General features: G+C 43.4%; 1 protein-coding gene across 9 annotated transcripts; it reads right to left on the bottom strand.

The window, feature by feature from the left end:
- Positions 1 to 32183: 32183 nt before the first annotated feature.
- cul2 (cullin 2) lies at positions 32184 to 121371 on the bottom strand. 9 transcript variants are annotated; one of them, XM_080212297.1, is made up of 21 exons: positions 121353 to 121371; positions 118655 to 118785; positions 114506 to 114608; positions 108450 to 108544; positions 83349 to 83454; positions 82374 to 82456; positions 76616 to 76712; positions 75431 to 75541; positions 75170 to 75332; positions 71888 to 72015; positions 56897 to 57004; positions 54031 to 54090; positions 53055 to 53183; positions 52682 to 52768; positions 51564 to 51719; positions 49760 to 49837; positions 46637 to 46703; positions 44166 to 44368; positions 39059 to 39160; positions 36730 to 36846; positions 32184 to 34764 (listed from the first exon to the last, which is right to left on the bottom strand). In XM_080212297.1, the coding sequence occupies exons 2-21, from the start codon at positions 118771 to 118773 to the stop codon at positions 34633 to 34635; spliced, it is 2244 nt and encodes a 747-aa protein (XP_080068423.1). In that variant the 5' UTR covers positions 118774 to 118785; positions 121353 to 121371; the 3' UTR covers positions 32184 to 34632. The 9 variants fall into 9 exon arrangements, with proteins under 9 accessions (XP_080068423.1, XP_080068385.1, XP_080068404.1 ...); XM_080212259.1 differs by having other exon boundaries at positions 121297 to 121364; XM_080212278.1 differs by lacking the exon at positions 121353 to 121371 and adding an exon at positions 121117 to 121180.
- Positions 121372 to 121896: the final 525 nt, after the last annotated feature.

The raw sequence follows: 121896 nt of genomic DNA on the forward strand, positions 1-121896 counted from the left end.
CCTTTGGACTCATAGCGAACAATCACTGAAACAACTATATGATGACATCAACAAGTTCCATCCCACCATCAGACTCACCATGGATTACTTTCCGGAATTGGTTGCATTCTTGGACACACGCATCTCCATCAGGGACAGTCACCTCAGCACTTCACTGTACCGCAAGTCCACAGACAATCTCACAATGCTCCACTTCTCTAGCTTCCACCATAAACACTTTAAAGAAGCCATCCCCTATGGACAAGCCCTCCATATACACAGGATCTGCTCAGATGAGGAGGATTGCAACAGACACCTATAAACACTGAAATCCTCATAAGAACAGGATTTGGTGCATGAATCATCGATCGACAGTGCTGGCGTGCCACAGTGAAAAACCACATCAACCTCCTCAGAAGACAAACATGGGACATGATGGACAGAGTGCCCTTCGTCATCCAGTACTTCCCCGGAGCGGAGAAGCTACGACATTTTTTCCAGAGTTTCAACATGTCACTGATGAAGGCGAACACCTCGCCAAGGCCATCCCCACATTCCCACTTCTTGCCTTCAAACAGACCATTGTCCGCAGCAATATACCCAGCCTTCAGGAGAACACTGACCATGACACCACAAAACTCTGTCACAGCAACCTCGCAAGATGTGCCAGATCATCAACACAGATGCCATCATCTCACGTGAGAACACCATCCACCAGGTACACGGTACATACTCTTGCGACTTGACCAATGTTGTCTACCTGATACGCTGCAGAAAAGGATGTCCCGAGGCATGGTACATTAGGGAGAACATACAGATGCTACGACAACGGATGAATGAACACCGCTTGACAATCCCCCAGCAGGAGTGTTCTCTTCCTGTTGGGGAACACTTCAGCAGTCATGGGCATTCAGCCTCTGATCTTCAGGTAAGGGTTCTCCAAGGTGGCCTTCAGAACACACAACAACGCAGAATCGCTGAGCAGAAACCGATAGCCAAGTTCCGCACACATGAGGATGGCCTCAACTGGGATCTTGGGTTTATGTCTCACTATCTGTAACCCCCACAAATTGCCTGGGCTTGCAAAGTCTCGCTAATTGTCCTGGCTGGAGACAATACACACCTCTTTAACCTGTGATTAACCCTCTCTCCATTCACATTGTCTGTATCTTTAAGACTTGATTACCTGTAAAGACTCGCATTCCACCCATTATCTTGTAAACTGAGTTTGTGTCTATATTTGCCCTGTTTGTGAACGCAACTCCTCACTCACCTGAAGATGGAGTGACACTCCAAAAGCTTGTGCTACAAAATAAATCTGTTGGACTTTAACCTGGTGTTGTGAGACTTATTGTTAAACTAGTTTGGCAGGGGGTGGGATGCAAAGCAGTAGGGAGACAGATGAGAAGGTTGAGGACAGCGCAGACGTTAAAGAGAACACGTTAAATAGTAAAGACAATGTCAGTAATCCTAGTGTTAGACAGATCAGGCAAAAGCAAGACAGAGAGCAAGGGAAGTCCAAATTAAATTGCATTTATTTCAATGCAAGAGGCCTGGTGGGCAAGACAGATAAACTCAGGGCATGGATGGGTGTATGGGACTGGGATATTATAGCAATTACCGAAACATGGTTAAGGGAAGGACAGGACTGGATCTCAAAGTTCCAGGGTACAGATGCCATAAGAAAGATAAACAGGAGGTGAGAGAGGAGGGGAGTTGCACTTTTGTTTAAGGAAAGCATCACGGCACTGCTGAGAGGGGATATATCCAAGGGTTCATCCATTGAGTCTATATAGGTTGAACTGAGAAATAAGAAGAGGGAAATCACTTTGATAGAGGCCCCCAGATAGTTGGAAATTGAGGATAAGTATGTCAGGAGATTGCAGATAGCTCCAAAAAAAAGGGTGATAATAGTAGGGAATTTTAACTTTCCCAACATTGACTGGGACAGCCACAGTATTAGAAGCTTGGATGGAGAGAAATCTGTTGAGTGTATTCAGGAGGAATTTCTCACTCAGATATGGATAGCCGAACTAGAGAGGGAGCAAAACCTGACCTCCTCTTGGGAAATAAGGAAGGGCAGGTGACAGAAGTGTCAGTGAGGGATCACTTTGGGATCAGTGACCATAGTTCCATGAGTTTTAAGATAACTATGGAGAATGATAGGTCTGGCCCAAAAGTTAAAATTCTCAACTGTGGCAAGGCCAATTTTGGTGGTATCATGCAGGAATTTTCAACAGTTAATTGGGGGAGTTGGTGGGAAGGCAAAGGGACGTGTAGTAAGTGGCAAGTTTTCAAAAGTGTGTTAACCAGGGTTCAGGATAAGCACATTCCTCCTACAGTGAAGAGCAAGGCTAGTAGATGTAAGGAACCCTGAATAATTCGGGATATTGAGGTCCTGGTCAAGAAGAAGAAGGAGGCACATGACATGCATAGGCAGCTGGGATCAAGTGGATCCGTTGAAAATTATAGGGGGTGTAGGAGTAGAATTAAGTGAGAAATCAGGAGGGCAAAAAGGGGACCCAAGATTGTTTTGGCAGATAAGGTAAAGGAGAATCCAAAGAGCTTCTACAAATACATAAAGAATAAAAGAGTAACTTGGGAGAGAGTTGGATCTCTTAAGGATCAACAAGGTATCTATGTGTGAATCCACAAAAGATGGGTGAGATCCTAAATGAATATTTCTCATCTATATTCACTCCTGAGCAAACATGGGCTGTTAGGGAACTTGGGGAAATACATAGTGATGTCTTGAGGAGCGCACATATAACAGAGAAGGAGATGCTGGATAAAGCACATCAAGGTAGATAAATCATGGGATCTGATAAAGTGTATCCCAGGACACTGTGGGAGGTTAGGGGTGAAACTGTGGGTCCCCTAAAAGAGATATTTGAATTATCGATAGTCACAGGTGAGGTGCATGAAGGCTGGAGGTTGGCAAATGTTGTGCCTTTGTTTAAGAAGGGCTGTAGGGAAAAGCCTGGGAACTACAAGCCAGTGAATCTCATATCTGTGGTGAATAAGTTATTAGGAGTTATTTTGAGAGACAGGCTCTACAGGCATTTAGAGATGAAAGGAATGATTAAGAACAGTCAGCATGGCTTTGTGAGCAGAAAATCATGACTCACAAATTTGATTGAGTTTTTGAAAGGACAACCAAGAAGATAGATGAAGGCAATGCAGCTGATGTTGTCTACATGGACTTTAGCAAGGCCTTTGACAGGGTACCGCATGATAAGTTGTTGCGTAAGGTCCACGGTGAGATAGCCAAGTGGATACAAAATTGCCTTGATGACAGAAGACAGACGGTGGTTGTAGAGGGTAGTTTCTCAAACTGGAGACCTGTGACCAATGGTGTGCCTCAGGGATCAGTGCTGTGTCCATTGTTATTTGTCATTTATATTAATGATTTGGATGAGAATTTAGTAGGCATGGTTAGTAAGTTTGCAGATGATGCCTAGATTGGTGGCACAGTGGACAGTGAAGAAGATTATCTAGGATTGCAATGAGAAATTGATTAATTGGGCCAGTGGGCTGACGAATGGCGAATGGCAAATGGAGTTTAATTTAGATAAATGTGGGGTGATGCATTTTAGTCAATCAAACCTGCGCAAGGATATTTTGGCCCTGGAGGGAGTGCAGAGGAGGTTTACTAGGCTGATACCGGAGTTGAGGGGGTTGAGCTATGAGGAGAGGCTGAATAAACTAGGCTTGTACTCGTTAGAGTTTAGAAGAATGAGGGGAGATCTCATTGAGACGTATAAGATGATGAATGGGATGGATAGGATAGAGGTGGAAAGACTCTTCCCGCTCAAAAAAGACAGTAGGACTAGGGGGCACAGCCTCAAGATAAAGGGGGGGCGGTTCAGAACGGAGTTGAGGAGGAACTTCTTCACTCAAAGGGTGGTGAATCTCTGGAATTCTCTGCCCGTTGAAGTGGTGGAGGCTGCCTCGCTAAATATTTTTAAGAAGCGGGTTGATGGGTTTTTGATAAGAGAGGGGATTAAGGGTTATGGGGAGAGGGCGGGAAAGTGGAACTGAGCCACGACAGATCAGCCATGATCTTATTGAATGGCGGGGCAGGCTCGAAGGGCCAGATGGCCTACTCCTGCTCCTATTTCTTATGTTCTTATGTTCTTAAACCAGGGCAGGACTTCCTCAGTTGATGGTAGGGCATTGGAGAAAGTTATAGAACAAAGAGATCTAAGGGTACAGATTCATAGCTCCTTGAAAATGGACTCACAGGTGGACAGAATGGTGAAGAAGGTATTCAACGAACTTGGTTTCATTGGTCAGAACATTGAATACAGGGGTTGGGACAGCTTATTGAAATTGTACATGACATTGGTAAGTCCACACTTGGAATCCTGTGTACAGTTCTGGTCACCCTATTATAGAAAGGATATCATTAAACCAGAAAGGGTGTAGAAAAGATTTACTAGGATGCTCCCAGGACTTGATGGTTTGAGTTATAAGGAGAGGTTGGATACAAAGGGACTTTTTTCTCTGGAGCTTAGGAGGCTTAGGGGTGATCTTATAGAGGTCTACAAGATAATGAGGGGCATAGATCAGCTAGATGGTCAATAGTATTTAAGATGGCCTATCAAATGGGCTTATTCATCCAGGATGATGTTGAGCTTCTTGAGTGTTGGGACTGCTCTCATCCAAGCATGTGGGGAATATTCCATCACACTCCTAACATGCCTTGTTCCCAAAGGTAGGGGGCATAAGTTTAAGGTAAGAGTGGAGAGATAGATAAAGGCCCAGAGGGTCAATTTTTTCACACTGAGGGTGGTGAGTGTCTGGAACAAACTGCCAGAGGTAGTGATAGAGACAGGTACAGTTTTGTCTTTTAAAAAGTGTTTAGACAGTTATGTGGGTAAGATGAGTATAGAGGGACATGGGCCAAATGTGGGCAATTGGGATTAGCTTAGTGGTTAGAAAAAGGGGCAGTATGGACAAGTTGAGCTGAAGATCCTCTTTCCATGCTGTAAACCTCTATGATTCTATGACTGTCACTGAAATGAAAAATCTTACCGAACCTCATTAAGAGGCATAAGAAAATAGATACAACAGAAAATGCTGCAACTCCTGAACAAATCAGTCAGTGTCTGTGGGGAACAAAACAGAATTTGTGTTTCCAGTCCATGACTTATTTATTATATAAGTAAAATTGATGCTGAATCAAAAATGATGGGATTGGAAGAGGTGAAAAATCTGAAATGGAGAGACAGACTGCAAGAAACTACAAATGGTCATGAACAAAGTCCAATCCATCGTACAAACCAGCCTCTGTCTACACTTCCTGCCACCTTGGAAAAGCAGCCAGCATAATCAAGGACCTCACACACCCCGAACATATTGTCCTCCACCTCTTCCGTTGGGAAGAAGATACAAAAGTCTGAGGTGACATATCAACTGACTCAAGAACAGTTTCTTCCCTGCTGCCATCAGACTTTTAAATGGACCTACCACATAATAAGTTGATCTTTCTCTACACCCTAGCTATGACTATAACATTATATTCTGCAACCTCTCCTCTCCTTCTCTGTGCATGATATGCTTTGTCTGTATAGCATGCAAGAAACAATGCCTTTCACTGTGTGCCAATGCACAGTAATAAATCAAGTCAAATAAGGTTTTACGGAAGGAGTTCTGGCCAGTTAAAAATCAAAACAGATGAAAACTTTATCATCTATAGTGGAATCAAAGCAGAGGAGGAATCAGTAAAAAAGTTACATACGGTCTGTAGGAGGTTGCAGAGGGCAATCAAGCCAGAAAGTTATTTATCAAAAATAGTTTTAATTGTCTTGCACTTTTCATGACCATTGGAGGTCTCAAATCACTTTACAGCCAATGAAACACTTTTTGAAGTGTATTGGCACTCTTTAAATTCCCTCAAACAGTAATGTGATAATGACCAGATAACTTGTTTCTTCGTGCAACATTCTGTGATGACCCTTGTGCTGAAAAATATTTTCTTTTGTGTGATGTCCCTTAAAGACCATTTTGAAAGAGAGTTCATTCATTTCCTGAGTATAACATGATTAGTTGCCAAGAAACACCCATGTGATTGAGGTTCCAATGGGGATGAACAGGTAAGAATCAGAGGATGAATAGAAAGCTAATGGCAGTGGGGTCAGTGTTTTCAGTTTGGCTCTTCAGAACACACTGAAACTTTGCGTGAGAAAAACAAGGTTCCCTCCAAATTGAACAGCTTTCTGTTTCCAAACAGATCGTTGTGATGAAACACTTGTATTGTAGAATTTTGGAAGAGATTGTGAATTGGACAAGACCCCTTGCTGCTGTTCCAGCATTTCCAGAGACCACCAGACCATTTAAAGGGTTCAGGGGAGGGAGTCACTGGGAATTCTGCGCCATCGGATTGTAATGACCAGAATGAGAGGTGGTTCATAGATGTGCACCTCATCAGTGTTGACCTTGATCAGAGACGTCTAATGGAATGCAGCTAGTGGTGAATCTGACTCAAGGGCTGAAATGATTCAGTCAGAAGTGAGAGATTCTTCATAGCAGAGTCTAAGTTGGAAAGATTTTGAGATTGCACTCTGCAGCACATTTGTGTGGGGAGTAATGCAAACAAATCTCTCCAACAAGAAGTAAGCTCTACAACAGCAGAGAATTAAACATATTCCCCTTAACATTCAATGGCATCATCAATGCTGAATTCCCCACCATCAACATTCTGAGGCTAACCATTGAACAGGAACTGAACAGAACCATATAAGTATTACAGCAAAATACTGCGGATGCTGAGATCTAAAGCAAAAATGTGAAAAAAAACTACATAAATTCTGTGGCTACCAGGGCAGGTCAGAAGCTAGGAATTCTGCATTGAGTAACTCACTTCCTGATTCTGCAAAACCTGTCAATCATCTACAAGGTACTTTAGGAGTGTGATGGAATATTCTCCACTTACATGGATGAGACCAGTCCCAACACTCAAGAAGCTCAACATCATCCTGGATAAAGAAGCCCATTTGATAGGCCATCTTAAATATTCACTCCCTCCACCACAGACCCACAGTGAAAGCAAAGTACACCAGCAATTCACCAAGGCTCCTTTGACAGCACCTTCCAAACTCAGAACCTCTATCCCCTAGAAGGAAAAGGGCAGCAAATACAATATAACACCACCATCAAAAGTTCTCCTCCAAGCCACCAATCCTGGCTTGGATCTGTTTCACTATTCCTTCACTGCTGCTGGGTCAAAATCATGGAACACCCTTCCTAAGATCACTGAAGGTGTACCTACCACAAGGACTGCAGCTGCTCAAGGTACCATCTTACCAATGACTTCTCAAGGGCAATTAGGGATTAAAATTAGGCACTGACGTCCTCATCCCCTGAGAAAATAAAAAAGATTTATTGTTACTATATGAGGTGTATATTTGTTGTATCAACTTTTTTTAAATTCATTTGTTGGACATAGGCATTTCTGGCTGGCCAGCATTTATTGTTTATCCCTAGTTCCCCTGAGAAGGTGGTGGTGAGCTGCTTTCTTGAATCACTGCAGTCCATGTAGGTTGACCCATAATGCCTTTAGGGAGGGAATTCCAGGATTTTGACCAGCGACTACAAAGGAATGGCGATATATTTCCAAGTCAGGACAGTGAGTGTCTTGGAAGGGAACTTGCACGTGGTGGTGCTCCCACGTATCTGCTGCCCTTGACCTTCTAGATGGAAGAGGTTGAGAGTTGGAAGGTGCTGTCTAAGGATCTTTGCTGAATTGCTGCATCTTGTAGATGATATATAATGCTGCTACTGAGTGTCGGCACTGGAGAAATTGAATGTTTATAACCAAACTGACTGCTTTGTCCTGGATCATGTCAAACTTCTTGAGTGTTGTTGGAGTTGCACCCATCCAGGCAAGTGGGGAGTATTTCATCACACTCCTGACTTGTGCTTGTAGATGGTGGATGGGCTTTAGGGAGTCAGGAGGTGAGTTACTTGCCGCAGTTTTCCTAGCCTCTGACCTGCTCTTGTATCCACTATGTCTCTGTTTAAAGTAAACTTTATTTATTAGTCCCAAGTAGGCTTACATTCACATTGCAATGAAGTTACTGTGAAACTCTTCTGGTCACCACACTCCGGTGCCTTTTCGGGTACACTGGGGGAGAATTTAGCATGGCCAATTTACCTGACCTGCACAGCTTTGGACTACGGGAGGAAACTGGAGCAACCAGAGGAAACCCATGGAGACACAGGGAGAACGTGCAAACTCCACACAGACAGTGACCCAAGCCGGGAATCAAACCTGGATCCTTGGCATTGTGAGGCAGCAGTTCTAATCATTGCGCCACCATGCCGCCCCATGGTAAGTCCAGTTGGGTTTTTGGTCAATGGTAACCCCCAAGGATATTGGTCAGTGATAGTAACGCCATTGAATGTCAAGGGGCAGTAATTAGAGTGTCTCTTGTTGGTGGTGGTCATTGCTTGGCATTTGTGTGGCATGAATTTATTTGTGACCTGTGAGCCCAAGCCTGGATATTGTCCAGATCTTGTTGCATTTGAACATGGACTGCTTCAGTATCTGAGGAATTGTGAATGGCGTTGAACATCGTACAATCACTGGCAACAATCTCCACTTCTGACCTTATGATAGAGGGAAGATCATAGATGAAACAACTGAAGATGGTTGGGCCTAGGACACTATCCTGAGGAACTCCTGCAGAGATGTCCTGCAGCTGAGATGACTGACCCGCCACAACCACTGCCTTTGCTGTATCCAATGCCTCCAGCCGTTTCTTGATATCATGTGGAGTGAATCAAATTGGCTGGAGACTGGCATCTAAGATACTGGGGACCTTCCTGGGAAGGTCGAGATGTGTCATCCACTCAGCACTTCTGGCTGAAGATTGCTGCAAATGCTTAAAGTTAAATTTATCTTTTTGTTAATTAATATTTGAATTATATTAGTTTCAGATGGTTTGCCACAGTAAAAGTTTTGAAAAGTAAAATCTTGTCCATTAATTTTCTCTCTCTTAGTTTTGTGTGATTTCTTTGTTGACAGGGATTGTAACAGTTGATTGATGGATAAATATTGATCTCAACACCAAGGATAACTCCCTGCTTGTCATTGCAATAGTGCAATAGTCTCACTTATATCCACCTGATCTGGCAGATGTGGCCTCAGTTTAACATCTCATCTGGAGAATAGCACCTCTGACAGTGCAGCACTCCCACAGTACTGCACTTACAGAGTCAGCTTTGAATTTTGTGCTCAAACTTGGATCCAATAAATCGATCCTCCAAAATTTCCATTCACATTTAGGCTCTTTCCATGAGTTGAACCACCTAACCACCAGCAGGAATCACAACGACTATCCTGCTTGGCACAGGACTCAGTCTCTACAACTGAAAACTCCACCCTAACATTTGTCAACACAAATGCTCCTGCCATGGTCTATAAGTTTGAACGCTTTGCACCTTCTTCCCAGTAAAACAATCTGGCCCCTCTTTTAATCTTTAACAAAAAAACACCCCATGTTTACTGTCAACAGAATTCAGATCTGGTCACATAACTCTTTATTCCTCCATTTGACTGCTTAGTAATACACGGCCGCAAAATAAAACAATCGAACGAAACTTCAGATTTGTGACAAGGCAGATTTAGTTATGGCTTTTAAAAGGAAAATGGATTAGAACCTGAGGGGAAGGATGTCCCCGATGGTGGGGATGTCCAAAATCAAAGGTCACAGTCTGAAGATACAGGGTAGGCTGTTTAGGTCAGAGATCAGGAGAAATTTCTTCACCCAGAGAGTAGTGAGGCTATGGAATTCACTACCGCAGAAAGTAGTTGAGGACAAAACATTGAATGTTTTCAAGAAGCAGTTAGATATTGTACTTGGGGGAAAGGGGATCAAAGGATATGGGGAAGGAAGGATCAGAATATTGAGTTGGATGATCAGCCATGGTGACAGTGAATGGTGGAGCAGGATCAAAGAGCTGAATGGTCTCCTCCTGCTCCTATTTTTCTATGAAAGAGGGATTGACTGAGTGGCTCTCACAGAGGGCTGACTCAGTCACAACAGGCCAAATGCCATCTCTCTGTCATGTAACTACTTGATGACTTGGAGATATTGAAATATATCTGAAATAAAAACCTTCCATCAGGTTAAATGAGAATAATCAAGGCCGCTGCTTTCCAGTTTTCACAGAAAATTGTGCAGTTGCAGAATTCACTTTCTAAAATATTGGCCATGTAATAGAAAGTTAACGTACTGATTTAGTCACTGAATACAGTGGCCTTGATATTACGTTGTGCCTGATGGAAGGTTTTTATTTCAGATATATTTCAATACCTCCAAGTCATGAAGTAGTTACAGCACAGAGGTATGGTGCTGGTCCATTGTGTCTGAGTCAGCCCTCTGTGAGACCCACTCAGTTAATCCCTCTACCCAGCCTTTCATAGAAAAATATCCTTTTCCCCATATCCTTTGATCCCCTTTGCCCCAAGTGCAATATCTAACTACTTCTTGAAAACATTCAATGTTTTGGCCTCAACTACTTTTTCTGGTAGTGAATTTCACAGGCTCACTACTTTCTGGGTGAAGACATTTTTCCTGATCTCTTTTCTAAACAGCCTACCCTGTATCTTCAGACAGTGTGCATTACACTGCATGATACCCCGGCTGTTGGGAAAAATATGACTGATTCAGGGGAGCAAAGTCACACGCAAGTTTAATTTATATACATTGTATTTATGTGCTTTGAACAAAAGGAAGCAACTATTGACATTGTAACTAATATGCTTGTCCTTGAGCACACTACACTAATGCAGAGTCTCAGCGGACAAGTTTAAAATTAATTTTTAAAAAATGTATATTTTAATTTGCAGAATGTTCGCGATGGATCCACAATATTAGTGTTTCTAGCAATTGGAATAGCAATTAAAGACTGCAGTTTTTCTAACTGAGTATGTGCAATTACCGAAGTGCAGACTCTGACTGTGATTGATATTTGATATACCATCTTGTCTGTCGAGTTCACTCTTGACAGATGTACAGGCTGAGCAACCTTTTATTATGATCAGTTATTTCTTTGTTCAGGAACAAAAAAGATTGATGTTTCTCTGTTTGCTAATGGCTGCATAAGTGCTTGGAAGGTTTTCTGAGTAAATCTGTCATCTCTTTCACAGCCCCTTCACATTCTTTCTGTAGGATCCTTTGTTCGAACGGATGGCCCTGGAAAAGTTCAGTCAGAATGTTTAATTGTTTTAAGAACATGAGATGGGAGTGAGGCAACTTGTGTGTCATTCCTCCCACCCCCCCCCCCCCCCCCCCCCCCCTCCCCAGCCTCACCAAAATCTTTACATATTGGGTGGGCTTTTACAGCCCCGCTCGTCCCAAATCCGTAAAATCTTACTTGAGATCAACGGACCTTTTCATGGTCCACTCCTTGCCTGCTCTGATTCCCGTAGCTGACAGGATGGTAAAATTCCAGCCAGATCTGTTTCAGTTGTCTTGAAAGAAGTGACTCATTCCTTATTAAAGTGATGTGAGCAGTCCAACACTCCATCCAAGTCATCTTCTCCCCTTATTTCCCAGTTTTCTCCATGTTTGATTCCTCCTCTCTTGAAGTTGCTCACTCACACTGGGGTGACATGGTGGCACAGTGGTTAGCACTGCCGCCTCACAGCGCCAGGGACCCAGGTTCAATTCGGGCCTTGGGTGATTGTATGGAGTTTGTATATTCTCCCCATGTCTGTGTGGCTTTCCTCTGGCTGTTCCAGTTTCTTGCCACAGATGTCCAAAGATGTGCAGGTTAGATGGATTGGCTATGGTCAAAGTGTCCCAAGATATATAGGTTAGGGGGGTTTGCTGGGGTAAATACTTGGGGTTACAGGGTAAGCTTGGGTAGACCTGATGGGCTGAATGGCCTCCTTCTATACTGTAGGGATTCGATGATTGTATGTAAAGTTCCAACACTGCTGGCAAACCTTTGGCACCTCAAGTCAGTGGACATTCTTCATTTGTGAGGGAGGTTTACAGTGAGTGTTCACAGGCTATTTAAAGTAACTCTTTTTGAGTGAAGCACTTGCAGGCATCACTGAGAGATGTGATAAAGCACTGTGTAAATGCGACTACTAACTGCAGGGCTTTGTGCATGATAATTGTTTATATCTGTTGTGTGCCATGTTGGATGCACTTGTTTTCACCCGTAAGTTGTGGGTTTCTGCTATTGAGTTTCCAGCATTTGACAGCATTACCCCGTTGAATCTGATCGCAACTCCCAAAATTTTCACAAATGCAAATCAACATGGAAATTGTGGCCTGTCACTCACTGCTCTGATGTGGAGATGCTGGCGTTGGACTGGGGTAAACACAGTAAGAAGCCTCACAACACCAAGTTAAAGTCCAACAGGTTTATTTGGTAGCACGATCCACAAGCTTTCGGAGCACTGCCCCTTCATTAGGTGAGTCATTTTTTTTGCAGGTCAGTCACTTGACGAAGAGGCAGCGCTCCGAAAGCTTGTGGATCGTGCTACCAAATAAACCTGTTGGACTTTAACCTGGTGTTGTGAGACTTCTTACTGTATTCACTGCTCCGCCACAGTTGCACTGCAGACTTCCCACATCCCCAACCCAGCCAGCAATCAGCAAAACCAATTGATCTAAAGAGAAATGCAGAGGGAAACATCTGGATCCAATACGTGCACTTCCTGGGCCTAACACTTTGGGCAGTGTTAGCTGAGCTTGCTCTCCAAGCAGGCTTGCAAATATCCTGCATGATGGCACAGTTGGACATATTTGTTCCTGTGGTGAGATGTCCCATGCCTTTACAGTAACCAGCAGTATAAAACAACAATGCACTGTAGCCCCCTAGCTCTTCAATCCCTTCCTTGTTGCCAGGCTGAAGGAAGCCACCAGTCATTTGCCTGCAGGCATCACCTTTAGGTTAAATTCAGGGAAGGTCTTCAATCTCTCCAGATGGCATATATTTCCACCAGAGGCTGTATTCAGAGAGCATCAATAAGCACATTACCATACCCTGACTGCCCACAACAAAGAAGACAACTAGACAGTGCAAACAAATTCTCAAGGGCTGCCAAAAACATTGTTCTCCAAATCATAGAATTATAGAATCCCAACAGTGCACAAGGGGGCCAGTTGGCCCATCAAGACTGTCTGACAGAGCATCTTACCCAGCCCCTCTCCCCTACCCTATCCCTGTAATCTCACATTTTTTTCCAAGGTTAATCCAGCTAACCAACACACCTTGAGACAATAAGGAACAATTTAGTGTGGTCGATCCACCTAACCTGCACATCTTCGGAATGTGGGAGGAAACCGGAGCACCTGAAGCAAATCCACACAGGCTTGGGGAGAATGTGCAAACTCCACATAGACAGTCACCCAAGGCCAGAATCAAACCGAGGTCCCTGGAGGTGAAGCAGCAGTGCTAACCATTATGCCACCATTGCCACCAAACCAGTGTCTCTAAGACTGAGGTTATGTTTCAGTCAGTACCAAGCATTCTTGGTACTGACTGAAAGCATTCTTTCTGGTTGTATCACAGCTTGGTATGACTCCTGCTCTGTCCAAGACCACAAGGAACTACACAAGATTGCGAATGTAGCCCAATCCATCAAGCAAACCAGCCTCCCATCCATGGACTCTGTCTACACTTCCTGCTGCCTCAGAAAAGCAGCCAGCAAAATTAAAGACCCCATGCACCCTGGACATACTCTTTTCCACCTTCTTCCTTCAGGAATTACATAAAAGTCTGAGGTCATGAACCAACCGACTCAAGAATAGCTTCTTCCCTGCTGTTGTCAGGCTTTTGAATGGACTTGCTTTACGTTAAGTTGATCTTTCTCTACACCTTATGACTGTAACATTACATTTCTTTCTCTATGAATGGTATGTTTTATCTGTATAGCACGCAAGAAATAATACTTTTCATTGTATGTTAATACATGTGACAATAATAAACCAAAATCAAAACCAAATCAAATCAACGCATGTTTTGAAGCAGCAGACATAATCATTGATGACACCTTTTGCAAGGCTGTTGAAAATAATTCTCATGCTTTGGCAATGTTATGCCATCATTGATGTATGCAACAGATAGCAAGTTCTGCCTATGGCTGACTCCCTGATTGTATCTGGAAGCAGCATGGCATTAAGCTGAAGATGAAAATCAAACTCTACCACACCAATATACTTACCATTCTGCTGCATTGCCCTGAATTCTAGCTCTGCTACAGGTGCCATGCCAAAGCATTGGCACGCTTCCACCAAAGACAGCGCAGGCCCATCATGAGTATTTGATGACAGGACAAAATCACGAACAATGAGGTCCTTCAGTGTACTGGGTACAGCAGCATGGAAACCATCCACCATAAATGGATGGGCAGGCAAAGTTTCCCACACGGATGATGACAGAGTTCCCAGATCTTCCATGGGGATCTGTCTCAGGGCAAACAACATCAAGGTCATCAGAACAAATGGTATAAGGACACAGTAAAAAGGAAGCTTGCAAATGTCTGTAGGGAAAACATTGCAGCCGATCTGCTGCATGGTGGCCAGCTCTGAAACTTGTTTCAGCTTGTTTCCCGCATCATCTACTCCAAACTGGCAACATCCAAAGTGCTCACAGGAAAGCTAGAGTAATGCAGCTGCGAAAGTCCCCCCAAGCACAAACAATGAAAATATGTACTGCCAGTTTATGCCCCTGTCCCTTATTGAAGTCTTCATTCATCAAAAGGACCCTCAGAGATGATGAAATCATTTACAACTTGGAGATAGGAGTCTCCAATAAGGTCCTTTTTCCTATTCCAATATGTTTTTAAGTTTATTTATTAGTGTCACAGGTAGGTATACATTAACACTGCAATGCAGTTACTGTGAAAGTCCCCAAGTCACCACTCTCCAGCTCCTGTTCAGGTACACTAAGGGAGAAATACCATGGCCATTGCATCTAACCAGCACGTTAGGCACATGAATAGAGAGGGAATAGAAGGATATGGATTGAGTAAAGGCAGAAGTTTTTTTTTAATTTACTTAGGGCATCATGATTGGCAAAGGCTTGGCAGGCCAAAGGGCCTGTTCCTGTACTATAGTTTCCTTTGTATGTTTTGTTCTTTGTCTTTCAGACTGGGCAGAAACCAGAGCACCCCGAGGAAACCCATGCAGACACGGGGAGAATGTGCAAACTCCACACAGAGCGTGACCCATGCTGGGAATCAAACCCGAGTCTCTGGCACTGTGAGGCAGCAGAGCTAACCACTGTGCCACCTGCCTCCCATGCCTAAAATGCTTTTAAAAATCGCTTGATAAATGAGATGTAACTGAGATGGGGTGGGTGGGGGAGGGTGGGTGGTTAGAAAATTCAAATGGCGTTATCGGATAATAATCAGGTCTGATAATCTGCACCTGGAAAATAATTGTCCTTTCTTCCTTCAATACCTGCATTGTGTTGATGATTGTCCCAACTGAACAGTGCTAACCCACTAAGACAGAAAATCAAATATTGCTGATGAGCTGTCACAAGACATTATTGACCAATTCCATCAGCACAGACAGCTTGCCCTTTCTCTGCTCAGTCTATCAGTCTCAGTGGCCTCTTCAGGTCCATGCTACACTTTGAGATAGAAAGAAGTGTCATCAAATCTCAAGCTTAAAGAAAACAGGAGATGTCTGTAACTAAAACGAACAATATTCACAAGCTCACACTGACAGGCGTACAAAAACCTGAACAGCAATGTCAGGAAGGATGCATGTAGCACAACTGACCACAGATATGAACAGTCACCGTGTGTTAACCTGTAAGCACGTTAGGATGAATATAGAGGAAGCACCATAATGTTTGACACTCAGCGGGAAAACTAAAAGGCTCGCAATTAAAAGAAAAGCACAGAGCAAATGAGAATAAATACTTATTGTCAGATTTGCTCGCTTGTTAAGCCAGCAGCACGAGGAACTACCATGCGTGGAAACATTACAATACTCCACCAACATTAATTATGGATGGTTATCAGCGCACAACCAAATTCATCGCACCAAACACAATGAACCCTATTTATTAATAACCTGCAGAAACAGATAACAACAACACGCCACAAGATTTCATCTTTAAACAAATTACAATTGATATTTCATTAATTCTGAATCCATACTGACAGCTGTCTGTCTGACAGCAGTCTGAGCATTTCCAAAATTTGATTTGATTTATTATAGTCACTTTTTAAAAATTAATTTGTGGGACATGGGCATCGCTGGCTGGCCAGCATTTATTGCCCATCCCTAGTTGCCATTGAGAAGATGCTGGGGAGCTGCCTTCATGAATCCCTGCAGTCCACACGCTGTGGGTTGGCCCACAATGCTATTAGGGAGGGGATTCCAGGAATTTGACTCAGCAAGGGAATGGCAATATATTTGCAAGTCAGGACAGTGAGTGGTAGTGTTCCCATAACCTTCTAGATAACAGTGGTTGTGGGTTTGGAAGATGATGTCTAAGGATTTTTGGTGAACTGCTGCGGTGCTTCTTGTTGATGCTACACACTGCTGCTACTGAGTGGATGTTTGTAGGTGTGGTGCCAATCAAGTGGGCTGCTTTGCCCTGGATGTTGTTGAGCTTCTTGAGAGTTGTTGGAACTGCACCCACCTAGGCAAGTAGGGAGTATTCCATCACACTCCTTTGAATACAGTGAAAAGTATTGTTTCTTGCGCACTGTACAGACAAAGCATGCTGAACGCAGAGGAGGAAAGGAGTGGGTGCAGAATGTAATGCTACAGTCATAGCTAGGGTGCAGAGAAACATCAACTTAATATAAGGTAGGCCAACAAGGTTCAAAATTGTCACTTTTTTCTCTTGGATATTGGAATAATGTTTACTCTCCTCTAGCCTAAAAGGATGTGTATTTATGCTCTTATTGAAGCTTTGGAAAGCTCAACCCGAGGAATATGGATTATTTCCTCCCTCATTTACTTAAACTTCTAAGTGTCTGTGATCTGGTCCAAGAGTGCAGTTTGTGTTGAATGTTGCTGGGTTAACATCCTGGAGCTCCCTACCCAACAGCACTGTCCAAGTACCCTCCACTGCATTGTTCAGGAAGATGGCTCACCCACTGTATTTCCAAGGGCAGTTAGGGAGGATACACATTCGTGGTGGAGTAATCACTGTAAGGAAGTGGGCTAAATGAACGGATTTGACAATGAGGTGTCTGCCGCTTGATTTTATTTTATTTGTTATTGGGATACAGTGAAAAGTATTGTTTAGAACATAGAACATCGAAAAACTACAGCACAAACAGGCCCTTCGGCCCACAAGTTGCACTGATGATATCCATATCTACTTGGCTTACCTATAACCCTCAATTCTATTAAGTCCCATGTACTCATCCAGAAATCTCTTGAAAGACCCGATCGAATTTGCCTCCACCACCCCCAGCGGCAGCCGATTCCACTCACCTGTCACCCTCTGAGTGAAAAACTTACCCCTGATATCTCCTCTGTGGGTAGAGGTAGAGAGATTCTTCCTGCTTAGAAAGGATAGCAGGACTAGAGGGCACAACATCAAGATCAGGAGGAGGGGGCAGTTTAGGTCAGAGTTGAGGAGGAACTTCTTCACTCAAAGGGTGGTGAATCTCTGGAATTCTCTGCCCGTTGAAGTGGTGGAGGCTGCCTCGCTAAATATATTTAAGTCACGGGTAGATAGGTTTTTGATGGACAGGGGAATTAAGGGTTATGGGGAGGAAGCAGGAAAGTGGAACTGATCCACTTCAGATCAGCCATGATCTTATTGAATGGCGGGGCAGGCTCGAAGGGCTAGATGGCCTACTCCTGCTCCTATTTCTTATGTTCTTATGCTCTGTACCTACTCCCCAGAACCTTAAATCTGTGTCCTCTTGTGGCAACCATTCTAGCCCTTGGAAAAAGCCTTGTTTCTTGCATGCTATATAGATGAAATATACCATTCATAGAGTACGTGGGGGAGAAGGAAAGGAGAGGGTGCAAAATACAGTGTCATAGCCACAGCTCGGTTGTAGAGAAAGATCAGCTTTATATATGGTGTACGTTGAGGCAAATCTTCCACTGCAGCCTTTGGGGGCAAAAGCAAGTTATCAGCAACAAATTGCATCTATAAAGCACCTTCAATGTCCAAAACCTTCCCAAGTTTCAAGGTCTTCCATCTTCCCTGCTGACATGTCAGAGTGTGAAGGATGTGCCCCAGATGTGAGATGGTTACATTTACAGAAGAGTTCCCACCCTGTGTTTTCCAGGTATTGCAGGGTATTATAAACTTTACGAGAAGCAAAGTCTATTTTTCTGCTCTTATTGTAATCTTTTGTTGGATACATCTTCTTGCTGAAAGTGCTGCTGAAGCATCCTCAGTGTTCAGGATTGAAGCCAGGGGCCATGTTCAGCTGTTCTGCGGATCCATTCCACTTTGTGTGTTGCAATGCAGATTTTCAGCTCGAGGTATTTGAACTTCGGGGAGAGAACTGACAGGTTATGGTTTCAGCCTAACCTTTCATCAGGAATCACTGATGAAGTGTTATGACTGAAACGTCAACTTGGCACTTTTCTTCACACAGACTGTGGCTGACTTGCTGAATGTTTCCGGTGTTCTCAGATCTCCAACATTCACAGTTTAATTTGTTTAAATTCCTTGCAATTGGAAAGTTAGAGGAAGCGCTGTAAGAGTTCCGTGGAAGGCTCACACCCTGTTTTCTCACTCTGCAGATGCTGCCAGACCTGCTGGGTTTATCTAGAATGTAGTGGGGGATTCTGTTTTGATGGTTAGATTATTTTAAAAAGTTCAAAAAAGCAACTTTGACAAGTTAACTCTTGCACAGGTAAACAAAACTCAGTCTTCAAAGCATAATAAAATTTTATTTTTTAAAATCTAATTTTATTGAAACATTGAAATGTTAGAATCAAAAACATTACAAATTAACACTATTCAGACAAACACACAATTAAGACACGACAAATTTATTTTGGCTGAAAGGAAAAGATCTCAGATTTCATGTCAAAAAGCAGAATCGTTCTAGTTTCGGTTATCAGATTATACAGCCCAGCACTCAATTAAAAGCAACTTCATTCATTCACTCTTCTGTCAATCTAACAGTGCCCTTCAATCAATTATAGTTTGACACCTTCAAATATTGATCTGTCATTCGTCTGTCCATTTTACAGAAGTTCCCTCCCAAAAATGGCTTCTTATGGATTCAGCATTTCTCTACCCAGTTTAAACTGGCTCTAATACCAAATAAAGGCACCTTTATCTTTTGGTATTATCACCCAGCCTGTGTAATTTACTTTGTTGCATAATTTATGCCTGGCTTGTGCTGATACCTGTCATGAATACAGCTTTCATTTTACTGGCATGTTATAAAATCATTTCTGAGAGACATTATGACTATGCTACTTAAATATTTTGTATTATTCTCAAATGGTTTTATAAACATTAGCTGCTAATTATCCTCATGTTGGGCATTTAGAATTAATCAGCATTCTCAACTCCACAGCGTTTCCTATTTTTGTTTATTTTTAGGGAAAGTTCTTCCCTGCTTGAATTATAGAATCCCCACGGTGCAGAAGGAGGCCATTCATCCCATTGAGTCTGCATCAACTCTCTGATGGAGCATCTTACCCAGCCTTAACCCCATAACCCCACACATGTTAATCCCCCTAACCTACATATCCCAGGATACTAAGGGGCAATTTAGCATGGCCAATCCACCTAACCTGCAAATTTTTATACTGTGGGAGGAAACTGGAGCACCTGGAGCAAACCCATACAGACATGGATAGAACGTGTGAACTCCACAGGGACAGTCACCCAAGGCTGGAAGTCCCTGGTGCTTTGAGGCAGCAGTGCCAATCACTGTTCCACCATGCCACCCAAATTTGGATCCATTAGGATTGCATCTTGGCTGCAAGTCAGTTTCCCGGAAATAGAAGAAAACTGGGAGCAGCAAATGGGGTGGGAGAAGCTAACTAGGTAGGTTTAAATAACTGAGGTTGGTGCTTTCTACTGTTCAAACTGCATGGCACAAGTTCCAACGTGGGAGGACGCAGAGAGAGCCACAATGGAGGTGGTGACAGCAGCAGTGGGGAGCGAGACACTGCCTAGTCAATGGGAAACAGTACGCCAGTCATGGAAAAAAAGAGCAAAAGCTTCAGTGAGGTATAGATTCTTTGAGGATGTGGGGCTTGGGTTTTAAGAATAGTGCAATGAAGGCACAGGACTTGACTTTGAGAGCATGAAGGGCTCATGCTTTTATGCTGTGGGACACATTCTTTTACATAATGAGATGCAGCATAGTCAATGATTGTGTTATGCAGATTTTAGGATTCCCTTACAGTATCCCTGAAGAGGTCAAACATCCCTTTGGACTCATGGGACTCCCTGGCCTGTGACTGACCAAAAGTTCATTCAGGAAGGCATCAAACACAGAGAGTGGCTCTGATGAAGGGTCGTCAAAACTTTGGCTCTATTCTCTCTCCACAGAATCTGTCAGACCCGCTGAAGATTTTCCAGAATTTTCGGTTTTTGTTTGACACAGAGAGACTTTGTTGGAGCAAATGTACAAACAACAAATCTATCCAAACCTTCATGCGCCACTTGGCAGAGCCTGGAGATCACGCATTGGATTCATCAGCCACCCATAGGGCAGCATGGACAAGTTGGACCGAAGGGCCTGTTTCCATGCTGTAAACCTCTGTGACTCCATGACCTCAGATCCCACCAAATCAGAGTGGAAGCAAACCACCCTTGGTCCCAAGACTGCTTAACACAAAGTTATGTAGATTCATCTCTGTGGTTGGATATCTTGTTTCAAATGAAACCAGTAAAGTTGTTACAAACATATTACCAAGATATCCCACATCTGTTGTGATATGTTTAAATAGTGAGCACAGTAAGAAGTCTCACAACATCAGCTTAAAGTCCAACAGGTTTATTTGGAATCACAAGCTTTCGGAGCGCTGCTCTTTCATCGGGTGCGTGGAGGTTAGTTCACAAACACTGCAGATATAGATGTAGACACAATTGCAAGATAATTACAGATTGGAATGTGGAGAACGATTGGATTGCAAGTATTTACAGGTAATCAAATCTTTATGGATATGAACAGTGTGCGTGGAGAGAGGGATGATCATAGATTAAAGAGATGTGAATTGTCTGAAGCCAGGACAGTTAGTGAGATTTTGCAAAGCCAGGCAGTATGGTGGGGTTTACAGGTAGTGTGACATGAACCCAAGATCCCAGTTGAGGCTGTCCTCATTTGTGCCAAATTTGGCTATCAGTTTCTATCAGTTTAACTAGTGAAAATAACAGGAACCCCAAAATGATACATGATATTATCACGAAACTAGTAGTAATAACATTTAATCAGCAGCTTTCAGGAGGATATTGTTTTCTTGATATTTCTCTACAAATACCTTGGGCAGAATTTTACTGGTGACAGGGTTTCTCAACTCTGCTGATGCGCACATTGGGCAGAGGCAGGATCTCTGCTCCTCACTCAGGAGCAAGTCCCAGCTCAGCTGCAGGCTGGCAATCCTCAAATCCCAGCAGCACCACCCGGGTCGGTAATCACTGGTGGGATTCCAGCCGGAGGCAGGATGCAGATTAAGTGCGGGGAGTTGTCATGACAAGCTGGGTATGGAAGGAGAAACCCAATGAGGAGGAGAGGGAGTGGGCATCTTGATGGAGTTGATGGAGAAATCGGAGTTGGAGGGATGCGTGGTGGGACGGTGGGGGAATGGAATGGGAGGAGTGATTGCAGAGGATGGGGTGGCCACCATTGTGAAAGGGGAGCAGCGATGGAGGCCCTCCCTCCCTTTCCCACCCAAAGTAGGATTACCTGCTGGCCTTTCCTCACTGTCCCTGGCAAAATTGAGTCCTGATGTGGGTATGCCGGCGTTGGACTGGCGTAAACAGACTTTTTACAAAATTGAGTCCTGGCAGGAGACCGTTAATTGGCCATTTAAGGGCCCCAGTTGGGGCAAGGGCAGTTGGGTTGCCTAGGCCACCTTCTCAAGGGATGGGCAATAAATGCTGGCAAGGCAGCGAAGCCCGTGTCCCACAAATGAATAAAAAAAGACTAAAATTGTGGACAGGTCAGGCAACAAAAAATTGGCCCGATTCATCTTCTGGGCTGAATGATTTTGCAGTTGTTATTTCTTTTGTGTCAGGCCAGGTGAGAGGGCAATGGGAATTTTATGGGCCACCCCCTGTAAACCTGCCAGCAGATCCATGTAAAATTCCTTCCCTTATGACTGTCTTGTCCCGATGTATAACAATACTCAATGCTGCTTATCGTCAAGGTTTTCAAATCTAATTTGTGATGAAGAAACGAACACTCCTGAGACGTTCTTTAGTCATTGCAGCACACACTGGCATATGGTTATGTTTCTGAGCTGGTAGCTTTGGAAGCTCAACTGATGATCCTGAATCTAAATCAGCTCAAATCCCACCCTGGTTGCTGTAGAATTTTAATTCAGTTAATTAAATAAATCTGGAATTAAAAAGCTCATATCAGTAATCATGACCATGAAACTACTGGGTTGTGGGCACCATGGTTCGCACTGCTGCCTCACAGTGCTAGGGACCCAGGTTCAATTCTTGGCTCAGGTCACTGTCTGTGTCAAGATTGCACGCTCTTCCTGTGTTTGTGTAGGTTTCTTCCGGGTGCCCTGGCTCCCTCCCACAGTCCAAAGATGTGCAGGTTAGGTGGATTGGCCATGCTAAATTGCCCCTTAATGTCAGCGGGATGAGCTAGGGTAAATACATGGGGTTACGGGGTTGGGGCATAGGTGGGATTGTGATCGGTGCAGACTCGATGGGCTGAATGGCCTCCTTCTGCACTGTAGGATTCCGTGATTCTCTGAAAACTATTAGGTTCACTAATGCCCTTTAGAGAAGGAAATCTGCCATCCTTACCAGGTATGGCCTACATGTAACTCCAGACCCAAAGCAATGCAGTTGACGTTTAACTGCCCTCTTATAGCCTTGCAAGTCAGTCAGCTGGAAAGGGATGAATAATGCTGGCCTTGCCGTTGAATGGGAATTAATTTAAAAAAACTATTAATTGCAGGAGTTCTTTGTAACAAACACATCATTAGTTGTATTTTCAAATCAGCGAGTAGATGAGATGCTTCCTGGAGTGCTTCCCCCTCTTGTGGCCATTGTTAATTCTACAGCCCAGTACTTTGAGCAGGGCCTCATTGCAAGTTCACTGAAGAGTCAAGAAGATTTAACAGCTTCATACTTATAACATAGAATGATTTCATCCAGAATTGCTCTTGCAAATAGGATTAGTAACTAGGAAAATTATAATTGCTTTCTCTAATGCGAGAGTGCATGACCTCCACCCCAGAGTGTTACAATTCTTCTTTTGTCTCCTACTTTCCAGTTGTAGTTATTTCTTTCAGATGCTGAGGTTCTGACTGAGTCTGTGGCCACAGAAGAAAATTAAATTGGTGGGTAGGGAACAAAGTTTGTGGTGGGGGCAGAAAGCAACTGCTTAATTCTTCCTGAAATTTAATTAGAGAAAATTGCAACCCATCGAGATGCTCGATAAGCAGGCTCGTGAAAGGAGAATTGAGAGAGGTGATGAGTCCAAAAATGTGTGTGTTAGGTTGATTGGCAACGCTAAATTGCTCCTTAGTGTCGGGGGGATTAGTAGGGTAAATACATGGGATAGGGCCTGTTGTTGGTGCAGGTTCAATGGGCCGAGTGGCTTCCTACTGCACTGTAGGGATTCTATGATTCTATTGTGGGTAAAGTGGAAATTGATGTTGCTGGTAAACATATGGATCCTGACTTTACAACTTAAGGTAACGTTGGTGAAGGATGCTGTGTTATCCTTCTTGTTCCTCAGCAGTAACCTGTACGCTTCACATGATCATGACAAGAGGTTGATTGAATTGATTTATTATTGTCACATATATTGGGATACGTAGAAACATGGAATGTTACTGCACTGTACAGGCCCTTCAGCCCTCAATGTTTGCCGAGCTATGTCCAATTCCAAGATCAAGTTATCCCCTCCCTATAATTCTGGAGTGCTCCATGTGCCTATCCAATAACTGCTTGAAAGTTCCTAAAGTGTCCGACTCCACTATCACAGCAGGCAGTGCATTCCACACCCCAACCACTCTCTGAGTAAAGAATCTACCTCGGACATCCATCCTATATCTCCCACCATGAACCTTATAGTTATGCCCCCTAGTAACAGCTACATCCACCTGAGGAAATAGTCTCTGCAAACAGTGTAAAGTATTGTTTCTTGTGTGCTATAAAGACAAAACAAACCATTCACAGAGTACAAAGGGGAGAAAGAAAGCAGAGGGTGCAGAATATAGTATTGCAGTTACCGATAGGGTGAAGAGAAAGATCAGCTTAATACACGATAGGACCATTCAAAAGTCTGATGCCTGTAGGGAAGAAACTGTTCTTGAGTCAGTTGATGTGTTTTCAGACTTCTGTATCTTCTTCAGGATGTAAGAATGTGGAAGAAAATATGTCCGAGATGCGTGGAGTCTTTGATTATGCTGGCTGCTTTGCTGAGGCAGTGGGAAGTGTAGACGGAGTCAATGGATGGGAGACCGGCTTGTGTGATAGACGGGGCTTTGTTCATAGCCCTACGTAGTTTTGTCTTGGTCAGAGCTAGAACTATATCAAGCTGTGATACATCCGGCTACATGCTTTCTATGGTGCATTTGTAGAAACTGGTGAGAATCGTAGTGAACATGCTGAAAAGTTTAGAACAATTTTGAGGAATCATATACAAATCAAGATACCATAAAAGGCAGAATCTGTATTGTAACTGTACAAGACTTCAGGTTTTTACTGATATTCACAGGAATAGTGCTGAAGTTTTAAACTCCTGCAAATGGCAAATTGCGCGGAGGGTGTGGAGAGTCTGCAGAAGGATCTAGATAGGCTGGGCGAATGGGCCAGGAACTGGCAAATGGAATTTAATGTTGGCAAGTGTGAGGTGGTCCACTTTGGTAGGAATAATGGTAGGAAGGACTATTACTTCTGTGGCGAAAAACTGCAGCAGGCGACGGTGCAGAGGGACCTCGGGGTCCTTGTGCATGAGTCGCAAAAACCCAGCTTGCAGGTGCAGCAGGTGGTCAGGAAGGCAAATGGGATGCTGGCCTTCATAGCGAGGGGGATTGAATATAAAAGTAGGGAGGTCTTGCTGCGGCTGTATAGGGCATTGGTGAGGCCGCAGCTGGAGTACTGTGTGCAGTTTTGGGCACCGCACTTATGCAAGGATGTTTTGGCCTTGGAGGGAGTGCAGAGGAGGTTTACTAGGCTGACACCGGAGTTGAGGGGGTTGAGCTATGAGGAGAGGCTGAATAAACTAGGCTTGTACTCGTTAGAGTTTAGAAGAATGAGGGGAGATCTCATTGAGACATATAAGATGATGAATGGGATGGATAGGATAGAGGTGGAGAGACTCTTCCCGCTCAGAAAGGATAATAGGACTAGGGGGCACAGCCTCAAGATAAAGGGGGGACGGTTTAGAACGGAGTTGAGGAGGAACTTCTTCACTCAAAGGGTGGTGAATCTCTGGAATTCTCTGCCCGTTGAAGTGGTGGAGGCTGCCTCGCTAAATATTTTTAAGACGCGGGTTGATGGGTTTTTGATAAGCAAGGGGATTAAGGGTTATGGGGAGAGGGCGGGAATGTGGAACTGAGCCACGACAGATCAGCCATGATCTTATTGAATGGCGGGGTAGGCTCGAAGGGCTAGATGGCCTACTCCTGCTCCTATTTCTTATGTTCTTATGTAAACATGAATACCATGTGAAAGTTTACCAGTACAGAAACAATATGCAACTGAGGATGAATATAACTAATTATTCAATTTGTTAGACTATCCATGATAAAATAAAGTGAACTTTACTATGAATGCTTAAAATGTATATGGTTTAACAAATGATACAATTTTTACCCCATTGCAATTCCCGAGAGCAGTTGCTTCATCAATGATTCTCCTTCCACCATAAGGTCAGATATTTGCTGATGATTGCAGTGTTCAGTTCCATTCACAACAGATAATGAAGCAACCTATGCTTGTACACATCATGACTTGGACAGCATTTGGCCTTGGACAGAAGTAACTTGGTGCAAGTAACATTTGCACCACGCAATGCCAGGCATCTCCAGCAAGTAAGGATCTAACCACCTCCCCATTACTACAACTATAGGAGGGAATGAACAAACTGAGTCAGCTTACATTAGTTTTGATTACATTACATGGTTCCATTGTCTTGGGTGCTTCATCTTTAATCACTGTGAACATCCTCTGTCCACTTGTTTACAATATCAAAGCATTATGTTTGTCAAATTGATTTTGATGGGGTGTTAATTGCCCCATCTCCTGGATATTTGATTAAGTTTTCAGAGGCACAATTGTTCCACTAGACCTTTTGGAGCTATAATAATTGATATCAATTCTCTTATGGTTGCTGAAACCTTGGTGTGTGACTGTTTTAGTGCGGTGTGAGGTATAGCTATTTGTATTTTTTCCTGTCTGCCCGCAGTGAATGTGGAGATTACAGTGCTGTCTGTTTCACCCTTTCCATTCACTCCTCTCCTACTGTAGCCCACACTCTCTGGATTTGTCCTACTATGACAACTGAATCCCCCAACATCCTGGTCGTGGCTATTAATTCTGGTGGCATGGTGGTTAGCACTGCTGCCTCTCAAACCTGGGTCCCTAGCACTGATTCCCAGCTTGGGTCACTGTGCAGAGGATGCATGTTCTCCCTGTGTCTGCATGGGTTCCCTCTGGGCGTTCCGGTTTCCTCCCACAGTCTGAAAGACATGCTGGTTAGGTGCATTGGGTATGCTAAATTCTCCCTCAGTGTACCCGAACAGACTGGAGGTTTTTCGCAGGAACTTCATTGCAGTGTTAACGTAAGCCTCCTTGTGACACTAATAAATAAGAACATAAGAAATAGGAGCAGGAGTAGGCCATCTAGCCCTTCGAGCCTGCCCCGCCATTCAATAAGATCATGGCTGATCTGTCGTGGCTCAGTTCCACTTTCCCGCCCTCTCCCCATAACCCTAAATCCCCTCTCTTATCAAAAACCCATCAACTCGCGTCTTAAAAATATTTAGCGAGGCAGCCTCCACCACTTCAACGGGCAGAGAATTCCAGAGATTCACCACCCTTTGAGTGAAGAAGTTCCTCCTCAACTCCGTTCTAAACCGTCCCCCCTTTATCTTGAGGCTGTGCCCCCTAGTCCTACTGTCTTTTTTGAGCGGGAAGAGTCTCTCCACCTCTATCCTATCCATCCCATTCATCATCTTATATGTCTCAATGAGATCTCCCCTCATTCTTCTAAACTCTAAACTAGGCTTGTACTCGTTATTCAGCCTCTCCTCATAGCTCAACCCCCTCAGCTCCGGTATCAGCCTAGTAAACCTCCTCCGCACTCCCTCCAAGGCCAAAATATCTTTGCGCAGGTGCGGCACCCAAAACTGCACACAGTACTCCAGCTGCGGCCTCACCAATGCCCTATACAGCTGCAGCAAGACCTCCCTACTTTTATATTCAATCCCCCTCGCTATGAAGGCCAGCATCCCATTCGCCTTCCTGACCACCTGCTGCACCTGCAAGCTGGGTTTTTGCAACTCATGCACAAGGACCCCGAGGTCCCTCTGCACCGTAGCTCAATATCTTCTCGAAGGCAGTTTGGGATAGGTGATATTGCCAAGGACTTGCACAACCCATGAATGAATTTTTAAAAAATTTGGTTTAATACATTATAGTATTAACAACTTAAAAACGGCATCATCTAAACAACACACTAGTTTGTAAGCATGAGGTACACGCATCACCATGTTTTTCTCTTGAGTTAAGACTGTGCAGTGAGCTCTGCAAGTTTAGTTAAATACAGTTAATGAATCAGACAGGCCTTTTATCAATTCTGTTTTCAGGTTTGGGACTAGGTCTGAAATGTTACATTGTTCGATGTAGTTGCTATACCGCCATCTAGTGGGAAAGATGTAGGGAAATAAGTTTTAAAAGAAAATATAGAGAGATGCAAGAATTACAGATTAGTTATAATGGGGGATTACTTTTATCCGGATATAGACCAGGATTGTATAAGTAGACAGCAACAAGTATGGAAAATTTTGTACTCCAGTATGTTCCCATTCCAATAAGAAGGCACTGCTAGATCTGCTTGCTGGGAATGAAGTGGGCCAAGTGGATCAAGTGTAAGAAAAGGAAAATTTAATGGACAGTGATCATTGCATCACATGGTTTAGGTTGACTTTGGGAGAGGACAAGAAGCAATCCAGAGAAACAAGAGTCAACTTCAATGGGGCAAGAATTGGAATCAAAGATTTGTCAGCAAAACAGTAACTGAGCAATGGGCTGCTTTAAAAGAAAACAATTTCAGCACAGTCAAGGTGTATTCCTATGAAGGGGAAAGGTAAGGCAAATAAATCTGGAGCTCTCTGGCTGATGAATAAAATGAGATTAAGATAAAGAAGAAAAAGTGTGCTTATGACAAATATCGGATAGATAATACAACCAAAAATCATGTTGAATAGGGAAGGTTAGAAAGGAACTGAAAAAGCCAAAAATAGATGCAAAAAGAGTATGAATACAGACTGGTAGCAAATATACAGTACATGGACAAATATACAGTAAAAAAGTAGTAAGAGGTGTGGGTCTGAAGAGGGACCAAAAAGGGAATTTATGCATGGAAACAGGAGCATAGTTGAGGTTTTTAATGAATATCTTTTTTAATGAATGTTTTGACCAACGAAGAAGGTGCTGTACAGGCCATGGTGTGCATGTCTATGAAGGTGGTAGGAAAGATTGAGAGTGAAGTATTTAACAGGCTTTATTACTGGGGCCATAGCATAAAAAGCAAGGAGGTTATGCTTCTAGATTTTAGCTGGACTATTGTGTTTAGTGCAGGGAATCACACAATACGAAAAATGTAATAGAATGTAAAAATAATCATCAGAATGGTTCCAGGAGTGAGAAACTACCGTTACATAGATGGGTTGGAGCAGTTGCGGCTGTTTTCATTGGAGGAGAGTTTATGTTAGAAGCAGTGTAGAGCTTTAAATTTAATTTATATTTTGTAAGTTAAGGCAAAATCTTTTTTAGTTTCATTTAGAGTATTTTGAGAGCTGGGTGCTGGGAGACTGGAGCCCTATTTGTATACTTACATTTTAGTGAGGTTTTACAACTCCTAAAGTTCTGCAGTTAAGTTAAAAAAAAGACAAAGGCCAGAATTTTCAACAAAGCAAGCACTTGGTGTCCCCAGTTTGAAGGAGCCTTTTGATGGAGTCACCCTCAGCTTACTGCCCAAGATCAAAGGCAAGGACTTTTTCTGTTCCGCACCCAATTATCAAGGGGAGCCCACCACCTAACAACTGAGGCTGGGTGGGAAAAGGCCCTAAAATGGCCACTTAAAGTTAAAATTCTGTCTATAAAGTTGAAAAAACTGTGTTGATTTGATTTATTGTCACATGCATTAGTATACAATGAAAAATATTATTTCTTGAAAGCTACACAGAAAAAGCATACCGTTTTGAAGGAGAGAGTGCAAAACGTAGTGTTACAGTCATAGCTAGGGTGTAGAGAAAGATCAACTTAGTGTGAGGTAGGTCCATTCAAATGCCGAATGGCAGCAGGGAAGGTGTTCTGAAGTCGATTAGTACGTGATCTCAGACTTTTGTATCTTTTTCCAATGGAAGGTGGAAGAGAGTATGTCTGGAGTGCTTGGGGTCCTTAATTACGTTGACTGCTTTTCTGAGGCAGTAGGAAATGTAGACAAAGTCAATGGATGGGAGCTAGGATTGATGTCTAGTAGCAATCATGATGTAGAGATGCCAGCGTTGGACTGGGGTAAACACAGTACGAAGTCTCACAACACCAGGTTAAAGTCCAACAGGTTTATTTGGTAGCAAATGCCACTAGCTTTTGGAGTGCTGCTCCTTAGTCAGGTGAGTGGGGAGTTCTGATCACAGACAGGGCATATAAAAGCGCACAGACAGTTTACAGAATGCTGATTAGAATGTAAGTCTTTACAGCTAATCAAGTCTTAAAGGTGCAGACAATGTACTGACTCCCTGGTGCTGTAACTCCATTTTGTACTTACCATCTTAGCTCCAAATGAAAAAAAACAATGAGGAAGCAGAAATATGCTGCAGCTTTCTCACACGAATTCGGTCACAATGTCATTCTCACTTCAGAAGGAGCATTAGAGGCAGGGAATGCTCATCAATAACCATCTTTAAAAACAAGCATCTTCAAATAATGCAGGATTATAATAATTTAAAATCCAGTACATTTAATTGTGCTGGATGTTCAAACAATCACCCGCAAGCCCGAACTCTTGAAATTCTTTCATTTGGTAAAGAAAATATCAAAACATATCAGCTTTGTGAATTTCACGCAATTGAAATATCAATTGAAAAATGAGATTAATTTATTTCGCATCTTTGATATTCTCAGGGCATCCCAAGATGCTTCACAGGGAAGGAAATATTTTTAAAATGATAACTTAATCATTTTACAAATTTATGGATTGTAATTTCAAACATGTAAACAGGAATAGAACAAATCTGAATTCACTCTCTTCAGAGGCCAGCTGTGAACATTATGCTTATTTTTATAAAATTGTTTGCTCATGTGAAACATAATGCAGATTTTTGAGCTCAGCACATCAGAAAATGAAGGGCTATTAAATTATGTATTTTTTAAAGGCCACAGTAGACCAATTTATTTTAAATTGCATTCACTTTCATTTAGCAAACCCTAAATATACAGTAATCCTTAGATGTTGCAGTCCAGCTAATAAATACCCTAAATGTGGACGTCCTTTCATCTTACTGCTGGAATTGAGCTTGCAAAGATTAGTTCCGAGTGTCACTCAGATTGCTGAAGCCTATTCTGCTTTCCAATTGTCTGTCCCCGCTCACTGGTGGTGTAGGGTTCCATCGATGCCAACAGTCTTTGGTTGCTCACAGGTGCCTAGTCTTGAATAGCGAATGGATCCTGCCAGGCTTTTCAACTGCGGATAGCATGATAGCCAAATCTAATCATATTCTCATACTATACTTGCACAGATTCACTTTCACAAGTTAGCACTTGATGGTAATCAGGAAGGGGAACCTAAGATTTTTTATTTTTTTGGACCCAAATTACTGTTTCAGCTCAACTAAATGAAAACAAACCTGGAACTCAACCAGAGATAGTTCAGCCTGTGCAGTTTAGTGGCACATAGGGCAATGTCTTTACTCACTACAACACCGCATACAAATTCAGTTAGTCACTTCAAATAACTCAAACGGAGAAACTCAGATCTTTTGAATGCAGAATTATTTGGCCTTAGTTTTTCAAGCTGCAACTTCAATTTTGAAAGATTAACTCAACCCCAACAGATAAATTACAATTGGATATCAAAATCTAGAACGTGTCAGAGACAACCTCCCCCAACTCCCAAACTCAGCTACATTGAGCCAACTCACATTCTTAGGAGGGAGAAGGAAAAACCATAAAACTCAAAGCCCTTACTGGTCCTTAAAAACATGAAGTGTCTCACACAGGTGACCTTTGTTCATGAGTGCAGGTATGTGATGCAATATAAATCGAAGAAAGATTGTGGTTTGGGAAGGGATGAAAGAGGATGCTTTTTTAAAAAAAATCTAATCATCAAAACTATTCCAAACATTGAATTCCCTGAAACTGCCCGTAGAAGATGGAGCTTCCATTTAGTTGTAGCTTCCAGTCTGGTCATTGTTTCAATCAATTAAGTTTTGCCTTCTCCAAATAACTACCCCAAAACTGCTTAGTTGAATCCTCCCCATTGCTTCAATATAAATGGCTGCTGGGTTTTGAGAAGTTGCAGATCAGTATCTCGAGGTAACAGATGGTTACAAACCATTTAAAAAAATTGGGGTAAAATTATTTCAGCAATTTAGCAACTCTTTTCTTTGCAGGAATAATGAATTAATCCAGGTATGACAAAATACTTTTTATAGCACAAGAGTGTTTTGATACCTTGAAAGCAACTGAGGAGTTTCTGAATCCTCTGTTTGCAGCAAAGCTTGAATAAAACAGGACAGTCTTGCCCCCCAAAAACTACAATCTGCTCATCAGCAGCCAAGTCGCACTTGCCTATTTAATACTGATCAAAATCTGACTGATTTCATAAAATGGAAGTAATAGATCTTACAGTAAGCAATAAAGTTCACTTTATATTTTGCTCATTCTACACCTCGTGGCAGGATAATCTGAAGCAAGGATTACAATTAAAAGAATTACATTGCATGTGTAAATGACAGCAAGAAAGAAAATAATTTCTTTACAAAAAAGTTAGATGTGCAAATATCATTTGGTTATACAAACAATTTAATTCCTGAGACATTCCTCAGTCTATATTCAGGATGCAAATAAAGCATCATATAATTAAAAGAAAATCCAGGCAACTGTTTTGCACAGAAAAGACGGTTGAATTGTAACAGGGGAAGTGTATGGGGCAGGAGGGAAAACCCCCTTGTGTCAATCAGCGTAAGGCTCAAGTCTCATTTGAGTAACAGTGGGACAGTCTCCAGCCCTTAATTGGCTGCAATGATGCTCTGGGTGGAGCAAAAGAATGGTCCCCAAATGAAATTAGAATGATGTTGAGGGGTGTAGCCATATCAGCCATAGGAGGTAAAGGCATGGTCAGAGGTGAGGCGGCTCAAGGACTCTTGGCCCAGGCCGAGGGGAGCATTCCTGCTCTTCTTGGCCGACCATCATTCTACAGAAAAGTTCATTTTTGGAAGTTACTGCAGTCTGTTCTGACCACTCCAGTTTGCCAATAGCGTTGGGCTCTTCCTCGGTCTCCCGGATCTAGAAACTGAAATGCTGCTTCAGCCACCAGTGACTTAATCAAGCTGTGGCTTTCCAATAGAAATAGGCTCTTGGGCTATCTGGGGTAAAGGTGCTTGCTCTCTGGCTGAGGACCAGGGCGAGGATGGATGCAGCCAGAGCTGTCTTAAGTCAATGGGCTCAAATTAGCATATTTGTTTAAAAAGACAAAGTACTAGATTACATTCAAATTTTAAATTGCATTTACAATTTTTTTTCTTTTACACAGGCAAGAACAGCCAAACTCAAACTGTAGTAAAACAGTTTTATTCCTCACTATTCCAGCTGCACTTGGCTACTGGTAATACAAAGGTCACACCAAACAGTTAAAAAATAAAATACGTCTTTAAAAGAGATTGCGGACACTGTTGGTAATAATGGAGATAGCCAATCCTCTTAAACACCTACAACTGTCAACACCATGCAGAGCTGAAAGTCTGCCAAGACTTCAAGCACACTAGTCATTTAATAGACCAGCCACCTGACCTCATTCGATCAAATAAGTTAACAAGTTAAAAACATTTTCATGCAAAGTTCCTGATTTAACAAGTGGCAGATTCACCTTTTGCTGGATGTTAATAATAGATATCTATAATTTCATTAGATATATTTATCTACACAGAATTTTTTTTAAAAGAAGTTTGGTGTTGCTAAACATAAATCAGATCAGAACTGTTTTGACAGGCTCATTCTTGTGGACCATTTCAACCGTTGAAAAATGATCAAAAAGTGGGGAATGCCAGGATGACGGCTTCCCAGCTCAATGTGCTCTCAGTCTCAACTGTATCCATGGGTGGTGGCTGGTGGGAGCCAGTCACTGTCCCATTGGAACGTTTTGGGGGGGGGGGGGGGGAGCGCCCAAAAGGCTGGATCATTCTAGCTGATTCAGATTGATAGCAGCAGCACCTGCAGAGACCTCCTCCTCTTTACCATGGATGCTGTGTGACCCACTTTCTTTTCCTGCTCAAACTCCTCCATCAATTGGTTATGTTCTATAATTTACATTTTTTTAAAGATGTGGAGTTGGCTCAGGCAGAAATTATTATGAAAACATTACTAAAGCCATAACCATTTTCACTGGTCCAAAAGACAACCTACCCAAAAAAAGACTGCAGCGTTCAGACTGAATAATTAAGGCTTAGGAGGAGTTCTGACAATCATCAATGCACACGAGAAACACTGAAAGAAATCAATCTGAAAAAAATCCCTTTAATGGAAGTGCAAACTGGTATAGACATTCCCCATGATGTTCCTGTAGTGACAGTTCAGGAAAACTTCTGTAGTTTGATGTACATAGATTCGTTCATCTGGGCGATCTGCAGAGAACACTGATGTAATGGTCTAAGTTCACTGAAACCTACATATACCTGGGGTAGTATACAGGCTTTATTTTGTGAAGGAACAAGTGCCATATGTTTTCTGCAGTCTTGGATGAAAAATTTACAGTGTAAACACAATTATTTTATCCGCCACGTTACAGTGTTTAGTCTTAAATTATGTTTTAAAATATATCAACTGCACCTGTGAGATAAACATGGCACCAAAGCACTCCCCCATTACAGCAATGTGGCGATGACGAGTTGGGATATCTATAGGCATTGACACTTGCAATGTGGCACTGGTTCGGCTGTAAACAGCAGAGAAAGGGCTGCCAGGTGATGGACTGAAGAACCTGGTGGAGGCACAACTCTGCTTCATCTCACAGGAACATATCAGTGACACAGCAGATCTTTGCACCCATACTTGGACAAAGCCAAATACCAATAGCTTGCATCATGCTACATAACTGTACTCGTCTGCTGAGGTCTGGCTACGCTCAATATATTGTTTGTCAATGAGAACTTCAATGCACTTCTTGATCATGCTGATACTAGGGTTGAATCTTGCTCTTGATTGGCTTATTACCTGTTGAGAAGTGAACAAGCATTAGGAAGTCTTCAATACAGACAATCAAGAAATATAATCTCTCTGAAGAGATGGTAGAAAAAGTAAATAAAATAGAAAGTGCTGCCTACAAACAGCAAGCTAATAATCTTCTGAACAAAAACTTTTTTTGCACTGAAATGGAAATCTACATTTCTCCTTCAAATACTGACCGACTAGTTGTTTATTTCTAGCGTCATCTCATTCTTAGCTTTACCTCAGATTTGCAATTCCCCCTGCAAAATAAATTTCTCAAAGAAAGTTCCTATATTTCATCTAGTGCCTTTCATGACTTCAGAACATTCCAAAGTAGTTCACGACCAATGAAGTTCCTTTGGAGTGTATTTACCACTGTAATGTTGAGAAACATGGCAGCCAACTTGCATGACACAAGGTCCCATAGACAATAAAGAGATTATGCCCCAAGCTTTTCTTTTTGCATTGCTAACTCAGGGATTTAGCTGGTTAACATGATCATCACAATGCAGCATTTTTGATAGGAAATTAGTATGTGGCTGTAATTCCCGATCTCAGATGGACCAACGAGAAAAAGCCAGAGCAAAGGCCAGAAGCTTGCCTACTTTATGATGATGGAAACTGTCCAGATCTTTGCAAGAGCAGCAATCATCATCATTCACTCAAACTTCCCCAACTTGATGCTACTCCACGTTTCTTCCAGGAATTTCTGAGCCCAGTTTTTTCAGAAATGTAAGGCAGATCCCTTGGAGAGTTCTGATGAAGCGGAATAGAGTTAGCAAGATGGACATGCCCCTTTCTTTAAACAACATTGTCAGCTGTAAAGTTTAAAGGGCCAGTTTGAATCTTAGTGAATGGGAGAGTTATGAATGAGTGAATGGGTAGGTGATAGGGTGGGTAGCTTAGCAAGTTAAAGTGTTGGCGGGGAGGGGGGAGGGCGCGGTAGCTATTCAGGTAAGTACTGTGAACTGTTCAAAGTTGAAACTTCTGATTGGGAAATAAGTATGAGAGTCAGGACTTCCATAGAGTTCTGACATGCATCTCCAGTCATACATCCGGTCTCTGGATCGAAGATTAGAGTGGCATTAAAGAGGAGAAAGGGTGAGGTTGCTTCTTGGGTCTCTGGCACCAAAAGAACAGGTGAAGGGGCAGGGAATCTGGAACAAGAAATGCAACTAGACCACAACCCTCAAAAGGAAGTATTACTGAAAGCATATGCTGAACAAACTTACGATCTCTGTGAAAATTATACTGGGCTCTTCATGTAGTAATTTCAGAGCCATTATGTACAGGGTATCAGGATCCAAGGACAAATCACTAGTGATCAACCTGAGAGGGGTTCTATATTTTATTCATACGGAACACAATGATGGCACAAGGTCCACCATTCATAATCATCTAATCCATCAGATTCTATCTGCAGCTCTCAGAAACCACGCACAGTTGCTCTATGCTTACCTGATAGAATAGGAGCATTAGAGCAGTACAGCGTTCCTGCTGAAGGTTTTTGTGGGTGGGCATGTCAATTTATGTACCCAAGGCGAAGGATGTCAGTGCTGTGGACTAGAACGCTTGTCTTACTTTTGTCACCCAGTCATCAAGCACTCCCTGGTGGATTTAGGGTAGGTTAGATAAATATCTATGTTCTTTTATTCAGCCTCACAACGTGCTTTTAATTCAGTTTCCTATACTACTTCTGAATGGTGTGCCAACTAGGAACTCAGCGGAAACTGTCTAAATTAATTGCATGGGAATTTTTAAGAACCTGTAGAGAGGGGAATCATCCCCCCCCCCCCCCACCCATCAGCCTGGTCAAGATTTAAGTGAAAGATGATGTTCTAATCCTTTTATATGGCCCCTAGTAGTAATGCATTTCAATTTACAGAGATCAAATAACTTCAGTTTGTTTTACACATAAAACAAATCTTATGTTTTTGCTAACACTTTGGTCACCTAAAAAGAATGTTTTACCTCTTGAATAAGTGCATTGTGTCGGAGCACTTTACGTGCTTTCATGATGCGGACTATAGCAGCCTGCAGATACATTTTCCTGTCCTCATCGACTGCACTTCTAGTTTGTTCCATCTCCTGAAAGCAATGAAGCAAAAACTAGAAACCCAACATGACTGTTTCAACAGAGTTCTGATGTGAGATATGTTTTGTGTTTTAGTAATGTACATGGATTATATGAAAAGGATTGCATAAAGCTATACTTAGCAAATAAACAAAACAATGCATTTCCATTTCTTACATTAGCCAAAGAGCTGAGAAATAGTTGTTGTTAGTACAACAAATAAAAAAAAAGCTAATACAAGTTGCCTTCACTTTATATTTTGGAAACAGAAGCTAAACTGACCATTTCTATTCCCTGTATGCTACAACTAGAGAACGGATGTTTATTTTTTTGCAGTCTGATAACTGTTATCCAATGGATAACATTGGAATAGTTTAGGTTAGAGGGTCATTAGATTTGTTCCAATGGTCGGTGCAACATCGAGGGCCGAAGGGCCTGTATTGCACTATAATGTTCTATGTTCTAACCGTTCAGTGCTGCATTTTGACCATTTCCAGTCCTGAAAGTTCCGTAAGATAAAATAAATAGGAGCAGGTGTAGGCTATTCAGCCCTTCAAGCCCATTCCATCATTCAATGAGGTCACAGCTGATGTCCCACTTCAACACTATTTTCCCCTCCTACTCCTGAATCCTTGGTGATTTTAACGTGTAGAAATCTATCAATCTCAATCTTGAACATACTCAATGACTGCTCCTTACAGGTCACAGGGGCAGAGAATTTGAAAAATTCACCACCCTTACTGAAGGGACTCCATCTACATCCTAAGTGACCTGCCCCTTATTCTGAGACTGTGCCCCTTGGTTCTAGACACTCCATCTGGCAATAATTCTATGACTTTTTTCATCACTACTGAGGAGTTCGGTGGTTAATTACTAATGAATTAGGAATAATAGTGTGTTTGCATCCATGAAGAGCAGGTTACAGTTACGAACATTTGATTTCCCTTGAGTCTCTCAAGTCAACCATTTGTGTACTTTCAAAGGCTATTTTTCAGATTCAACATAAACTCAATTTAAAAGATCACAGTTAGTCTAATTATGATATAGTCATCTCAGTAAATGAAAGAACTACAACTTTTTTTTATCTTAATGATCCAACTTTGATGATGCAGACAAATACAGAATTGGAGACGAGAAAGAAAGTAGAGGTTTAATTTTAGTCGTCTGAAAACAAACTACAGACAAGGCAACACAGGCACACATACAAACACACTAGCCATTTACTGCAGCTTTTGTTAGGGATGCAAAAGAGCAAGAATAAAACCCCAAGTCACTTGGACACAAACAATACACAACAGGTTTCACCAGATTTTCCTCCAGAAATTGGCTCAAGGCCAGAAAGCAGAGAGTAGTGACAAACAGTTGTTTTTCTCAGACTGAAGAGAAGTATACAATGGTGCTCCCTACAGGTCAGTATTAGAACAACCACGGCTCTTTTTAATATTTATTAATGACCTGGACTTGAATACACAAAAGCTAGAATTTTCAGAGTCTGCAGCTGATACAAAATTCAGAATGATTGTGAACAATCAGGCTTCAGGACGACAGCAACAAATTGGTGAAACGCGCAGACACAGAGCAGAAGACACGTGATGTGAAGAACCAAGAAGTGGTACATTTTGGAAGGAAAGATGTGAGAAAGTAATATGAACTAAGTGGTGAACATTTTAAAAAAGGGGGTTTAGGAACAGTAAGACCTGGAGTCTCAAATCTTCAAAAGGTGGTAGAAAAACTTGAGAATGGTGCTTAAAAAATAACAAATGAAATCCTTAGCTCTTACTAAAGGGATGATGCTAAAACTTGAGAAACTACTGATTTAGGTCTCAGCCAGCCATCAATTCTGGGTAACTCTCCTCATTTTTCCTACCAAAACACCAAATTTTGATTAAGTTAACAAGGACAAACTGTTTCCAGTTATAGAACTGTCAGTAAACAGAGACATATTTCAGATGATCGACAAAACAACCAAAGCAATTTTATTTTTCACGTCTTGTTGCTGCGATCTGGATTTGATAAATATTTGGAGAAAAGTTACAGGGTTAACTTGAACAATTGCTCACTGCTAAAAGCCTGTAGAGACCTCCTGTGCTGTACCATTCCACAAAATAAAATTCCAGATTTAATAGACTTGAAGTGGAAATGTAATAATTTCTTTTTGATGACTCTTTTCAACAAGAAAATAATTGGTTTCATCAAGATGATCAGTCAAGAAAATAAACCTCATACCTGTGGCGTATCTTTCTGCATGGAAGTTGTAATTTTAAATTTTGTTCTTTTACTGCTGAAACCCATATTTAAAGAGAAAACTGAATCCAGGTCAACATCTTCCTGCAGAGAGGGAAACATATATAGAATCATGACTCTCAAATAACAAGCAGCCAGTATTTTTCTCCTGATTTTCACCCAATCAAGTATTTTTGGCCGAGATGCTTCAAAATCTACCTGCGTTTTTACTCGAACACCTGAGCTATGATGAAATAATCTGCTGTTACGGCGGTTTATTTCATTTAAGTTTTCTAAATTTGAAACTCAGAATTTATTCAGATTCTGTTTTTTCTGTGTGAGCCTAGGCAGCAAATATTAACAAGCTAACTGACATGAAGGAATCACAACCACAATAGTGCATTTTGGTTTTTTTGGGGAGTGGGAAGGAGTTAATGATTAAGAATGGAAGCCTTGGATGCTGTGCCCTACCAGACTCCCTAGCCCAGGGGAACTGAGGATAAATGAAGCACTCCTAATGTAACTCAGTGGCAGTGAACACAAGTACAGCTTCCTAACAAGCTCAGATCCTTCTGACCTTTGCAAATACTCAAGATCACAGGAAGCAGCTGAGACATTACTTTTTTAAACTCATTCACGGGATGTGGGTGCCGGCATTTTTTGCCCATCAACTGAGGCATTTCAGAGTCAAACATACTGCTGTGGGTCTGGAGTCATATGTAGGTCAGACCAGGTAAGGACAGCAGATTTATTTGCCTAAAGGACATTAATGAACCAGATCGGCTTTTACAACAACAGACAATGGTTTTATGGTCTTCATTTTACTTTTAATTCCAGATTTTTATTCAATTAAAATTTCACAATCTGCAGTAATGGGATTCAAACCTGGGTCCTCAGGGCATTGCCCTGCGTCTCTGGATTACTAGTCCAGTGATAACAGCACTGCTTTGCCATATTTTTTCATTTTTTAAAAATGGTACATGGACATTACATAAGAACATAAGAAATAGGAGCAGGAGTAGGCCATCTAGCCCTTCGAGCCTGCCCCGCCATTCAATAAGATCATGGCTGATCTGTCGCTGCTCAGTTCCACATTCCCGCCCTCTCCCCATAACCCTTAATCCCCTCGCTTATCAAAAACCCATCAACCCGCGTCTTAAAAATATTTAGCGAGGCAGCCTCCACCACTTCAACGGGCAGAGAATTCCAGAGATTCACCACCCTTTGAGTGAAGAAGTTCCTCCTCAACTCCGTTCTAAACCGCCCCCCCCTTTATCTTGAGGCTGTGCCCCCTAGTCCTACTGTCCTTTCTGAGCGGGAAGAGTCTCTCCACCTCTATCCTATCCATCCCATTCATCATCTTATACGTCTCAATGAGATCTCCCCTCATTCTTCTAAACTCTAACGAGTACAAACCCAGTTTATTCAGCCTCTCCTCATAGCTCAACCCCCTCAACTCCGGTATCAGCCTAGTAAACCTCCTCTGCACTCCCTCCAAGGCCAAAATATCTTTGTGCAGGTGCGGCGCCAAAACTGCACACAGTACTCCAGCTGCGGCCTCACCAATGCCCTATACAGCTGCAGCAAGACCTCCCTACTTTTATATTCAATCCCCTTCGCTATGAAGGCCAGCATCCCATTCGCCTTCCTGACCACCTGCTGCACCTGCAAGCTGGGTTTTTGCGACTCATGCACAAGGACCCCGAGGTCCCTCTGCACCGTCGCCTGCTGCAGTTTTTCGCCCCGTAAGTAATAGTCCTTCCTACCATTCTTCCTACCAAAGTGGACCACCTCACACTTGCCAACATTAAATTCCATTTGCCATTTCCTGGCCCATTCACCCAGCCTATCTAGATCCTTCTGCAGACTCTCCACACCCTCCGCACAATTTGCCGTTCCACCAATCTTGATTTCATCAGCAAATTTCGACACCCTACACTCGGTTCCGTCCTCCAGATCATCTATATAAATGGTAAAAAGCTGAGGCCCCAGCACCGACCCCTGGGGCACTCCACTAGTCACCATCCGCCAATCCGAATAGCACCCGTTGACCCCCACTCTCTGCCTCCTATTTGACAACCAATCCTCTATCCACGCTAACACCCTACCCCCAACTCCATGTCCCTCGACCTTCTGCAATAACCTCTTGTGAGGTACTTTGTCAAACGCCTTCTGAAAATCTAGAAAGACCACATCCACCGGCTCTCCTCTATCCACCGCCCTAGACACATCCTCATAGAACTCCAGTAAATTTGTCAGACACGACTTCCCTTTAATGAAACTGTGCTGCGTCTGCTCTATCAAGCAATTCCCTTCAAGATGCCTCGCAATTTCCTCCTTAAATGACAGATTCTAACATTTTACCTACCACAGACGTTAAACTAACCGGCCTATAATTCCCCGCCTTTTGCCTGGCACCCTTCTTAAACAACGGCGTAACATTAGCCGTTTTCCAATCATCCGGCACTTTCCCGGAATCCAGTGACGTCTGGAAAACAACCACCAAGGCATCCACTATCACCTCCGCCATTTCTTTCAGAACCCTTGGATGCATTCCATCTGGTCCTGGGGACTTGTCCACAATCAGCCCCTCCAGTCTGTCGAGCACCGCCTCTCTAGTAACAGTAATGTCATTAAGATCCTCCAGTCCTACCACCTTTCCATCGCTAACACCCGGCAAATTATTCACGTCCTCCTCCGTGAAGACAGAAACAAAAAAGTTATTCAATACCTTAGCCATATCCTCATCGCCTACCACTAGGTCCCCTTTCTCATCCTCTAAAGGACCAACGTTCACCCTAGCCAGCCTCTTCCTTTTTATATATTTATAAAAACTCTTGCTATCCTTTTTTATATTAAGCGCTAGCCCAGCTTCATAGTTTCTCCTACCCTTCTTTATCAACTTCTTTGTCAATCTTTGTTGACATTTAAACCTCTCCCAATCCTCTTCTCGCCCACTACTCTTAGCTACTCTAAACGCCTCCGCTTTTAATTTAACACTTTCCTTCACCTCCTTCGTTATCCACGGCTTATTACCTCTCCTCCTACTATCCTTTTTGACCATCGGAATAAATTTCCGCTGAGCACCAAGAAAGATCTCCTTAAAGATCCTCCACTGCTCCTCAACAAACTCTCCCTCCAATGCGCTCCCCCAGTCCACATTCGCCAATTCTTCTCTCATCCTACCGTACTCCCCTCTATTCAAACAGAGGACGCGTGTCCGGGAACCCACTTTCTCCTCCTCCATCTGCACCAGAAAGTCCACCATACAATGATCACTCTCCCCAAGAGGATCCTTCACCACAAGGTCCCTAATTCTACCCGCCTCATTACATAGCACCAGATCCAAGATAGCTCGCTCCCTCGTCGGCTCCAACACACACTGTTCGAGGAAACTATCCCGGCAGCATTCCAAGAACTCTTCCTCGAGCCCCCCGCGTCCAACATGGGTCGACCAATCAATATGCAGATTGAAATCCCCCATAACTACAGCCGTTCCATTCCTGCACACCGCACTTATTTGCGCGTTAACAGCCCGCCCCACCTCCAGGTCATTGTTCGAGGGCCTATAGACGACACCCACCAGCGTCTTCCTCCCTTTGCTGTTCCTAATCTCCACCCACAACGATTCCAACCTCTGCTCCTTGGCTCCAATATCATCCCTTGCTACCACCGTGATGCTATCCTTAATCAGCAGAGCTACGCTCCCCCCTTTTCCCTCCTGCCTATCCTTCCTAAACACTTGATAGCCCTGTACATTCAGCTCCCAGTCCCTGTCACCCTGCAGCCACATCTCGGTAATGGCCACCAGATCGTATCCATTTGTGTCGATCTGCGCCACCAGCTCATCCACTTTATTCCGAATGCTTCGTGCATTCAGATAAAGCGCTTTCATCCCAGCCTTCACCTGGACCCTATTTGCCATAACGCCACCAACCATACTCATGCCCCCTACTCCCTCTATTATTGGGACATCCTCGGCCTCTTCCCTTACCTGTACCCTCTCCTTAACTTTAGACCTCGTAACATCACCTACCCTCGCACCTTCCCCTCCCCCCCCAATTAGTTTAAAGCCCTGTCTACAGTCCTCTTTACTCGATTCGCCAGCACTCTGCTCCCAGCACGGTTCAGACCAACCCCATCCTGCCCGAACAGGTCCCACCTACCCCAATACTGGTGCCAATGCCCCATAAATTCAAACTCATTCCTCCCACACCAATCCCTGAGCCACCCATTCACTTCCTTAATCCTGTCAACCCTACGCCCGTCTGCACTCGGTTCAGGCAGTAGCCCAGAGATAACCACCTTGTCGGTTCTACTTTTTAATTCCATTCCCAGCTTTTCATACTCCCTCCCCAGATCCTCAGTCTGCATTTTGCTTACGTCGCCGGCACCCACATGTGCCACAATGACCGGATTCTCACCCTCCCACTCCAGGTTCCTCTGCAGCCCAGCTGCGACATCCCGTACCCGAGCACCAGGCAGACAACACACCCTTCTGTGCACTTTGTCATTGTGACAAAGGACAGTGTCAATACCCTTCACCCCACTATCCCCAATCACTACTACGTTCCTTTTCCCCCTCTCTTTGCCTATGTCCTGCTGCATCACTGTACCGTGTGCAATTACCAGCTGGGCCAACATTTCTTGCCCATCCCCTATTGCTCGAGGGGGCAGTTAAGACTAAACTACATTTCTCCGGACCTGGAGTCACACATAGGCCGGACCAATTAACGATGCCAGATTTCCTTCCCGAATGAACATCGGGTTTTTATAACAATTGACAATGATTTCATGGTCATTGCACTTTTAATTACAAAATGGTTATAAAACTTTTAGTTTTCTGAGTATAGCATTAGTTCCCATCACCTTAGCCTCTAAGTTGTTCTAGGAAGTGAACAACACTGCCAAAAAATAATATATTTTACTAATTTCCAAGTTACATTTTGTTATTATTCTCGGGCTTCACACATTGAAATACTTAGCAGTGCATACAAACACATCATAAGAATTAATTATACATTAATTCTTCCAAATTAATATTAGAGCAGCAAAGCATAATGAACTATATCAAATTGAAGTGTTATCTTCACTTCATCAACATACTTGCCTTGTCTGAATCATGGTTGATCATTTTTACATCAAGTAAGGATTTAATGGTTTTGGTGAGTTCTTTTTCATTCATCTGTGTGCTGTCTTGGAGCTCCTTGTAAGTGACTATTTCACTATTGTTAAATGCCAGCAGCACTGCCATTTGGTATGTAGTAACCATAGCTACATAAGGCTTGGATAAATAGTTCATTTTTACTTCACCTTTTCCACCACAAAAATAAAACAGGAGAAAAAAAATTGAAATTTTCAAAAATTTTCATATTTTGAGAAACAATTGTATTAAAATGCATTTCAGTGCCATCTGGTTATTCAAATAAAAACATAAAATAGTAAAGCTATCACTGCAACTGAACTGAATGGTACAACTAGAAATCAGATATATATGTACTTTTATTCATTTATGGAATGCAGACGTCGCTGGCAAGGTCACATTTATTGCCCATCTCCAACTGTCCTGAGAAGGTGGTAGTGAGCCTTCTGAGACCACAGCAGTCCAGTGTGGTATAGATATATTAGGCGTTAGTACAATTATCTGAATTTTTGACATACAAGAACATATTGATATTTGCTGTGCATTATTCTCTCTCACATTGCTCTTTCGGCCAAACATCTCACCAATTTCTTCCTCAACAAGTTAAATCTATTTGCCCCACTATACTGATGGTTAGCCAATTCCATACATACACCACATTTAAAGAATGCAAACAGGAGTATGGAGGAGAAAGGCCAACTGACCTATCCAGCCCATCCACTGATGGGAATCACTGGTTTCCCCCATCACTTCATTTAACTGCCTCTTGAATGATTGAGTCTGTGTTTCCACTCCCCTATTCAAAAGGTCATTCCAGACATTAATCATGTTGTGCGTAAAGACAGGCTTCCTGGGACAAGGCCTGATGAACTTGACTATCATACTTGTGCTAAGTAGTTAAATTGAAATCGTCAGTTCGCTGTTCTTTTAAGATTGGATACCTGCCCACTTATCGTCGAGAGATTGTTGAAAGATAATAGGATGGGATTTTTTGGTCGCAGCTGTTCTGTGACCGCAAATTTCCACCTGAGGTCAACGGACCTTTAGATGGACCACCAAGTTTTCCATCTCGCCCATGATGACTCCTGCAGCAGAGGGACTGGAAAATTTACTCCATCATTTCATTTAATTCAGGTATTCTCAATAAGATTGTCTCCAAGGCTCTTGATTCTTCAATGTACACATTGCACCAACCAATCCAAGTTAAATTATTTTTCATGGTACTCACTGCAGCATGACGACCAGAACTGTACACAACAATCCAGCTAGGGCTGGACCACTGCTTTGTACAGTCTCATGGGCACTGCCTGCGATTTGTAGTCAGTTCCAATAATTATTAGGAGTCAAGGATTAATACAAAAACATGTTTTAAAACATTATAAATTTACAACTTACCATCATTTCTGGAACATGTCAAAGGAAAAGGCAAGAACAAAGTGACTTAAACAGTACATTACTTTGCTGAAACCGTACATTTTCATGCACAGTTTAGACAGTGACCAGGAATATCCCTCCTGTCCCGATGTTAAGATGAATTTGTCAACTTTTACAATCAATAAAAACAACACAAAATGCTGGAAATGTCCAAAGGTCTGGCAGCACGTGTGGTCAGAACCAAAGTTAATGTTTCAATGAAACACTCTTTTGCCCAAAATTCTGTTTCTCTTTCCACAGATGGTGCCCAAACTCCAAGTATTTCCAGCACTTTCTGCTTATACAGCAACAACTTGTGTTTTTATTTCCTATTTACAACATCCGCAGTATTTTGTATTGAAAACCTCAATGAGAAAGACAAAATGCACACTAATCAGGTTTTCCATTCAGGAGGAAAAAATATGCAGGGAAAAATAAAAATTACACTGCAAAGCTCTCTCTTTGTAGGAAACAAAGCCTTCCTAAATGCCCTTTGAACTTTATTGGATATCCAATGTGGGCAGCACATTTTAGGAAGGATGTCAAGGTCTTGGAAACGATACAGAGGAGATTTACCAGAACTGTATTTGGGATAAGGGATTTCTGGTATGCGGAAAGACTGGTAAAGCTAGTTTGTTCTTCTTACAGCACAGAAAGGCTCCAGTTTGTAACTGATGAGTAACTTATTGAAAGAGCTATGGGATATCGATGTACTGACCTCAAACTCTGGTTCAATTGTTTCATGCAAATACATTATTACTGAAAAAAACATATCCAGAAATCCATAGACATCCATTTTTTATTTTTCTGATTAAAGTTTAAATTTTATTTATTAGTTTCACAAGTAAGTTCACATTAAGACTGCAATGAAATTACTGTGAAAAATCTCTAGGTGTCACACTCTGATTCCTGATTGGGTACAGTGAGGGAGAATGGAGCATGGCCACTGCACCTAACTAGCATGTTGAGTGGAGAACAGAGGGAAGATAATGGAGAATCTGATGTATCATTATTAATGAGCTTACCTGTACATAGGTAGTGCAGCCACGTTAGTTTTCTACCACTGAAGTGCTGGTTGTAAAACAGTTCAAACTGCAAGAGGAAAATTGATCACATTCGACAAAACATTCCAAACTTTTCTTGGATTGCATTTTTAGAAAATTCTGTACTGACATTGATGGAAACTTGAAGATGACTACATAACCTCAGTAACAATCCAAAGAGAAATAGACATTTAAGAGCTTCTTGTGAAAATTAATGCACAATGTTAAGCAGATCTATAAAATAATGAGGGGCATAGACAAGGTAGATAGTCAATATCTTTTCCCAAAGGTACAGGAGTCTTAAACTAGAGGGCATAGGTTTAAGGTGAGAGGAGAGAGATACAAAAGAATCCAGAGGGGCAATTTTTTCACACAGAGGATGGTGAGTGTCTGGGACAAGCTGCCAGAGGTAGTAGTAGAGGTGGGTACAATGTTGTCTTTTAAAAGGCATTTAGATAGTTACATGGGTACAATGGGTATAGAGGGATATGGGCCAAATGCGGGCAATTGGGATTAGTTCAGGGGTTTAAAAAAAAAAAGGCAGCATGGATAAGTTGGGCCAAAAGGCCTGTTTCCATGCTGTAAACCACTATGACTCGGAGGTCAAAAGCTTAGTCCAGAAGCCTTAGTGATTCTCCTTCTTTTAAAATGGACTTTCGCCTTGAGAAGGGGTTGGAATACAAATAGCATCAGTGTCACAGAATACCCATCACTGAAATCATGATAATGCCAAGTAGATCATAGAATCCTTGTAGTGCAGGAGGCCATTTGGGCCATCGAGTCTGCACCGACTCTCTGACAGTATTTTACCGTGGCCCACCCACACCCTGTCCCTGCAACCTCATGTATTTGTCCTGCTAATCCCCCTAACCTACAAATGTTTTGGACACTAAGAGACAATTTCACGTGGCCATGCCACCTAACCTGCACATCTTTGGACTGCGAGAGGAAATGTGGAAGATATTCATGCAGACACGGGGAGAAGGTGCAGACTCCACACAATCACCCAAGGCCAGAATTGAACCTGGGTTCCTGGCGCTGCGAGGCAGCAATGTTAACCACTGAGCCACCGTGCACCTTAAACATCTTAAACATTTAAACATTTATAGGGTATGAATTGAGGATTAAAAATCACCTTCAAAATCCCAGCTCCCCCCCCGATTATTCAGCCGATATGCACTGAGGGGTAAGGGGATCAGAGCATGCAAGTGGATGCAGTTATCCAATATTATGTATAAAGAGCAGTCATTGTCGGGTTCTTCATTTCCAAAAGCATCAAAATCTACATTCATACAGTTACAGTAACCTGAAAATATTGTAAAACTCCTGCATAATTTTACTCTCATTTCCATGCATCTCTTTGTTTCTCTTGTATTTTTAAAGTCAAATAGCTTTTCTGGTTGCCAGTAATTATGACAAACTCTGACAAAATTATGAATTTTGGAAGGAAGAATGAAGTAAGTCAATATAAACTAAACGATACATTTAAAGAGGTACAGGAACAGAGATCTGGGGCTTCGTAAGTCTTTTGAAATGCATACAAGATCCTTGCCACAAAACCAAGGAAGTTAGGCTAAACTTTTAAAATCACTGGCTAGGTCTCAGAGTACTGCATCCAATGCAGGCAGCACATTTTAGAAAGGAAGTTAAAGACTTGGGAATGATTCTGAGGAGATTTACCAGAAATACATTTGGGATAAGGGATTTCAGTTATGTAGAAAGATTGGTACAGCTAGTTTGTTCTCCTTACAGCAGAGAAGAGTGAGATTTAGCAGAGTACACGGGTTTGCCAAGAAGGCAAATGGGATGCTGGCCTTTATAGCGAGGGGGATAGAATATAAAAGCAGGGAGGTCTTGCTGCAACTGTACAGGGTACTGGTGAGGCCGCAGCTGGAGTACTGTGTGCAGTTCTGGTCGCCGCACTTGCGCAAGTACATTTTGGCCTTGGAGGGAGTGCAGAGGAGGTTCACTAGGCTGATACTGGAGATGAGGGAGTTAGACTACGAAGAGAGATTAAATAGACTGGGTCTGTACTCGTTGGAGTTTAGAAGGATATGGGGGGATCTTATAGAGGCATATAAGATAATGAAAGGGATGGATAGGGTAAAGGTAGAGAGAGTCTTCCTGCTCAGAAAGGACAGCAGGACTACAGGGCACAGCCTCAAGATAAGGGGGGGGGGGGGGGGGGGGGGGGGGGGGGGTGCAGTTTAGAACAGAGTTGAGGAGGAACTTCTTCACTCAAAGGGTGGTGAAGTGGTGGAGGCTACCTTGCTAAATATATTTAAGTCACGGGTAGATAGGTTTTTGACAGACAAGGGAATTAAGGGTTATGGGGAGAAAGCGGGAAAGTGGAACTGATCCACTTCAGATCAGCCATGATCTTATTGAATGGCAGGGCAGGCTCGAAGGGCTGGATGGCCTACTCCTGCTCCTATTTCTTATGTTCTTACGTTATGTTTAGCAACAAAACTACCAAGTATAGGCTCTTCATTAATGAGCCTGCCACTATCTGAATTCCATGGGTCTTGTATCCAGACAGAAATAGTGATCTTCTAAACTTCAGTTACATTCTACCTTGGAATTAAATAGATAGAACATTTTGGTCTCACCAGAAACTTGAATTGAATCATCTATTTTAGTATCATGGCTACAGGTTCAGAGGCTAGACTCTGAAATGAGGGACTCAATCTTTGACCATTTTTCAAAGGCTGCATTATCTGGAAGGCTCAAGTCAGAAATGTGATGAAATACTTACCACTTGCCTGGAATAGTTGCAGGTGGAAAACTGAAGATACCAGACACCAGCCAAATAGAGCTGTTTGCTTATACAGTGTCACTGGCCTCCATGTGTACTCCCCACCCCCCACCCATTCCCTCCCTTCAACTGACACACCAGAGCTGCAAGCATGTGCCATGTCCAGGATAAATTTACTCTCACAGCACCCCCTTTGCATGTGACCTATATAGAGCAGTGGCCTTAATCAGACAAGCCAGCCAATCATACATTAAAGTCACATAAACAATCACAAGGTTCACTAGGACATACAATGTGTCAATTTAACTCCATCCTTAAATTTCAAAAGGAAGCACCACCTACTAACCTACCATCTGTACACTCTTTTCCAGTTCTTGTGGAATGGCAAATGTTGATGAAGGTGCTTGAGTCAGAGGCCACGCACCAGCCTAAAATAATTAAAATGATAAAAGTTTCTGCATTAAAAACAGACGAAAAACAGATTAATTTAAAAGTACTTAAAATGGGCGACTCAATTCCATCGCGTTTTATGGGTCAAAAAATTGACCAAAGGAACAGTATTGACTTCATTATACAGACAGGGGTGAGGAAAGCCATTTGGATCATAAATCAGCCAACCATACAGGACCTATAGCTCCCGTCACAGGAATCAACTTTTCAAATGACTATTATCCAATTCGGAGTCTATTTCAGTTTTGCATTATCAAACCTAAACATACTTTTCAACACTTTAAATCTTTGCCCCATGTTTTACAGTCAAAGAATAATGTGAATTTGTTTTCAGGTTCTCAAACAAAGTACTACTTACTGCCCCTATATATGTTGACATACCTGCTCAAGTGCCACCTTTCAAGGCTGAAAAACCTAAGCTTTTCCAGCCTTTTCTCACAACTTAGTCCTCTTGCCACTATATTATAGCCCTGTAGTTCTTCGGATTGTTTTCAGTACATATCACAGAAGGTGAATCAGTGACCTGATACCTCCACAACTGTGTATATGGCTAGTAACTAATTAGCTGGAATAACCAAATAAAAACCTTTACATTTAGAGAGCATTTTATTAAGGTTGAATATCTCAAAACACTTCATATAGCCTTATGAAATAATTAACCATACAATTAACCACATAGACATTGATGAGGAAAGTTAAAAGAATTGATTTTCAGATCAGTGCACCTGTTTGGAGATTTCTCTTTTAAGAAAAATAAAACTATTAATATTAGTGAGGTCAAAAAAGACAATCAGAATTCAGAATCACTAGGATCATCTGGAATGTTTCTCATATAGCTACAAAATAATGAATAACAATGAATGAATGATAATGCCCCAGTTCAATCAGCTGTCATTTGCCCTCCAGAAAGAGCGTCAATTTTTCTGTTTTTGGCTAATCTTTCACGAAGTATATTGTCTGCTAACCGGTGACTACACGTCTTCTCCAGCCAAGAAGCAAAACTGGTTGCTGGTCAAGTTCAGTGGCAGAGTAGAGGTTTCTACATCATCTGTTGGGCAATCAGGATTTGATGATATATTGAAGTCTGCTTAATCATATATGGGTTTGTATGTATTAATATACATACAATAGGGTTTAAAAAGGAAGGGATATTTTTGCAAGTGCTGGGACAAGTTTGTAAAAAGCTAAAGTTGTCTACTTAAAACTAAATCAACCACTTGTTAGCTCCATAAGTGGATGCATTCAAGCACAAATTAGCTGTGCAGACCAGAAAACTTCAAAAAATAACTTTATTTGCACTCAAACTGATAATCTGAAACATACACACTTAGCATTTACTAAATAAAGTGCTGACAAACTTACCCAATTAATTTTTCCAGTTAATACTGTGTTTACAGAACAAACTTTTCAAAATGTTTTCAGAAGAACGTATGTCATGTCACAAAAATCTTCACCACTGTGTTGCAACTGTACCAAACCTGTTACTAAACGTTTGTCCTCTCCAAGTTTTTAGCTGTGGCATTGTGAAACCCTCTTGAAACATGCTGTGGAAAACTTGCTTCACAAACATGCATGCCAATATATCCAAGCATGTTTCATAGGGTCTCTCTATTCAAGAATCATCAGTATTGGCTGAACAAAGGGTTGCAGTTTAATCACAAAAGGATCAAGTGAGGGCTAGAGTTAACCAGTGATTCAACTTACTTGAAGCACATAGATCTGAAAACTGATTCCAAGATCTATTACAGTGTCCTGTTGCTTTAAAAAAGTGGCTGTAAATTTGTTGTTTAGATCAGCACTGACATTCATATCAGTGTACATCCTGTGAAGCTTGCTGGTGAACTCATATCCACAGGCTTGCTGCAATGAAAGAGTAACTACCTTTATTATAGTGCAGAAAAATATTACCATTTCATCAAAACAGTCTGCTATCATAATCACGAGAATATTTACAGAAAGAATTTTGCTGAGATACTTCGGACAGAATTTGTATTTAACAATTTTCTTCAATTGCAATACTCTAAAATAATCAGCTATGGTCGCTTTTTTGTGAAAACATTAAGCTTTGCGGGTAATTTTTTCCAATTTTTTTGGTAATATTTAAGCTTTGAAAACACTAAGAGGAAATATTGTACACAACTCCCAAGACAGATTTAGCCCAAAAAAAAAGTACTTAGTTTGTCAAATGATATTTGTATATTTTCAAAATGCTAATTTGAGATGTTTAAAGGATATGCTATCCTCAATCATATTCACTTTTCCCCCCCACATTTTAGAGATTTAAGTTGCGAGTTGCCTGTTCTTGCTCTGTTTTTTTCAGCCAGCCAAGTACGTTTGATCTGAAATCATACCGGCTCATAATTTTAACTCTGTTTCTATCTTCACAGTTGCTGTCAGACCTGCAGAACTTATCCAGCATTTTCTGTTGTTATTTATTTCCTTCTGTACTGTGCTGCAAAATTAAATTCAAGGTTAGAATCACAATAACCTTGCCCACATTTGAGGGATAAATCGCTCAGAAGAGCAGCTTACAATTTAAGGAAAAAGAAAGCAATTTTTAGGGCCTGTCGCTAACTTCAGAACTCACTTGGATTCAAAGGCTTACCTCCATTGTAGAAAGATAAATCCCATTAAAGCAGTGCTGAAAGTACCCCCATATATTTTTATGGTTGGTTACTAAACTCCTAATTGCACGCTTTGTGTATTCCCAGAACTAGATTTGAGAAGGAATCAACTACCGAGAATTGTAACAGCCCATCAAGTATCCCAACTAAATTTTAATGAGGCATGCTTTTATTTATTCTTAAAGACAGGTTACAAACCTTGAGCTTATTGATCATAGCTTCTTCAGAATCCATGGACATAGAAAGGCCATGTATCAATCGTTTCGCCAGCATTCTGGCATAGAACTAAGGTTGGAGAAAAAGTACACAGAAAGCTTGGATTCAGAGTGACAGCTGAATGCATATGGGAGAAACTACACAAGAGGAATTACATTCAATTGCTTTGGAGAACTATTGTGATCGCATGGCTTCACCATATATAACTACTGTTTAATCATTCGCCATTTAAAAGGCAAGAATAGTTTCTGCACGTAATTACAATAACTTTGTCGTAATCAAAGAAGCTCAAGCTAAAATAATTTTATCCAAAATGCTGCCTTATTCTGCCAAAAATCAGAGAACTGCTATTTACCTTCTGAAAGACGTCCTTATCATCAATGTATTTGAAGACTGTGATGAAGCTGGTCAGTTTGTCCTCAACTTCATTTTCAGTCATTCCTTTTGCAGATTTCTTCAATAGATTGTCACAGTACTTAGCTAGCTGCAATGAAAATTAGATTTAAAAACTATTAGCTCTTTCTCGGCCACCACAGACACAATGGGCTGAATTCTCTTCATGGGCAACAAGGTGGCAGTGTTGGCTCAGCGGTTAGCACTGCTGCCTCACAGCACTAGGGAGCTGGGCTCCCAGCTTGGGTCACTGTCTGTGTGGAGTTTGCACCTTCTCTGCATGTCTATGTGGGTTTCCTCCGGGTGCTCTGGTTTCCTCCCAAAGTCCAAAAGATGTAGTGCGTTAAATGGATTGGCCATGCTAAGTTGCCCCTCAGGGGGAACTAGCTAGGGTAAATGCATAGGGTTGTGGGACTTAGGTGGGATTGTGGTCGGTGCGGACTCAGCTGGATGAAGGGCCTTCTTCTGCACTACAGGCATCTATGATTGTGTGTGTCATACATTTCTCCAATTCTCTGAAATCAGTTCACCATTGTCTTTTCCTAATATCTATGGCAGTAAATTGGAGTTTTAAGCCACAAAAGCACTGTGGAGTCTCAAGGCAAATGCAGATGTAATTGAAGTCAAGCCTGATTTTGGGGGCTGAGCTAAAATGAACATTCTGTCCTTGGAAAGAAGTCAAAATGGCAAATGTGGTGGCTTGGAGGAGGGTCCCCCAACTGAATTGCTGAATGGCTTGCTTTCGCCACAGATGTTATCTCACCTGCTGAGGGTTTCCAGTACTTTTTGGTTTTGATTTGGATTGCCAGCACATTTAATATTTTGGGAAGTTTGTTTACAGGATAAATCAGCGTAACTAAATCTGTCAATGTTGTTCCAGAACGTCTGTGTGCAAAGGGGACAGAAATATTGTAGTCATTAACGTTTGCCATACTTACCAACTCTGGAGCCTTGCAGGAAGATTTGGGCTCTCTATAGTTTACTACTGATGTTAGGGCCTATAAGAAAAAAAACACAACCTTTCAGGCATTATTTCAACAAGTTGGCAATAGTCATTTTTATTGCTCTCATTTTCAACTACAGCCAAACAAAATGTGTTTTCAGAAACAGAACACAGAGGGGGAAGAACATCAAATGTCTACGAAACAAATGACAAACAACAAGGCATCCTTCTCCTTCATCCTCCGAAAGATATCGTTAGAGGGTGCACTGGGGTAAGCATCCTGCTCTTTCACCTTTAGGACCAGAATCTAAATCTAATTCATTCTAAGTGAGGAAATGGCTGGAATTTTACCACCTCGTCTGCCCCAGAATCAGGGCTACAGAGGCTGGCTGAACGGCATTCTCCATTGGCCTCAGACAGGATCTTATGAGCCTCACGCAGACGAGGTCGTAAAATACCGGCAAATGTCTTCTGCCACACTGTAGGTTGGAAGAAACATGCATGGAATTAATTTGGGCAGTCTTGATATAGTTCCTTGTGGATGCAGGCTCACAGCATTAACTGCTGAGAAAAACGATGCAAAACGTACCAACTTACTGTACGGCCTCAAGTATAAAAATGAAAAATATTCACACCTCTTCAGAGACTGAAATTGAAAGTGCATTGCAATGTTGAGAAAAGAGAATGTCCCTCCAATTAACTGAGAGCACCAATGGGCTGAAAAATGCTCTCTTTCGATGATTGCAAAATCCACTTCAACGGAAACCCTTCACAGATTGTAAACCCTGGTGGATACAAAGAAATTCGCACAAGCTGAATAAATGGTGTACAAGGTTCAGCTGATAGGCTGGCCATTATTTCACAAATTGTCCTCGTGGCTTGAGGAACCTTGAACTGGGGATTGCTGTAGTCGCAGAGTATGACTCGAAGTGATAACTGGTGGGAAAGGGAGCAAGCCAGAAGTGCAACATCCTGATGTTCTAATGCCATTTGACAGAAAGGCAAGTGCTTGGATTGATATATGCCTGACTCCCAGTCAGCAAGTTACTGATTTCTTAACAAGTAAAGCCAAGGCCAGTGATTAGTAACATAGAAACAGAAGTAGGCCATTTGGCCCTTCAAGCTTCTCCCATCATTATGATCATGGCTGATTATCCAATTCAATATCCTGATCCCCGCTTCTTCCCGTATCCTTTGATGCCTTTAGCCCTTCTTGAAATCACACAAAGTTTTGGACTCAGCTACTTTCTGAGTGGTGAATTCCACAAATTCACCACCCTCTTGGTGAAGAAATTTCTCCTCACTTCAATTCTAAAAGGTTTATCCTTATCCTCAAACTGAGACCCCTAGTTCTGGACTCCCCCACCATCAGGAAGATTCTTTTCTGAATCTACTCCATCTAACCGAGTTAGAATTCTATAAGTTTCAATAAGATCCCCTCTCACTCTAAGCGCTAATGAATTGGGGCTAAATTAAATAACAGCAATTTAGAGTTTAAGAGAATGAGAGGAGATCTCTAATTGAGGTATGTAAGGTGATAAATGGTATTGACAAAGTAGACATAGAGCAGATGCTTCCTCTTGTGGTGCAATCTAGAACAAGAGGTCATAGTTTTAGGATAACAGGTACCAGATTTAAAACAGAAATGAGGAATAGCTACTTCTGTGGAATTCACTATCCCAGAGTGCAGTGGATGCCAGGACATTGAGTAAATTGGGCAAGTTGGATAGATTTTTAATTTAATGGGTTGAAGAGTTACGGAGAACAGGCAGAAAAGTGGAGGCCAAGTCAAGATGAACCATGATCATGAATGAAGGAGCAGGCTCGAGGGGCTGAAATGCCCACTCCTGCTCTTAGTTCTTATGCTCTTAAACACAGAGATTGCAGAGATATTGCAGAATAGGGCACTCCTCATCTTGAAATATTTCTCAGGTTGAACAGGTACCCGAGGAGCATAGACAAGTTATTTTCTAATAGAGAACAGAGTTAGCATCTTTGATTTTTGTACCTCTCACCACCAATTACTTTATTCCTTCCTTCGCATGTCATTTACCTGGGCAAGGTAAGAAAGTGAACAGCTCTCTGAATTCTACCACTATCAATCCATAACAACCACAAAAACACATGAGACTTTGGGCTACATTTTCTTCTCCTTGTAAGGGAGCCAGCAACTAACCTCCCACTTAGTGCATCTCAGCAGTTTGACCAAGGTGAAGCTACATGGATTAAATAGTGAGTACAACCAAATTATATTACTCTAACATTTGAGTAATGATGTATACACGTTGGGAACCTGTTGGCATTAAGAAAGATGCAACGGGGACTGAAGACTCAGGAATCAAGTGATTCCGTAACAGAAAATTACCATTTGTACTTCAGATGATCTGTGATTTAACTCAGGCAGCTGGATGTATATTTTAACAGAAAAAACATTCTGGAATTCTAACAGCAGAGGGCATCATTTAGCCATACTACACTTGTCAGGACTGAATTTGCCAGGTTAATAATTATACATTTGTAAGTACTTCAAAAATTATTGATTCCTGCTTTATTTTTGCTGAAATTTGAGAAGGGCCCTTTTCTTTCTTTACTCAAGTAAGAGAAGCAGCAACTTTTAAGATGCACTGGCTCATTTAACCTAAGAATGGATTCTAACCCAGGCACCCAGCAACTTTAACCAGGTCACTCGGCATGATCTTTTTAATAAAAAATTAATGAATTACTTTAAAACATTTATCCAAGTTTTCTGATCTATCAGGAAAATTGTGTGCACTTTCCACCAGGAGTGCAAAACCACACGTTTCAGGCCAAGTAACGTTCATAAGAAGCAAGGATGCAAGTCTTATATAAAAAAAACTTACCTTATCAAGGGCACTCATAAAATGTTGATCACCGTTAAGAACTGAACTGATGAGCTGAAGGAATTTACTGTGAACTTCGAGAACAGATTCCACAAACTGTGTAGGCATCTGATCAAAAAGACAAAAAGAAAAGATTAATCTCGGGAGGAAAACTGAAATCTCTATCTGGACTGCAGAACCACCTGAAGGGATCCATCTCAAAACAAATGCTAAACAAGGAACAAAGAAAATTACAGCACAGGAACAGGCCCTTCGGCCCTCCAAGCCTGCACCAACCATGCTGCCCAACTGAGCTAAAAACCCCCTACCCTTCAGGGGACCACATCCATCTATTCCCATCCTATTCACGTACCTGTTAAGACGCCTCTTAAAAGTCACGATCGTATCTGCTTCCACTACCTCCCCCAGCAACGAGTTCCAGGCATCCACTGCTCTGTGTAAAAAATCTGCCTTGGACATCTCCTTTAAATCTTGCTCCTCACATCTTAAATCTATGCCCCTTAGTAATTGACTCTTCCACCTTGGGAGAAAGCTTCTGACTATGCACTCTGTCCATGCTCCTCATAATCTTGGAGACTTCTATCAGGTCTCCTCTCAACCTCCATTGCTCCAGTGAGAACAAACCAAGTTTCTCCAACCTCTCCTCATAGCTAATGCCCTCCATCCCAGGCAACATCCTGGTAAATCTTTTCTGTACCCTCTCCAAAGCCTCCACATCCTTCTGGTAGTGTGGCAATCAGGATTGAACACTATATTCCAAATGCGGCCTAAGGTTCTATAAAGCTGCAACATGACTTGCTAATTTTAAAACCTCAATACCCCGGCCGATGAAGGCAAGCACACTGTATGCCTTCTTGACTACCTTCTCATTGCCTCATTGTTCCTGTGGAGCTGAGTCGAGAGGCAGCGATTTTTGGGCGTGCGAGGAGGCAAAAATAAGGTATAATTTTCTGTTTATTCCGTTTAACTTTTTATTTTTAGTGTTAAGTCGCGAGTTTCGGCGGTTTTTTTTAAATTAGTTAGAAACCGGAAGTCGTCACTAGGACGCTTACCGGTAGTTGTAGTTTTTTTTTTCGGGTTTAAAAACACCTACCTCCGTGTCTCGGCCTCATTGTTCCTGTGGAGCTGAGTCGAGAGGCAGCGATTTTTGGGCGTGCGAGGAGGCAAAAATAAGGTATAATTTTCTGTTTATTCCGTTTAACTTTTTATTTTTAGTGTTAAGTCGCGAGTTTCGGCGGTTTTTTTTTAAATTAGTTAGAAACCGGAAGTCGTCACTAGGACGCTTACCGGTAGTTGTAGTTTTTTTTCGGGTTTAAAAACACCTACCTCCGTGTCTCGGCCTCATTGTTCCTGTGGAGCTGAGTCGAGAGGCAGCGATTTTTGGGCGTGCGAGGAGGCAAAAATAAGGTATAATTTTCTGTTTATTCCGTTTAACTTTTTATTTTTAGTGTTAAGTCGCGAGTTTCGGCGGTTTTTTTTTAAATTAGTTAGAAACCGGAAGTCGTCACTAGGACGCTTACCGGTAGTTGTAGTTTTTTTTCGGGTTTAAAAACACCTACCTCCGTGTCTCGGCCTCATTGTTCCTGTGGAGCTGAGTCGAGAGGCAGCGATTTTTGGGCGTGCGAGGAGGCAAAAATAAGGTATAATTTTCTGTTTATTCCGTTTAACTTTTTATTTTTAGTGTTAAGTCGCGAGTTTCGGCGGTTTTTTTTTAAATTAGTTAGAAACCGGAAGTCGTCACTAGGACGCTTACCGGTAGTTGTAGTTTTTTTTCGGGTTTAAAAACACCTACCTCCGTGTCTCGGCCTCATTGTTCCTGTGGAGCTGAGTCGAGAGGCAGCGATTTTTGGGCGTGCGAGGAGGCAAAAATAAGGTATAATTTTCTGTTTATTCCGTTTAACTTTTTATTTTTAGTGTTAAGTCGCGAGTTTCGGCGGTTTTTTTTTAAATTAGTTAGAAACCGGAAGTCGTCACTAGGACGCTTACCGGTAGTTGTAGTTTTTTTTCGGGTTTAAAAACACCTACCTCCGTGTCTCGGCCTCATTGTTCCTGTGGAGCTGAGTCGAGAGGCAGCGATTTTTGGGCGTGCGAGGAGGCAAAAATAAGGTATAATTTTCTGTTTATTCCGTTTAACTTTTTATTTTTAGTGTTAAGTCGCGAGTTTCGGCGGTTTTTTTTTAAATTAGTTAGAAACCGGAAGTCGTCACTAGGACGCTTACCGGTAGTTGTAGTTTTTTTTCGGGTTTAAAAACACCTACCTCCGTGTCTCGGCCTCATTGTTCCTGTGGAGCTGAGTCGAGAGGCAGCGATTTTTGGGCGTGCGAGGAGGCAAAAATAAGGTATAATTTTCTGTTTATTCCGTTTAACTTTTTATTTTTAGTGTTAAGTCGCGAGTTTCGGCGGTTTTTTTTTAAATTAGTTAGAAACCGGAAGTCGTCACTAGGACGCTTACCGGTAGTTGTAGTTTTTTTTCGGGTTTAAAAACACCTACCTCCGTGTCTCGGCCTCATTGTTCCTGTGGAGCTGAGTCGAGAGGCAGCGATTTTTGGGCGTGCGAGGAGGCAAAAATAAGGTATAATTTTCTGTTTATTCCGTTTAACTTTTTATTTTTAGTGTTAAGTCGCGAGTTTCGGCGGTTTTTTTTTAAATTAGTTAGAAACCGGAAGTCGTCACTAGGACGCTTACCGGTAGTTGTAGTTTTTTTTCGGGTTTAAAAACACCTACCTCCGTGTCTCGGCCTCATTGTTCCTGTGGAGCTGAGTCGAGAGGCAGCGATTTTTGGGCGTGCGAGGAGGCAAAAATAAGGTATAATTTTCTGTTTATTCCGTTTAACTTTTTATTTTTAGTGTTAAGTCGCGAGTTTCGGCGGTTTTTTTTTAAATTAGTTAGAAACCGGAAGTCGTCACTAGGACGCTTACCGGTAGTTGTAGTTTTTTTTCGGGTTTAAAAACACCTACCTCCGTGTCTCGGCCTCATTGTTCCTGTGGAGCTGAGTCGAGAGGCAGCGATTTTTGGGCGTGCGAGGAGGCAAAAATAAGGTATAATTTTCTGTTTATTCCGTTTAACTTTTTATTTTTAGTGTTAAGTCGCGAGTTTCGGCGGTTTTTTTTTAAATTAGTTAGAAACCGGAAGTCGTCACTAGGACGCTTACCGGTAGTTGTAGTTTTTTTTTCGTGCCCCTAACACTATAAATTAGTGCAGAGAGGATTCCCGATTCTCTACACTGGTAGAGAATCCCACCCTTCCACCTCCTCTAACCTAATTATAAGTGTGAGGGAAGTTTTTTTTTTATATTTTTACTTTTCTGCTGGTAATTGATTCAGGGATGGCAGTTCAGGCTGTAAGCTGCATCTCCTGTGGGATGTATGTAGTGAGGGACTCCCACAGTGTTTCAGGTGATTTTAATTGTGGGAAGTGTGTTAGATTGCAGTTTCTGGAGGAGCGTGTAAAGGAGCTGGAAGGGGAATTAGAGGAGCTCCGTATAATTCGGGAAGTGGAGCAGGACATAGAAAGGAGTTATAAGGAGATAGTCACTCCTAGGAATAAGTCTTGGGTCACTGCCAGGAAGAGGGGCAAAAAGCAGTTGGGGGGACAATCCCCTGGGGCTGTTCCCCTCCAAAATAGGTTCTCGGTCCTGGAGGCTACAGTTGAGGAGAAATCAACTGGGGATAGCCAAAGGGAGCAGGTCTCTGGGGGTGAGCCTATTGGCAAGCCTCAGGTGGTTAGGGGTAAGAGATTGGGCCTTGTGATTGGGGACTCCACGGTTATGGGGACGGATAGGAGAGTTGGAGGTAAGGGTAGGGACTCTGGGCTGGTGTGTTGCCTACCAGGGGCTGGGGTCCAGGATGTTTCGGACAGAGTATTCAGGACTCTTAGGGGAGAGGGAGATCAACCCCAAGTTATAGTTCATGTGGGGACACATGACATAGGGAGATTAAGGGAAGGGGATATTAAGCAAAGATTTATGGAGTTGGGGTGGAAACTCAAGGCGAAGTCAGAAAGAGTAGTTATATCTGGACTCTTGCCTGTACCACGGGATAGATTAGAGAGGAATAGGGAGAGGGAAAGTTTGAACTCGTGGCTGAGGGGATGGTGCAGGAGGGAGGGGTTCAGGTACTTGAGCAATTGGGGCTCATTCTGGGGAAGGTGGGACCTCTATAAGAGGGATGGTCTACACCTGAACCAGAGGGGAATCAATATCCTGGGGGGTAAATTTGCAAAAGCGATGCAGGAAGGTTTAAACTGATTCGGAGGGGGGGAGGGATAGTGAGGAAAGGGGGTGAAAGTGAGGGGGGCATAGTTGGGGAATGCAAGGCACGGCATAGTGGGGGTGGGGCGGAGCAGGGTTTGAAATGCGTGTACTTTAATGCGAGGAGTATTCGCAATAAAGTGGATGAACTTGCAGCGTGGATCAGTACCTGGGACTTTGATGTTGTGGCCATTTCTGAGACTTGGATAGAGCAGGGTCAGGAATGGATGTTGCAGGTTCCGGGGTACAAATGCTTTAGTCGGAGTAGAGAAGAAGGTAGAAGGGGGGGTGGGGTAGCATTGCTAGTCAAGGACTGTATCACAGTGTCGGAGAGAAAGTTTGATGAGGACTTGTCAGTTGAGGTAGTATGGGCGGAGATTAGAAATAGGAGAGGAGAGGTCACCCTGTTGGGAGTCTTTTATAGACCTCCTAAAAGTTCTAGAGAGGTTGAGGAAAGGATTGCGGAGACAATCCTGGTTAGGAGTGAAAGTAATAGGGTAATTGTTATGGGGGACTTTAACTTTACGAATATTGATTGGAGTTGCTATAGTTCTAGCTCGCTAGAGGGGTCAGTGTTTGTACAAAGCGTGCAGGAAGGTTTTTTGTCTCAGTATGTAGACAGGCCAACTAGAGGTGAGGCTATATTGGATTTGGTGCTGGGAAATGAGCCAGACCAGGTGCTAGACTTGGAAGTTGGTGTGCATTTTGGTGATAGTGACCACAATTCGGTTACGTTCACCTTAGTGATGGGAAGAGATAGGCGTGAACCTCGGGTCAGCAATTTTAGCTGGGGTAAGGGCGATTATGAGGCTATCAGGAGTGAATTAGGAAGCATGGATTGGATTAGGGGATTGCAGGGACTGGGAACATCTGAAATGTGGAATTTTTTCAAGGAGCAGCTACTGCGAGTCCTTGATAGGTATGTCCCTGTCAGGCATGGTGGATTTGGTAGGGCTAGGGAACCGTGGTGCACTAAAAGAGTTGAGTCGATGGTTAAAAAGAAAAAGGAGGCTTATGTTCGGATGAGATTGGAGGGCTCAGATAGTGCACTAGAAAGCTTTAGATTGGCTAGGAGGGAGTTGAAGAGTGAGTTGAGAAGGGCTAAAAGAGGACATGAGAAGACTTTGGCTGATAGGATTAAGGAGAATCCTAAGGCGTTCTATAAGTATGTCAAGAACAGAAGGTTGGTCAGGGCAAGATTAGGGCCAGTTACAGACAGCAGGGGGAAGTTGTGTGTGGAACCGGAGGAGATTGGAGAAGTATTGAACCAATATTTCTCTTCGGTGTTCACGCAAGGGGACATGAATATAGCTGAGGAGGACATTGGGTCGCAGGGGTGTAAAATAGAAAGTATTACGGTTGATAAAGAGGATGTGCTGGAAATTCTTGAGGGGCTGAAAATAGATAAGTCCCCTGGTCCGGATGGGATCTACCCTAGGATTCTCTGGGAGGCTAGAGAGGTGATTGCAGAGCCTCTGGCTCAGATCTTCAGGTCGTCATTGGTCTCTGGTGTAGTCCCGGAGGATTGGAGGATAGCGAATGTTGTCCCATTGTTTAAGAAGGGGAACAGAGACTTTGCCGGGAATTATAGACCGGTGAGTCTTACTTCTGTTGTGGGCAAGGTTTTAGAAAAAATTATTAGGGATAGGATTTATAGTTATTTGGAGTGTAATGAATTGATTAGAAATAGTCAGCATGGTTTTGTAGCAGGTAGGTCGTGCCTTACTAACCTTATTGAGTTTTTTGAGAAGGTGACCAAAGAGGTGGATGGGGGTAAGGCAGTTGACGTGGTATACATGGATTTTAGTAAGGCGTTCGATAAGGTTCACCATGGTAGGCTTCTGCAGAAAATGCAGATGTATGGGATTGTGGGTAATCTAGGAAGTTGGATCAGGAATTGGCTATCAGATAGGAGACAGAGGGTGGTGGTGGATGGTAAATATTCATCATGGAGTGCAGTTACGAGTGGTGTGCCTCAGGGATCTGTTTTGGGGCCACTGTTGTTTGTAATTTTTATTAATGATCTGGATGAGGGTATAGTTGGGTGGATTAGTAAATTTGCTGATGACACCAAAGTTGGAGGTGTGGTAGATTGTGAGGAAGGGTGTCATAGTCTGCAGGGAGACTTAGATAGGTTGCAGAGCTGGGCCGAGAGGTGGCGGATGGAATTTAATGCGGAGAAGTGTGAGGTAATTCACTTTGGTAGGAGCAACAGATGTGTCGAGTATAGGGCTAACGGGAGGACTTTGAATAGTGTGGATGAACAGAGGGATCTAGGTGTGTGTGTACATAGATCCCTGAAAGTTGGGAATCAAGTAGATAAGGTTGTCAAGAAGGCGTACGGTGTCTTGGCGTTTATTGGTAGGGGGATTGAATTTAGGAGTCGCAGTGTAATGTTGCAACTGTACACTACTCTAGTGCGGCCGCACTTGGAGTACTGTGTGCAGTTCTGGTCCCCGCATTACAAGAAGGATGTGGAGGCGTTGGAGAGGGTGCAGAGGAGGTTTACTAGGATGTTGCCTGGTATGGTGGGGAGGTCCTATGAGGAGAGACTGAGGGATCTAGGGTTGTTTTCGTTGGGAAGAAGGCGGCTAAGAGGGGATCTTATTGAAACATATAAGATGATTAGGGGTTTAGATAGGGTGGATAGTGATAGCCTTTTTCCTCGGATGGAGAAAGCTAGCACGAGGGGGCATGACTTTAAATTAAGGGGGGGTAGCTACAGGACGGATGTCAGGGGTAGGTTCTTTACCCAGCGGGTGGTGAGGGATTGGAATGCCCTGCCTGCTGCAGTTGTAGATGCGTCTAGTTTGGGGGCGTTTAAGAGATCTCTGGATAGGTTTATGGACGAAAAGGGATTGGTATAGGCTAGTGGGTCATTGTTTTTGTAACTGGTCGGCGCAACATCGTGGGCCGAAGGGCCTGTTCTGCGCTGTAATGTTCTATGTTCTATGTTCTATGTTCTCCACCTGCATTGTCACTTTCAGTGACCTGTGTACCTGTAAACCCAGATCCCTTTGCCCATCAATACTCTTAAGGGTTCTGCCATTTACTGTATATTTCCTATCAGTATTAGTCCCTCCAAAATGTATTACCTCACATTTGTCTGGATTAAACTCCATCTGCCATCTCTCCGTCCAAGTCTCCAACTGATCTACATCCTGCTGTACCCTCTGATGGTCCTCATCGCGATCTGCAAATCCACCAACCTTTATGTTGTCCACAAACTTAATCAATCCAGTTACATTTTCCTCAAAATCATTTATATATATTACCATCAGCAAAGGTCCCAGCACTGATCCCTGAGGAACACCATTTGTCACAGCCCTCCATTCAGAAACACACCCTTCCACTCCTACACTCTTAAGTTTTGTATCCATCCTGCCAGCTCACTTCTGATTCCATGCGACTTCACCTTCTGCACCAGTTTGCCATGAGGGACCTTGTCAAAGGCCTTACTGAAGTCCTTGTAGATACCATCCACTGCTCTACCCCAATCAATCATCTTTGCCATTTCCTCGAAAAACTTGATCAAGTTCACGAGACACGACCTCTCCTTCACAAAACCATGCTGCCACTCACTAATACATCCACTTATTTCCAAGTGGGAATAAATCCTGTCTTGAAGAAACCGCTCCAACAATTTCCCTACCACTGATGTAAGGCTCACCGGCCTGTAATTACCTGGATTATTCTTGCTACCCTTCTTAAACAAAGGAACAACATTGCCTATTCTCCAATCCTCTGGGACCTCCTCTGTAGCCAGTGAGGATACAAAGATTTCTCTCAAGGTCCCAGCAATTTCCTCCCTTACTTCTCTCAGTATTCTGGGGTATATCCCATCAGGCCCTGGGGACTTGTCTACCTTAATGCTTCTCAAGAATCCCAAGAAAACAGAATGGGCAATTGGGTTTAACAGAAACTGATGCTAATTCAGTCAATGGCTGGACATCAAAAGTATCATCTTTGGCAACCCAGTCCCAGATTCCATCCCTTGTTTCTCTCTTACGGTTGGTCAGGATGAGAGAAACCAGAAGAAAATTAGTCAGGACCTTTATCGTCAATTCTTAGTCATTGGTCCAAGGGAAAGAATGAGTGCTTGGACATCTGGTCACGATGGGCTGTGTTTTGCTGGGACAATCCTTATAGTCAAAAAGGCTGCAAACATTCACCACTGGTGTCAGGGGTAAAAGGTAGGGAGGAACTTTAAATAATTATCAATAGACAAAAAGTACGTGGAACACTATAAATATACAAAATAGGCCATTCGACTCTGAGTTTGTTTCAACATTCAATAAGATAAAGGCTAATTTGTTTGTATTCAGTTCCACACCACCAATAATCTTTTGTTTTATTTTTGCCAAACTAGAATCTATCAATTTCTGCCTTAAAAATATTCAGGTGGTCCCACTTTCACTGCCTTCTGGGGTGGAGTTCCAAAGTCATACAACTCTCTTGGAAAAAAAAGTCTCCTCATCTCTGCCCAATAAGGATGACCCCTAATTTTCAGAATGTTCATAAAACCATGTTTATTCTTCCTGATTAACTTGAGCTTGTCCAAGTGCCCAGCTATAACCTCTTTAATGATCAATTCCAACACCTCCCCCACAACAGGTTCAAGCTAACTGGCCTATAATTTCCTGCTTTCTGCCTCCCTTCCTTCTTGAACAGAGGGTTTTTATTTGTTTCTTTCCAGTCTGATACAACCTTATCAAAATCTAACAAATTTTGAAAAACTAATACCAACACCTCTACCATCTCATTAGGCACCTCTTTTTAAGAGCCTAGGATGAAGTCCGTCAGGACCCGGAGACTTGTCCGTCTGGGGCGGGGCCAGTGCCTGATTTAGACTTGGTGGGGCCATAAGCTATATAAAGCTTGGAGGCCCTTGTTAAAAAGTTACACCGAAAGGTGTCACAAAGCTGCATACCAAAACAGGACTGGGGTCACCTTTTCTGGACTGAAAAAGACGTTTTGAACAATATCTATCTTGATTTTTGAATGACCGCTTTCAGTTTTCAAATGGACCGTTCCAGCGTTGACACTCTGAAGGACCCTTCAGGATCCAGTATGAGAGTTCATCCTTGGTTAAGACACTCCATTGACCTGTATCATTGAGTTTCATGAATTTTGTTGTTTCAATTGTGATGTCGGCTCTGCAACACTCACATTTGCATCACTTCCAGTGTTTTCCTCAGCTGAGATTCCAGACCCTGCTGTCTCAGTAGCAGAAGCACTAGGTTATGGTTGTTTTGGACTTTGCTGATCACCTTGGGTTTGTGGATCCTTATCTGTTTCTACAGTAAAGTAACTGTCAACATTTGGTAATTTTTTTTGAGTTGCTCTTCAAGCTGGTGCTTTCTTTTTCTCTTTTGGTATCTGTTCTTAAATGTTCTCTTCATTGTAAACCTTCTGAAATTTTGTGAAGCCCCTGCGGATTGTGAGGCCCTAAGATGTAGCTTGTTTAGTTTATGCCTAAATCTGGCACTGGGCGGGATGGTGGCACAGTGGTTAGCACTGCTGCCTCATAGTGCCAGGGACCCGGGTTCAATTCCGGCCTTGAGTCACTGTCTGTGTGGGGTTTGCACGTTAGAACATAGAACATTACAGCGCAGTACAGGCCCTTCAGCCCTCGATGTTGTGCCGACCGTGGAACCAATCTAATGACCCTCTAACCTAAACTATTCCAATGTTATCCATATGCCTATCCACTGACCATTTGAATGCCCTTAAAGTTGGTGAGTCCACAACTGCTGCAGGCAGGGCATTCCATGCCCTTACTACCCTCTGAGTATAGAGCCTACCTCTGACATCCGTCCTATAATTACCACCCCTTAATTTAAAGCTATGTCCCCTCATGTTAGCCATCACCATCTGAGGAAAAAGGCTCTCAATGTCCATCCTATCTAACCCTCTGATCATCTTGTATGCCTCAATTAGGTCATCTCGTAACCTCCTCCTTTCTAACAAAAATAACCTCAAGTCCCTCAGCCTTTCCTCATAAGACCTTCCCACCATACCACGCAACATCCTGGTAAACCTCCTCTGCACCCTTTCCAATGCCTCCACATCTTTCTTATAATGCGGCAACCAGAACTGTATGCAATACTCCAAGTGCGGCCGCACCAGAGTTTTGTACAGTTGCAACATGACCTCACGGTTCCGAAATTCAATCCCTCTACCAATAAAAGCTAACACACTGTACGCCACCTCAACAACCTTATCAACCTGGGTGCCAACTTTCAGGGAGCTATGCACATGTACACCGAGATCTCTCTGCTCATCGACACTACCAAGAGTCCTTCCATTAGCCCTATATTCTGTACTCCTGTTACTCTTACCAAAGTGAATCACCTCACACTTTTCTGCATTAAACTCCATTTGCCACCTCGCAGCCCAGTGCTGCAGCTTATCTATGTCCCTCTGCAAACTGTAACATCCATCCTCACTGTCTACAACTCCTCTGACTTTGGTGTCGTCAGAAAATTTACTAACTCATCCTTCTACACCCTCATCTGGGTCATTTATAAAAATGACAAACAGCAGTGGCCCCAAAACAGATCCCTGAGGTACACCACTTGTAACTGAACTCCAGGTTGAATATTTCCCATCAACTACCACCCTCTGTCTTCTATCAGCTAGCCAATGCCTGATCCAAACTGCTAAATCACCCTCAATCCCATGCATCTGCATTTTCTGCAGTAGCCTACCATGGGGAACGTTATCAAACGCTTTGTTAAAATCCATATACACCACGTCAACTGTCTTACCCTTATTCACCTCTTTGTTTGTGAGGCGCGACCTACCCTTCACAAAACCGTGTTGACTATCCCTAATCAATTTATTTCTCTCTAGATGACTATAAATCCTATCCCTTATAATTCTTTCCAAAACTTTGCCCACAACAGAAGGCTCACTGGTCTATAATTCCAAGGATGGTCTCTTCTCTCCTTCTTGAACAAGGGGACAACATTTGCTATCCTCCAGTCTTCCAGCACTATACCTGTAGCCAATGACGACATGAAGATCAAAGCCAAAGGCTCTGCAATCCCCTCCCTAGCCTCCCAGAGAATTCTATGGTAAATCCCATCCGGCCCAGGGGACTTGTCTATTTTCATACTCTCAAGAATTGCTAACACCTCCTCCTTATGTACCTCAATCCCGTCTCGTCTAAAAGCCTGTATTTCAGTGTTCTCCTGGACTACACTGATTTTTTCCTGCGTGAATACTGACGAAAAATATTCATTTAGTGCCTCTCCTATCTCTTCAGGCTCCACGCACAACTTCCCACTACTGTCTCTGACTGGCCCTAATCTTGCCCTAACCAATCTTTTATTCTTGACATACCTATAGAAAGCTTTAGGGTTCTCCTTGACCCTATCAGCCAAAGTCTTCTCACGTCCTCTTCTAGCTCTTCTTGGCACACTCTTTAGCTCCTTCCTGACTAATTTGTAACTCTCCAGTGCCCTAACTGAGCCTTCATGTCTCATTTTTACATAAGCCTCCTTCTTCCTCTTCACCAGAGATTCAACTTCTTTGGTACACCACGGTTCCCTCGCTCGACCACTTCCTCCCTGCCTGACAGGTACATATTTATCAAGGACTCGCAGTAGCTGCTCCTTGAAGCAGCTCCACATTTCAGTTGTTCCCAGCCCCTGCAGTTTCCTACTCCAACCTATGTATCCTAAATCTTGCCTAATAGCTTCATAATTACCTTTCCCCCAGCTATAACTTCTGCCCTTCGGCATATACCTATCCCCTTCCATCACTAAGGTAAATGTAACCGAATTTTGGTCACTATCACCAAAGTGCTCACCTACCTCCAAGTCTAACACCTGGTCTGGTTCATTACCCAACACCAAATCCAATGTAGCTTCACCTCTTGTTGGCCTATCTACATACTGTGTCAGGAAACCTTCCTGCACACCTTGGACAAAAACTGACCCCTCTAACGTGCTTGAACTATCGCTTTTCCAATCGATGTTTGTAAAGTTAAAGTCCCCCATAACAACTACCCTGTTACTTTCGCACCTATCCAAGACCATCTTTGCAATCCTTTCCTCTACATCGCTGGAACTTTTTGGAGGCCTATAAAAAACTCCCAGCAGGGTGACCTCTCCTTTCTTGTTTCTAATCTCAGCCCATACGACCTCAATAGACAGGTCCACATCAAACGTCCTTTCCGCCACCATAATACAGTCCTTGACTAACAATACCACCTCTTCTACCACCTCCTCTGCTCTGAGTGAAGCATCTGAACCCCGGAACCTGCAACAACCATACCTGTCCCTGCTCTATCCGTGTCTCTGAAATGGCCACAACATCGAAGTCCCAGGCACCAATCCAGGCTGCAAGTTCATCCACCTTATTGCATATGCTCCTCGCATTAAAGTATGCGCACTTCAACCCACCCTCCCACCTGCCAATACTCTGCTGCGACCTAGAAACGTTCTCCCTGTGTTTGTGTGGGTTTCCTCCGGGTGCTTTGGTTTCCTCCCACAGTCCAAAAGATGTGCAGGTTAGGTTGACTGGCCATGCAAAATTAATCCCAGTGTCAGGGGATTAGCAGGATAAACATGTGGGGTTGCGGGAATAGGGCCTGGGTGGGATTGTGGTCGGTGCAGACTCGACGGGCTGACTGATCTCCTGCTGCACTGTAGGGATTCTATTCGATTGTCAGTTTGCTCAATGCTGCTTCCCAAGTGATGGTAATATTACCGAGTTCCCCTCACCCCTCCACTTACAGTTATTACTGGAATGTTTCTTGTGATCTCGAATGAATAGAGAAAATAAATCTGTTCATATCATCCACCGTTTCCTCATAACCTCCTATTAACTTTCCCATCTCACTCTCTGGAAGTCTGCCATCTTAGCCTAACATCTAAAACTGAGATAATGTTAGAATTGCATTATGAAGGAAGTAGCAACAATGATACTTTTCAGATGATAGAATTCTCATAATATTAGCAGAAAAACAGAAACGGTCTCCAGTCTTTGGGGCTGAGGTAAAACAAAGAGAGTGGGCATGTGGAATTGTGTTCTTAAGTGCCTCTTGCTGGTGTCTCCTGTACAGGTCTAAACACAGATATTCCTAAATTGGCAGGGTGAAGTCTTGTACCCTGTTATCTATACAAATGTCTGGTAGAAGTTAATAAATGGCACCTGGCATGAGATAAGCGCAAGATGACCTCAGCTAAAGTGATGGACAGAGGCGAGGTAACACCTTGGGCACCTGTTGTTTGGTCATTGGCCAGATGGCATAGAACAAGTGATTGACATTGGGGGAACAATCGGCCCTGACAGAAAAAAGCAGGTGGTCAGAGGGCATGGAGGTAGTCTGCGCTCAGCAGAAGATGGTCAGGACAGATTTCCTAACACCTCAGCCAGCTTAAGGATATAAAGTTTGGGGAGAGAGGAAAGCTGCTGCCAACTGACAAGAGACTGGGATACATCACCTCAAGCAGCCTGTTTATATCACGTGTTTATTCACAGAGCTTCACATATCCTCTGGAAACTCAAGCGCATTATACCCAAACAAATTACTCGAGGGATAGTCCAATGTTGTGGACTTTTTCAGGTAAAATAAGGCAGTTACATTGCACACATCCAAATGTCATGAACAGGAAGAGATGCACAGCCAGTTAACCCCTTTTGGCGGTGTTGATTTAACAATGAATTGTCAGCTCGGAAACTGGGAGCGACTGTCCATTTTTCTTCTGAAAAAAAATCCTGAGAAATGGTTTCAAATTTTATTTGAAAAGATGCCCACCTCAAAAATCACACTAAGGCCTCAGTTTGCTGTAGTTGTTCAAATCTGATGAATCTTGAACTGATTTTGTTTGGTGTGACTCCGACTGGCTAAAGTTAACATCACAACCTGCTCAAAACCCTGAATTTGTAAAAATAGAAAAACCTATTTCACTTTGGTCACCATTGACCTGATAAATCAAGGGTATAACAGCAACACAGTGGAAGTGAACATGGCCATTGTTTTCCAGTAAAGAGAAATTTTCACACCAAGAAAGTAATTATATGCAAGAGAAAGAAATAAAATTTCACCTTTGACCAATTTTTACCCCTCAAATCAACATGGCAAAAACAAACCAGATAATCTAGTCACAAATTACTATTTATGGGAGCTTGTTGTGTGAAAATTGGCTTCCACATTCCCAACAACAGTGATCGCACTTTAAAAGTACACTAAGTTGTCTCACAACACCAGGCTAAAGTCCAACAAGTTTATTTGGAATCACGAGCTTTCGGAACACTGCCGTTTCACAAATGAGCGGAGAGGTAGGCATACATAAGCAAAGTCACAACTGCAAAATAATGGTTGGAATGCAAGTCTTCTTGGGTAATCAAGTATTTACAGGTACAGACAGTGCGAGTGGAGAGAGGGATAATCACAGGTTGTGATTCCAAACAAAGTTGTTGGAGTTTAACCTGGTGTTGTGAGGTTTCTTACTGTGCCCACCCCAGTCCAACGCTGGCATCTCCACACCAGTACTTCATTGGATGTGAAGTACTTTTGGATAACATGCGAAAGGTGCAATTGAAATGCAAATCTCTCTTTTTCTTTGGTGACAGAAATCACGAGCAGAATTTGTGCTTTCACACCACTTCCCAAGACTGAAAATTGGACCACATTTATAATGAACAGAAGTGTCTCTTAACAGCTAGTCCACAACATTGAATAAATCTGAACAATTCAGTGCAAGGAAACCTTTTAAGGGAGTACTCACGTTTTCCTGAGAGAGGTTGCTGATGGATCTAAGGCCCTCATCATGAATGTGATTTTGAAGCTCCTGAATCATGTGAGGTAAACCATTTGAGACAGCACGAAGCAAAGTATATATATTTGCCATGTCTGCTGGAGGATGAAAAGGATATAGGGAGAAAAGGGGAAATTGCACATCTTTATTGCCTTAGATTTGTTCAACAACCTTACAACAAAGGGTAATGAAATATACCAGGTTGCTGCAAATATCTTATTCCACTGGTAATCCAGAGGCTCGGAAGAATAATCCAAAGAACGAGAGTTCAAACCCTACCAGGACAATTTGGGAATTTGAATGCACATTTAAAAATTTGGAATTCAAACTGCTATCAGTAAAAAAGACAATAAAATGACCATGAAATGATCAGATCATCATTAAAACAGAACTGGTTAATGAAGATAACCTGCAAACCTCAGCCAGTCAGACCTATGTGCTTGATTGCCCTCTCTAGAAATCCACTTAGGATTGCATAAACACCTTTCCAGTGCAATTAGAAATGGTTAGCCTTGCTAATAAAGACCCCCAGCATGAAAAAAGAGTTTTAATGGGTTCTTGGGAAAAATTATCGCGAATAATTTTCAAAACTATCCAACTGAATCCAATATAAATTATGGTTCAAAGTTATCATTAATGCATGGAAGAAATTTGATTCTGATAAATACCAGAAATAGATGAACAGGTTTATTAACTAAAGTCAGGGGAAGGTGAACACTGATTTTCTTTTTAGCACAAATGTGACTTACAACATTGAGGTCCAAGAATACCGATGGTTCTCCAACACCTCAAGTGGCCATTTTTCATAGATAATCTGGAGATTTGTGCTGACAGGCCACTTAACCATGAATACCAATGCACAGATGATGTGAACTCATTCAAATACAGACTGTTCAAATATTCTCAACAATGATACGCAATGGTGGCACAGTGGTTAGCACTGCTGCCTCAGTGCCAGGGACCTCGGGTTCAATTCTTGGCTTGGGTCAATATCTGTGCAGAGTCTGCACGTTTTCCACGTGTCTGTGAGAGTTTCCTCTCTCAGTCCAAAAGACGTGCTGCATTGGCTACGCCAAACTCTCCCTCAGTGTACTTGAATAGGTAATCATAGAATCCTACAGTACAGGAAGAGGCTATTTGGCCCATTGAGTCTGCACCAAACACAATCCCACCCAGGCCCTACCCCTAAATCCCTACATATTTTATCCACTAATCCCTCTAACCTACGTGTCTCAGGACACGAAGGGGCAATTTTAGCATGGCCAATCAACCTAACTTGCACATCTTTGGACTTTAGTGCCGGAGCATGATGACTGGGGGATTTTAATGTAGGCCTACTCGTGACACTAACAAATAAACTTTAAACAGTACACAGTCTTCCAAATATTTTGCAAGATCAACCTGCTTTAACACAAAGTTCAACGCGATGACAATTGCATTATAAAGCTGCAGCTTCTTCCAAACAGCACTTTTAAATTTTAATGCAATTGACTCAGTCATTTGCACTTAAGCTTGAAACAAATATGATGTTTCATCAGTTCAAGGAAATATTAGCTGAACAAGTCTAGCCAGTAATGAAGTAAATGGCAACTTGACAAAATTCAGAACAGCTATGTTTACTGATTCATATCATTAGATCATTGAACCCTAATTTTTTTTTAATTCATGGGATTATTGCCCATCCCTGAGGGCAGCTAAGAGTTACTGTTGGTCTGGAGTCACATGTAGGCCAGATCAAGTAAGGATTGCAGATAATGAACCAGATGGGTTTTTACGACAATCGTTTTATGGCCATCATTAGACTTTTAATTCCAGATTTTTATTGCAATCAAATTTCACCATCTGCCATGCCGGGATTTGAACCTGGGTTCCCGCAGCATTTCCTGGATCATGAGTTCAATGACAATATCACTATACTACTGCCTCCCTGTTCTTGTATATGTAGCTACTTGTAATTTAATGCATTTTTAAAATTTGTTCAGGGGATGAGAGTGTCACTACCTGGACCAGTAGGTATTTCCCATCCCTAATTGCCCTTGAATTGAGTGATTTCTAGGTTACGTCAGAGGGCATTAAGAATCAACCACATTGGTCTGGAGCCAAGTGCAGCTCACAGCAGGTAAGGTGGCAGATTCCCTTCCCTAAAGGGCAGAGAAGTGTAAAGCATAAAAAGGATGAAATCAAACTTTTATTAATTTATATGTTGTACAACAACCTGCATTTATATAACACCTTTAACACAGAGTATTATTCAACTAAATTTGATGTCAAGCCAGGCAAGGAAATATTAGGTCAGGTAACCAAAAGTTTGGTTATCGATGTTGGTGTTAGAGTGTTTTGAAGGAGGAGGGGTTTTACACATTTGTTCATGGGGTGTCAGCGTTGCAACATGGTAAATATATATTTTTTAGCCACTCCAAATAGACAGAAATGCAGAATCAGTTGTGGAAAGAAGGGTAGCGATGGAAAACTAAGGCTTGGTGCAGTCAACATATATATAGAAATTAAACCCAAGGCCCTCAGCTTGTTGTCACGTCTCAGGAGTATTGAGTGCAAGAAAGAGAACAGTGTCTAACTTGACATACTCGAAATGGAATCCCTACAGGGCAGAGGGAGGCTATTCAACTTACTGGGTCTGCACCAAATTTCTGAAAGAGCATCTTACCTATAGTTAACCTCCCCACCCTACCCCTGCAAACCTGTGTATTTACTATGACTAATCTACCTGAACTACACATGGGAGAACATTCAAACTCCACACAGTCACCCAAGGCCAGAATCAAACCCGGATCCCTAATGCTATGAGGCAGTAGTGCAAACACTGAGACCATGCCATTTGATTTCACTACTTGGGATGTCATAAGAGGTCAATGCTGGAGACTGAGATAAATAAGAGTGAAATCAAGTGGAAGTAGTTCTTTGCGGGGGTGGGTGAATGAAACAGCAGATGGGCAAATGGAACAACTGACTAATATGGAGAAAAAAATGCATCACTAATACTATTGCAGAGGACATCCTTTATAACCGAGTAGAGCAGAATGGATTTAAAGAGGCCCTTTTTAGAGACAGGGGGTCAGAGAACAAGGTGCGATTGTTCAAGTGTCTCAGACTGGAAAGTTGGATTAGATATCAGGCATGGAGTTAGCCAAGGTACAATCCCCTTTCCTTTCCAATTTTCTACAGGTCACTTAACAAATTATCAGATCGTCAAGTTTTATACATAATGAACTAGAAACTGACTATATTTCTCACCTTCTCTCCTTTCTTGTTTAATGATATTCTGGCATTCCCCGTGAAGAAATTGCAGGTGGTCTGCTACCATTCGTTGCTGGCATTCATGAATGACTTTGGCATATGAGCTAGGATGCAGGTATTTCCGACATCGAACTTCTTCATCTTTTAATCTTGCTAAAACCTACAGCCACAGGAAGCGAACATTCTAATCTTTTGAGTTGAAGAACCAAATGACCATCATTGAAAGCTGTTTAATACAAGTACAACTTTACAACATACCTTTTCCATATACTGTGAGCAGTTGGACTCTTGAAGTAAATTTGAAGCTTCTTGCTTGTAATACTCTCCTGTTTCCGTTAGAAATGAACCTTCAAAGAGATCCTGATAAAACTGAAGTTGGAAGAGCAATTACTCAGGAAGGAAGGAAGGATAGCTACAATATCTTAAAATAACAAGGGTTAGTTAGACAAAAATGTGAATCCTAACTTGAATTTTACAATTTCTCATCTATTGATCTTGTTTCACATTAGACATTGATAACATCTCTGAAGGCAAGAGAGAAAGAAACTAGGACATGCAAGTAATCTTAAAGGGACCAAGTTGAAACTCTTTCCAATGTTAGTGAAAAGCCAGATATATTATAGATTTCCCCAAGTTAAATAGCTGAATATGTTTGAGTCACAAGAGAAATGTTACTCATTGCTCAAGTACTGGAGAGCTGCCAAGTATTTCTTCTGGATGAAGAAGTGGAAGGATCCCTGTCAGCAAAACCCTTTCTTTCCTTCTCCCTCATTTGTTTATCGAGCTTCCCTACAGTCATTTTGTTTCTCATCTCATTTTCTTTTTTGAAATCCTTTCAGAAGACGTAAGCATTACTGACTAGGACAACAGTCACTGCTCACGAATAGGTGGTGGTGAGCAACCTTCTTGAGTCGCTGCAGTCCATTTGGTGTAGGCACACCCATGTACTCGTGTTTTGTTTGTGACTATTTTATAGATAGGGAGGGGGAAAGAGCATTGAATGGAAAAGCATATCCATCTTTAAGGATTTAGACAAACAGAAAAAGGTAAAGATGCATAAAAACACAAATTAAATGTCAATGCATATCCATATCTATTTCAGATTCATGGTACATGAAGAGAGAATTTGAATGAACAGGCTTGGAAATCTGCAAGATATCAGGCTGTACCTGCTTCTATGCTCATAATTCTCTCACCAACACTTTAGGCATCTCGAAGTGCCATGAACTACCCTCAAACTTTCAGTTTCAGCAGCAATATAAAAATCATGTGTATGCTTTGGATAGACAAATGTATTTTTTTTTGTCATTTATGTTGTTACCATAAAAAACAGTCAATAAATTCCTATAATTTTGCATAAATAAATGTATATTACCAACACCCACCACTAACACAAACATATTCCTTGTCATCAGTACAAAATTTCCAGAAGAATTTTCTTACCTTAAGGGGGAACTTTTTCTTGTACTGTTCAACATGAACAAAGGAGTTGATAACCCCATGGATTACTTTTTGATTCGGGTTCTCTCCACAGCGATCACTACATTTGCAAAGAAATGAAAGAAATAAGAACATAAGAACTAGGAGCAGGAGTAGGCCATCTAGCCCTTCGAGCCTGCCCCGCCATTCAATAAGATCATGGCTGATCTGTCGCTGCTCAGTTCCACTTTCCCGCCCTCTCACCATAACCCTTAATCCCCTCTCTTATCAAAAACCCATCAACCCGCGTCTTAAAAATATTTAGCGAGGCAGCCTCCACCACTTCAACGGGCAGAGAATTCCAGAGATTCACCACCCTTTGAGTGAAGAAGTTCCTCCTCAACTCCGTTCTAAACCGCCCCCCTTTTATCTTGAGGCTGTGCCCCCTAGTCCTACTATCCTTTCTGAGCAGGAAGAGTCTCTTCACCTCTATCCTATCCATCCCATTCATCATCTTATACGTCTCAATGAGATCTCCCCTCATTCTTCTAAACTCTAACGAGTACAAGCCCAGTTTATTCAGCCTCTCCTCATAGCTCAACCCCCTCAACTCCGGTATCAGCCTAGTAAACCTCCTATGCACTCCCTCCAAGGCCAAAATATCTTTGCGCAGGTGTGGCGCCCAAAACTGCACACAGTACTCCAGCTGCGGCCTCACCAATGCCCTATACAGCTGCAGCAAGACCTCCCTACTTTTATATTCAATCCCCCTTGCTATGAAGGCCAGCATCCCATTCGCCTTCCTGACCACCTGCTGCACCTGCAAGCTGGGTTTTTGCGACTCATGCACAAGGACCCCGAGGTCCCTCTGCACCGTTGCCTGCTGCAGTTTTTCGCCCCGTAAGTAATAGTCCTTCCTACCAAAGTGGACCACCTCACACTTGCCAACATTAAATTCCATTTGCCATTTCCTGGCCCATTCACCCAGCCTATCTAGATCCTTCTGCAGACTCTCCACACCCTCTGCACAATTTGCCGTTCCCCCAATCTTGGTGTCATCAGCAAATTTCGACACCCTACACTCGGTTCCCTCCTCCAGATCATCTATATAAATGGTAAAAAGCTGAGGCCCCAGCACCGACCCCTGGGGCACTCCACTAGTCACCATCCGCCAATCCGAATAGCACCCGTTGACCCCCACTCTCTGCCTCCTATTTGACAACCAATCCTCTATCCACGCTAACACCCTACCCCCAACTCCATGTCCCTCGACCTTCTGCAATAACCTCTTGTGAGCTTACTGAAAAATGTATCAAGTTGTTTTAAAATGTGTTTAGCTCCAATTTATGTGTTTCATTTGTGAACCCGTTTGGTAAAGCATACCTGCAGTTAACCTTCAAAGATGAAAGCAACCTGATAAACCTGAAATAATCGCCAAGTTGTGAGATGGTATTAGCTTGGTATCACTCCCGCTTCTCAGTCAGAAAATTGAGAGCCATACTCCAGCAATCTTGGCACATAAGGCCTTTCAGCCAAAGTGCACCAAGGGGCTGGAAAACAGGCTATATATGCTTGACACAAATGTATACTTATAGAATCAAAGAATCTCTTATAGTGCAAAAGGAGGCCATTTGACCCAACAAATCTGCACTGACAACAATCCACCTAGGCCCTATCCCCATAACCCTTTTCATCCCCGATACGAAGGGCCAATTTAGCATGGCCAATCAACATAACCTGCACATCTTTGGACTGTGGGAGGAAACCAGGGCACCTGGAGGAAATCCATGCAGTCATGGGGAGAACATGCAGAATCTGCACAGACACAATGACTCGAGGTTGGTATTGAACCCAGGTCCCTGGTGCTGTTAGGCAGCAGAGCTAACTGCTGTGCCCCGAGTATTATATATTAAAAAGGGTTTGAAATTGTAATGAAGCATCTTTGAGTGAAACTCTATAGAGAAAAGTTGAACTTCATGGCAGTGACTGTAATGTCCAATTTGGCCTGTATGCTTGACATAGAATGTGTAAAGATTAAGAGTTTTGTCAATGCACTGAGGTGCCTCAGAGACAGAATATGCTATATGAAAAAGAAAGCTGAATTTTATTGTACTTCAATATTTAATTCCAAATGATTTGTAAAGGAACTTTTCCAAATGTTATGAATAAAATACATTTTGGGAAACAATCCAGGTTGATACTTGGCTGTTATTAATGTTCCATTCAATGCTGCATAACGGGAGTAGCATTCTTTTGGATGAAACAGTAAGCCCAGGATTAAGCTGCATATTCAGCAGGACATTAAAAGTTCCCTTATCCTATTCAGCAAGCAGGCAGTTTTCCTAACATTTCTTCAACAAATGAGCACCATCATAACAAGTGTGTAAGTCATTTCATTGCACTCATGCACAAAATGTTTTGCTATTTCTTCGCTCAATACTCACTGGACTTGAGTAATTTTTTTTGTTAAATGGAATATGGGCATCATTGGCTCAGCCAGCAGGTACTGCCCATCCCTAACTGCCCTTGAGGTGGTGGTTGTGAACTGCATTCTTGAACCACTACAGTCCATGTGGTGAGGGAATTCGCAGTGCTGTTCAGAAGACAGTTCCAGGATTTTGACCCAGCGACAGTGTAAGGTAATGGTATGTTTCCAAGTCGGGATGGTGGGCAGCTGGGAGTGGAACTTCCAGGTGGTGGTGTTCCCAAATATCTGCTGCCCTTGTCCTTTTAACTAGTAGCAGTCATGGGTATGGAAGATGCTGTCTGAGTCATCCTAGGGCTCCTGCAGAGTCTTTTGTAGATTATTCACACTGCTGCCAGTATGCCTTGGTGGTGGAGGGATAGTTTGAAGATGGGGTACCAATCAAGGAGACTGCTTTTTCCTGAATGGCGACAAACTTTGAGTGTTGTTGGAGCTGCACTCATCCAGGCAACTGGCGAGAATGCCATCCCACTCCTGACTTGCACTTTTTGATGGTGGACAGGCTTTGAGTGAGTAGTCAGCTGGTGAGATGCTCCCTGCAGGATTCCGAGCCTCTGACCTGCTCTTGTAGCATAATCAAGGACCCCACGCACCCCGGACATTCTCTCTTCCACCTTCTTCCATCCAAGAACATGTTCCAAACAACTCAAGAATAGCTTCTTCCCTGCTGCCATCAGATTTCTGAATGGGCCTACCTCACATTTTGATCTTTCTTTACACCCTATGACTGTAGCGCTACATTCTGCACTCTCTCCTTTCCTTCTCTATGGACGGCATGCTTTGTCTGCACAGCATACAAGAAACAATACATTTTACTGTATACTAATACATGTGACAATAATAAATCAAATAATTCAGGATGCTTCAAAATGACATGGCTGAAGTATTTATGTTTTTATAAATAAATCCGATTTATTTTCCCAAATGTTCTCACATACAACATTTCAGTTTCTAGGTGAGTCATAGGTTATCTTTTCTCAGTCTTCAGCTCATATTGGTTTCACTTTAGAAAACAGGACATTCTGACTCACTGAACTACATTCCTCGAGTTGCAAATGGGTGTAAATAAACTGAGTTTAGATGTCTACTTAGGGATAGCCCGAGGCATAAATGATTAACAATACATCCACTTTTACAAAATCATTTGTTTCCTCCCGGAAAACAAGGATAATCTAGATTCCTCTCCGGAATGATGAGCAACCACCTCCAAAATGCATACACCAACCTTGTGTAGGCAAGTAATGGCTTTCTTTTTCATTTCTAAGGTTTAACTTCCAGATATTCTCCAAGCCTTCCTTTGCACCAGTCATGGCCCAGATCTTCTCCATTCAGCCACTTTCAACGTAAGATCCTGTCTGAAACCCACCCTTATGCTCTCAATCCTCATCTACAACCATCTTTTCTTTAAGATTATCACTGACATACAAACGTTTTCCTTTAAATGGTTCACTATGGCTTCTTCCTTCACTGCCTCTTCGTGTTTGGCTTCATGACATGCTCTCATGGCTCCATTATGAGTTGCCCCAAGATGATAAAGTTGTGTTGGTTGCCCCTCTTGACTCAGTGCAGTAGCAACAAGGATATGAAATTCTAACCCTTTTGCATTTTTCACATGGACATTTAGACATATATACAGCAAAATGTTCCATCGCTCTGGCACCACTCGTGATGCGATGACTGCATGCCAAGGTGTGATTCAAGCATAATTTTTTTCCAACTTAACACCAACAAGCATCATACATTTGCTCCAAACTCCATCTCCCTTTCAGCTGCTCAGGGGTCTGAAATATTAACTCTGTTTCTTCACAATTGCTGCCAGACCTGCTGAGCATTTCCAGCATCTTGTGTTTTTATTTGTCGATGTCCTGAATTTCAAATACAATGTTCAAGACATCAGCAAGATCAATTACCTCCTGAATCCCTCATTCGCACCTTCGTTATCTCCAAATTTGACATGGCCAGCACTCTTCTTGCCACCAGAAAGTTGGCGGTATTCAAAACTCCACTATCCATAATCTTGTCCTGCAGCACAATCATCACCGCCTGTGTTCACTGAGTTTCAAAGGTTCCCCAACCATGAAAAGACTGGGCACAGTAAGAAGTTTCACAACACCAGGTTAAAGTCAACAGGTTTATTTGGCATCACGAGCTTTTGGAGTGCTGCTCCTTCATCGGGTGACTTCAACGCCGGCATCTCCATATCATGAAAAAACAGTGACCTATGATCAACATTCTGTGCATATTCCTTTCATAGCAATGTCCTACACTATTTCTGCATCCTCCTGTATCTCTACTTCCTATTCTACTAACATTGGCTTCAAGAGCAAATTATTGCAGATGCTGGTATTTTGAAATAAAAGCAGAACATTTCTAAAATGCTGAAGTACTCAGCAGGTCTGGCAGCTTCGATGGACAGCAAAACAGACTTCATGTTTCAGGTTGATGATGCTTTGTTAGAACTGAGTCGAGATGTGGCAATTCAAATCTGCTATCTAATGATGATGATTCGGCTTTCCGATTTACATTACCTATAGAGACGCCTTTTGTTCCTTTACTTGATCCATTGCCACTTCTTTCTGCATTCACCATCATCCGGTCTTCATTTAAGGGCTCATGCCTTTCATCCTGTCACAAACTTTCCTGTTTGTTCTTCCCTCTCCTCCCCGCTTGGCTTAAAAACTGTTGCTCGGTTATGGCGAAAGATCACAAACAGGACCGTGTGCAGACTGGTTGCAATATTTCACGACGTTACAATAGTGATCGATTTTTGTTTGTTACAAGTGTACTTCATTAGCTGCAAATGTTTGGAGACATTGTGAAGTTGTGAAAGATGTTACATAAATGCAAATCTGTTAACTCGTCTTGGTTCAAATCTTAAGGGCACTTCCTGTCTTGTCATTGTAAAACATTATATTACCCGTAATCAGATTTTATGATAACCAGGTAACAGATTATAGGCAACTTCATCTTTGAGATTGACTCTGTTCCAACTCTTCCCTGTAATACACATATCACCAACAGAAAGGCAACATTTGTCCCACTGGACTAGCTGCATTCTAGACTTTTGACACAAGCATATTGCATTTTTCTACTTTCACTTTAAGCTATCATATCCATTCATTGCAGAACAATCTTTTAGAGTTATGGCACCAGAGCTACCATCATGCTAGAAAGGTCTTAAAATCATCTAATTTGAGGTTATAATAAGGTTAAAATAGAACTTATGTTTCATAAGAACTATTCACATTAATGGTGATTCGTGTTTCTTGAGCAAGAGAAAACATTTAATCTACTTACTTTTTTATTTCACGAAGAAGCATTCGGATGAGGATGGTCTGTAATGGCTCAATCATCAGTTTCTTCCACATGTCTAGCGCTAGCTAGAAATATATAATATTGAATGGGACAAAATGAAGTACACCAAATTTCTAAATATAAAGTCAAGCAAAAAGGGAGAGGGGATGGTGGAGAAGAGAGAGGGAAAGAAAAAGAGAGAGAAGCTACAATGTTAAGAATGGAAAATCAACAATTTCAACTTCTCAAACTAATTAAATATGCAGTATAATCCAATTTCATTTGTCAAATTCCAGCATCTCTTCAAATTGCTTCTGAAAATCCCCTTTGTATAGAAATGCCTTGAAGTCAGACAAGTGACATAAAAGGATTCTGCACACAGAAATGAATGGAAATGTCAAAGGGCACAACTGAAAATGCAAGGCACTGATGACAGAAAAATGCCAAAAAGCAGCCAGAAAGCAGCTTTTTACAGAATGTAGCATATGCAAAGGAGAGAAATGAAAACAATAACCACTTCATTTATTAAGGATAAAGTAGGTGAAGCATTTCAAGCAGAGGAACATAGAGGTCTACGGTTTTGTTCTGAATTGCTTAGAAAAGAAACAAGCCCACACTGGCACAATGGGATGGAGGACCATTTTTGGTACCAAAAAGTACTGGTTCCAAGGAGGCTCATGCTTTCTTTCATATCTGAGAATTTAAAATTTTAAGAGGCACTGCCTATGATTTTTACTTCGAATAATATTCGATTAACCACCCACTATATCTGGATTAATGTATCTGTAGCTTGAAATTGCAAAGAAGTTATGTAACCAGGACTTAAAAACCTTGTTTTGCACTGAAGAGAACACCCACTAACCTGTCAACTGCAATAATTTCAGTTCGAGTTCAAGTACAAGCTTCAACCAAGCTTACTGATCAGACAAATGCTATGGTTCTAACTATTCTCAAGGGTTTTTTTTTGGCAGAGCTTACCTCTCCTATCTCCATCAGTGGCTCAATAATATCCACTCCACCATACCCATACTGAAGGTCAGCTTCTGTCAATTTGTTCTTCTTGATGAACTGTGTGTTGAGATATCTGTGAGAATGGCAGATTTTAAAAAAACATCAAGCACTTGTGCGTGCTTTCAAACACATATTTAAGTGTGCAAAATGGGAGGCGCACATCTGGTCATGACAACACTATCAACTGGGTCAAATCTTGTACATTTGCAGTTCCAAACCCATATATCAGTGATCTCAAATATGCAAGCCGAGGAACTTTTGACCTTCACTTCATATTGGTGACCGTGCCGATGAGAAGAATTACAAATCACTGACATTGTAATATGCTGTCATGCTCTATGCTGGAGCACCAATATGCAGCACCACAAAGAACGAGGATACAGGTTCTCATTTAGCTCAGTTCCTGATGAGGGTACGAATACATAGGGAAACATCCCACCAATTACCCAAAAAATAATAACAGTTTTAAACTGGACAATAATGATTTTAACTCAGGACACAATTTGTCGCTTGTACAAAGTCTTTGCTCACATCAGTTTTCACAACTATTCAACAATATGTGGTATATGACTTTCAGTGACGGCGTGATGCCAGGTGTATAGACTGTACATCCTAAGTGGTGAATCATATCAAATAGCCTATTCCTTTGACTGCTTCCAACAGGCAAAGTACTGAGTGTAACTGATCAGTCTGTGCTTGCAAAACTCAAAACAGAGTGGGATTTTCTGGTCCTGCTGAAGTTGGCTCCGGGTGGTGGTAGGCAAATTGTCATTGACTATGGCAAGCCTAAAGATCCTATCAATGGCCTCTGTCACAGGAAAACCTGATGTGGAAATGCCAGCGTTGGACTGGGGTAAGCACAGTAAAAACTCTCACAACACCAGGTTAATAAATCTGTTGGACTTTAACCTGGTGTTGCAGGAAAACCTGCCAGGGGAACTGGAAAATTCCAGCAATAGCATCCAACAGGGGGAACTGGAAAATTCCAGCAATAGCATCCAACATTAGATGCGATTTCACAATTGGACAACACTTACTGAACAATTCTGATTGTGCTAAGAATTAGACCAATGAACAATTTAAGATTGTCATTTGGGATTGCTTACGCATGCTAGAAGCCACATAGCTAACACAGTGGCACAGTGCTTAACACTGCTGTCCCATAGTGCCAGGGACCCAGGTTTGGGTCACTGAATGCAAAATTCACACACGTTCTCCCTGTGTCTACATGGGTTTCCTCCAGGTGCACTAGTTCCCTCTCACAGTTTGAAAGACTAGTTAGATGCATCAGCCATGCTAAGTTCCCCCTCAGTGTACCCATACCCGAGAGTATGACAACTAGGTGATTTTCACAAGAACTTCATTGCAGTGTTAATGTAAGCCTACTTGTGACCCCCACTACTAAACTTAAATCCACAGGGCCCTGTCCTTCGCAGACAGAAGGAACATGTCTGCACAGTGGGCCTTTTTCAATTAAACAGAAGCTCAGGAAACATTAATTCCTTGATTTATTCCCCAGGGCAAGATCTTGCTCAGAGTTGACCGGCCTAGTTTGAATTTGAATCAAGCTGGGCAGTTAATCATCACATGCTATGCTTTCAGCACAGTCCATTTGCCAAGCAATCAGGACTTAGATTCTCAGGTTAGTAGGCTATGATGTTTTCATTTATTGCTGGGACATGGGCATCACCAGCTATGCCAGCATTTATTGCCCATCTCTAAGTGCCCATGAGAAATTGGTGGCAAGCTGTCTTCTTGAACTACTGCCGTTCATTGGGTACCGGAAGAATCAGTACTTGGGCGCTATGATGTTCAAAATTAATATCAATGATTTGAATGTGGGGACAAATGAAATATTTCTAAGGTTACATGATACACAAAACTAGGTGAGAACGTGTTGTGAAAATGTTGCAAAAAGGCTTCAAGGGAATTAGGACAAACTTAAGTGAATGGACAAGAAAATGGTAAATGGAATATGATATGGATAACTGAAGTTATCCATTTGATATGGATAAGAGATGTAAAATATTTCTTAAATGGTGACAGATTGTGAAGTGATGCTGTCCAAAGGGACCTAGTGCTTCATAAGTCACTGAAAGTTAACACACAAGTGCAGCAAGCAATTAGGAAGGCAAATGGTATATTGGCCTTTGCCAGAGGCATTTGAGTACAGGAATAAAGATGTCTTGTTTCAATTGTATAAAACCTAATTTAGACAGCACCTAATTTAGAATGTTGGGGACAGTTTAGGTCCCCTTACCCAAGGATTACGAATGAGTACGATTTAGAATGTTGGGGACAGTTTAGGTCCCCTTACCCAAGGATTACGAATGAGTACGATTTGGTGGCCGTTACAGAGTCATACAGCCATAGAAGTGTACAGCATGGAAAAGGCCCTTTGGTCCAACTTGTCCATGCTGCCCTTTTTTTTTAAACCCCTAAGCTAATCCAAATTGCCCACATTTGGCCCATATCTCTTTATACCCATCGTACTCATGTAACTATCTAAATGATTTTTAAAAGATAAAATTGTACCCGCCTCTACTACTACCTCTGGCAGCTTGTTCCAGACTCTCACCACCCTCTGTGTGGAAAAAAAACAAAACAAAACCCTTTTGTATCTCTCCCCTCTCATCTTAAACCTCTGACCTCTAGTTTTAGACTCCCCTACCTTAGGGAAAAGATATTGACTACCTTGCTGATCTGTAGCCCTCATGATTTTATAGGCCTCTATAAGATCACCCCTCAGCCTCCCACGCTCCAGAGAAAAAAGTCCCAGTCTATCCAGCCTCTCCTTATAATTCAATCAGTTAAACGTAAAGTTAAATAGTTACAATTAGGGTTGAGCTTAAATGAACTGAATTGAGTGAGTTAAAGTGTTGCAACTAACATATCTTTATGTTGAGTATTGGTACCAAAAACGTGACACAGGGAGAGTTTTGTTCAAGTGAAATCCCAGTTGGCTCTTTGGATGGGATTTTACAGTCCTGCTCGAGTGAGTCTGGAAATTTCGCCAAGACACGGTTGCAGGATGGTCACATAAGAAATAGGAGCAGGAGGAGGCCATCTAGCCCTTTGAGCCTGCCCCGCCATTCAATAAGATCATGGCTGATCTGTCGTGGCTCAGTTCCACATTTCCGCCCTCTCCCCATAACCCTTAATTCCCTCGCTTATCAAAAACCCATCAACCCGCGTCTTAAAAATATTTAGCGAGGCAGCCTCCACCACCTCAACGGGCAGAGAATTCCAGAGATTCACCACCCTTTGAGTGAAGAAGTTCCTCCTCAACTCCGTTCTAAACCGCCCCCCCTTTACCTTGAGGCTGTGCCCCCTAGTTCTACTGTCTTTTCTGAGCGGGAAGAGTCTCTCCACCTCTATCCTATCCATCCCATTCATCATCTTATATGTCTCAATGAGATCTCCCCTCATTCTTCTAAACTCTAACGAGTACAAGCCTAGTTTATTCAGCCTCTCCTCATAGCTCAACCCCCTCAACTCCGGCATCAGCCTAGTAAACCTCCTCTGCACTCCCTCTAAGGCCAAAATATCCTTGTGTAAGTACGGCGCCCAAAACTGCACACAGTACTCCAGCTGCGGCCTCACCAATGCCCTATACAGCCGCAGCAAGACCTCCCTACTTTTATATTCAATCCCCCTCGCTATGAAGGCCAGCATCCCATTAGCCTTCCTGACCACCTGCTGCACCTGCAGGCTGGGTTTTTGTGACTCATGCACAAGGACCCTCAGGTCCCTCTGCACCGTCGCCTGCTGCAGTTTTTCGCCACGTAAGTAATAGTCCTTCCTACCATTATTCCTACCAAAGTGGACCACCTCACACTTGCCAACATTAAATTCCATTTGCCAGTTCCTGGCCCATTCGCCCAGCCTATCTAGATCCTTCTGCAGACTCTCCACACCCTCCGCGCAATTTGCCGTTCCACCAATCTTGGTGTCATCAGCAAATTTCGACACCATACACTTGGTTCCCTCCTCCAGGTCATCTATATAAATGGAAAATAGCTGAGGCCCCAGCACCGACCCCTGGGGCACTCCATTAGTCACCAACCGCCAATCCGAATAGCACCCATTAATCCCCACTCTCTGCCTCCTATTTGACAACCAATCCTCTATCCACGCTAACACCCTACCCCCAACTCCATGCCCCCTGACCTTCTGCAATAACCTCTTGTGAGGTACCTTGTCAAATGACTTCTGAAAATCAAGAAAGACCACATCCACCGGCTCTCCTCTATCCACCGCCCTAGACACATCCTCATAGAACTCCAATAAATTTGTCAGACACGACTTCCCCTTAACGAAACCGTGCTGCGTCTGCTCTATCAAGCAATTCCCCTCAAGATGCCTCGCTATTTCCTCCTTGATGACGGATTCTAACATTTTTCCTACAAGACGTTAAACTAACCAGCCTATAATTCCCCGCCTTTTGCCTAGCACCCTTCTTAAACAACGGCGTAACATTAGCCGTTTTCCAATCTTCCGGCACTTTCCCGGAATCCAGCGACGTTTGGAAAATAATCACCAAGGCATCCACTATCACCTCCGCCATTTCCTTCAGAACCCTTGGGTGCATTCCATCCGGTCCTGGGGACTTGTCCACAATCAGTCCCTCCAGTCTGTCGAGGGGTATAGAGTATAGGAGCTGCCGTCTAATGCTTCAGTTGTACAGAACGTTGGTTAAGAACATAAGAAATAGGAGCAGGAGTAGGCCATCCAGCCCTTTGAGCCTGCCCCGCCATTCAATAAGATCATGGCTGATCTGTTGTGGCTCAGTTCCACTTTCCCGCCCTCTCCCCATAACCCTTAATCCCCTCTCTTATCAAAAACCCATCAACCCGCTTCTTAAAAATATTTAGCGAGGCAGCCTCCACCACTTCAACGGGCAGAGAATTCCAGAGATTCACCACCCTTTGAGTGAAGAAGTTCCTCCTCAACTCCGTTCTAAACCGCCTCCCCTTTATCTTGGTTAGACCGCATTTGGAATGAATGGCTTGAAATGGCTTTGGCAGGTAGGATTAAAGAAAATCCTAAGGCATTTTACTCCTATGTTAGAAATAAAAGGATGGTTAGAGGGAAGATTGGTCCTCTCAGGGACAGAGGAGGGGAACTATGCTTGGAGCCTGGGGGAATGGGGGAGATCCTGAATGAATACTTTGCGTCGGTATTCACGCAGGAGAGGGGCCTGATGTCTGGTGCTGTGCTTGAGGAGTTTGAGGATCCGTTGAGGGATATAGTCATCACGAGGGAAGAGGTGTTGGGACTTTTAGACAGTATAAAGACGGATAAATCTCCAGGGCCTGATGGCATCTATCCCAGGCTGTTAAGGGAGGTGAGGGATGAAATTGCTGGGCCTCTGACGCAAATCTTTGTCTCTTCTTTGGACACAGGTGAGGTCCCAGAGGATTGGCGCATTGCAAATGTAGTACCGTTGTTTAAGAAGGGTCAGAGGGATAACCCAGGGAATTATAGGCCGGTGAGCTTGACTTCAGTTATAGGCAAGCTAATGGAGAGGATCCTCAAGGATAGGATGTATGAACATCTGGAGCGCTGCAATCTGATCAGGGATACGCAGCATGGCTTCGTTACAGGGAGGTCATGCCTTACGAATCTAGTGGAATTTTTTGAAGAGGTGACAAAAACGGTTGACGAAGGACAAGCCGTTGATGTTGTCTATATGGATTTCAGTAAGGCGTTTGACAAGGTCCCTCATGGTAGGCTGATAGAAAAGGTGAAGGCTCATGGGATACAAGGCCAGGTATGTAGATGGGTGGAGAACTGGCTTGGGAGGAGGAGACAGCGAGTAGTAGTGGAAGGCTCCTTTTCCAATTGGAGGCCTGTCACCAGTGGTGTGCCGCAGGGCTCGGTACTTGGACCTCTTCTATTTGTGGTATATATTAATGACTTGGAAGAGGGGGTAGGTGGTGTGATCAGCAAATTTGCTGATGACACCAAGATGGTTGGATTGGCGGGTACTGAGGAGCAGTGCCTGGCAATGCAACAGGACATAGACAGGCTGGTAGATTGGGCAGATAGATGGCAAATGGAATTTAATCCGGAGAAATGCGAGGTGATGCACTTTGGCCGGAATAATGTGGAGGGGAGTTATACGATAAAAGGTAGAACTATCCGGAGTATAGATACGCAGAGAGACCTGGGGGTGCAAGTGCATAAGTCCCTGAAGGTGTCGGTACAGGTGCAGAATGTGATGAGGAAAGCGTATGGTATGTTAGCCTTCATAGGAAGAGGTATAGAATATAAGAGTAGGAGTCTGATGTTGCAGTTGTATAGAACGTTGGTTAGGCCTCACTTGGAGTACTGCGTCCAGTTCTGGTCGCCGTACTACCGGAAGGATGTAGAGATCCTGGAGAGAGTGCAGAGGAGATTTACCAGGATGTTGCCTGGTATGGAAGGGCTGTCTTACGAGGAAAGATTGGATGAACTTGGGCTGTTTTCCCTTGAGAGACGTCGGCTGAGGGGGGATCTAATAGAGGTTTATAAGATTATGAAGGGGATAGATAGAGTAAATGGTGGTAAGCTTTTTCCGCTATTAGAAATGGATAGAACGAGGGGTCACGGGCTTAGGGTGAGGGGGGCTAGGTATAAGACAAATATTAGAGGGCAGTTTTTCACGCAAAGGGTAGTGGGGGTGTGGAATGCACTGCCGAGTAAGGTGGTGGAAGCAGGCACGCTAGGGTTGTTTAAGAGTCACTTAGACAGCCATATGAGCGGGCTACATATAGGGGGATATAGTAGGCCTTACTGAACATTGTAGGCTTGGGAATACGTTTTGCCTCAGGAATGTTAGTCTTTGCCTGTTTAATAATGAATTTTTTTGTCTCCACAGGCATTTAAGTCCAGCAAGGGGCATGCAGGCGGCAGGTTGTAGTGGGCTGCTCTTGGATGTTGCTTCGGGAGTTGCCTATTGCTTCATGTCGTTAGTGTGCTTAAACTGGACCATCTCGAGGGCAACATGACAGCTCAGAGACTATCTCTGCTGCTGTGCGGACACATGGATTTGGGCCTGTGTCTGTGGGAGTTTGCACGTTCTCCCCGTGGTTGCGTGGGTTTCCTCCGGGTGCTCCGGTTTCCTCCCACATCCCCCAAAGATGTGCTTTTAGGCTGATTGATTGGGTACTAAAATTGTCCCTATATTGGACTCCCTGATCCTCGCACGTTAGGCGTAGACTAAAATCATGAATAGGTCACTGAGATAGTAGGACGGCGGCGCGGGCTCGTTGGGCCGAAGGGCCTGTTTCCCGTGCTGTGTTGTTCTTTGTTCTTCTTTGGAGTACTGCGTCCAGTTCTGGTCACCTTACTACCGGAAGGACGTGGAGACTCTGGAGAGGGTGCAGAGGGGGTTTACCAGGATGTTGCCTGGCATGGAAGGACTGAGTTACGAGGAAAGGTTGGAGAAACTGGGACTTTTCTCCTTGGAAAGACGGAGATTAAGGGGAGACATGATAGAGGTATATAAGATACTGAAGGGAATAGATAGAGTCAATAGTGATAGGCTGCTCCCTAGATTGGGTACAATTACGAGAAGTCATGATCTAAGGGTGAGGGGGGAGAAGTATAATTTGGACATGAGAGGAAGGTTCTTCACGCAGACGGTTGTTGGGGAATGGAACGCGCTACTGAGTAGGGTGGTGGAGGCAGGCACGTTGGACTTGTTTACTTAGATAGACACGTGAGCGAAACAAGGATGGAGGGTTATAGTAGGGGGTATTAAATAGGGTCAGAGCCTCGGGAGACACCGGAAATGCAGGCTTACATGTTAACGTTTTTGTCTTTTTATTCCACAGGTGGCGGTCCACCTTGTTGTCAAACAAGGGGCATGCACACGGTGGGTCGTGCGTGGGCTGCTCTTGGAAGTTCCGGGAGTGGCCTAGTACTTCGTGTCGGTGTGTGTGCTTGATCCTGGACCGGTAGACGGGCGCCGCAACAGCTCAGTGACTAGCACTGCTAGCTGTGCAGATACATGGATTTGGGCCTGTGTCTGTGGGAGTTTGCGCATTCTCCCTGTGGTTGCGTGGGTTTCCTCCGGGCGCTCCGGTTTCCTCCCACACCCCAAACATGTGCTCATAGGCTGATTGGTATACCAAATTGACACTATTCTCCCCTGAATCTGGCTAAGTTAGGGGTTCCACTCGCATACATGCAGGGCAGGGTAGGTGTAGGAGGATGCGGTGGTGCGGGCTCGTTGGGCCGAAGGGCCTGTTTCCCGTGCTGGGTTGTTCTTTGTTCACCGCCTTTCTCGTAACAATAATGTCATTCAGGCCCTCCACTCCTACCATCTTTCCATCGCTAACACCCGGCAAATTATTCACGTCCTCCTCCGTGAAGACCAAAACAAAACAGTTATTCAGGGCCTCAGCCATTTCCTCATCCCCTACCACTAAGTCCCCCCTCTCATCCTCTAAAGGTCCAACGTTCACCCTAGCCAGCCTCTTCCTTTTTATGTATTTATAAAAACTCTTGCTATCCTTTTTTATATTAAGCACTAGCCCAGCTTCATAGTTTATCCTACCCTTCTTTATCAACTTTTGTCATTCTTTGTTGACATTTAAACCTCTCCCAATCTTCTTCTCGCCCACTACTCTTAGCTACTCTAAACGCATCCGCTTTTAATTTAACACTTTCCTTCACCTCCTTCGTTATCCACGGCTGATTATCTCTCCTCCTACGATCCTTTTTAACCATCGGAATAAATTTCTGCTGAGCACCAAGAAAGATTTCCTTAAAGATCCTCCACTGTTCCTCAGCAGACCTACCTTCCAACACACTCCCCCAATCAACATTCGCCAATTCCTCTCTCATCCTACCATACTCCCCTCTGTTCAAACAAAGGACACATGTCCGGGAACCCACTTTCTCCTCCTCCATCTGCATCAGAAACTCCACCATACAATGATCACTCTTCCCAAGAGGATCCTTCACCACAAGGTCCCTAATTCTACCCGCCTCATTACATAACACCAGATCCAAGATAGCTCGCTCCCTTGTTGGCTCCAAAACACATTGTTCGAGGAAACTATCCCGGCAGCATTCCAAGAACTCCTCCTCAAGCCCACCGCGTCCAACATGGGTCAACCAATCAATATGTAGATTGAAATCTCCCATAATTAAGGAAGAAATAGCAAGACAATTGGATATAAATTGTCCCATTTGTAAGACGCAGCATGGGTTCATGAAGGGAAGGTCATGTTTGACTAATTTGGTGAAATTCTTTGAGAACATTACATGCACGGTGGACAATGGGGAACCTGTGCATGTGGTGTATCTGGATTTCCAAAAGGCATTTGACAAGGTGCCACACCGAAGACTGCTACATAAGATAAAGGTGCACAGTGTTATGGGTAATGTGTTAGCATGGATAGAGGATTGGTTAACAACAGAAAGCAAAGAAAGGGGGTAGATGGGTGTTTTTCTGGTTGGCAGTGACTAGTGGTGTGCCTCAAGGATCAGCACTGGCACCGCAATTGTTCATGACAGATGATTTGGAGTTGGGGACCAAATGTGGTGTGTCAAAATTGACAGATGATATTAAGATGGGTGGCAGAGCAAAGTGTGCAGAGGATGCTGAAAGTCTGCAAAGGGATTAGATAGTCCAAGTGAGTGGGCGAGGGTCTGGCAGATGGAGTATAATGTTGGTAAACGTAAGGTCATCCATTTTGGTAGGAATAACAGCAAAATGGACTATTATTTAAACAGTAAAAAAATTGCAGCACGCTGCTATGCGGGAATCTCAAGAAGTTGATTTGCATGTACAGCAGGTAATTAAGGCAAATAGAAATTTTGTCCTTCATAGCTAGAGGGATAGAGTTTAAAAACAGCGAGGTTATGTTGAAGCCGAATAAGATGCTGGTGAGGCCACACCTGGAGTACTGTGTAGAGTTTTGGTCTCCTTACTTGAGAAAGGATATACTGGCACTGGAGTGGGTGCAGAGGAGATTAACCAGGTTGATTCTGGAGTTGAGAGGATTTGCTTATGAGGAAAAACCGAATAGACTGGGGCTATACGCATTGGAATTCTGAAGAATGAGGGGAGATCTTATAGAAACATAAGGTCATGTACGGAAAAGATAAGACAGAAGCAGGGAAGTTGTTTCCACTGGTAGGTGAAACTAGAACTAGGAGTATAACCTCAAAATACGCGGAAGCAGGTTTAAGACTGAGTTGGGGAGGAATTTTTTCACACAAAGGGTTGTGAATCTATGGAATTCCCTGCACAGTGAAGCAGATGAAGCTACCTCATTCAATGTTTTTAAGGCAAGGATAGATAAATTTTTGAACAGTAAAGGAATTAAGGGTTATGGTGAGTAGGCAGGTAAATGGAGTTGAGTCCACGAAAAGATCAGCCATGATCTTATTGAATGGCAGAGCAGGCTCAAGGGGCTAGATAGCCTATTCCTGCTTCTAATTCTTATGTACCTCTTTATTGTTAGAGGAAATGCAGCATAGGTTTACCAGACTAATTTCTGGGATGGCAGGACTATAAGGAGACTGGGTCTGTATTCTCTACAGCTTAGAAGAATGAGAGGTGACCTCACTGAAATTTATAAAATTCTTAAAAAGGGCGAGATAGAGTATATACAGAAAGCGTGTCAGGGGGATGTGGGAATCTAGAATCAAGGGACCGAGTCTCAAGGTAAGGAGCAAATCTCACAGGCTAATGAATATTCTGGAATTCTCTGTTCTAAGACAAAGATTGATAGATTTCTAGATACAAAAGATCAAGGAAAATGACATTCAGGAAAACCATCAATCATGATTGCGGCTCAGTGGTTAGCACTGCTGCCTTACAGCGCCACGGAGTTGCTGCAGGGCAAGTTGTAGATGGTATTCACTGCTATTATTGTACATCAGTGGAAAAGGTGCGATTGTTTCAGCTGGTGCACGGGCTGCCAATTACGCAGGCTGCTTTGTCTTGGAAGGTGTTCAGCATCTTGAGTATTGTTAGAGTTGCACTTATCCAGGTAAGGAGAGAGAATTGCACCACTCAAGACTTCTCAGACACTGAACAGTCAACGTCCAAATGCAGCAAGATCTGGACAATGTCCAGGCTTGGGCCAACAAATTTTGATTTGATTTATTATTCTCACATGTATTAACACAGCGAGAAGTATTGTTTCCTATGCACTATAGAGTCAAAACATACCGTTCATAAAGAAGAAAACGAGAGAGTGCAGAATATACCGTTACAATCATCGCGAAGGTGGCAAGAAAAGTGTCAACTTAATGCAAGGCAAGTCCATTAAAAACTCTTGACAGCAGCAGGGACGAAGCTGTTCTCGAGTCGGTTGGTACATGACCTCAAACTTTTGCATCTTTTTCCCGAAGGAAGGTGGAAGAGAGAATGTCTGGGGTGCGTGGGATCCTTGATTATGCTGGCTGCTTTGCCAAGGCATTGGGAAGTGTAGACAGAATCAATGGATGGGAGGCTGGTTTAAATGATGGACTGGGCTGCATTCACGACCTTTTGTCATTTCTTGCAGTGTTGGGCAGAGCAGCAGCCATACCAAGCTGTGGTACAACCAGAAAGAATGCTTTGTATGATGCATCTGTAAAAGTTGGTGCGAGTCATAGCTGACATGCCAAGTTTCCTTAGTCTTCTGAAAAAGTAGAGGCATGGGGGGGACCAGGACAGACTGTTGGTGATCTGGACACCTAAAAACTTGAAGCTCTCGACCCTTTCTACTTTGTTCCCATTGATTTAAACAAGGACAGGTTCTCCTTTACGTTTCCTGAAGTTGATGACAATCTCCTTTATTTTGTTGACATCGAGGGAGAGATTATTGTTGTCGCACTAGTTTCTCTATCTATTCCTGAGTACTTTGTCTCAGCATTGTTTGAAATCCAACCCACTATGGTGGTGTCATCAGCAAACTTGAAAATTGAATTGGAAGAGAATTTGGCCACACAGTCATAGGTGTACAAGGAGTATAGTGGGGGCTGAGAACATAAACCTATGGGGCAACAGTGTTGAGGGTTATTGTGGAGGAGGTGTTGTTGCTTATCCTTACAGATTGTGGTCTGTGAGTTAGAAAGTTCAGGATCCAGTTGCAGAGGGAGGTGCTGAGTTCCAAGCCATGGAGTTTAGAGATGAGTTTTGTGGGAATAATAGTGTTGAAGACTGAGCTGCAGTCAATAATTAGGAGTCTGACATTGGTGTCCTTGTTATCTAGGTGTTCCAGGATTGAGTGCAAGGCCAGTGAAATGATGTCTGCTGCGGATCTGTCGCAGCAGTTAGCAAACTGCAGTGGATCCAGGTAGTCCAAGAGGCTGGAACTGATTTGTGCCATAACTAACCTTTGGCATTGAAAATTTGCACCACAGGTGCCAGACAATTACGATTTCCAGTGAGAGAATCTAACCATTGCCTCTTGACATTCAATGGCATACCCATTGTTGGATCCCCCACTATCAACTTGGGGTTACCACTGATCAGAAACTTAACTGGATGAGCCACATAAATACCATGGCTACAAGAACCGGTCAGAGGCTAGGATTCCTACAATAAGTCATTCACTTCCTGATTCTGAAAGCCTGTCCAAAACCCACGAGGCACAAGGCTGGAGTGAGATGGAATACTCTCCAATTGCTTGGACAAGTGCACCTCCAACAACTCTAAACTCGCCACATGTTTGAAGCAGCCATCTGAAGCTAGCTGAAAGGCAATAAAGCTTCTGGCGCAGATGGAATCCCCACTAGAAGTGGGGATTAAAATGTGACGGCAAGGCATCTTGGATAAGAATCCACAACCTCATTACCCTTGGCTGGAAGGAAGAAAGCATGTCGGGAAATCCGACATACTTGTGACCATCTTCAGAAAGGAGACAGTTGCGACTGCAGAAATTAAAGAGAGGTTTCCCTACTCTACGCCATGAGGAAGGTCATCACGAGAATCCTCCAAGTGGCTGAAGAGCTCCTCTCTGACTCTCAGTGCAGCTTCCGTCCATCAAGAGGCACAGCAGTCATGATTTTCAGCGCACAACAAATCCAGGAAAACCTCTGTACATGGTCTTCTTCGAACTCGCAAAGGCCGGTGAACCATGGAGGATTGTGGAACTCCTCCTCAAATTCAGCTGCCTGCAGAAATTCATCGAAGCTGAAATCCAACATCCATTTCAATACACCACTGGAAACTTCAGGTGTCTGAGGAATAGTGTTCGAAGACAGAGCGTAAATCCAGCACCAAGCTCACGGTCTACAGAGCAGCCATAACCTCCACCCTCCTGTATACATCAGAAACACGGACAATGTGCAGCAGACACAGCTTTCTGGAGAGATATCAATGTTGCTTCTGCAAAATCCTGCAAATCCAGTGGCAGGACTGGCATACTAATCAGAGGGTCTTCTCCCAGATTAACATTCTCGACATTGAGGCATTGGTCACATTCAACCAGCTGTGATGGACGGGCCACATTTGTTTCAGGAAGCATGCAAATAATGCTCTACTCCAAGCTCCACAATGGCAAGCGCAGAAGCAGAGGAAATGCTACAAGGATGTTCTGAAAGAACCCCTTAAATAAATGCAATATCTTCATCTTTGAAATGTGGGAATCACCTGCATGAGAAAGCACAAACTGGGGAAGAAACATCTGGGAAGGAGCCAATCACCTCGAGCATCACCATTTAGAGCACAAAGAAGTCAAGCATAAACAGTAGACAGAGAAGGCAGAATCCATCTATCTCAGATCACTGTGTGGAGTTTGTATGTTCTCCCGTGTCTGTGTGGGTTTCCTCCGGTTGCTCCAGATTCCTCCCACATTCCAAAGATGTGCAGGTTAGATGGATTGACCCCATCGTAAATTGCCTTAGTGTCAGGGGGTTTAGCAGGATAAATACGTGGTGTTACGAGGCTGGGCCTGAGCAAGACTAGTGTTGGTGCAGGCTCGATGGGCCCAATGGCCTTCTTCTGTACTGTAGGGATGCTATGGTTCTAAAACTAAAGCCCAAGAGAGAAAAAAAATGTCACATTAAGAAATTAAAGGAGTAATGATGGTATGACTGAGAAACTGGCTAAGGAACATAAAACAGGAGTGGTTATAAGCCCCCAAATAATGACCTGGAGGTGGGGCAGGCTACAAACACGCAAATAAATGATGCCTGCAGAAATGGAACGGTGATAATTATGGGGGATTTCAATCTACATACTGATTGGTCGACCCATGTTGGACGCAGTGGGCTTGAGGAGGAGTTCTTGGAATGCTGCCGGGATAGTTTCCTTGAATAGTGTCTGCTGGAGCCGACAAGGGAGTGAGCTATCTTAGATCTGGTGTTATGTAATGAGGCAGATAGAATTAGGGACCTTGTTGTGAGGAATCCTCTTGGGAAGAGTGATCATTGTATGGTTGAATTTTTGATGCAGATGGAGGATGAGAAAGTAGGGTCCCGGACCTGTGTCCTCTGTTTGAACAGAGGGGAGTACGATAGGATGAGAGAGGAATTGGCAAATGTAGATTGGGGGCGCAGATTGGTTGGTAGGACTGCTGAGGAACAGTGGAGGATCTTTAAGGAGATTTTTCTTGGTGCTCAGCAGAAATTTATTCCGATGGTCAAGAAGGATCGTAGGAGAAGGGATAATCAGCCGTGGTTAACGAAGGAGATAAAGGAGAGTATTAAATTAAAAGCTGATGCGTTTAGAGTGGCTAAAAGTAGTGGGCGAGTAGAGGATTGGAAGAGGTTTAAAAATCAAAGAATGACTAAGAAGTTGATAAAGAAAGGAAGGATAGACTATGAAGCTAAATTAGCGCTAAATATAAAAAAGGATAGTAAGAGTTTTTAGAAATATATAGAGAGGAGGAGACTGGCTAGGGTGAATGTTGGACCCTTAGAGGATGAGAGGGGGGAGTTAGTGGTGGGGGATGAGGAAATGGCTGAGGCCTTAAATAAGGTTTTTGCTTCGGTCTTCACGGAGGAGGATGCGAATAGTTTGCCCGGTATTAAAGATAGAAGGATGGTAGGAGTTGAGGGCCTGAATGAGATCACTGTCACTAGAGAGGTAGTGCTCGACAGACTAGTGGGACTGATGGTGGACAAGTCCCCAGGACCAGATGGAATGCATCCCAGGGTTCTGAAGGCAATGGCAGAGGTGATAGTGGATGCCTTAGTGATTATTTTCCAAACCTCACTGGATTCCAGGGAAGTGCTGGAAGATTGGAAAACAGCTAATGTTACGCTGCTGTTTAAAAAAGGTAGCAAGCAAAAGGCAGGGAATTATAGGCCGGTTAGTTTAACGTCTGTTGGAGGAAAAATGCTTGAATCCGTCAAAGAAGAAATAGCGATGCATCTTGAGAAGAATTGTTTGATAGATCAGACGCAGCATGGATTCGTTAAGGGGAAGTCGTGTCTGACGAATTTATTTGAATTCTATGAGGATGTGTCTAGTGCGGTGGACAGAGGGGAACCGTGGACGTGGTGTTTCTCGATTTTCAGAAGGCTTTTGAAAAGGTGCCGCACAAAAGGTTGTTACAGAAGGTTAGGGGGCATGGAGTTGGGGGTAAGGTGTTAGCGTGGATAGAGGATTGTCAAATAGGAGGCAGAGAGTAGGTGTCAATGGTGCTATTCGGATTGGCGGTTGGTGACTAGTGGAGTGCCCCAGGGATCGGTGCTGGGGCCTCAGCTATTTACCATTTATATAGATGATCTGGAGGAGGGAGCTGAGTGTAAGGTGTCGAAATTTGCTGATGGCACAAAAATAAGTGGAAAAGCAAATTGTGTGGAGGGTGTAGAAAGTCTGCAGAGGGATCTAGATAGGCTGAGCGAGTGGGCGAGGACCTGGCAGATGGAATACAATGTTGGAAGTGTGAGGTTATCCACTTTGGCAGGAATAATAGTAGGAGGGACTATTATTTAAAGGGCGAAAAGCTGCAGCATGCTGCGGTGCAGAGGGACCTGGGGATCCTTGTGCATGAGTCGCAAAAACCCAGCCTACAGGTGCAGCAGGTGATCAGGAAGGCAAATGGGATGCTGGCCTTCATAGCGAGGGGGATTGAATATAAAACTAAGGAGGTCTTGCTGCAACTGTACAGGGCACTTGTGAAGCCGCAGCTGGAGTACTGTGTGCAGTTTTGGTCGCCGCACTTGCGTAAGGATATTTTGGCCTTGGAGGGAGTGCAGAGGAGGTTCACTCGGCTGATACTGGAGTTGAGGGGGTTGAACTATGAAGAGAGGCTGAATAGACTGGGCTTGTACTTGTTGGAGTTTAGAAGGATGAGGGGGGGATCTTATTGAGACGTATAAGATGAAGAAGGGGATGGATAGGGTAGAGGTGGAGAGCTTCTTCCCGCTCAGAAAGGACAGCAGGACTAGAGGGCACAGCCTCAAGATAAGGGGGGGTGCAGTTTAGAACGGAGTTAAGGAGGAACTTCTTCACTCAAAGGGTGGTGAATCTCTCGAATTCTCTGCCCGTTGAAGTGGTGGAGGCTACCTCGCTAAATATATTTAAGACGCGGGTAGATAGGTTTTTGGTCGGCAAGGGGATTAAGGGTTATGGGGAGAAAGCGGGAAAGTGGAACTGAGCCACTTCAGATCAGCCATGATCTTACTGAATGGCGGGGCAGGCTCGAGGGGCTAGATGGCCTACTCCTGCTCCTAATTCTTACGTTCTTATTATGTTCTTATGTTATGAAAGCTTCTTTTTCAGACTACAGGGAAGTATACAAGGGTATTCCACAGTGAGGGGGCATGAGAACCACTGCTCTTTGAAATATATTGATGACCTGGATCTGGTTACACAGGGCACATTTTCACAGTTGTGGATGATACGAAATTCAAACATAGGAGGACAGTAACGAACTGCAGGATGTCATAGACATGCTGGCCAAAAAAGCAGACACATGACAAATGGTATGTACGAGGTGAGGAACACCAGTAGTGTTCCTGCTGATTTTACCTGCAGGAAGTGTGTACACTTGCAGCTTCTGGAGGAGCGCGTGAAGGAGCTGGAGCTGGAATTGGAGGAACTCCGGATAATTCAGGAATTGAGGCGGACATTGATAGGAGTTACAAAGAGATAGTCGCTCCTAAAAATGAGTCTTGGGTAACTGTTAGGAAGAGGGGTAATAAGCAATCAGGGAGACAATCCCCTAGGGCTGTTCCCCTCCAAAATAAGTTTTCTGTCCTGGAGGCTACAGTTGAGGAAGAATCAACTGGAGATAGCCAAAGGGAGCAGGTCTCTGGAGGTGAGCCTGCTGTGAAGGCTCAGGTGGGTAGGGGAAGTAAAAGATTAGGCCTGGTGATTGGGGACTCCATAGTTAGGGGGACAGATCGGAGAGTCAGCAGTAATGGAAGGGACTCAGGGCTGGTGTGTTGCCTCCCAGGGGCTGGGGTCCGGGATCCAGGATGTTTCAGAGCGGGTGTTTAAGACCCTCAAGGGAGAGGGGAGTCAGCCCCAAGTCATAGTTCATGTGGGGACACATGACATAGGGAGGATAAGAGAAGGGGATATTAAACAGAAATTTATGGAGTTGGGGTGGAAACTTAGGGCCAAATCAAACAGAGTGGTTATCTTGGGACTCTTGCCTGTGCCACGGGATAGTTTAGAGAAGAATAGAGAGAGGGAAAGTTTGAACTCGTGGCTGAGGGGATGGTGCAGGAGGGAGGGGTTCAGGTTCTTGAACAATTGGGGCTCATTCTGGGGAAGGTGGGACCTCAACAAGAGGGGTGGTCTACACCTGAATCAGAGGGGAACCAATATCTTGGGGGGAAAATTTGCAAAGGCTATGCAGGGGGGTTTAAACTGATTCAGAGGGGGAGTGGGATCCTGAGTAGCAGGGATGAAATTGAGGGGGTCATAGATGAGGACTGCAAAGCACGGCACCGTGGGGGTGGAGCAGAGCATGGTTTGAAATGCGTATACTTTAATGCGAGGAGTATTCGCAATAAGGTGGATGAACTTGCAGCGTGGATCAGTACCTGGAACTTTGATGTTGTGGCCATTTCAGAGACATGGATAGAGCAGGGACAGGAATGGTTGTTGCAGGTTCCAGGGTTCAAATGCTTCAGTTGGAGTAGAGAAGGAGGTAGAAGGGGGGGGAGGAGTAGCATTATTAATCAAGGACTGTATCACAGTGACAGAAAGGAAGTCTGATGAGGGCTTGTCTGTTGAGGTAGTATGGGCTGAGATTAGAAATAGGAGAGGAGAGGTCACCCTGTTGGGAGTCTTTTATAGACCTCCTAAAAGTTCTAGAGAGGTAGAGAAAAGGATTGCAGAGACGATCCTGGACAGGAGTGAAAGTAATAGGGTAATTGTTATGGGAGACTTTAACTTTACTAATATTGATTGGAATAGCTATAGCTCTAGCTCGTTAGAGGGGTCAGTTTTTACACAAAGCGTGCAGGAAGGTTTTTTGATTCAGTATATAGATAGGCCAACTAGAGGTGAGGCTATATTGGATTTGGTGCTGGGAAATGAGCCAGACCAGGTGTTAGACTTGGAAGTTGGTGAACATTTTGGTGATAGTGACCACAATTCGGTTACGTTCACCTTAGTGATGGAAAGGGATAGGCATGAACCTCGGGGCAGTAGTTATAGCTGGGGTAAGGGTAATTATGAGGCTATTAGGAGAGAATTAGGGAGCATAGGTTGGACTAGGAAACTACAGGGGCTTGAAACATCTGAAATGTGGAGTTTATTCAAGGAGCAGCTACTGCGAGTCCGTGATAAGTATGTCCCTGTCAGGCAAGGAGGAAATGGTCGAGCGAGGGAACCGTGGTGCACTAAAAAAGTTGATTCGCTGGTTAAAAGGAAAAAGGAGGCTTATGTCAGGATGAGGCTTGAGGGCTCAGGTAGTGCACTGGAAAGCTATAGATTAGCCAGAAGGGAGTTAAAGAGGGAGTTAAGAAGGGCTAAAAGAGGACACGAGAAGACTTTGGCTGATAGGATTAAGGAGAATCCTAAGGCTTTCTTTAGATATGTTAAGAATAGAAGATTGGTTAGGGCAAGATTAGGGCCAGTCAGAGACAGCAGTGGGAAGTTATGTGTGGAACCGGAAGAGATTGGAGAGGCACTGAACAAATATTTCTCTTCAGTATTCACGCAGGGAGACGTAAATGTAGTTGTGGAGAACACTGGGTTACAGGGTTGTAAACTGGATAGTATTGCAGTAGATAAGGAGGATATGCTAGATACTCTTGAGGGTTTGAAAATAGATAAGTCCCCTGGGCCAGACGGGATCTACCCTAGGATTCTCTGGGAGGCAAGAGAGGCGATTGCAGAGCCTCTGGCTCTGATCTTCAGGTCGTCGTTGGTCACAGGTATAGTGCCAGAAGACTGGAGGATAACGAATGTTGTCCCATTGTTTAAGAAAGGGAATAGAGACTTCCCCGGGAATTATAGACCGGTGAGTCTTACTTTTGTTGTGGGCAAAGTATGAGAAAAAAATTATTAGGGATAGGATTTATAGTTATTTAGAGAGTAATGAATTGATTGGAGATAGTCAGCACGGTTTTGTGAAGGGTAGGTCGTGCCTTACTAACCTTATTGAGTTTTTTGAAAAAGTGACCAAAGAGGTGGATGGGGGTAAGGCAGTTGACGTGGTATATATGGACTTTAGTAAGGCATTTGATAAGGTTCACCATGGAAGGCTTCTGCAGAAAATGCAGATGTATGGGATTGAGGGTGATTTAGTTAATTGGATCAGGAATTGGCTAGCTGATAGAAGACAGAGGGTGGTGGTTGATGGGAAGTATTCGTCATGGAGTTCGGTTACAAGTGGTGTGCCTCAGGGATCTGTTTTGGGGCCACTGCTGTTTGTAATTTTTATAAATGATCTGGATGAGGGTATAGAAGGATGGATTAGTAAATTTGCTGATGACACCAAAGTCGGAGGAGTGGTAGATAGTGAAGAGGGGTATCATAGTTTACAGAGAGACTTGGACAAGTTGCAGAGCTGGGCCAAGAGGTGGCGGATGGAGTTTAATGCAGAAAAGTGTGAGGTAATTCACTTTGGCAGGAATAACAGACGTGTAGAGTATAGGGCTAACGGTAGGACTCTGAATAGTGTTGACGAACAGAGGGATCTAGGTGTATTTGTGCACAGATCCCTGAAAGTTGGAAATCAAGTCAATAAGGTTGTTAGGAAGGCATTCGGTGTCTTGGCGTTTATTGGTAGGGGGATTGAATTTAGGAGCTGCAATGTCATGTTGTTTGTAATTTTTATTAATGATCTGGATGAGGGTATAGCTGGGTGGATTAGTAAATTTGCTGATGACACCAAAGTCGGAGGTGTGGTAGATCGTGAGGAAGGGTGTCATAGTTTGCAGGGAGACTTAGACAGGTTGCAGAGCTGGGCCGAGAGGTGGCGGATGGAGTTTAATGTGGAGAAGTGTGAGGTGATTCACTTTGGTAGGAATAACAGATGTGTTGAGTATAGGGCTAACGGGAGGACTTTGAATAGTGTGGATGAACAGAGGGATCTAGGTGTATGTGTACATAGATCCCTGAAAGTTGGGAATCAAGTAGATAAGGTTGTTAAGAAGGCATACGGTGTCTTGGCGTTTATTGGTAGGGGGATTGAATTTAGGAGTCGCAGCGTCATGTTGCAACCGTACACAACTCTGGTGCGGCCGCACTTGGAGTACTGTGTGCAGTTCTGGTCCCCACATTACAGGAAGGATGTGGAGGCTTTGGAGAGGGTGCAGAGGAGGTTTACCAGGATGTTGCCTGGTATGGAGGGGAGGTCCTATGAGGAGAGACTGAGGGATTTGGGGTTGTTTTCGCTAGAAAGAAGGCGACTAAGAGGGGATCTTATTGAAACATATAAGATGATTAGAGGTTTAGATAGGGTGGATAGTGATAGCCTTTTTCCTTGGATGGAGAAAGCTAGCACGAGGGGGCATGGCTTTAAATTAAGGGGGGGTAGTTATAGGACGGATGTCAGGGGTAGGTTCTTTACCCAGAGGGTGGTGAGGGATTGGAATGCCCTGCCTGCTGCAGTTGTAAATGCGCCTAGTTTGGGGGCGTTTAAGAGATCCGTGGATAGGTTTAGATTAGTGGGTCACTGTTTTTTTTTAAACTGGTCGGCGCAACATCGTGGGCCGAAGGGCCTGTTCTGCGCTGTAATGTTCTATGTTGCAACTGTACAAAACTCTGGTGCGGCCGCACTTGGAGTATTGTGTACAGTTCTGGTCCCCACATTATAGGAAGGATGTGGAGGCATTGGAGAGGGTGCACAGGAGGTTTACCAGGATGTTGCCTGGTATGGAGGGAAGGTCCTATGAGGAGAGACTGAGGGATTTGGGGTTGTTTTCGTTGGAAAGAAGGCGGCTAAGAGGAGACCTTATTGAAACATGCAAGATGATTAGAGGCATAGATAGGGTGGACAGTGATAGCCTTTTTCCTCGGATGGAGAAAGCTAGCATGAGGGGACATAGCTTTAAATTAAGGGGTGGTAGTTATAGGACGGATGTCAGAGGTAGGTTCTTTACCCAGAGGGTGATGGGGGAATGGAATGCCCTGCCTGCTGCAGTTGTAGATGCACCTAGTTTGGGGGCGTTTAAGAGGTCCATGGATAGGTTTATGGATGGAAAGGGATTGGTTTAGGTTAGAGGGTCATTGCTTTTCTCTTAATTGGTTGGCGCAACATCGTGGGCCGAAGGGCCTGTTCTGCACTGTAATGTTCTATGTTCTAAACTAAAGTTAATGAAGAAAATTGTGAACTGAAAGAAGGAGAACTAGCATCAAGTAAACGCTAGAAGGAGGGGAGGGACAGGATGAGACTGGGGGTATGGACAAAATCCTTGAAGTAAATCAGGACAAGAGGAGAAGTCTCTTAATAAAGCATGTGAAATCAGCAGCTTTAGTAACCAAGTCAAATACAAAAGCAATAAAGTTATGCTGAAACTTTATAAAATTGGTTGGGTCTGAGATGAATTAACAGTGTTCAATTCTGAGGAATGACTTGCGTGGAGAGATTCTAACTCAGTTTCTCTCTCAGACAGAAACACACACAATTTTGGCAACACCTGTGGTATTTCAGGTTTCCAGTATCCACTGTATTTTGTTTTTTGAGAAGCTAGATTTGTTCTCCTTGGAGCACAGAAAGTTCGTGGGTGGGTTTCCTCAAACAGTCCAAAGACGTGTGGGTTAGCTTGATTGGCCATGCCAAATTGACCCTAGTGTCAGGGGATGCTTGGGGTTATGGGAATCGAGCCTGGGTGGGGTTGTGGTTGGTGCAGATTTGATGGGCCAAATGGCCTCCTTCTGCACTGTAGGGATTCTATGATCTATGGTCTGAAGGAGATTTGAAAGAGATAAAGAGAGATGTGCAAAATCACAGAAGGTTTTGATAAGCCTAATTAAGGAGAAACAATTTCCAATGATAGAAGGCTTGTAATGAGATGACACAGATTTAAGCTACTTGGCAAAAAAAAAATCAGAGGCAGAGAGAAAAATATTCTTTTCACAACAATTTGTTGTGATCTGAAATGCAGTACCTGACATGCTGGTGGAAGCAGCTTCAATAGCGGCTTTCAAAAGAGAGTTAGATAAATAGTTTAAGTAGAAAAATCCATAGGACTCTGGGAAAGGGAGTAAATGATAGTTCCACCAGGGATCAGGCACAGGCACAATGGGTCAAATAGCCTCCTACTGAGTTGTAAAATCTGTGATTCTAAACTACACTGCTGCTGCTACATTCTAATTAGCAGGTGAATATTTTCTTGCACCAATATTTCACCACACAGACTTCTAAACAGCTGCAGCTGTATTTTTAAAATGAGGTTGTCAATTCAAATCCTACAGGGGTATCTTAATTCAAAGCTGGTATGCTCACATGCTGACCAGTGTATAGCTGCTTAAGGGCCTTTCAAACTACACACATAACATCAGAATGTTTTCTACATCATTAGTCCTTCAACTGCTCATAATTTTTAAATGATTAAGCAACAACATTTAGGATTGTACCGGCAACATTTGCACCACATTAGCACCAAGCAATAATCATCGTAAACAAGTTCCATCTGCCTCCCTTTGACTTTTAATGGCATCAACATTACCTACCAAGACTTCTACCACAATAGACATGCAGCCACTGGCCAGAAACTTAACTGCACCAGCCATATCAACATGGTTACAAGAGAAAGAGAGACAATGATACACTATCGGGGGCGGGATGATAAAACAGTGGTTAGCACTGCTGCCTCACAGCGCCAGGGACCTGGGAGCAATTCCCAGCTTGGGTCTCTGTCTAGTGGAGTTTGCACATTCTCCTCATCTCTGCTTGGGTTTCCTCTGGGTGCTCTTGTTTCCTTCCACAGTCAGAAAGACGTGCTGGTTAGGTGCATTGACCCAAACAGGCACCAGAGCATGGCGACTAGGGGAATTTCACAGTAACTTCATTGCAATGTTAATGTAAGCCTTACTTGTGACATGAATAAAAAAACGTCAAAAAACTTTTACAACGAGTGGCTCACCTCCTCGCCTTTCAAACATTCTTTGGTAGTCAATGTTCCTTGTTGTTTTTATTAGTGTGCAGGCGACTTCTTAACGATTTATGGCCTCTTTACGTTGTTTTGCATGGTCACATGGCAATTTAAAGGCCGACTTAAGCGTCATTGACTTTTGCATAGTTTAGGGGGAACATTTCTGGTGGCGACAATGCCCAAGTCAGGTGTGAGATAAAACACTCATCACTGGCTTAGCTAAGCACAATGACAAGCAACTGATATCATCCAGAAGGGAACTGAATAATATCCATTCATCGCTATTGGGACACTGGGACTTCAGTATAGACAGAAATTTGCCGAACTCACAAGAATACCAACACCTCCAGGTCTCACATCATCCTGACTTGGACATTTGACTGAATTCTTCCTTCACAAACACTGGCTAAAAGTACAGGAATTTCCTGTTTGACAGAATTCTGAGTGCACCATCGCAAGAACAGCAGGAAGTCAAGATGACCCACTTCCAACATCTCAAGGCAACTAGAGATGAACTCGGTCAATGGCACCCACAACCTGAAAACCAACACGCACAATACAGGGGAAATCTTTCCCCATTGTGATCAGAAAAAATTTCAACTGCTTGCAGATACAATCTAAAGCATTCAGAAAGAACATGTTTTATATTCATATCTGTATATTTACTTCTTTGTTCACAAGAGCTAAGAATGAATCACCATGGCCAATACTCTTTTTTTAGATAAACATGTGAGCAGATTGTTTCTGAAACAACAGGGCACTCCAATCCTCAAATTAGGCAAAGAGGTATTAACAATAATCTCATTAAACTAGAAATCACAGGTAGAAAAAGATTATATGCACAAGAATGCTGCTCAGTACATGCAGACCTCCTTCTTGTTAACTAAGAACACAGAAAAACTTTTATTCCCAATTTAATCTAGATGCAATGCTGATTTAAAGTGATTGTAGAAGGATTAGAGGGGAGATGAAGACAGCACAGTGCACAGCGATTAAGACTGCTGCCTTTCAGTGCCAGGGACCTAGATTTAATTCCGGTCCTGGTGTGTGTGTGTGTGTGTGTGTGTGTGTGTGTGTGTGTGTGTGTGTGTGGAGTTTGCATGTTCTCCCTGTATCTGTGTGGGTTTCCTCCAGGTGCTTTGGTTTCCCCTCACACTCCAAAGATGTGTGGGTTAGGTTGTTCAGTTATGACAAATTGCCCCTTAGTGTTAGGGGTGTTAGTAGGATAAATATTTGGGGTTACGAGGATAGGACCTGAGTGGTATTGTTGTTAGTGCAGTTCGTTGAGTCAAATGGCCTCCTTCTGCACAGTAGGGATTTCATAAAAACTTTTGCCCAGAATAGGTTTGGATCTCACTGCCTGAAAGGATAACAGGCAGAAACCCTCACCTCATTTAAAAGGTGTCCGCATATGCATCCAATGTCCTGTAAACTAATCCTGTAGTACTACAGTCCAACTGGTGGCAAGTGGAATTAGACTGGGTGACTTCGTTTCAGGCTGGCACAGACACAATGGGCCAATTGGCCTGTTCCTGTGACGTCAACTTTTTATGATTCTAACCTGCCAATTTCAACACATAATAAAAAAAACTAGCAGCTTTTATTTGTTAAAAAGCTTATTACCTGTATAAGCAGTCCATGTAATCAGCACCCTTACTGTACTCTTCCCAATATTTATGGTACATGGTCAAAATCTTTTCTTCAGAATCCAGAACTTTCTGTAAATAAAAGTACATCAATAACATATCAAATTGAACAATTTTTTTTTCAAAATCATGCGAGCTGGATGATTTAGATGAACCCGAGTGTCAGAAGTCAATGGCCGAAACTTTACCACTTTGCCACCCCGGAATCGGGGCAGACGAGGTTCCTGGAATGGAAATCTCCGTTGGCCTCAGGCAGGATTTTACAATCTCACCCGAGCGAGGCCAAAAAATCCTGCCCAATATTCCAGTCCAAAGCAACTTCATTCAAAATTGAACTTATCCATGGAAGTTTTGTTGAGTTATTGTGTGGCAAGTTGAACAGCAAGATAAAGTGTTGCATTGACATTCTTAAGGACAATATTTTGAAATTGTACAAAATTACTTCTGCTTTGTTCGTATCCTTATTTAATTTTAAGTCATTTTTGAGCCATTTCTTCACTAAGACAATTATGTTTTTTGGAAGAAGGGAAATTAGCACCTCTGTTCTACTTTTATCCAAGTTAGGTGATCCATACCTGGTGCTCTAAAGTTTTGGAGAAAAATGGAGCAAATGGCACCTCCTCCCATTTATGTTGTCTATCAATGCAGTTAATTGATGCAAAGAATTGGAAGTGTGCTGTGGATATCCACTGCAGCTTCACTGTATTAAAGTTATGACTTCATATAATACTGGAAGTTTTAAATTTAAATTTGTCACATGTATGGGGATACAGTGAAAAGTATAAAAAGGATGAGGGGGGTTATCTTATTGTAACTTACAGGATACTGCGAGGCCTGGATAGAGTGCACACAGAGAGGATGTTTCCACTCGTAGGAAAAACACGAACCAGAGGGCACAACCTCAGACTAAAGAGATGATCCTTTAAAAGGTAGATGAGGAGAAATTTTTTCAGCCAGAGAGTGCTGACTCTAAGGAACTCGTTGCTGCAGAAGGTTGTGGAGGCCAGGTCATTGAGTGTCTTTAAGACAGAGATAGATAGGTTCTTGATTAGTAAGGGGATCAGGGGTTATGGGGAAAAGGCAAGAGAGTGGGGATGAGAAAAATATCAGCCATGATTGAATGGCGGAGCAAACTCGATGGGCCGAGTGGACTAATTCTGCTCCTATGTCTTATGGTATTGTTTCTTGCACGTTATACAGACAAAACGTACTGTTTGTAGAGTACATGGGGACAGGGAAAGAAAAAGGTGCAGAATGTAGGATGCAAAATAGAGCAGGTGAAGAGAAAGGTCAGCTCAATATATGGTAGACCCATTCAAAAGTCTGATGGCTGCACGGAAGAAACTGTTCTCGGGTCAGCTAGTTTATGTTCTCAGACTTTTTCCTGATGGAGGAAAGTGGAAGAGAGTATGTCCAGGGTAAGTGGGATCCTTGATTATGCAGGCTGCTTTTCTGAAGCAATGGGAAGTATAGATGGAGTCAATGGAGGTTGGTTTGCGTGATGGACTGGGCTGCACTCACTTTGTGGTTTATGGTCTTGGTCAGATAAGAGTCATACCAAGTTGTGATACATACGGAAAGGAAGCTTTCAATGATCTGTAAAAATTGGGAAAACTTGTCGTGGACACGCTCAATTTCCTTAGCCTGAGAAAGTAGAGGCGCTGGTGGGCTTTCTTAACTTTAGCGTCGATGTGGAGAGACCAGGACAGAATGTTGGTGATCTGAACAGCTACAAACTTGAAGGTATCAACCATTTCCACTTCATCACCATTAATGTAGACAGGGGCATGTCCGCCACTACGTTTCCTGAAGTCGATACCATCTCCTTTGTTTTACTGACATTGAGGGAGAGATTATTGTCATTCCACCAGATTCTCTATCACTTTCCTGTACTCTGTCTCATCATTGTTTGAGATCTGACCCAAAGGAGTATAGTAAGGGGCTGAAGATACAGCCTATAGGCAACGCTGTTGAAGATAATCATAGAGGTGTTGTTGTTACCTACCCTTACTGATTGCAGTCTCTGAGTTAGGAAGTCTAGGATCCATTTGTTTGATAGAGCAGACGCAGCACGGTTTTGTTAAAGGGAAGTCGTGACTGACGAATTTATTGGAATTCTATGAGGGTGTGTCTAGTGCGGTGGATAGAGGAGAACCGATAGATGTGGTGTTTCTTGATTTTCAGAAGGCGTTTGATAAGGTGCCACACAAAAGGTTGTTACAGAAGGTTAGGGGGCATGGGGTTGGGGGTAGGGTGTTAGCGTGGATAGGGGATTGGCTGTCAAATAGGAGGCAGAGAGTGGGGGTCAATGGATGCTATTCGGATTGGCGGTTGGTGACTAGTGGAGTGCCCCAGGGGTCGGTGCTGGGGCCTCAGCTATTTACCATTTATATAGATGATCTGGAGGAGGGAACCGAGTGTATGGTGTCGAAATTTGCTGATGACATCAAGATTGGGGGAACGGCAAATTGTGCAGATGGTGTGGAAAGTCTGCAGAGGGATCTAGATAGGCTGGGCGAATGGGCCCGAAACTGGCAAATGGAACTTAATGTTGGCAAGTGTGAAGTTGTCCACTTTGGTAGGAATAATGGTAGGAAGGACTATTACTTACATGGCGAAAAACTGCAGCATGCGACGGTGCAGAGGGACCTCGGGGTCCTTGTGCAGGAGTCGCAAAAACCCAGCCTGCAGGTGCAGCAGGTGGTCAGGAAGGCAAATGGGATGCTGGCCTTCATAGCGAAGGGGATTGAATATAAAAGTAGGGAGGTCTTGCTGCAACTGTACAGGGCACTGGTGAGGCCGCAGCTGGAGTACTGTGTGCAGTTTTGGTCGCCGCACTTACGCAAGGATATTTTGGCCTTGGAGGGAGTGCAGAGGAGGTTTACTAGGCTGATACCGGAGTTGAGGGGGTTGAGCTATGAGGAGAGGCTGAATAAACTATGCTTGTACTCATTAGAGTTTAGAAGAATGAGGGGAGATCTCATTGAGACATATAAGATGATGAATAGGATGGATAGGATAGAGGTGGAGGAGCTTTTCCCGCTCAGAAAGGGCAGTAGGACTAGAGGGCACAGCCTCAATATAAGGGGGAGGCAATTTAGAACGGAGTTGAGGAGGAACTTCTTCACTCAAAGGGTGGTGAATCTCTGGAATTCTCTGCCCGTTGAAGTGGTGGAGGCTGCCTCGCTAAATATATTTAAGACGCGGGTAGATAGGTTTTTGATAGGCAAGGGGATTAAGGATTATGGGGAGAAGGCGGCAAAGTGGAACTGAGCCACGACAGATCAGCCATGATCTTATTGAATGGCGGGGCAGGCTCAAAGGGCTAGATGGCCTACTCCTGCTCCTACTTCTTATGTTCTTATTTGCAGAGGGAGGAGTCAAGCCATAGGCCATGGAGTTTGGAGATTAATTTTATTGGGATAACAGTGGTTGATGGTTAAGTTGTAGTCAATAAATAGGAGTCTGAAAAAAAAATGTCTTTGTTATCCAGGTGTTCCAGGATTAAGTGTAGGACCAGGTAGATGTCTTCTGTTGTGGACCTGTTGTGGTGGTAGGCAAACAGTAGTGGATCCAGGCAATCTGAGAGGCTGAAATTGATAGGTGCCACGACTAAACTTTTGAAGCACCTCATAATCAGCATCACAGCCACTGGGCAGTTGTCACTAAGGCATGCTGCCTGGCTTTTTTTTTGATGCAGGTATGATGGTAGTCATCTTGAAACAGGTAGGGACTGCAGATCGGAGTAAAGAGAGGTTAAAAATGTCCATGGATACCCGTCAGCTGGTCTATGCAGGATCCATGTGCTCGTCTAGGTACCCCCTTTGGCCCCATCACTTCTGTGGGTTAACTTTCAAGAAGGCCGATCTGATGCCTGCGATGGTGACCTTTTATTGTACCAAAGTCGGCCACTCCATTTGTCAAACCATCACCTCAAATGGGGTTTTAGTGAATGTGATGTAAGATTTCAGCCAAAAGACACCAAGACTTACACGATAGAATTCAGAAGGAACATTTTTATCAGAATGTTAAGAATGTGGGATTAACTACCTTGGGGAAGTGACTAAGAAAAACTTGACCAGCATATATGAAACAAGGAAATAGGGGATGATGATGATAGATTTAGATGAGCAAAGATGGGAGAAGGCCCAACAGGGGCACAAATATTGCTAAAGACTAAACATTCATGTGTCAAACGACATGTTATTGTGCTGTATATCTTATGTTTTCTAAAAATGCAGTATAGAGTACCCTATATGGAATGTAATGGTTTCAAAGAGGAAAAGATGACTTGTCATCACAACTATAAATATTGAGCACATTCCTTTTGGAAAAATTAGTGTGGCTTCTGGTTTGGTAAATTAGAAAATTACTACAATAAAATAAGAACACCAAAATCCAATTTATACAAATATTTAAGTGGCTTCCAATATTGCTGTTTCAATGAACTTTACACTGAACAATCAATGGTGGAACCCAGATTATCCACATCACAGAAAGATCTTCATCAAGAGAAGGTGACAAGTTAGACAGTTGCCCAGGAAGGAATGGAGCAAAGATAATGAACATACTTGATTCAAATCCCAGTGCAGATGCTAAGTGGAGCACATCAATTGCTGTGCAATATTTCAAACAATGACAGTGCTGGTAAATTTACTTTTACTCAGCTCACATCAGCTGATTCAGGACAGACAAAAGATTAAACTTCAAATTCTCTGGTCCATATCGCTCAAGTATGGAACTGGGAAAAATGTTACTAACTGATGATGTTGGTTCATCTAGTAACTACAAGTATCTTGAAAAGGTATCTCCACTAGCAAAACTCCTCGTTTGAAAATAAATTTATTGAATATCCACTTTGAACAGCTCTGGGAGGCTGCAGAAAAAGTGCTGACTCATATGACTGAATGTTTTTATTATAATTCTATCAGTACAGTAAAAGTACAAATTGTGGAACACAACCAATCATGTTCACTAGCTTAGCCTGGAGTTTTAGACATTAATATTTTCCTTAGATTAGATTAAATCAAGTTAGACAAATTTTTGAACAGTAAAGGAATTAAGGAATTATGGTGAGTGGGCAGATAAGTGGAGCTGAGTCCACGAAGAGATCGGCCATGATCTTATTGAATGGCGAAACAGGCTTGAGGGGCCAGATGGCATACTCCTGCTCCTAATTCTTATGACCTTTGAGGGTCTTTATTCACTTCCCTGGGGAAATTAAATTTCAGAGTTCTCCCATGGGGCATGTTTGGGTACAGGTCAACCCTAAAAATCGTGTACTCGAAGGCATCACAGGTTCTTGTCTTCTCAAGTGATGCAATTAGACTTTCAGAGGGCGGACAGACAGATGAGGAGGGGCTAGCAACTTGCATGCTTCCAATTCAATGCTTGCTGAGTTCATTTTAGAGATTGGTTTCCAAAATGTAGACAACAATTAACAATTTTTGCATGGCATGCCTGGAAAACACATTGGATGGATTTTCCAATCAAGCTTGCCCCAAGGCCAGAAATTTCCGCCCAATATCAACAGACCTTTGTATGGTTCCTACCGATTGCTATGATTCCCATGGCAGGTGGGACAGGAAAATTCTGCCCACTATCTGCAAGATGTTTGAGCACAACTTTCAGGAACACATCAAGTAGCCAGTAACACTCATGACTGCAATGCTCAAGTAGAGAGAGACATCCACAGGTGTTTCCCTGGCTCTCTGCTCTCCCTGCTCCAAAGGCAACAAGAACCCCAAAGCTGCAAGCTGCCTTTTAAATGATTCCTCTGTCTTTATATCCTCCCCATGCCCCTAACTGGAAGCTGAACTTGACTACAGGCCAATTAATAGCTGATGCTTTGAAAACTGAATTGCATTTCTGATGATGACATAGTGCAGGGTCAGGACTCAGAAATGTTCTAAGTGTTGGGTTGCTGAACCCAGAATGAAAATGCAGCTGCAACTCCTTTCTTGCTCTGCACTCCATGTACATTATGCAGCTATATAAGAGTATGCAGTCAAGTTCATTAAAATAAAGACATACCTTGTACAAATGTTGGACGTGATTTTCCAGAAAAATTTTCGTTTCTGTGTAAAGTCGTTCGCCCAGAGGTTCTGGGTAGGCAACACACAAAGCATAAATGTCTCTGAATAGAACATTAAGGGCCTTCATTGCAAACAGTGAGGGGAAAATTGTTAACAAAACACGTTTAATGAAACATCAAAAGCAAATTTTAAATTCTAGGAATGATTCATTGAGACAGAAACTAAATTGCTAGGTATCAGACTGACACTTCGCAGAAATGAGACCGTGCCCAGACAAAAAGAAGCTGCATAGAAAAAAAATAAACAATTTTTGTTTTAAAAAGAGTACCATCTATATTGGAGTCAAGAGTATTTTCAGAACTTCAGTTAAAAACTCAGTTGCTAAATATGGTTTAGCTGATATATGTCAATTTGCTATTTGCATTTATAATCTCTCTTCTATGTACAATTTTACATGAAGATTTATGAGCAGTGCTAATTAAATCCTTGTCACTTGTACTTTTTCAATTGTGTTTTCAATTCACTGTGAATGAGGATAATAATATTATTTTCAATCAAATGGATTACCTGACCTGTTTGTAACTTTGACCGAGACACAGTATTTTTCCACAGATTGCCTGTGCACTGTTAAATATAAATTAGCAATAGCACTGAGCCAATTAGAACATCAGGCCGTACAGAGTATTGCCTTAAAATATTAACACAAATATCATGTCACATTTCTTTAGTATTATTTTGCTTTCCTACATCATGCCGGGCTTTTAAATGTTGTTCTGTCTCCAAAAGGGATATCTTGTATTCCGTTTTCTAATTTAGCATTAATAGTGGCTTTCTACTTTTTCCACCATCTTCCTTTTATATAATGCACGAAAAATAGAATTTGTGAAAAATGCAGGACTAATAGATATTATAGATGCCCGCATTCTTGCTACAAAAGCAGAAAATAAGCACACCACTTTATTAAACACAGGAATTAGTTTTCTGCTGGTCTACTCCTGCTCCCGACTTGTATGTCTGTATGCACTTGATGACTTAATTTCTTATCTCATATGAGCAAAGCAACAGGGGTAGGCCAATTTGTGTCTCAAGTTTCTTCAGCAATTCAATGAAATCATGGCTGCTCAGCAAACCAACTCCATTTACCTGCCTTTGCCCCATTTCCTGGAATAGATTTTTGTTAGTCAAAGTTATCAGTTTTAAAAAGCACCAATTGCTGTTTGCAGAAGAGTTCAAACCTTAGAACATAAGAACATAAGAAATAGGAGCAGGAGTAGGCCATCTAGCCCCTCGAGCCTGCCCCGCCATTCAATAAGATCATGGCTGATCTGTCGTGGCTCAGTTCCACTTTCCCGCCCTACCATCCTCTATATGAATAAGTATTTCCTCATTTCACTCCTGAAAGGCAGCTTCAACTTTACGACTGTGCGCCTGGACTTACTCTTTTCAACTTGCAGAAATAGTTTCTCCCAATCCAACCTACCTGCTCCCCTCAACATCTTGAGAACTTCAATGAAATCACCCCTTAACCTGGTAAATTCGACAGCATTTCTCCTCATTGGTTTCTCCTCATTGTTTAACTCTTGAAATCTAGGCATCATTCCATTAAATCTATGCTGCACTTTCTCCAAGGCCAATATATTCTTCCTGAGGTGTAATGCCCATAACTGCTTGCAATAATCCAGAGCTTTGTATAGCTGAAACACAATATTCCCCCCGTTGTATTCCATTTTTCTTAATATAAAAGGGCAGGATTCCATGAGCCTTTCAGTTCTTTTTTGTACTCATTCATGACATTTCAATGATCAGCATACCAAGCTCTCAATGTCTCTTTGGAACCACAATTTTTCTGCCTTCTCACTAATTTCGGATTGTTTTATTCAGGTACAAACCTCACATTTGCCAACATTAAAATCTATTTGCCAAGGTTTTCTCATTTACTTAATCTATCAATCTCTCCCTTTGTAACTTTATGCTTCCATCCAGACCACTTACATTGTTGCCTTTGCGTCATCACAAACTTAAATATGTAATTGTCCATTGAATCATCTAAAGTGTTAACGAATATAGTATCTTATTATATAGCACATACTATAGGATATAATAAAGCAGTTGAGGCCCTAACACCAATTCACCGGACTTCACAAAACAGATCCAGCCAAATAGAGAACCGTCCATTATCCTTGCTCTGCCTCCTTCCACTCAGCCAATTTCCTAATTTGGTCAATAATTTGCTTTCAAATCTGTCATCATAATTTTAGCTAGCAATCATTTACAAAGAACTTTAATCAAATAACTTCTACAATTCAATATAAACAACTTCCACAGACATTTTCCTGGTCTATCACTTTAGTCACTTCTTCTTAAATTTCATTCAGGACTCATCAGGCATGACCTACCCTTTGCAAATCCATTCTGGCTTTCTCTGAGGCAGTAAAGATTCTCAAGGTGTTTGGCCACTTTAACGTTAATTACAAACTCTAGTCATTTCCCAACAACAGATGGTAGATGATCTATAATTCTCTGGTTTCCCCTCTTTTAAATGGCAAACTAACTGGGAATTTTGGATGAGGAAATAAATACGTATAAAGTAAAATTTGGTTACAATTTCAGTATTATAGACTCTAAAGTGGTCTCTTACACAGCAAAAATCACTAACAGAAATATATTTCCGAATACATTTACAACATCAGATTGATTTTTGAAAGTTAAATGATCAATAACTTCGAAATACAGTCTACTGTTTAAATTTTTAGAAATAAGTTTTTGAAGTATTTGATTTGTTTTGTTTTTGGTAAATAATATGACTGAGTTCATTTGAAAACTAAAGGGAGAAGGCACCAACATTTTTTTTATAAAAACAAAGCAGCGGTCTATCTGCAGACTCCGGAGCAGTAATAGTATTGAATTGGCACAACATAAAATACTCTTTATGAATAAAGCCCCTCATAAACCGAAGACTAATTAGCAACAGTGATCAAGTGATTTAAACAAATACCATGGCAGCGAATACACATGACTGCAACAGATAAAGAGTTGATAGAATATAAGAAAAAGGGGCAGGAGCAGATTGCTCGAGCCTGCTCTGCTCTTCAGTAAGATCATGGCTGATCTCCTGCCTCAGCTCAGCTATGTGCCCACTCCCCATATCCTAATTCCCTGAGAAACCAAAGATCTATTTCACGAATAAAAACAAAAAACGCTGGCAAAACCAATTGGCCTGACAGCATCTGTGGTGAGAAACGAAGACGACAAAAATTGTCAAACATTGTTGTCAGTTTTGGGGCCCCTTGCAGTTGCTGTCATTGCCATTTTGGTAACTGAATTATTATTTTCACATGTACTAATATACAGTGAACTATATAGACAAAGCATACCATTCATGGAGAAGGAAAGGAGGGAGCAGAATGTAATGCTACAGTGACAGCTACGGTGTCATAAAACAAGAGTAAAAGATCGAATTAGAGGGTATGCTGGGCACAGCTCTCAAGTAGTCGCCACACTCTAGCATCATCTTGGACTGGAGAACAAGTCAACGAGTGACAGTCATAGAGCTTAACAGCGCAGAAAGAGTCCTTCTGGCTCATTGTGCCTGCACCAGCCATTAAGCACGTATCCTTTTAAATCCCATTTTCCAGCACTTGGTCGAAAGCCTTGTACATGGTGATGTTTCAAGTGCTTATCTAAATGCTTCTTAAATGTTGAGGGTTCCTGCCTCCACCACCCTTCCAGATTTCCACCACCCTCTAGGTGAAAAAGTTTTTCCCTCAAATACCTTTGAGACCTCCTGCTCCTTAACTTAAATCTGTGCTCCCTGGTTACTGGACCTCGACTAAAGGGAAAAGTTTCTTCCTATACACTCTATCAACGTCCTTCATAATTCCGTATATCTCCATCGGGTTTCACCACAGCCCCCCGCCCCCCACCTACCTCACCCACCCACCCACCACCCCCTCAGCATTCTCTGCTCCAAGGATAACCCCAGTCCAACCAGCCTCTCTTCAGTGCTGAAACGCTCCAGCCCAGGCAACATCCTGGTTAATCCCCTCTGCACCCTTTCACATGTCCAACCACTTTCTGATGACCAATTATTTTAAAACACTGAAGTAGTGTTAAAAACCACAATTTTTCATTAAGGAATGAAGGATACGAGAACCGGTCATTCCATGTAGATCTCTCGACGTAATCCAACATCACCACTGCTCTGATTGTTGTCAGGAGCTTGTTCCATGTTTCATCAAAATCTACCACACGTGGTTTCAGGGACATTGTATGGTTTCACTTGAAAAGGAAGGAAAACTACAATTATCTTTTGAAAATTTGGTCAGAAAGTAATTCCACCAAAAATGTTACACAGTAAAAAAAAAATCAATTTCAAGTTCAGGAGTGGGAGAGGGGCCAGGGCTGGGGGGAGTGGGAGGTGGGGAAGAATGTGGCCAAGTGGGGGGTGGGGGGCGCGGGGTGGGGGTGTGGGGGCCGGGGGACAGTGGGGGGGGAAACAGTGGCGGGGGGAGACAGATTGGCTGGGGGGACTGATTGGCAAGGGGGGTGGGGAGGAGAGAGTGGGGGGGCATGGGGGGGGTGTAGATGGGGGGCCAAGAGGGTGGGGTGGGCCGAGGGGGTGGGGGTTGGGCCGAGGGGGTGGGGGTGGGGAAGAGAGTGGGGGGGGGGGAAGAGAGAGTGGGGGGGGGGGAAGAGAGAGTGGGGGGGGGGGAAGAGAGAGTGGGGGGGGGGAAGAGAGAGTGGGGGGGGGGGAAGAGAGAGTGGGGGGGGGGGAAGAGAGAGTGGGGGGGGGGGAAGAGAGAGTGGGGGGGGGGGAAAGAGAGAGTGGGGGGGGGGGGAAGAGAGAGTGGGGGGGGGGGAAGAGAGAGTGGGGGGGGGGGAAGAGAGAGTGGGGGGGGGGGAAGAGAGAGTGGGGGGGGGGGAAGAGAGAGTGGGGGGGGGGGAAGAGAGAGTGGGGGGGGGGGAAGAGAGAGTGGGGGGGGGGAAGAGAGAGTGGGGGGGGGGGAAGAGAGAGTGGGGGGGGGGGAAGAGAGAGTGGGGGGGGGGGAAGAGAGAGTGGGGGGGGGGAAGAGAGAGTGGGGGGGGGGAAGAGAGAGTGGGGGGGGGGAAGAGAGAGTGGGGGGGGAAGGAAGAGAGAGTGGGGGGGGGGGAAGAGAGAGTGGGGGGGGGGGAAGAGAGAGTGGGGGGGGGGAAGAGAGAGTGGGGGGGGGGAAGAGAGAGTGGGGGGGGGGGAAGAGAGAGTGGGGGGGGGGGGAGAGAGAGTGGGGGGGGGGAGAGAGAGTGGGGGGGGGAGAGAGAGTGGGGGGGGGAAGAGAGAGTGGGGGGGGGGAAGAGAGAGTGGGGGGGGGGGAAGAGAGTGGGGGGGGGGGAAGAGAGTGGGGGGGGGGAAGAGAGTGGGGGGGGGGGAAGAGAGTGGGGGGGGGGAAGAGAGTTGGGGGGGGGAAGAGAGTGGGGGGGGGGAAGAGAGTGGGGGGGGGGGAAGAGAGTGGGGGGGGGGGAAGAGAGTGGGGGGGGGGGAAGAGAGTGGGGGGGGGGGAAGAGAGTGGGGGGGGGGGAAGAGAGTGGGGGGGGGGGAAGAGAGTGGGGGGGGGGGAAGAGAGTGGGGGGGGGGGGAAGAGAGTGGGGGGGGGGGAAGAGAGTGGGGGGGGGGGAAGAGAGTGGGGGGGGGGGAAGAGAGTGGGGGGGGGGGAAACTGTGGAGGCCGGGGGGGGGGGGGGGGAACTGTGGAGGCCGGGGGGGGGGGGGGGGGAACTGTGGAGGCCGGGGGGGGGGGGAAACTGTGGAGGCCGGGGGGGGGGGGGGGAAACTGTGGAGGCCGGGGGGGGGGGGGGGAAACTGTGGAGGCCGGGGGGGGGGGGGAACTGTGGAGGCCGGGGGGGGGGGGGGAACTGTGGAGGCCGGGGGGGGGGGGGGCAGAGAGTGGGGGGCAGGTAGAGTGGGGGGCTGGGGGGGGAGAGAGGTTGGGGGGGAGAGAGAGAGGTTGGGGGGGGGGGAGAGAGTGGGGGGGCCCAAGGGGAGGGGGCAAGAGGGGGTTTATTAGCTGTAAGGTGGTAGCTCCGCCGCCCTCAAACAGCCTCTCCCCCCGGCTCTGACTCCCCGGCCGGCAGCCCCGGCCTGTCCTGTCCCTGGCAGCCTCCCCTCGGCCCTCACTGAGCGGCCTGGAGGACACGGGCCCGCAGCCTGCGCCAACACCCACCCAGGGAAGCCCTGCGGCCTCTCGGCTCAGGCTCAGGGCCAAGCCGCCGAGTCACCGCGAACCTAGCGGCGGCGGGCGGACGGACGGACAGGGGCCACCAGGCCGCTTCGCCGGCTGCCGCTGACAGGCACAGGAGAGGCCGGCGGCCAGCTCCCGGTTCCGGCAGGGCAAAGCCCGACATCCCCAGCCCATCCCCGCTCCTCACCGGCCGCGCCCGCCCGCAACTTTATCCCTACGCTCAATCCAGGCGGCGGCCGCTGGGCTCCGGGAGCGGGGCTGATCCGAACCGAGTGAATACAGCAGCCGCGGCAGCCCAACTGAGAGAGAGAGAGAGAGAGACAGAGCGACCCCTGGCCGCCCGGCGCTCCGGACCAGCCTCAGCGCACCACTCACTCACTCCGGATCACACTCACTCTGGATCATTCACTCCGGATCACACTGATACTGGATCATTCACTCCGGATCACACTCACTCTGGATCATTCACTCCGGATCACACTGATACTGGATCATTCACTCCGGATCACACTCACTCTGGATCATTCACTCCGGATCACACTGATACTGGATCATTCACTCCGGATCACACTCACTCTGGATCATTCACTCCGGGTCAGAGTCTGGAACACACTGATTCCAAATCACTCACTCGGGATCACAGACTCCTGATCACACTGACTCTGGATCATTCACTCCAGATCACAGACTCTGGATCACACTCACTCTGGATCATTCACTCCCTATCGGATCATTCACTCAGTATCAGAACCTGGAACACACTGATTCCAAATCACTCACTCTGGATCACACTGACATTGGATAATTCACTCCAGATCATTCACTCTGATCACGCTGAGTCTGGGTCATTCATCCCAGATCACAGACTCTGGATCACACTCACTCTGGATCATTCACTCTGGTTCACTCACTCTGGATCACTCTGACTCTGGATCACACTGATTCCAAATCACTCACTCTGGATCACACTGACTCTGGATCACAGACTCCTGATCACCCTGACTCCAAATCACACCGAATATGGATCACTGACTCTGGATCACACTGACTCTGGATCACAGACTCCGGATCACTCTGGCTCTAATTCACACCGAATATGGATCACTCACTCTGGATCACACTGATTCCGACTCCAGATCACTCCCTCCCAATCATACTGAGTCTGGACCACATTG

This window comes from Carcharhinus amblyrhynchos, chromosome 2 (assembly GCF_965287045.1).
Source record: "Carcharhinus amblyrhynchos chromosome 2, sCarAmb.v2.hapA, whole genome shotgun sequence".
Lineage (NCBI taxonomy): Eukaryota > Metazoa > Chordata > Chondrichthyes > Carcharhiniformes > Carcharhinidae > Carcharhinus > Carcharhinus amblyrhynchos.

What these genes read in the sequence shown, in the direction of transcription:
- cul2 (XM_080212297.1), bottom strand. Translation starts at nt 118,773, where the DNA reads ATGTCCCTGAAACCACGTGTGGTAGATTTTGATGAAACATGGAACAAG. An exon ending in ACGTCCAACATTTGTACAAG is followed by an intron (nt 108,545 to 114,505) that starts GTATGTCTTTAT and finishes TTTTATTTACAG; the next exon opens with AAAGTTCTGGATTCTGAAGA. An exon ending in ACAATGCACTTATTCAAGAG is followed by an intron (nt 34,765 to 36,729) that starts GTAAAACATTCT and finishes ACTTCTCAACAG; the next exon opens with GTAATAAGCCAATCAAGAGC.